General features: G+C 37.9%; 3 protein-coding genes across 4 annotated transcripts; 2 read left to right on the top strand and 1 right to left on the bottom strand.

Moving 5' to 3' along the window:
- Positions 1-45,736: 45,736 nt before the first annotated feature.
- On the bottom strand, positions 45,737-46,219 carry LOC309965109 (large ribosomal subunit protein eL21-like; the record flags this gene model as incomplete). Its single annotated transcript, XM_082844424.1, has 1 exon — positions 45,737-46,219. One exon carries the CDS (start codon positions 46,217-46,219, stop codon positions 45,737-45,739), a length of 483 nt encoding a protein of 160 aa, XP_082700550.1.
- Positions 46,220-51,609: 5,390 nt separating this feature from the next.
- Positions 51,610-54,183, top strand: PTH (parathyroid hormone; the record flags this gene model as incomplete). Its single annotated transcript, XM_082844355.1, has 3 exons — positions 51,610-51,667; positions 53,712-53,802; positions 53,922-54,183. The coding sequence occupies exons 2-3, from the start codon at positions 53,717-53,719 to the stop codon at positions 54,181-54,183; spliced, it is 348 nt and encodes a 115-aa protein (XP_082700481.1). The 5' UTR covers positions 51,610-51,667; positions 53,712-53,716.
- A 17,728-nt stretch (positions 54,184-71,911) lies between these two features.
- Positions 71,912-143,777, top strand: BTBD10 (BTB domain containing 10). 2 transcript variants are annotated; one of them, XM_082845261.1, is made up of 8 exons: positions 71,912-72,014; positions 119,675-119,871; positions 121,905-122,190; positions 124,971-125,073; positions 126,559-126,679; positions 136,577-136,774; positions 139,336-139,446; positions 142,764-143,777. In XM_082845261.1, exons 2-8 carry the CDS (start codon positions 119,718-119,720, stop codon positions 143,072-143,074), a joined length of 1,284 nt encoding a protein of 427 aa, XP_082701387.1. In that variant the 5' UTR covers positions 71,912-72,014; positions 119,675-119,717; the 3' UTR covers positions 143,075-143,777. The 2 variants fall into 2 exon arrangements, with proteins under 2 accessions (XP_082701387.1, XP_082701388.1); XM_082845262.1 differs by lacking the exon at positions 71,912-72,014 and adding an exon at positions 98,122-98,320.
- Positions 143,778-144,179: the final 402 nt, after the last annotated feature.

Below are 144,179 nucleotides of genomic sequence, written 5' to 3'. Positions count from 1 at the left end.
AAGGACAAGGAAAAGTTCAGCACATCCAGGATATGGATGACGCTAGGGGAGCCACTCCACTCAAGCGCCAGCAGAAAAAGTTAAGGTAAAACTACAGCTCTACCACAGGACCATACCTCATTAGACAGTCCTTCTTAACAGAGAGATAACTGGGATGTTGCTGAACCTTTTTGGAGTAAACTTCAGGAGCAACACTTTTTTGAGGGGTGATGTTGTCTTCCTTTTTGGCCATACTCTACTCCTAACAGGTAGAAGAAAGAGAATTAAACTTGTCATTAGGGTTTATTAATTTAGTATAGCAGAGGAGCCAGGGATGATTGGGAAAGGGCAGAGGATAAATGCGAGAAATGCCATATCAGGAGGTGGCAAGGTTGGTGCTAGTAGTTGTAAGTGTGACTGAGTCCGGAAAAGAACATCTGTGTTCCTCTGCCAGCACAGCACTGGTAGTGGGGGCAGTAGGCATGGAGAACTATACCCAGGTCTCCTGGCCTGATAGTGAAGATGTGAAGCTTCCAAGATGGGAATGAATCAGAGAAAATCAGATAAAGTCAAACTGAGGGTGCCGACAATTGATGTGACCCTGCAGTGATTGGTCATTATGGGGGAAGTAGACGCATAGTGTAGAGAAGCAGCATCCTTCCAAGTTTATCCTCTGAGACACAGCTGTGGGAGACACTTGATGAGAGAAGGAATTCTCAAAGGCACAGCTTTCAAGAAGACCCTTTTTATTTTCTCGTCCTCATCATGCTGAATGGTTTCATGGCCCACTGTTGATGTTGTAATGAACTATTTTATTTAATTTTTAAAATTTCATAAGTTATGTTTATTGTCAAAAAAGAAAATTTTAGATGAGAAAATGAATTTATAAACAGTTATAATAGCTCCTCGGATTTAGCCACTGTTGGTTATATATGGCATCTAAAGTTTTTTGTACACAGATAGACATTTTTGTTGAGGAAAAAAAGAAAAAAAGATGGGCTCAGACAGCGTGTACTGTTTTGTGACTTGCTATGCTGAACAACTGGTTAAAAAAACAAACAAATATTGGTTTACTGTGGTTATAGCAAAGACTCCATAGCTGTTTGAAATACATCAGAGACTTCCTTGGGCTGGGTTCCTCAGAAGACCCCAAAGAATTGGGTGGATCTGAAGTTTAGTAAGGTCAATTCTGAGACTGAAACAGGAGGAAGAAAGGCGTCTCCTCTCTCTTCCCCACGGTCTCCCCCACCTCTTAGATTTTAAGAGCTGAGTCATGAAGCTCAGCTCACAGCACTACTCCAGAATGACTATGCCTCCCTCAAAGTCTCAGGCCACGAGGTCAAGAAAATGACTAAGGACAGAGGAGCCATCAGAGAGGCCAGTTCTACTCTTTGGTGTCACTTATCAGAATCTTCCTGCCAGGGCTTCCCAGGTGGCGCAGTGGTTGAGAGTCTGCCTGCCGATGCAGGGGACACGGGTTCGTGCCCCGGTCTGGCAGGATCCCACATGCCGTGGAGCGGCTAGGCCCGTGAGCCATGGCTGCTGAGCCTGCGCATCTGGAGCCTGTGCTCCGTAACGGGAGAGGCCACAGCAGTGAGGGGCCCGAGTACCGCAAAAAAAAAAAAAAAAAAAAAAATCTTCCTGCCTTTTTGAACACTGCTTCCGTTAGCCTATTTTGTTGTTATGATGTACACAGTCTGATTCTCTTGTCTCTCTCTCTCTCCCCCAATTTAATTCTTTACAACATCTTGGCTTTTGGTCTCTTGATCTTTTTATTTTCAGTGACCTCCACCGCTGTCACCTCAGCCACACACTCCCAATATTACACCCTGGACCTTGTCTTCACCTAAAATTATTTTGCCTGTAAAATCACTAAATCAGACAACCCATTCTCAGCCTTCCAGCCATCTCTCTTCCCACCCCTACCCCTTTGTCACGTCTCAGCAGGTGAACCTGCCTCTTATTTCACTGTGAAAGTAGAAGCTGATAAACTGGTACTCCTGCAGCCCTACCACAATATCCTCATACCCACCTGGAATGTGGACCCAACCCCATCTGTCCCTTTTGTTGTAATGTAACAAAATGTATCCTTCCTCTCACTTAAGGCGAATATTTGCATTTTTGCTTTTGATATCACTCCCCATCTCTTCTTAGTAAGCTTGGTCTATTATCCACCTTTCTCTTATAAGATTAATAGCTCCTTCTCCCCTAATATATAAAGAGCTCCTAGAAATTGAGAAGAAAAAGACCAACAAGTCAAATGAAAAAATGGATAAAGACATAAACAATAAGACTCTTTGAGAGACAGAGTTCACTATAAAAAAATGCAAATTGCATTTAAACATACAAAAACACGTTCAACCTCTTTCATAGTAAGATAAATACCAAGTAAAAGTATAATAAAATACCAATGACCACTGTAAGGTCGGATCTTAACAAACGGCACCGCGAAACAGAGGAAAGCTTCAAGTGAGCTTTATTAGGGAGCGCTCCCGGGCGAGGTTCACTGGCCCGAGAGAAAGGGGCCAGAGAAGTCGCACCCGGGCGAGGATTGGGCAAGATTTTATAGGGGAAGAAGGGAAAGGGGTGTGGTGAATCTGGGAGGGCGCAGGGTATTCCTTATTTGGTGGTCTTTTCGGGTATCCTGGGGGACCGTTAGTCCCGCCCCTCGAAAGGCGGGAAGGCTGGGCTGGGTTCAAAGTCCCCAGGTCAGTTTCCGGAACTGGGTGGTCCGGAGAATTTCGGTCTGATGCAACCTGTGAATCTGATTGTGTTCCCCTGCCTCGGGCCAGTTGGCCTTACAACCACTCATGAGATTACAAAAAAGTCAAAGGTGTGATAGCATTTTCTGTAACAGACACTTTCACATAATGCCTGGGAGAACAAAATGATATGAACCCCATGGAAGGCAATATGACAATATCCATCAAAATTAAAAGTGCACCAATCTTTAATCCACTTCTGGAATTTTAACCTAAAAATATACCTATACATACAAACTTTCAACTGTATAAGGTTATCCAGTACAGCATCGTTTATAGTAGCTAACGGTTGGAAACAACCTGTGTCCCTCTGTAGATACTAAGAAAGATATACAGGATCTATTGTTAAGTGAAAAAAATCAAAGCTGAGCTGCTTTTGTGGAAGAGAGAGGGGGAGGATTATTAATTTACATTAGCATATGCTCATATCTGCCTAAAGAAATAATAGAAAGATTCCAAAAGAACTAATAGATAGTGGTTACATATAAAAGAGTAGGGGATGTGGATTGTGGGGAACTAGAGTAAGACTACTCAATGCGTAATTTAAACCAAGTGAATTTATTACTTATTCAAAAATAATTAAATTGAATTTTTAAACATTTTGCCATCTGACCCACATAGCTGCTCCAAATGCTGACCTAATTCACTCCTCCCCTTTGCATTCAAAATTTTTTCAGAGTTGTTTCACTTACTGCGTCTATTTCCTTACCTCCTACTCATGAACACACTACAATCTGGCTTCTGTCCCCATTATTAGTTAAATTGCTGTTACCTGTTCTCTCCAGTGACCTCCATATTGCTACATCTGATGTGTATTATCTAGTTTTTCTCTTATGTAATCACTTAGGAACATTTGACAAACTACCTCTTTTCTGATGTACGTTCTTCCCTTGATTTCCATGTCTCCACACAATCCTAGTTTTCTTCCCATCTCTCTGGATGCCCTGATTTTTCTTCTTCTCTTCTCCCTTACATTTTTTTTTTTTCTCTTCTGGTCAAGGGCAATGTCTACAGGCAGACTTAACAGTCGCAATTCTAGCAGCCCAAATTCCTGGCAGTTGTGGAAGGGAAATCTGGAGGGAGCATCAAAGCATCCACTGCAGATATATGTACTATTAATACTTTCTTCTAGGGCTTCCCTGGTGGCACAGTAGTTAAGAATCCTCCTGCCAGTGCAGGGGACATGGGTTCGAGCCCTAGTCCAGGAAGATCCCACATGCTCTGGAGCAACTAAGCCCATGCGCCACAACTACTGAAGCCCACGTGCCTAGAACCCGTGCTCCACAACAAGAGAAGCCACCGCAAGGAGAAGCCTGCACACCACAACAAAGAGTAGCCCTGCTCACTGCAACTACAGAAAGCCACGCACAGCAACGAAGAACCAAAGCAGCCACAAATTAATTAATTAAAAATAAATAAAAGAAATGCAGCAAAAATATTTTAAAAATAAATAAAGACTATAGGGTTCCTGGGACTTCCCTGGTGGCGCAGTGGTTCAGAATCCACCTGCCAGTGCAGGGTACACGGGTCCAAGCCCTGGTCCGGGAAGATCTCACATGTCGCGGAGCAACCAAGCCCCTGTGCCACAACTATTAAGCCTGTGCTCTAGAGCCCGCGAGCCACAACTACTGAGCCTGCATGCCTAGAGCTCGTGCTGCGCAACAAGAGAAGCCACGGCAATGAGAAGCCCGCGCACTGCAATGAAGAGTTGCCCCCGCTTGCCATAATTAGAGAAAGCCCGTGTGCAGCAATGAAGATCCAATGCAGCCAAAAATTAAAAAAAAAAAAAAAAAAGACAATAGGGTTCCTTTTAAAATATATATACTTTTTTTCTCCTAGTATGTGATTTGCCTTTTCATTTTCTTTTCAGTGTCTCAATGAATGGCTAGTTTCAATTTTTACAAGGTCCAATAAATCATTTTTTTCTTTTATGTTAAGTGCTTTCTTTCTGTGAAGATTTTTTAAAAATTTTATTGTGGTAAAAAACACATAACATAAAATTTACCATCTTAACCATTTTAAAGTATACAGTTCAATAGTGCTAAGTAGTTCACATTGTTATAAAACAGATCTCCAGAAGTTTTTCATCGTATAAATCTAAAACTGTATACCCATTAAACAACTCCCTCTTCTCTCTTCCTCCAGGCCCTGGTAACAACCGGTAGATTGAAAAAAATGCACCACCTAAAAGTGGAGAATTTTGTTTTATTTGGCGACAAAACTGAGGGCTTAAGCCCAGGATGCAGCCTCTCAGCTCAGAGAGACTGCTCCAAAGATGTAAGAGAGGAGCCAGGATGTATAGGAGTATTTACAACAAACACCAGGTAGTAGGAACTTCAAAAGATTACAGTTGATTAAAGAGAACCAGACATCTCAAGTTAATGAATTTAGTGCTTTTCTATATATGAGAAGATGCAAAGCTCTGGGCTCATTGAGATTATTCCTTTGATAAGCACCTCAGCCATCTGGGGCCAGTATCCTGTGCTTTCTCATTCTGAGTCTCCTGGGGTGCACCGTTGGGGGGTGCCTGCAGTGACTGATGGCAGCATCCTGTTTCTATCCTGAGTTCCCTCAGGGCTCACCATCAGAGCAGCTGCAGTGTGAAGGCTTGATGGCTACAACATCCTTTGTTTACTGATATGGCAGGCAACATTTTTTCATTGACAAACCATTCTGCTTTCTGTCCCTATGATTTTGACAACTCTATATACCTCATATAAGTGGAATCACACAGTATTTGTCTTTTTGTGACTGGCTTATCTCACTTAGCATTATATCCTCAAAGTCCATCCATTTTATATCATGTGACGGGATTTACTCTCTTTTTAAAGTTGAATAATATCCCATTGTATGTCTATACCACGTTTTATTTATCTATTCATCTATCAGTGGACATTTGGATTGCTTCTACCTCTTCTGTGAAGAGTGCTACAATGAACATGGGCATGCAAATATCTCTTTTAGACCCTGCTTTCAATCCTTATGGATATATGCCCAGAAGTGGGATTGTTGGATCATCTGGTAGTTCTATTTTTAATTTTTAGAGGAAACTCTATATTGTTTTCCATAGTGACTGAACCATTTACAGTGCCACCAAAAGTGTTCGAGGGTTCCAATTTCTCCATATTCCCTCCAACCCCCCTTTTTTTTTTTTTTTTCACAGTAGTCATCCTAATGGGTATGAGGTATCTGGTGCTTTTAGTGACTTCTTTTAGAAATATTAACCTATCCCAAGTTTTCAAATATATCCTTCCACATTTAAAGTTTTGGCTTTTAACATTCAAGACAATGATTCATCCCAAATTAATCTTTGTGTGTGAAATGAGTCAAGGTTCATTTTTTTTGGTTGAATATCCAGCTGTTCTGGCACTATTTGTTGAAAAAACTTTACAATACACACTGAACTTTCTTGGCACCTCGACAAGTGTCTTTTTCTTTTTAAATTTTTATTTATTTTTTGGCTGCATTGGGTCTTCGTTGCTGTGTGTGGGCTTTCTCTAGTTGTGGCGAGCTGGGGCTACTCTTCGTTGCGCTGTGCGGGCTTCTCATTGTGGTGGCTTCTCTTGTTGCAGAGCATGGGCTCTAGGCGCATGGTCTTCAGTAGTTGCAGCACACGGGCTCAGTAGTTGCGGCACGTGGGCTCAGTCATTGTGGCTCGTGGTCTCTAGAGTGCAGGCTCAGTAGTTGTGGTGCACGGGCTTAGTTTCTCCGCAGCATGTGGGATCTTCCCGGACCAGGGATTGAACCCGTGTCCCCTGCATTGGCAGGTGGATTCTTAACCACTGCACCACCAGGGAAGTCCCGACAAGTGTCTTTTAACATTAGTGGGGGTTTTTTTGTGTTTTTTTTGTTGTTGTTTTTTGTTTTTTTGCAGTATGCGGGCCTCTCACTGTTGTGGCCTCTCCCGTTGCGGAGCACAGGCTCCGATGCGCAGGCTCAGCGGCCATGGCTCACGGGCCCAGCGGCTCCGCAGCATGTGGGATCTTCCTGGACCGGGGCACGAACCTGTGTCCACTGCATCAGCAGGCGGACTCTCAACCACTGCGCCACCAGGGAAGCCCTAACGTTAGTTTTAAGAAGCATCCCTACTTCAGAAATGTTAAGCTGTGGGGCAAAAACTGCATCTTAGAATTGAGAAAATAGGAACTTCTTTTGGAGTCTCACAGCACCTAGCAACTGTATGTGGGTCACACACAGGGAGTGGCATAAGGAGTTTTGGAATCAGACAAACCTGGATTCTGACTTAACTCTTCATGGCCTTGAACAATTTATCTAATTTCTTTTAGCCTCAGTTTCCTTGTATATACAGTGAGGATCCAGTGTTGTGATGAGAAATTAAACTATGTAAAATGCCTGGTGAAGCTATTTGATAAATATTCCTTTCCCCTCATATTTTCATTTTTTCCAATAAATATTTATTATCTTCATTTGTCTCAGTGACTTGGGATGTAGGAGAAATTTCTCTACCTAATTTCTCTGTTTTTAAAAAAGACTTTCAAATTATTTCAACTCTCCTTACCTTTAGCAAGATATACCATCTAGTGTTAATCCTATTTTTCTCTGAAATACTCGACTTTTTCAACTTCTTGAGAGAGAGGTTTGCACATATTTATTTGGAAATTTCATCACATTAAGGAGAAATTTAATAACAATGCTATTTGATCACCAAAAGTCAGAAATCTTTCAGTTTCAGTTAGATTAAAGCAGAGTCTCTCAACTTTAAGGGCCACACGACTCACCTGAGGATCTTGTTAAACTCTGATTCTGATTCAGAAGGTCTGGAGTGGAGCCTGGTATTCTGCATTTCTAGTAGGCTCCAAGGAGATGCCAATGCCTCTGGTGTAAGGATCACATATGCAGAAGCCAGGGATAAGAGGCTCGAATTCTCTGGGGGGAAAAAAATTGTTTTAACTCTGAGGTTCATGAATAATGTTGCCCTTGGCTGAGAATGCTTTGGTCGAAGGGAGAGAGGGAGTTGTTCACTGCATTTTTACTATGCCTATACCGTGCAAGCATATGTATGGGGTGAAGGGTACGCTGACTGAGCACAAATATTTTCTCTTTTAGGAACTCTGGATTTGGAGTCAGACGATATAGTTTCCTATCCCAGCTTCCCCACTTAGAATCCATTGTGATCTCTGGCAAGTTGCTGAGCTCTCCAATCCTCTCACAGGGTAGTAGTAAAGATGACATGAGATCATATAACTGCATTTATCCTGACTTCTCAATAACATTTACTAGGTATTACCTAAATATGCATTTCTGTGGCAATTCTTGCCAAACTATTTCACTAAATAAAAATAAAGAGCACTGGGTAGAGTGTCCGGTCCTGGGTTTGAGTCCTTACTCTATGCCCTAAGTAGCTGCGTGATCATTGGACAATTGGGAGCCCAGCATCTCATACATAAAATAAGGAGATTGGGTGGGATATTGTCTTACAGTCCTAAGGGTCCTCGCTCTGTAATGAGCCATGTGATTCTTGAGCACCTCTTCTCTGTAAGGCAGAGGCAGGCAAACATTAGAAGAAGCTGTCTCTTGAGTCAGGATTATCTGAATAGACATAGCAAACCAAGAGTCAGGGGAAGAAAGAAAAAGAGAGAGAGAAAAAAAAAAAAGGATCTTGAATGGTGCTGACCCATCTCCTTGGTTCTGTCAGCTCATGCCAGCTTTCAAAAATGAAACAGCTCAGGGGAGGTGGCTTCCAGAGACACCTCATCTGTTTCAGTACTCATAAGGGTTTTCAGCCCCTTAGTCACCACTCACCTTTAGGCCTTAGGACTAGGGGGAGAGGGGTGGTACATAAAGTATGCTCAGTGGGTCATTGACCCTGAGGTTTGTTCTGAAAGCAGCCATCTCTCTTGCCAGGCATATATGAGACTTCCATCAAAAATGGACTCACAAGTCCCAAACACAAAATTAGAAACTTTAAGGTAAAGAAACCCAAAATGATACTTGATAAAACTAAAGGGTAAGAAAATAAAGCTCTCAACCACATTTCAAGTTCAGTGTATTTTGCAGAATTCACAGAAGTATGTACAGAAGACATTAGGTACTAAGTAAACAAAGATCAAAGCCATATCAACAAACCATTATACTACCGTGACCAAATAATTATAGCTAATTTTTTTTAACTGTGAACAATGTCAATGGGTTAAAATCTTAACATAGATCTCCTCATTTGAATGTTAAAACAACCTTCTGAAGTAGGTGCTGTAATCTACAATGTCTAGTTGGGGCACTAGGCCTTAGAGAAATTAAGCCATTTACCCAAGATCATGGTTAGGGGGCAGCTGTTATTTGAAATGAGGCAATCTAATTCCTGATCCCACTTTCCTGATCATGATACTACACTGCTGTGCAGCTTTGTGGACCTGGCTGAGATTTACTCAGTATCAAGGTCTTCAGTCCAGCTTATGTGGGGTTAAATTCCTCAGAAAATATGAAGTAGAGTCCAAGCTACCTGAGCAGCTCACTGTGAGACAAGATTAAAAAAAAAAAAAAAAAAAGATTAAAAACATGGAGAAGAAGTATTATCTTTAATCTAGTAACGATAGCCTCATGACAGTGTGCATGACAAAGCTGGCTTAAACTTCAAAATACAGGAGTGTAGAGATTATTTTAGATGAAGAGACTGAGGTCTAAGAGACTAAGTAATTTATCCACATGAAAGGCTAATAGAGTTTTGGGCTGCAAGTAATAGGAAACTTCACTCAAATGGTCTTCAGCAGTGAGGAGATATATTAATCGGGTTTATTAAGTCTAGAGACAGGGTAGCCTTCAGAGTTAGCACGTCTGGGTTCCAGCTGTGCCTTTCTGCACTTCTCTTGGTTCTTTCCTCCATCATGGATTGGCTTTCATCTCACAAAGAGGCAAAAGTGGTTCCAGGCACCCCATTTAAACATGACAATGTGCAAAGGAAGAGGGGACCATCTCTCTCTGAGTCTCTATTTTAGGAATGAGGAAATCTTTTTTAGAAGCCTATCCCAGTAAACTTCACATCTCATTGCCAGGATTGACCCACTCCTACACTGATCACTGGTAAAGGGAAAGGGATTGCCACTCTTGGACTTGAGGTGGATGGAGAGTAAGTAGCAAATGACCATCAGGATGACAGCAACATACCATGCTGCATCTCCAGACAATGTCTGTTTTGGCCCAGAAGACCTGCTATGGTCCCTGACCAGACTCTCTTGTTTAGTATTCTCTGCCAGGAACATGTCTCATCACATCTCAGGACTCCTTGGACTAAGAGATGGAGACACCAGACCCACAAGACATTTTATCTAATATAATGGGTGAGCTCAGCCTTAATTCAAGTATCAGGGAGACTTTTGAGGGGCCCATCGGTTAGGCCACAGCCACCAGGCGAGGGGACAGGGACAAAGTCCCTAGGAAGAGGGCACTGGCAAGAGTGAGGCAGTGTAGCAAGAGCTAAAGTACACATAGAAAAGAACACCAAGATTCAAGGGGCACAGGGTTCCTTTACTCTCTGAGAACATAAGAGCAACACAGGTACTCACTAATCCATACTAGAACTCCTAGACTGGGAAGACAAATGATACTAAACCTCATCAGATACATGGACTTCAGATTCTTTCGTAATGCTATAATCTTATAAAATTTGGGAACTAGGACAGGGCAGATCCTGGGTCAGACCTGATGCAAGAGCCCCAGTGGAAGAGCTGGGGGGACAAAGACAGAACCAACACTAGGGTCTCCCTCCTTAGATGTGGAAGTCAAATGACCTCCTTTTAGACTATGCAAGGCCCTGGAATTTTAGATAGTTCAAGGAGAATAGGAAGCTCTAAGAGGGAGATTTGGAATCTTCTATTGACCTAGCAGATCGGGGCACTAGTGATTTATTGAAAAAAAATGGACTGTGACAATAATTCTATCCTGATTTTTGGGGGTGGTTTATACTGGTTGTACATATAATGGAATAGTGTACAGCCGATTTAAAAACTTATGATACAGCTATACATTTATTTCACAGAAAGATGTCCACAACATATTGTGAGGGGAAAAAAGCAAGTTACAAAATAGCACATGTACTATGATCCCATTTATGTAAAATGATTCACAAAGATAAGTATCAAGTATGTCTTATTTGCTTGAGTATAAAATAAAGTCATATTCTTTTGCTGTTCAAATGATAATAACCTCAAGGCTATTCTTCTCAGCTTAGCAGAAAATACAATTTACCTTCTTGAGTCTCCTGCCCCAAGATTCCTCAGTGACATTCTTCAATGTCAATTTTGTTGATCTTTTCACAGAACCAACTTTTGGTTTTGCGATTTTTTTCCCTAATATTTTTCAATTTTTTATTTCATTGATCTCTGCTTTGGTCATTATTGTCTTCTTTCTAGCTTTGGGTTTAGCTTGTTTGAAGGTGCAACGTTAGGTTATTCCTGAGATGACGAGACTCTTACATGAATCTTCTGAATCAGTGCCCCTTGCCACTGCTAAGAAAGCTTGAGGATTCAAATGCGTTACTGCTTTCCAAAGTAGGCCTTGACTTCCCGACTTATAGCTCCTGATGGACAGGCTTTTCCATTGCTTCCATATACACCACTTGCTAGGATCACAAGCTTCCTCTCATATGAACTGAAACAGGGCAGAAGCTGATGTCTGCTGCCCCATTAACCCTAAATCTTCCTCACACTTAATTTCAGGGAAGAAGCCAGTCTACCACCTTCTGTCTTTTTGTTGGTCATGGGCATTTTTTGTCTCAGGGACCAGTTCTCTGCCACCCCAAATTGTTTAAGACCACTGCTTCAATTACTCTGAATATCAAAGAAGGATCTGGAACTTGCCCCTCTTAGAGGCACCAGTGATCCTCATACACATTTTTCCCTCTGTTGTAAATGTATATAAGGTAAATGTGTATGACTCTGCATATCACACACATACATGGAAATATAACTGGAAGGATTTTCACTAAAATGCTGACAATGGTCATGGACTAGTTTGGGTAGTGTCTGCTTTAAAAAAAAAAATTATATATTGCTGACTTTTTAGAATGGTAAGCATATATACTTTTTATAATCAGAAGAGTAATAAAGAGCTAGCACTTATTAATTACTTACTATGTGCAAAAGCTTTACATTTAATCCTTCACAAAACCTCTATGAGGTAGCTACAATTACTGTCCTCATTTTGCCAGTGAAAAAACTGAAGCAGAGAGAAGTTAAGCAACTTGCCTGAGTCACACAGCTGGAAGTAGCAGAGTCAGGATACAAACCTAGGCAGTTTGTTTTTACCTGCTATGTACTATACTGTATAAAGAATTTTTCTTGGAGTGGGAAGGAGTAAATTAGTGAGAACCCAAAGATGAATGTAAATTATGTGCTCAATATATTAATATTAAATTGTTTGTGAGTTACTAAAAGAAGAATGTTCTGGTTGGGCCAAGAGATATATTTCAGGATCTTGCCACATTTTCATCACTGATAAAAAGCTGAAAGTATTTAAATGCTCCTGCTGCATATTCATATGCATGACCAAATGTTCTTTGCTTTTCACATTTGGTTTGCTCAGCAATACTTATTGTTTCCAGAAATTATGCTTTTATATTATTGTGAATCTGGAAACTTTTTCTAACATTTTACTAAAGGCCTGGGGCAAAAATGATCGCTAATCAGATACTGCAAATGGTAGATCTCCAAGAACATTCTGCAACTTAAAGCAAGTTGCAGTTTTATTGAGATGCCCCAGCCAGACAGGCAGTTTTTAGACATTATTTTGCAAGTTAAGACAACATGTATGATTATATAGTCAATCATGTTTTAAAGGAAACGTAGGTGAGCAGGAAGGTGAGGTGAAAAAGGTTGGGTTATTGCACATGGGTGGAAAGAACAAGTAAAGGGACTAAGGTGACTTCTAGTTTCTTGACTTGAGTGATCAGGGATGTACCGATGCCATTGACCAGGATAGAAAACAGAAGAATGGCAGATTGTGGGGAAAATAACTGGATTTTAAGCATTAAGTTGTGAGACATGTGAAGGATGTCTAGGTGGGGGTGGCTGGTAGAGTGTTGGAGATGCAGGTCTGGGATTTGTGATGTTTCGGCTGGGAGTGCCAGTATGCGAGTAATTAGCATATATACTTCAAGTTGTCAGACTCTGAATAAGTTACTCAGCTTCTCTGGGTCTTAGGATCCTCACATACAAAGTAAGGATGATTTAGTTGTTCCTTCACAGAGACATTAAGAGGATTGAATCAACTACTGTATGTAGAGTGCCTGGTATAGGGGCCAGCACGGTGCAATGACTGAATGAGTGACACTGAGAGGTGGATCATTGACTGATAGTGACAGGTCTAGGTGGCCAGGGGACTTACAGTATCATCAGACAGAGTGAGCACCTCTGAACTGGAGCAAGTTGACTTCTGTACCATTATGTTAATAAAACTTGGACTAGATTGTATATATCCAATGTATTAATAAACTCCTCTGAAAGTAGACTAAGACCTAGCAGAGAATTAGCGACAGAGAGGAAGTGACATAAGTATAGTGGGCTTTAAAGGAATATATTCTTGAGAAATTATTGCACAACAGAAGAGGCTATGATAATATAATAATTTAGCTCTATTGTAGAAGTTATTTTTGTAAAAATTTTAAGTTACTTTCATTAATATTTTTCCACCACAATAGGCATTGCTAGCCTATAAAACCCAGTATGTTAGAGTACAATGAGCTTTAGGTTTGGAGTCAGAAGGCCTGGGATTGAGTTCTGGATTCATCATTTACGGGCCCCAAATCCTGTGCTCTACATGTATTTAATGGCAGTATTACCATCCACCTGGTAGTTCAAACTTGGAGTCATCTTCTGATTCTCCCTGTCCCTTAACCCTCCAAATCCAACTGATTGCCCAGTTCTGACATGTCTGACTCCTAGAATCTCTTTAGTCTGCCTGTTTGTTCTCATCCTCATTGAGTCAGCCTTGGTTGGCACTGTCATCATCCCATGCCTGACTACTCCAACAGCCTCCAACTAATCCACTTCCTCCAGTGAAGCAGCCACACTGGCCCCAGAGTTACCTTCTTAAGACATTACTATGCTGATTTTGTAAGCAGTGGAAATACACAGATATTTTAAAAATCCAAGCTCTTTAGAATGGCATAGAGGCCCTTTACAATCTGGTTGCTACTGAATTTCCCAGGCTCAACCCCATGACGTCTCATTACGTATGTAACTGATGCTCTCACTAGTCAATGGAATTTTCACCATTCTCTCACTGCCTTGGTCTTCTGTGCTCCCTTGCACGTGATTTTTTTCTGCCTGGAAACCTCTCCTCCCTCTACTTTACATAGCAAATTTACTCACACTCTGTGAGATTCAACTCATTACTCTTAAGAAATACTTCCCAACTCTCCCCATCACAGTGGAGGACTTCTTCCGCTGTGTTATAATTACTTTACATATTTACAGCCAACAGTGAGGTTCTTGAACTTATTTCCCATTATATTCCTGGAACCTGGTCAAGGGTGTGGTACATAATAGAAAGTATGCAATTTTAGAGTGCTTTCTAAAAAAGTACTCCTGGACAAATCTCTGCTTTTCTGAGCCTCAGTTTCCTCATCTGTAAAGTTAGAATAATAATACCTACCTTGTAAATCAAACCCAATAATTTGCATAAGAGCACTTTTTAAGCCATACATTTTTGTAACATTTAACTTTTGATGTCTCCAAGTATCCGTTCTCTATGCATCAATCTAACACTTAGGTAATAGACTCTTAATAATGTCTGTTGAATTACGTCCAATTCAAAGGCATTCTGTGTGAGCCAGGCTAGTCACAGTGACAACACAAAGGATCAGGAACATCTGAATGAACAAAAATGTCAAACTAGCCCTTTTATTTGTGTTACCCTGGGGTGTTTCTCCTCTCTTCCTGCTTGATGGCAGCATCGCCCAAGTGCAATATCAAGAAACTACACCAGAGGGCTCCCCTGGATTTTCCAAATGAAGTCTGTAAAAACATCCTTCACCACCCTGAATAGTTCTGAGTTCTCAAGTATTAAGTATTTGCTTTCTTTCAGAACAAGGCAATAGAGAAACACAAGACAAGTTGCAAGCCTGGAAACAATACCTTTTATTTATATCAAACCACTGTCTGAGACTTTCTTAGTTTTTCTTAGTCTTTTAAAGAGCTGACAGGGAGATTTATTAGTCCCCATTACTGAAGGGATTTAGGAACTGTAAGTCATTCAACTGAGGACTACAATGAATTATTTATTATCAACAGGCTTGATCCCAAGTTGAGCTAAATAGAAGACAAACCTGATAATAGAAATATTTAATTACTGTGTTCGCAAAACCAAATAAATGAAAATACATTTGTTGTTTTTCTTCTAAAAAAAGCTACAAGTTGTAATGCAAATAGACCTAAATAAGAAGTCAAGGACTGGTTCTAATGCTGGATGTACTTCCAACTTCCGCTACTTGTGTGATCACTCTCCTTTAGATTTCAACTTTTTCGTCCTTAAGTGAGGTTTTGGGGTGATGCTGTTTTTAAAAATCAGCTTTAATGACATATTATTTGCATATGCAATGCACCATTTTTAAGTGTAATTTGAAGAGTTCTGAAAATGTATATAGTCTTGTAACTACCACCATTATCATGATATAGAACATTTCATTTTCATCACCACAAAATCCTGACCCTTGGCAAACAATCTCCTTCCCTTATCCCTGGCCCATGGAAAACACAGATCTGATTTTTATCACTACAATTTTGCCTTTTCAAAAATTTCATGTCTGGTTTCTTTTATTTGGCACAATGTTTTTGAAATTCATCAGTGTTGTGCATATCAGTAACTTGTTTATTTATTGCTGAATTGTATGCCATTGTATATGAATGTATCAAAGTTTTCATCTATTTGTCAACTGATGAACATTTTGGGTTGTTCCCAGGTGTTTTGGGTTTTTTAAAATTTTTATTACTAAGTCTACTGTGAAGACTCATATACAAGTCTTTGAGTGAACATATTTTTTCATTTCTCTTGGGTAAACACCCAATGAGTGGTATTGCTGGGTTAGATAGTAAGTGTACATTTAGGTTTATAAGGAACTACAGACTGTTTTCTAAAGTGACTCTACCATTTCTCATTCCCACTGGCAATTGTAGACAATCTAGTCATTCCGCATACTTTTTAACACTTGGTATTGTCAGTCTTTTTCATTTTAGCCATTCTTTTGCAGGAGGGGGCCCCCTTCCAGGACCTGAGAGTGGGCTCTTGTCTAACACTCGGAAATGAATTGTCTAAGGAGACACACACGCTGACAAAGCAAAAGGCTTTATTGGGAAGGGGCACCCGGGGGGAGAGCAGTAGGGTAAGGGAACCCAGGACAACTGCTCTGCCACGTGGCTCACAGTCTCAGGTTTTATGGTGATTATGGGGTTAGTTTCTGGGTTGTCTATGGCCAATCATCTTGCTTGGCCCATGTTTGGTGACTCAGGGTCCTTCCTGTTGGTGCACGCATCTCTCAGCCAAGATGGATTCTAGTGTGAGGGCTTCTGGGAGGTTGGCAGGACATATCATCTCCTCCCTTCTCCTTTTGGCCCCTTCCAAATTCTCCCAATTAGTTTTAGGTAGCACTGCATTCTTTATCAGGACCTCCTGTTGTGAGACAACTTGGCCAAGCAGTTATCATTGTGCCTGGCCAAGGGGGGTGGTTTCAGTCAACAGTTCCCTAACAGTTCTAGTGGGTATGTAAACCTGTCTCTAATGGTTACTTTAATTAGCATTTCTCTAATCAATAATGATGTTGAGCATCTTTCTTGTATTTATTTGTCCTTCATATGTCTTTTTTGGTCAAAGAAGGTATCTTTAAATCTTTTACCCATTTTTTAAATTGAGTTGTTTATCTTTTTCTTACGGAGTGCCTTGTATATTCTGAATAAATGTCATTATCAGATTTTTTCAAATATTTTAACCCAGCCTGTGGCTTGCCTTTATAGTTTCATAATAGTTTCATTTGAAGAGAAAACCACTGGAACATATGTCTACACTCAAATTCTTTAGATCTCAATTTCATCACACTTAAAATGAGGTCTTTGGGTAAATATTCTTTTCTTTTTATAATGGTTTGATTGAGGAATATTTCATATACCATAAAATTTATCCTTTTAAAGTATGCAATTCAGTGGTTCTTAGTATAGCCACAGAGTTGTGCAACTATTGAAACTGAGCAGGACCCGGTGGGGCCCTCCTGGGCACAAAAGCCTTTCACAACCCAGTTTCTTATTTGCAAGATAAAGGCTTCAGCCTCCTAGAATCCCTGAGTTCCAAAGAGCAGATTCAAACAGTTGCTAATCAGGGAAGTAAAGTAATGCAGAAACAAATGAGGAACAATCAGGAAACTATAGTGCAGCTATTAAAGCAGGATCCTGGTTCCTCCTGAAGGAATATACATAACAATGTCTTTAACTCAAGAACTAAGGCCCCCATTCAGGGGGAGGATGATAACTTCAGGCTGAGCACAAGATTCCTGGAACACCGCCCTGTTACCTCAACCAATCAGAAGACAGTCACACACCCTGTAGCCTTCACCCCAAATTTTGCCTATAAAAACTTGTCCCCGAAAACCATCGGGGAGTTTGGGTTTCTTGAGCATGAGCCACCCATTCTCCCTGCTTGGTCCTGTAATAAACCTTTCTCTGCTTCAAACTCCAAAGTTTTGGTTTGTTTGGCCTCACTATGCGTCAGGCACAAGAACTTGCATTTGGGCTTCCCTGGTGGCACAGTGGTTGAGAGTCCGCCTGCCGATGCAGGGGACATGGGTTCGCGCCCTGGTCCGGGAAGATCCCACATGTCACGGAGCGGCTGGGCCCGTGGGCCATGGCCGCTGAGCCTGTGCGTCCGGAGCCTGTGCTCCGCAACGGGAGAGGCCACAACAGTGAGAGGCCCACGTACAACAAAAAAAAAAAAAAAAAAAAAAGAACTTGCATTTGGTAACACTATCATCACTATGTAATTTCAGAACATTTTCATAACCCCCAAAAGAAACTCTATGCTTATTAGCAGTCATTCCTCCCTTTCCCAGCACCTGGCAACCATTAATCTAAGTTCTGTCTCAATGAATTGACCAATTCTGGACATTTCATATAAAAGGAATCATACAATATTTGGTATGTTGTGTCTAGCTTCTTTCATTAGCATAATGTTTTCAAGGTTCATCCATGTTGTAGTATATACTAGTACTTCATTAATTTTTATTGCTGACTAATATTCTGTTCTATAAATACACCATATGTTGTTTATCCATCCATCAGTTGATGGATATTTGGATCATTTCAACTTTTTACTTTTTATGAATAAAAATTTTTATGAACATTTGTGTGCACATATTTTCAGTTCTCTTAGGTACATACTTAGGAGTGGAATTTCTGGGTCATATAACTCTATATTTAACATTTTGAGGAAATACCATATTGTGTTCCAAAGTGGCAGCACCATTTTACACTTCCACCAACAAGGTATGAGAGTCCAGTTTCTCCACGTTCTCACTAAAACTTTTTTTCACCACATATTTCTTTCCTTAAATAATTTTCTGCATTATTTATTGAAGTCTTTTTTTCCCCTGCTAATTCTTAGTAATGTTTGTATTTTTTTTTAATACCCATCCCATGGGTATGCAGTGGTATCTCAATTGTGGGGGTTTTTTTGTTTGTTTTTTTTTTGTTTTTTTTATTTGGCTGCACTGGGTCTTCACTTGTGGCATGTGGGATCTAGTTCCCTGACCGGGGATCAAACCCCAGCCTCCTGCATTAGGAGCATGGAATCTTAGCCACTGGACCACCAGGGAAGTCCCTCAGGTGTGGTTTTGATTTGCATTTCCCTAATGACTAATGATGTTGAGCATATTTTCATGTGCTTGTTGACCATTTGTATATCTTCCTTGAAGAAGTGTCTATTAAAATCCTTTGCCCATTTAAAAATTGGATTGTTTGTCTTTCTGTTGTTGAGTTGTAAGAGTTCTTTATATACTCTGAATATAACTCCTTTATTTAATATGTAATTTGTAAATATTTTCCCCTATTCTCTAGGTTGTCTTTTCACTTTCTTGACAGTGTCCTTTGGCACAAAAGTTTTTAGTTTTGATGAAGTTCAATTTATCTTTTTTCTTTTGGTTGCTTGTGCTTTTGGTGTCATACTTAAGAACTCATTGCCTAATAAAAAGTCACAAAGATTTACTCCCATGTTGTCTTCTAAGAACTTTGTGATTTTAGTTATATTTAGGTCTTTGATCCATTTGAGTTGGATTTTGTTTGTGGTGTGAGTAGGAATCCAGCTTCATTCTTTTGTATGTGGATACTCAGTTGTCCCAATATCATTTGTTAAAAATACTATTATTTCTCCATTGAATGATCTTGGCATCCTTGTCAAAAATCAAGTGACATAAACAATGTGGTACTGGCATATAGACAGACATATATATAGACCAAAGGAATAAAATAGAAAGCCCAGAAATAAATTCTTTTCTTATGTGGTCAAATGATTTTTGATAAGGATGTCAAGACAACTCAATGGTAAAAGGTCAGCCTTTTTAGCAAATGGTGCCGGCAAAACTGGATATCCACATGTAAAAGAATAAATGGACTTTTATCTAACATAACATACCAAAATTAACTCAAAATGGATCAAAAACTTAAATGTAAGGCCTAAAAGTATAAAACTCTTACAAGAAAACATAGGACAAAAGCTGCACAATATTGGATTTGGCAATGATTTCCTACATGTGACACCAAAGGCACAGGCAACAAAATAAAAAATAGACAAATTACACTTCATGAAAATTTTTAAATTTTGTGCATCAAAAGACACTATCAATAAAAGGGCAATCCAAAGGATAAAGGAAAATATTTGCAGATCATATATATGATAAGGGATTAATATTCAGAATATATAGAAAACTCTTAAAACTCAACAACAACAAAAACAAACAAACTGATTAAAAATTGGGCAAAGGACTTGAACAGACATTTCTCCAAAGAAGATATATAAATGGCCAATAAGGGGGAATTCCCTGGTGGTCCAGTGGTTAGGACTCCATGCTTCCACTGCAGGGGGCATGCGTTCGATCCTTGGTTGGGGAACTAAGATCCCACACAGCTGCATGACATGGCCAAAACAAAAAACAAAAATTAAAAAAGTTGTCAGGACTTCCCTGGTGGTCCAGTGGTTAAGAATCCACCTTCCAATGCAGGGGATGTGGGTTCAATCCCTGCTAAGGGAACTAAGATCCCACATGCTGCAGGGCAACTAAGCCCATGTGCTGCAACTACTGAGCCTGTGCGCCACAACTAGAGAGAAACCTGCGCTGCAACGAAGATCCCATGTGCCACAACAAAGACCCCACACACCCAAAAATTAAAATTTTTAAAAATTAAAAAGTTGTCTATAAATGGCCAATAACCACATGAAAAGATGCTCAACATCACTAATCATTAGGGAAATGCAAATCAAAACTATAATGAGATACCTCCCCACGTCCATTAGGATGGGTACTAGCAAAAAAAAAAGAAGAGACAAAAAAAACACACATGTTAGTGAGGATGTGGAGAAACTGGAACCCTTGTACATTGCTGGTGGGAAAGTAAAATGGTACAGCCACTATGGCAGTTCCTCAAAATATTAAAAATACAATTACCATATGATCTAGCATTCCACTTCTGGGTATATGCCCAAAAGAATTGGAATCAGGGACTCAAATAGACATTTGTACAGCCATGTTCATAGCAGTATTATTCACAATAGTTCAAACATGGAAGCAGCCTAAGTGCCCATCGATGGATGATTGAATGGTACAGTGTAGTATAAACATACAATGGAATATTATTTAGCCTTAAAAAGGAAGGAAATTCTGGCATATGCTACAACATGGATAAACCTTGAGGACATTATGGTGATTGAAATGAGCCAGTCACAAAAAGACAAATACTGCACGTTTCTGCTTATATGAAGTAGATATTTAGAGTAGTCAAAATCTAGAGAGAGAAAGTAGAATTGTGGTTGCCAGGGGCTGGGAGGAGGGGTTATTGTTTAATTGGTATAGGGTTTCAGTTTTATAAGATTAAAAGTTATGAAGATGGGGCTTCCCTGGTGGCTCAGTTGTTGAGAGTCCGCCTGCTGATGTGGGGGACATGGGTTCGTGCCCCGTTCCGGGAAGGTCCCACATGCCGCAGAGCAGCTGGGCCCGTGAGCCATGGCCGCTGAGCCTGCGCGTCCGGAGCCTGTGCTCCGCAATGGGAGAGGCCACAACACTGAGAGGCCTGCATACTGCAGAAAAACAAAAACAAAAACAAAAACAAAAACAAAAGTTATGAAGATGAATGGTGGTGATGGTTGCACAACATTATGAATGTACTTAATACCACAGAACTGTACACTTAAAAATGACTAAGATGGAAAATTTTAAGTTATGACATTCTACCTCAATAAAAAATTGTTTTTTAATTAACTGATAATAAACGTAATGGTTTATTTCTGGACTTTCAATTCTATTCCATTGATCTTTATGTCTAGTCTTATACCAGTACTGCACTGCCTTGATTACTGTAGCTTTTCAGTATGTTTTGAAATCATGAAATGTAAGTCCTCCAACTTTGTTCTTCTTCAGAGTTGCTTTGAATAAGAAAGCAACTTTGTTTCTTTCAACTCTGTGTTCTATGAGGTAAATATTTAAAGAACGTTTATAATATACCCAAAACTTACATAAGTATCTAATATAATCCTCATAAAAATCCTGTAAGGTAATATTATGATTTTATTAATTAAACAATCATATTTTTACCATCTATTATGTGTCAGGCATTGTGGATGCAAGATACTGGGGCTGCAAGATATGCAACATGATCCCCGTTCTCACACATGAGGGAACTGAGACTCAGAAAGTTTAGGTAACTCTCTTGAATTAGAATGGAGTTCTCGTGACTCCAAGTCCCATAATATTTTCACTGCAGAAAGGCTGATAGTTTGATTCCTTTTGCAGTTCTCAAACATCTTCTATACTTCCTCTCTGGTCTGAGCTAGGTAAGTGGCCACCTGAGTGGCATGAGGACCAGGATAAATACTGGATCTTACAGCCTTCTCATTTAGGTGGGAGATCATTCAATTGTTTGTTCATTTAAAGAATATTTATTCAGGGATGACTGTGTGCCAAGGATTAGTGATATAATCAAGAATAGACAATGTCACTGCCTTCGTGAAGTTTACTTTCTTGCACAGGAGACATATAACAAGAAATTTCACAAATAACAAAATAATTACAGCAAATAATTGCATATTGCTGTAACGAAAAGGAAAGTCTGCCATAATTGAGAATATCAGGGATAACTACTAAGCAAAGAGCACAGTGATACTAGAGAGGTAAGCAGGCAATGATTACAAGGTGTTGTAGGTTATTCAAAAACTGATTTATCCAAAATACAATTAGAAGCGATTAAAGGATTTTAAACCAAAGAATGTTGTGATCTGATTTATCTTTTTAAAAGCTTACTCCTGCAATATGTATAGAATGGATTGGGTATATAGAGTAAACAAGGTTAGAATCTTGAAGTCCAGCTAAGAGGCTATTGAAGCTGTCAAAATGAAAGAAAGATGTGTTAGACAAGGATAGTACTAGTAGAGATATATGGAGAAAAGTAAAAATATTCTAGATGTATTTTGGAAACAAAAGTAACAGGTTGACCCTCAAGTTTCTGGCTTTCCGAACTCACTGGATGGTGGCATCATATGCTGAAATGGGGAAGAATAGAAGAGAACTAGAGAATATATAGGTTTTAAAAAAATCATCCAGAATTCCATTTTAGACATGTTGTATTTGAAATGCCTATGAGACATTCAAAAGGCATGTAGGATAAGGGTCAGAGTCTTCCAGCAAGAAAAGCAGCTGAGGAAGAAAGCTTACTGTAAAGGGAAGTCTGACTTCCGGGGTGCTGGAGCAGGTGTCAGATGAAGGAGACCATTATCCTGGGAACAGAGGAAAAAGAACCAAGAACTAAGAGTGCTACTGCAGCTCATTTTAGCAAATATTTATCGAAGGCCCATAAGAATCACCCTGAGGCTACTCTCAGATAATAGGAAGAGGCATGAACTTGAAAAGAAAAGACATGGTTTAAAGTCTGGTGACTTTGGCAAAGTTTAAACTTCTTTGATTTTTGTCAGATGATTGTGAAGATTAAATAGAAAAATTCATGTGAAAGCATCTGGCTGTATAAATGGAGGTTTATATTGTACCTTGTGGGAGCAGGCATTGGTATGAGCAATCAATATGAAAAATACTCTATACCTATAACATTGTTTTCTGAAAAAAATCCAACAACTTTGATGATGACTTAGGATCAAAATAAATGTATTTCACCCTGTACAGGCCAGCTCTTGCATCACCCAGGTGAAACAGATCAGGACAAAATGACACCAAGGAGACTGACGTGTATGTTGGTTCCCATGTGGGTAAAGAACACACCTCAGAATCAATGGGTCTCAGCAGATCTTACCTTGATTGCATGTGACCATGACTAACAGCAACAGCTTGGTTACACTGGCTGCAGTCTCTTTGCCACTGCATCCCAGACATATCAGAGTGTTGTCTGTATATCTTGTACGCTCTTTTAGAGCCCACCTGTCAGCATTAGCCCACGACATCGGTAAACATGCCAGTGATGATCTGCCTTCCCTCCCATATAATCTCATAGACTTGCTGCTTCAACAGAATAGGCACTTTTTTCACTCCTTTGCTCTAACCATGCAGAACAACTAATTTTTCTCAAATACCATATACTTTCACATTACCAAACTTTTGTTCTTACAAAGGTTCCTTAGGCCTAGAATGTCTTCACTACTCACCTTCCTGCTGATTTACTATTTATACTTACAGGCTCAGATAAATGTAAATTACCATTTCTCCTCAAAATACTCAATGGAATTCATTGCATCCTCATCTATATTTCCAGTTCATGCTGTTTATAGTTCAATATACTTATTCAGCAAACATTTATAGAATGCCTCCTGAATATCAGGACCTTTTAAGATGCAAATGACAGAAACCCAATCCAAGTAGCTTAAACAAACTAGCTCACCATTTTTCCATCCTCACCTATATTTCCATTTTACTCTATTTATAATTCAACATACTTAGTCAACAAACATTTCTAGAATGCTGCTAAATGTCAGGACTTTTTTAGATGCAAATGATAGAAACTCAAATCCAAATAGCTTAAACAAACCAGCTCACCTAATGGAAAAGTACAATGAAAAACACGGTGAGATCCAGCCATGCAAATGATATTATTTGTATTCATCTTTCTTTTGTACCGCTTGATTAGGTTGGGTTCCCTAGAAATAGAGCCGGAGATAGGATTCTCATGAAAGTGATTTATTGAAGGGATGCTTTCAGGAAAAGATGTGGGAGGAAAGAAAGCAGGGGAAGAAAGCTAACTAAGAATGTGGGCTCCACTGGAGAAAAAGCTCCACTAGTTTCAGCTTTTTCCCATGGGGAGATTTGAAGCATAAATCACACCATAGAGTTTATCCCACCTGGAGTCAAGGGGGGTTTGCCTTTTGCACTCCCTTGCCAATCAGTCAAGAATTGTTAGATGCGAAGGTTTGTGCTAATCTCCCCTGTGAACAGGACATGGGTGAGGCAGCAACAGCAACCATGTGGGAGGCATGGTGGCTGCCAAGATTCATCTGCAGCTTGGCCACCCTCCAAGGAAAGATCTTCTCCTTAAGTCTCTGAAAAGTTCAGGGTGAACTCTGATGTGTGCAATTCTTTTGCAATACAGATGGGATCAGAGTCAAGTAAACCACATGCAGTAGATGCTTCACAGGAAAGAGGGTTCTTTTATTAAAGAAGACAGAAGAAGGCTGGGTAGGCAATGTCAAGCAAACACTCTACCAGGTTCCAGGCACTGGTGGGGGCAAAAGTGAGCAAAAAAGTACACACATCTCTGTTCTCACAGAGCATATGAGCCTTGTTTAGTGTATGACAGACTAACAAGAAACTGCAATGACGTAAAATATATGCTTTGGTGGGGGACGGATAGATTACTATGAATGCATTATGTGGGAGGGGTACCTTACTCTTCTCGAGGGCCCATATTTTATCCAACTTTATATATCCAGTGCCCAGATAGTACCCTCAGTATTGTAAGTGGTCAGTGAAAGAGTATATGCAGCTTGTTGTGTGAATTCAGGGGTTTGAGGAGGAAGTAGCGCCTCTCTAGGAGTTGTCTTTTTAGTCAGTTTATGGGCTGTGCAAGATAATCACTCACTACTTAATGGCCACATCATGGCTTTAAGTAGAATGATTCTTATACCTGACTTCTAATGACTTTTTACCTATTCCCAAATTCTGAAACAATTTTCAAATGGTAGATCTGCCAACTTTGAGGATATTTAATTTCTCTCAGTTTAGTTCAACATATAACTCATTGATCAACTTTGTGTTAACAGAATGCTAAGTGTTGCAAAAGGTACAGAGATGAATAAACCATAGTGCCAGCAAGCTAACAATTTAGGACAGCTGCCTAGCAGGATCCATGTAATGACATGTAATGGCAAGGAATGCAAATTTCACTTTGTGCATTCTCTGGTTAGCTGCTAGGGGAATTGCAGATTTTAAAATGTGCTCTTGATCATATTCAGTGTCATTGAATCTAAGGCCAAAAGGACATAAACTCAGAGAGAGAAGCATTTACATAAGTGCACTCAAGACAGGAGCAGCTGGGCTTCCCTGGGGGCGCAGTGGTTGAGAGTCCGCCTGCCGATGCAGGGGACACGGGTTCGTGCCCCGGTCCGGGAAGATCCCACATGCCGCGGAGCGACTGGGCCCGTGAGCCATGGCCGCTGACCCTGTGCGTCCGGAGCCTGTGCTCCGAACAGGAGAGGCCACAACAGTGAGAGGCCCGCGTACAGCAAAAAAAAAAAAAAAAAAAAAATTTATTTGGCTGTGTCGGGTCTTAGTTGCAGCATGTGGGATCTTCATTGCAGCACGCAGGATCTTCATTGCAGCACGTGGGATCTTTCATTACGGTGTGCTGGCTTCTCTAGTTGCGACGCATGGGCTTCTCTCTAGTTGTGGCACGTGGACTCCAGAGCATGCAGGCTCAGTAGTTGCAGTATGCAGGCCCTTTAGTTGTGGCATGTGGGCTTAGTTGCCCCATGGCATGTGGGATCTTAGTTCCCCGACCAGGGATCAAATCCATGTCCCCTGCATTGGAAGGCAGATTCTTAACCACTGGACCACCAGAGAAGTCCCTCCACTGTTTTTCAAGAAAATGAAAACAACACAAAATTAGATGTTTTAGATGAAGCAGCTCAGTTTTCTGTTTGATTACATAAATTTGATGTGTTTTAGCAGTACTACTCTGCAGAATTTGTGCTTACTTGGGAAAAATTATTCTTTCTTTGATTGAATTTAAACAGCTTTATTGTTTGTTCTTATGGAAATATGACAGTGTGTTTTTACTCCAAGAGATCTGGAAATCTGAAAAATGTACCAAAATATGAGATCCCAAACTTTTTCTGGAGCTGGAGAAAAGAATAGGAAGAAAGGAACTAGACTGAGCTAGACTGGACTGTTGGTTATTATCTACAGGTAATTTGAAGGAATAACCCAATTGTGCTTATGCTGAAATATTTTGATCTGAGATTTCATTTCTGTGAGCCATTGTGCACTGTAACCCTCCTGTGGATAGTAGAAGGGGTTTCTCATGGATGAAGTGGATATTTCCACTCCCACTCGTCCTGTCAGCCTAGAAAGACATTGGTTCTGGAACAGAAAATGAGGACTAGAGTGATAGACCTGAAACCTGCTTCATCATAGATGGAACTTCAACTTCACGTCAGGCGAGATGTTGAGGCGATTCTCTTTTGTGAGACAGAAGATGGTACCAACCAGAAGGTGATGGACCAGCAGCCAGACATCCTTCCATGACCTTGACAGGATGGGTCTGAAGACTCTGAGCAACCACATTGAGCAACAGGTGTACATTATTTTCTCTGTTCTACTTGCTATCCATTATCAATTAAAGGAAGGATTTATTTCCTTCTCTCACTGCCCATGCCAGAAGGGTAGTGGTAGCATATGCTTGACCATGGATGATAATCCCCAAATTGCAGCATGTGATTGGCAGGAAATGAGTGGCCATGCTTATAGATAGAAAAACCAATATTCTGAGGCCAGCAGCTTAATTAGGTAGCATACCCCACCAGGTTGGATTTGTGGGACATGTAAGCTTCTCTGCTGTTAAAACAACTTGGGAAAAGAGCCCAGGGAATGACTAAACTTTCTTCAGTCAAGTGAGATGGGAGCACAAAGCCCTCATAATTTGAATATTAAAGGAAATCACTTCATATTCTCAGTTTGGAGAGATTTAGAATCATTAAGTCTATGACAGGCACCACAAGGAACACGAAAAGATTTTGCAGCAAGTTATTTCCCCTCTCAGAGCCCCGGACTCTTTGTTAGTGTCTCAGTCTGTCCAGGTGGCTATAACAAACTGCCATAGACTGGATGGCTTTATAACAAAAATTTATTTCTGTTCTGGAAGCTGGGAAGCCCAAGATCAAGGTGCCAGCAGATTCAGTTCCCAGTGAACCAGCCTTCTGGACTCACAGACAGCTGTTCTCTCTGCGTCTTCACATGTAGGAAAAGGATGAGGGAGCTCTCTGGGGTCTCTTTTATAAGGGCAATAATCTCACTCATGAGGGCTCGCCTCATGACCTAATCACCTCCCAAAGACCCCACCTCCAAATACCACCACATTGAGGATTAGATTTCAACATATGAATTTTCCGAGGACACAAACCTTCAGTCTGCAGCAGGTAATAACCGTGAGGGTGTTTAAATCATCTCTAATGGCCCTTTTAAATCTGAAACTATGTTTCTTTCAGGTTCTCTTCTCTTTGATCTAGTTGTAGAGACAAGATATACCTGTAAAACTTTTAAGTAATAATGTAATTCCTTACTTTCAAGACCCAGCTAGAAGGCTACCTCCTCTGAGAAAATTTTCTTTACAACCTCCCCACCCCTACCCTGGGATCCGACAGCAGTTTGTGTTTCCATAGCTACCATTAAGACATTTATCCCATACAGTTATGTGGATGTTGGTGTGGAAAAAAATCAAAGACCAGCCAAATGAAAAAAGCCAAGTCTATTTATTCTAAGCTTGCTACAGCAAGGGAGTCAGCCACTGTCACTTGCATTTTGTCATAGACTCAAAGGCAGGCAGAGGAGGGATAAACGTTTATAGTGTAAAAAGGGGAAGCTTCAGATATGCTCTGATTAGAGGCCGTTGGCATGGTGAAGCTGTAGGTGGACTAATTAGAAGTAGAGCATCCTAGGTGGTTGGTTAAGGGTACATATTTGGCTTCCTCTGGTTGGTCCTCAGTTGGAAGCAGGGACAAAATTAGAGAAACCGTTATCAATCAAGTCTTTGCCATTAGGGGCCAATTGTTACAGAAATTATTGTTTAGCTTCCTGGGCTGTTACCAGAGATAGCAGCCTGGCTTTCTGCAAGTCTGATTTACAGCAGACTGGCTTCCTGTGTTGTTTATTTTGATGAGGGGCTGGTTTCCTGAGTATGTTGCTGCAGGTTGTGGGCCAAGGTCCTGCTTTTATATATGGCCTGTCCATTGTCCATTTGTATATCAGCCTTTCATCGGCTTCTGGTTCTCTTCCCTAAATTGTGAGTTCCCCAAGGTTAGATACTGTTTATTCTCACTTTGTTTTATGCCACACCTAATCCAAGCCTGAAATATAGTAGGCTCCCAATAAATATTTGTTAATGACTTTTTCAAGAAGCCAGTTAAAGCATGACATTGATATTTTCAGTTTGGACACATGGAGTTGGAGTGCAAGTCATAGGATCCAGTTAACAAGTGGAGATATACAATCAGAATTTGGGTGAACACTCGGGACTAATAAAAACATTTTAGAGTCATTGGAAGATTAAAACTTAAACTAGGGCTTCCCTGGTGGCGCAGTGGTTGAGAGTCCGTCTGCCGATGCAGGGAACACGGGTTCGTGCCCTGGTCTGGAAAGATCCCACATGCCGCGGAGCGGCTGGGCCCGTGAGCACAGGCCGCTGAGCCTGCGCGTTTGGAGCCTGTGCTCCGCAACGGGAGAGGCCACAGCAGTGAGAGGCCCACGTACCGCAAAAAAAAAACAAAAAAACTTAAACTAAAAAAAAAAAAGAAAATCAGTATTTCAAATTTAGAGAGATGACTTTAGCCCCAGACAATATCTTGACTGCAACCTCATGAAAGACCTATCACAAAACTGACCAGCCAAGCCACTGCTGAATTCCTGACCACAGAAAGAGTAGAAATCACAAATAATTATTATCGTTTTAAGCCACCAAGTTTGGGGACAATTTGTAATGCAGTATTGGATTACTAATACGTATAGTATAACATAGTGTTAGAAACGGCTCCCCTGGCCTCAGTTTGCACCATGGTGCTAAGTACAGAGATATCAGACATCAAAGTGCATATGAAACAGAGCTCCATAAACAGAATTTACAAAGGAAATGAGAGAAAACCCATTCCATGATTCTTGAACTTTCTCACCCACTTTTAGACTATGAAGCAGTATAGAAGAGATTTTGTGGAAAAGATATCTTTGAAGAAATTGCAATTTTACCTTAAAACCTAGTAAGGGAGGCTTCTGCAGTGCTGTGTAATATGTGAGCCCTACAGTTAACAGTGCAAAATTGACTGTGTATGTATATGTAAAACAGGAGGTTAAAGTGGAAGAGACTTGGAAGGCTTTCCATTGGTCCTAGAAATTAATGGCTTGGAGCTTAGTGGGGACTGAGGGCAACTGGAAGGTGAATGGAATTTGCCATGGAGGAGCCAAGAGAAATCTACATAGTATCTGGCTCAGAGACACATAAAATTGCTCACTGCTGTTTACACCCCATAGCTCCCAAGCACATGAGCACTTGATCTCTCTCTTTAATCTCAGATAATTTAAGACTGATTGAGGGGGGTTCATGGCAAACAAAAAAATTCAAATATGAAAAGAAATGATGATAGTACTCAAAACCACTATCACACAGCTTTTGTTTTCCTGAAAAGACAATCTCCAAGTCTTTATTAGCCCTCGTTTTGATATTCTTTGGTCAGTCTGCAAGTGTCGCAGCTTAGAAGTTAATGTGAGAGGGCTTCCCTGGTGGTGCAGTGGTTAAGACTCCGCCTGCCGATGCAGGGCACATGGGTTCGAGCCCTGGTCCAGGAAGATCCCACATGCCGCGGAGCAACTAAGCCCTTGCGCCACAACTACTGAAGCCCGCATGCCTAAAGCCCGTGCTCCGCAATAAGAGAAGCCACTGCAATGAGAGGCCTGCACACTGCAAGGAAGAGTAGCCCCCTCTCAGCGCAACTAGAGAAAGCGCCCACACAGCAACGAAGACCCAATGCAGCCAAAAATAAATAAAATAAAACAAATAAATAAATTTAAAAAAAAATCCTGCATTGGTGATGTAAACCAGGAAAATCTTTAAAAAAAGAAAGAAAAGAAGTTAATGTGAGAGACAGTGAGAGTAATAGAAATAGCTGGACTTGGGTTCCAGCCTTGGCTGCCATTTTCAGTGCTTTGGTAGAGATGAGTACAAAGTGCCTCAGGAATATCTCAGTGTTCATGCAGGCATCACAGATGAGGTTATAATTGGTCTGGATCTTAGAGATGGGCAGGTATTTGTCAACTGGCCAAGGAAAAACCAGAGCCTCAGAAGAGAGACCTGGCTCATGTAAAATTGCATCGGGGTGAGCAGCAGACTTCTCATTAGTGATTTGAAATTGTTCACATTATCTGTTGAGTAGTGGGATTCTGAGGAAATTCTACTGTAGGATATTTTTTTAGTAGAAAAGGAGGGGGAGAGTGAAAAGAGGCGAGGTAGACAGAGGTCACTTCATGTCCGGCCTCTTTGGCCATGGTTAGGAGTTTGGATTTAGGTAGGTGTATGATGTGATCTGTTTCTGTTTTTAAGTGACTGTTCTGGCTACTGTGTGGAGAATGGATTTTCTGGAGGTTACTTTAGTGCCATTATCCAGATGCAGGGTATTTACAATGACCTGGGTGGTAGAGTTGCTGTAGAGATACTTTGTTTTTTTTTAATTTTTTTTTATTATTTTATTTTATTTTTTTATTTTTTTTAACATCTTTATTGGGGTATAATTGCTTTACAATGGTGTGTTAGTTTCTGCTTTATAACAAAGTGAATCAGTTATACATATACATATGTTCCCATATCTCTTCCCTCTTGCATCTCCCTCCCTCCCACCCTCCCTATCCCACCACTCCAGGCGGTCACAAAGCACCGAGCTGATCTCCCTGTGCTATGTGGCTGCTTCCCACTAGCTATCTACCTTACGTTTGTTAGTGTATATATGTCCATGCCTCTCTCTCGCCCTGTCACAGCTCACCCTTCCCCCTCCCCATATCCTCAAGTCCATTCTCCAGTAGGTCTGTGTCTTTATTCCTGTCTTACCCCTAGGTTCTTCATGACATTTTTTTTTCTTAAATTCCATATATATGTGTTAGCATATGGTATTTGTCTTTTTCTTTCTGACTTACTTCACTCTGTATGACAGACTCTAGGTCTATCCACCTCATTACAAATAGCTCAATTTCGTTTCTTTTTATGGCTGAGTAATATTCCATTGTATATATGTGCCACATCTTCTTTATCCATTCATCCAATGATGGGCACTTAGGTTGTTTCCATCTCCGGGCTATTGTAAATAGAGCTGCAATGAACATTTTGGTACATGACTCTTTTTGAATTTTGGTTTTCTCAGGGTATATGCCCAGTAGTGGGATTGCTGGGTCATAGGGTAGTTCTATTTGTAGTTTTTTAAGGAACCTCCATACTGTTCTCCTTAGTGGCTGAACCAATTCACATTCCCACCAGCAGTACAAGAGTGTTCCCTTTTCTCCACACCCTCTCCAGCATGTATTGTTTCTAGATTTTTTGATGATGGCCATTCTGACTGGTGTGAGATGATATCTCATTGTAGTTTTGATTTGCATTTTATAGAGATACTTTGAAGCAACGACACAAATGTAAGAGGGGTAATATTATTTGAAAACATATTTATGTACCTCTTTTTTTGCATTTTTGAAAGTATGATGTTTTGTCTAACAGAATCTAAGCATCATCTGCTTGAGAGAGGTTGGAATTTGTTGCAGAAGGACTACAAAGAAAAAGAAATAAGTAATATCCAGCAAATTTAATGTTTAAAATAGGATATTACAGCAAGAAAGCCAGGTTTTGTGAAAGAATTTTCTAAATTCCTTTAACTTATATTTAAAGTATCAAAAGTTAGATCTGAATCAGATCACAGTGTTCCTTCCATAAAGTTCCTTCCTTCAAGATAATCCCTCCACTTACTATGATTAGCACAGGAGATGTGCTGCCCAGTGGTAGGAGAGTATGTCATAGGTAAATTAAAATAAAATCCCACCACTTGTGGTCAAAATGGGGGTGGAAGGGAGACTTGTTGGAAGAGCAAGGAAGACTAAGAAGAGGAGAGGACAAGAGAGGAGAGGAGAGGAGAGGTAAGAAGTTATAGTCATGGATTCTCTTCACCTCTTCAGGATTTGCTCTGAGACAGAGTGGCACTGGATAATTTAAAATAAATTCCAAGAGCAGAAGAGTTCTTGCACTGATCCCCGTTTGAGACTTTGTAAGGAAATCACTATCCTGTGTGACTCCATAAAAGAAGGGAAGGTACAGCATAGCTAAGTGAGTTGAGTGGCCTTCTCAGGTAGAGAGAGCTTTCAGTTTGCTCTCTCATGTTCCCTGGGTTCCCCTGTGGTGGGTACTCTGAGTTGAGGGCCAGTGGTTCTGGCATGGGCTCACAATAGCAAAGTAAGATGATATAGCAGCAAAGTCATGAACAGTGGACAGGATAGGCCAAGGCCTGGTTCGAGATTGTGACAGAATCTGGGAGTGGAAACTGTAATACCTAGAGACAAGAGAAACTAAACCAGCAAGGAGAAGCCACTGGAAACTAAGTGAGTAAGAAGACCAAAATTTCATGCCAAAGGTCAGGGATGAACCAACTGTATCTGAATAGATGGCAGGTTGTGCATGTGCGTGGACCAACTTAGGTACAGGACCTTTTACTCATCAGTCTCACAGGATCATGTAGGCCAGAACCCTCCAACTGTGCCCCTGGATACCATCTTGGAGAGGAAAAAGGAGAAGGGGTAAATTTAGAAAGTTTAAATTAAATTTAGAAATCCCTTTAACTGAGTGACTTGAACTAATTTTTTGGTTTTATTTTTTATTGTGGAAAAATATACATAACATAAAACTTACCATTTTAACCATTTTTATGTGTGCAGTTCAGTGGTGTTAAGTACATTCACATTGTTCTACAACCATGACCACTACTCTTCTCGAGAACTTCATCCTCCCAGGCTAAAATTCTGTATCTGCTAACAACTCCTCACCCACCCCACCCTCTGAGCCTCTGGCAACCACTATTCTACTTTCCATTTCTATGATTTTGACTATGCTAGGTACCTCATATAACTGGAATCATACAACATGTGTCCTTTCGTGTCTGACTTATTTCACTTAGCATAATGTCTTCAAGGTTTATCCATGTTGTATCATGTGTCAGAATTTCATTCTTTTTTAAGGTTGGATAATAGTCCATACTATGCCTATGCCACATTTTGCTGATCCATTCATCTATTGATGGACATTTGGGTTGTTTCCACCTTTTGGCTGTTATGAATAACACTGCCATGAATATGAGTGTACGCATATCTGTTCTGGTCTCTGCTTTCATTTCTTTTGGGTATATACCTAGAAGTAGAATTTCTGGATCATATGGTAAGTCTATGTTTAATTTTTTGAGGAACCACCATGCTTTTTCCACAGCAGCTGCACCATTTTACATTTCACTAACAGTGCACAAGGGTTCCAATTTCTCCACATCCTCACCAACACTTATTATTTTCTATTTTGCTTTTGGTTTTGATTTTGGTTTTAAATAGCTATAATGATTGGTGTGAAGTGGTGTGTCATTGTGGTTTTGGTTTGAATTTCCCTAATGACTATTGATGTAGATCATCTTCTCATGTGCTTATTGACTAAATGTATGTCTTCTTTGGAGAAGTAATAAATACTCCTTATTCAAGTCCTTAGCCCATTTTAAAATCAGGTTCTTTTGTAGTTGTTGTTGAGTTGTTGGAGTTCTTTTTCTAATCTAGATATCAATCTCTTATCACATATACAATTTGCAAATATTTCCTCCCATTCCACAGGTTGACTTTTCACTCTGTTGTCCTTTGATGCACAAAATTTTACAATTTTTGTGAAGTTCACTTTGTCTGTTTTTTATTTTGTTGCCTGTGCCTTTGGTGTCATATCCAAGAAATCACTGCCAAATCCAATGTTGTGCAGCTTTTGGCCTATGTTCTCTTCTAAGAGATTTATACTTTTAGGTCTTACATCTAAGTCTTCCATCCATTTTGAGTTAATTTTTCTTTTTCTTGGCCGTTCTGTGCAGCATGTGTGATTTAGTTCCCCCACCAGGAATGGAACCCACACCCCCTGCAGTGGAAGGGCAGGGTCTTAACCACTGGACCGCCAGGGTAGTCCCTTGAGTTAATTTTTTTATATGGTGTAAGGTTGAAAAGACTGTCCTTTTCCTATTGAATTATCTTGGCACCTTGTCGAAAATCATTCGACCATGTATGCAAGGGTTTGTTCCTGGGCTCTATTCTATTCTATTCTGTCGGTCTTCATATCTGTCATTATGCCAGCAACACACTATGTTGATTACCATAGATCTGTAGTAAGTTTTTAAATTATGAAATGTTGTTTTCAACTTTGTTCTTCTTTTTCAAGGCTGTTTTACCTACTCCAGGGTCCCTTGAGATTTCATATGAATTTTAGATGGATTTTTCTATCTCTACAAAAAAACACGACTGAGATTTTTATGGGGATTGTACTGAATCTGTAGATTGCTTTGGATAGTATTGACAGCTTAGGAATATGAAGTCTTCTTGGGAATTCCCTGGTGGTCCAGTGGTTAGGACTGTACTTCCACTGCCAAGGGCCCGGGTTTTATCCCTGATTGGGGACCTAAGATCCCGCAAGCCACACGGCATGGCCAAAAAAAAAAAAAAAAAAAAAAAAATTAAGTCTTCTAATCCATGAGCTTGAGCTGTCTTTCTATTTCTTGGTGTCTTTAATTTCTTTCAGCAATGTTTTGTAGTTATCACTATACAAGTATATAAGTTTCTCACCTCCATGGTTATGTTTATTCTTAAGTATTTTATTCTTTTTATGCTATTATAAATGGAATTGTCTTCTTAATGGGAGGGATGTTCTTTATTAGTGTAAATAAATGCAACTGGTGTTGTTGATTTTGTATCCTGAAACTTAGCTCTAACAGGTTGTGTGTGTGTGTGTGTGTGTGTGTGTGTGTGTGTTGGAATCTTTAGGATTTTCTATGTACATGTTGTCTGTGAACAGAGATAATTTTACTTCTTCCTTTCCAATTTGGATGCCTTTTATCTCTTTTTCTTGCCAAAGTGCTCTGGCTAGGACTTCCAGTACTATGTTGAATAAAAGTGGCAAAAGCCAGCATCTTTATTTTGTTCCTATTCTAAGAGAAAAGGCTTTCTGTCTTTCATCTTGGGTATGATGCAAGCTGTGAATTTTCGTATGTAACCTTTATTATGTTGAGGTAATTTCCTTATATTCCTAGTTTGTTGAATGTTTTTATCATGAAAGGGTGATGAATTTTGTCAAATGCTTTTTCTGCACCAATTGAGATGATCATGCAGTTCTCCCACCTTCATTCTGTTAATGTTATACAGCACATTAATTGATTTTTGCATGTTAAGCCATCTGTACATTCCAGGAAGAAATCTCACTTAGTGGAAATTCCCTGGTAGTGCAGTGGTTAAGAATCTGCCTGCCAATGCAGGGGACAAGGGTTCAAGCCCTGGTGCAGGAAGATCCCACATGCCTGGGAGCAACTAAACCCGTGCGCCACAACTACTGAGCCTGCGCTCTAGGGCCTGCGAGCCACAACTACTGAGTCCATGTGCCACAAATACTGAAGCCCACACACCTAAAGCTCGTGCTCTGCAACAAGAGAAGCCACCGCAATGAGAAGCCTGAGCACCGCAACAAAGAGTAGCCCCCGCTCGCTGCAACTAGAGAAAGCCCATGCTCAGCAACAAAGACTCAATGCAGCCAAAAATAAATGAATAAATTTTAAAAAAAAAAGTACACTGGAAATAACATTTCAAAAAAAAAGAGAGACAGACAAGTGTTGGTTGGAAAGGAAAGGTTGCTGTATTCAGATGGCCAGCAACCTGGGGAGAAGGAAGACTCGTGTTCAAGAACCAACTCCAGAGATTCTGCTTGACCATGAAAGTTTTTAAAGGGAAAAAGGGGAAGTTAATTGCAGGGGAGGGGATGACAGTCTCTGATATCTTCCACTGTATGCAGACTTTCTTCTTATTGGTTGGTATTGAGATAACAGAGTGCTGTTCCAGGAATCTTGTGCTCAGCTTGAAGTTACCCTCCTCCACCTGGGTGGGGGCCTTAGTTCCTGCAGAAGATGACAAAGATATTGTTATGTATATCTCTTGAGGGGGAACCAGGACCCTGCTTTATCACCGCACTATTATTTCTTGACTGCTCCTCCTTTGTTTCTGCATTCCCTCCCTTCCCGGATTAGCAACTGTTTGAATCTCCCTTTGGTCAGGGAAGGTCAGGGAGGCTGAATGAAGCCTGTTTCCTACAAACAAGAAATGGGAGACACAGAAAGTATTTGTACCCAGGAGGGTCCCACAGAGTCCTGCTGGGTTTCAAATATACCATAATTATTATAAGTCATACTCCTGTGTCCAAATCATATCTCTGCCACTATAGTTTGATAACCCCAGACAAGTTTTAAATCTATTTATGTTTCAGATTCCTCAGTTGTAAAAGTTGTCAAAATAGTCCCATTTTATGACTGTTGTAGAGATTAAACATATAACGTTTATAAAGTACTTAGAATAGTTCCCGGCATATAGTAAGGGCTCTATAAGTGTAACTATTATTATATTATTGCACTCTGACTAATGAAAGATATGAGTATTTCGCTGAATCCAAGCTTAAAATCAAACTGCCAGCTAAATTATTTAGTGGCAAGGAAAGCACTTACGGTTGAAAAACTATAGGCAGAAATCTTTATACTAGATAAAAGATTGTCAGCTTTATCACTTGTGAGTGTCATCTTATTTACACCTGAAAAGAAACCAAGATGCCTATCCTTCAGTGTTCCCTCAGGTAAAAAGAAGTAATCTTCAAATCTGCAGAGACTGCATTTAAGTGTAGGAGTCTGACCTTGAAACTTTTTACCACTAGCAGGAATGAGGTTGTGTGCACATTAAACACCTACATCTGCCTCTCCTTCCCACTCCAATGGTCCTGGTATTATTGTAAATCATATTTGTCTGTCTCCCCCCCAGCACAAACATTCGTCAAGGTCAAGGTTCATGCCTGACCTTCTCTATAATACCATCCCTTCCAACACCTTAGCAGATATGTTCTGGATTGAATTCCCTTCTTCCATTCTATTCACCTGTATTCTCTGTAATCTGACATTGCAGGAAAAGCCATGGATATAAGAGACATAGATTTATATTCAGACCTTGTTCCCTCACTAGCTGAGTAAACTTGAACCAGTAACTTCATAAGTCCAAGCTTCAACTTCTCACTTAAAAGATAGGAATAATGTTTACCTCAAATATACTGTGGGAACCAAATAAGACAATGTATAATATGAAGTGCTGTGGGAAGTGATAATAGATGATCAAAATAATCTTATTTGACTGAATTTTGCTGTATTGTCACCACTCTAATTCTCAATTTATTCCTAAACTTTTTTTTTTTTGCTTAAATTACCACTCATTTATTTATCTTGGCCTGCGATACCTCCATGAACATTTAAAAAATTAATGGAATTCAGGGACTTCGCTGGTGGTCCAGTGGTTAAGAATCCACCTTCTGAGAAACAAGAAGAACTACAATCCTGCAGCCTGTGGACAAAAAACCACGTTCACATAAAGATAGACAAGATGAAAAGGCAGAGGGCTATGTACCAGATGAAGGAACAAGATAAAGCCCCAGAAAAGCAATTAAATGAAGTGGAGATAGGCAACCTTCCAGGAAAAGAAATCAGAATAATGATAGTGAAGATGATCCAGGACCTCGGAAAAAGAATGGAGGCAAAGATCAAGAAGATGCAAGAAATGTTTAACAAAGACCTAGAAGAATTAAAGAACAAACAAACAGAGATGAACAATACAATAACTGAAATGAAAACTACATTAGAAGGAATCAATAGCAGAATAACTGAGGCAGAAGAATGGATAAGTGACCTGGAAGACAGAATGGTGGAGTTCACTGCTGCAGAACAGAATAAAGAAGAAAGAATGAAAAGTAATGAAGACAGCCTAAGAGACCTCTGGGACAATGTTAAATGCAACAACATTTGCATTATAGGGGTCCCAGAAGGAGAAGAGAGAGAGAAAGGACCAGAGAAAATATTTGAAGAGATTATAGTCAAAAACTTCCCTAACATGGGAAAGGAAATAGCCACCCAAGTCCAGGAAGGGCAGAGAGTCCCATACAGGATAAACCCAAAGAGAAACACGCTGAGACACATAGTAATCAAATTGGCAAAAATTAAAGACAAAGAAAAATTATTGAAAGCAGCAAGGGAAAAATGACAAATAACATACAAGGGAACTCGCATAAGGTTAACAGCTGATCTCTCAACAGAAACTCTACAAGCCAGAAGGGAGTGGCATGATATACTTAAAGTGATGAAAGGGAAGAAACTGCAACCAAGATTACCCTACCCAGCAAGGATCTCATTCAGATTTGATGGAGAAATCAAAAGCTTTACAGACAAGCAAAAGCTAAGAGAATTCAGCACCACCAAACCAGCTCTACAACAAATGTTAAAGGAACTTCTCTAAGCGGGAAACACAAGAGAAGAAAAGAACCTACAAAAACAAACCCAAAGCAATTAAGAAAATGGTCATAGGAACATACATATCGATAATTAGCTTAAACGTGAATGGATTAAATGCTCCAACCAAAAGACACAGGCTCGCTGAATGGATACAAAAACAAGACCCATATATATGCTGTCTACAAGAGACCCACTTCACACCTAGGGACACATACAGACTGAAAGTGAGGGGATGGAAAAAGCTATTCCATGCCAATGGAAATCAAAAGAAAGCTGGAGTAGCAATACTCATATCAGATAAAATAGGCTTTAAAATAAAGAATGTTACAAGAGACAAGGAAGGACACTACATAATGATCAAGGGATCAATCCAAGAAGAACATATAACAATTATAAATATATATGCACTCAACCTAGGAGCACCACAATACATAGGGCAACTTCTAACAGCTCTAAAAGAGGAAATCAACAGTAACACAGTAATAGTGGGGGGCTTTAACACCTCACTTACACCAATGGACAGATCATCGAAAATGAAAATAAATAAGGAAACTCAAGCTTTAAATGAAACAATGGACCAGATAGATTTAATTGATATTTATAGGACATTCTATCCAAAAACAGCAGATTACACTTTCTTCTCAAGTGCCCACAGAACATTCTCCAGGATAGATCACATCTTGGGTCACAAATCAAGCCTCAATAAATTAAAGAAAACTGAAATCATATCAAGCATCTTGTCTGACCACAACGCTATGAGATTAGAAATCAATTACAAGGAGAAAAACTTAAAAAACACAAACACATGGAGGCTAAACAATATGTTACTAAATAACCAAGAGATCACTGAAGAAATCAAAGAGGAAATCAAAAAATACCTAGAGACAAAAGACAATGAAAACACGATGGTCCAAAACCTATGGGATGCAACAAAAGCAGTTTTAAGAGGGAAGTTTATAGCAATAAAATCCTACCTCAAGAAACAAGAAAAATCTCAAATAAACAATCTAACCTTACACCTGAAGGAACTAGAGAAAGAAGAAAAAACAAAACCCAAAGTTAGTAGGAGGAAAGTCATCATAAAAATCAGAGCAGAAATAAATGAAATAGAAACAAAGAAAACAATAGCAAAGATCAATAAAACTAAAAGCTGGTTCTTTGAGAAGATAAACAAAATTGATAAACCATTAGCCAGACTCATCAAGAAAAAGAGGGAGAGGTCTCAAATCAATAAAATTGGAAATGAAAAAGGAGAAGTTACAACAAACACCACTGGAAAACATCCTAAGACTACTACAAGCAACTCTATGCCAATAAAATGGACAACCTGGAAGAAATGGACAAGTTCACAGAAAGGTATAACCTTTCAAGACTGAAACAGGAAGAAATAGAAAATATGAACAGACCAATCACAAGTAATGAAATTGAAACTGTGATTAAAAATCTTCCAACAAACAAAAGTCCAGGACCAGATGGCTTCACAGGTGAATTCTATCAAACATTTAGAGAAGAGCTACCACCCATCCTTCTCAAACTCTTCCAAAAAATTGCAGAGGAACACTCCCAAACTCATTCTATGAGGCCACCATCACCCTGATACCAAAACCAGACAAGGATACTACAAAAAAATAAAATTACAGACCAATATCACTGATGAATGCAGATGCAAAAATCCTCAACAAAATACTAGCAAACAGAATGCAACAACACATTAAAAGGATCATACACCATGATCAAGTGGGATTTATCCCAGGGATGCAAGGATTCTTCAGTATATGCAAATCAATCAATTGTGATACACCATATTAACAAATTGAAAAATAAAAACATATTATCATCTCAATAGATGCAGAAAACGCTTTTGACAAAATTCAACACCCATTTATGATAAAAACTCTCCAGAAAGTGGGCATCGAGGGAACCTACCTCAACATAATAAAGGCCACATATGACAAACCCACAGCAAACATCATTCTCAATGGTGAAAAACTGAAAGCATTTCCTCTAAGATCAGGAACAAGACAAGGATGTTCACTGTCATCACTATTATTCAACATAGTTTTGGAAGTCCTAGCCACGGCAATCAGAGAAGAAAAAGAAATAAAAGGAATACAAATTGGAAAAGAAGAAGTAAAACTGTCACTGTTTGCAGATGACATGATACTATACATAGAGAATCCTAAAGATGCCACAAGGAAACTACTAGAGCTAATGAGTGAATTTGGTAAAGTTGCAGATTGCAAAATTAATGCACAGAAATCTCTTGCATTCCTATACACTAATGATGAAAAATCTGAAAGAGAAATTAAGGAAACACTCCCATTTACCACTGCAACAAAAAGAATAAAATATCTAGGAATAAAACCTACCTAGAGAGACAAAAGACCTGTATGCAGAAAACTATAAGACACTGTTGAAAGAAATTAAAGATGATACCAACAGATGGAGAGATATACCATGTCCTTGGATTGGAAGAATCAATATTGTGAAAATGACTATACTACCTAAAGCGATCCACAGATTCAATGCAACCCCTTTCAAACTACCAATGGCATTTTTCACAGAAGTGGAACAAAAATTTCATAATTTTTACAGAAACACAAAAGACCCCGAATAGCCAAAGCAATCTTGAGAAAGAAAAATGGAGCTGGAGGAATCAGGCTCCCTGACTTCGGACTATGCTACGAAGCTACAGTAATCAAGACAATATAGTACTGGCACAAAAACAGAAATATTGATCAATGAAACAGGACAGAAAGCCCAGAGATAAACCCATGCACCTGTGATCAACTAATCGATGACAAAGGAGGCAAGGATATACAATGGAGAAAAGACAGTCTCTTCATTAAGTGGTGCTGGGAAAACTGGACAGCTACATGTAAAAGAATGAAATTAGAGCACTCCCTTACACCATACACAAAAATAAACTCGAAATGGATTAAAGACCTAAATGTAAGACAGGACACTATAAAACTCTTAGAGGAAAACATAGGAAGAACACTCTTTGACATAAATCACAGCAAGATCTTTTTTGATCCACTTCCTAAAGTAATGGAAATAAAAACAAAAATAGGCAAATGGGACCTAATGAAACTTAAAAGTTTTGCACAGCAAAGGAAACCATAAACAAGATGAAAAGACAACCCTCAGAATGGGAGAAAATATTTGCAAATGAATCAACAGACAAAGGATTAATCTCCAAAATATATAAACAGCTCATGCAGCTCAATATTAAAAAAACTAACAATCCAATCCAAAAATGGGCAGAAGACCTAAATAGACATTTCTCCAAAGAAGACATACAGATGGCCAAGAAGCACATGAAAAGCTGCTCAACATCACTAATTTTTAGAGAAATGCAGATCAAAACTACAATGAGGTACCACCTCACACCAGTTAGAATGGGTGTCATCAGAAAATCTACAAACAACAAATGCTGGAGAGGGTATGGAATAAAGGGAATCCTCTTGCACTGTTGGTGGGAATGTAAACTGATACAGCCACTATGGAGAAAGAGTATGGAGGTTCCTTAGAAAACTATAAATAAAGTTACCATATGATCCAGCAGTCCCACTACTGGGCATATACCCAGAGAAAACCATAATTCAAAAAGAGACATGCACCCCATTGTTCACTGCAGCACTATTTACAATAGTCAGGTCATGGAAGCAACCTAAATGCCCATCAACAGACAGATGGATAAAGAAGATGTGGTACGTATATACAATGGAGTATTACTCAGCCATATAAAGAATGAAATTCTGTCATCTGTTGAGACGTGGATGGATCTAGAGACTGTCATACAGAGTGAAGTAAGTCAGAAAGAGAAAAACAAATATCGTATATTAACGCATGTATGTGGAACCTACAAAAATGGTACAGATGAACTGGTTTGCAGGGCAGAAAATGAGACACAGGTGTAGAGAACAAACGTATGAACACCATGGGGGGAAAGCGACAGGGAGGTGCGGGTGGTGGTGTGATGAATTGGGTGATTGGGACTGACATGTATACATGTTAGTATATATTTTTATATTATAAAAATATAAATAAAATAAAATTCAAAAATTAAAAAAAAATTAAGAATCCACCTTCCCATGCAGGGATCACGGGTTTGATCCCTGGTCGGGAAATTAAGATCCCACATGCCACAGGGCAACTAGACGTGTGCGCTGCAACTAGAGAGAAGCCCACATGCCGCAAATACTGAGCCCGTGCGCTCTAGTGCCTGGGTGCCACAACTAGAGAAGCCCGCAATGAAGAGCCCACACGCCACAATGAAGACCCAGCGCAGCCAAACTAAAAAAATAATAAAAAACAAATAAATAAATAAGTAAATAATGGACTTCATTTTTTAAAAATTAATTAATTTGTTTAGTTATTTTTGGCTGCGTTGGGTCTTTGTTGCTGTGCATGGGCTTTCTCTAGTTGCAGCGAGCGGGGTGCTACTCTTCGTTGCGGTGCGCGGGCTTCTTATTGTGGTGGCTTCTCTTGCTGCGCAGCACGGGCTCTAGCGTGTGCAGGATCAGTAGTGGTGGCACACGGGCTTCGTTGCTCTGCGGCATGTGGGATCTTCCCGGACCAGGTCTCAAACCCGTGTCCCATGCATTGGCAGGCGGATTCTTAACCACTGCGCCATCAGGGAAGCCCAATGGTCTTCATTTTTTTGAAGAGTTTTATATTTACAGAAAATTTGACCAGGTAGCCCAGCACGTTCCCATAAACCCACCCCTACACACATTTTCCCCTATAGTTAGCATATTATATTAATATGGTACACTTTTCATAATTAATGAGCCAATACTGATACATTTTTATTAGTTAAAAACCGTAGTTCAAACTAACACGCCATTGTAAAGCAATTATATTCCAATAAACATGTTAAAAAAAAAGAAAGAAACATAGTTCAATATTTATCCTGTTCAAACTGGATGATTAAATGATTTTTGTAATTTTGTTGGCATTCAGTATTATCCAATTCTCTCACATTAAAAGCCCACTGACTTCTCTTTCACAAACACAAAGAATGCTCAGTTTACTTGATGCATTAAAATACTTTTTAAAGAAAACGTTCCCCAAATTCTTGTTGACTTTTTAAATACTCCATTAAATGGAGCCTTATTTCTTGTTCACAGTTTTCAATATTTCTTTGGCAATCAGATTATGCAAATTAAAAGAAGAGCAGCAGTGTTATTAAAGTGCTCCATTGTTTATAGGAACTTTTAAAATATGTTCAATAAGAAAGAATTGATGAAAAGTGTTTCCCTTTAAGTACCTGTTCTTAAAAGGGATAACATTACTTATGAATGGGAAAAAAAATTCCAACTTGAAGTGGACAGTAATTATGACACTTGCCATAGCTACCTTTTCCAATGGATTTCATCCCTTGAAGAATTTGATTCTTTTACATGGATAGTCCTAAATACTTATCCAGCATGGAAACAAGTGAAATCATCATGTACAGTGTTGAAGAAGAGGGGAATCAGAATTGGTGACAATATTCTTTTTTGTCAGTGGATAGCAATTTAAAGAGTCATTGATCAAGAGATGAAATGTAATTCTGAAGAAAGGGAAAAGCAGTTCATACCGTGAAAGATGATATTATGTGCTTCAACAAATCAAATTTGAAGAGCAGTTCTTAGAGTTGATTTTATTCCAGTACATGTTCAGGATACCCGCTCATATGATAATCTTGAGCATGTTTTCACATTAATGTATGTTCAGTCCAGAAAAGAATGAAATAATTTGGATGTGGCCACTGTAGAAGCTATGTAACAATGTAATTGGAACATAGACTGTAACTGCAAGAAACCTGATAAGCAAATTCTACAAAATAGGACCTATTAAAAAAACCCAAGTCATTAGGGAAATAAAGAAAGAGGTACAGAATTCAGATATTTACTTCAGATAAACTCAAATAATTTTTATTACACATATGTCCCTTCCCTTGCAATATCTTTTTTTTTTTTTTTTGCGGTACGCGGGCCTCCCACTGCTGTGGCCCCTCCCACTTCGGAGCACAGGCTCCGGACGCGCAGGCTCAGCGGCCACGGCTCACGGGCCCAGCCGCTCCACGGCATGTGGGATCCTCCCAGACCGGGGTACGAACCCGTGCCCCCCGCACCGGCAGGCGGACTCTCAACCACTGCGCCACTAGAGAATCCCACAATGTCTTTTTTAATCTCAGTGTGCATTTGCATAGGTAATTAGAACTAATTCAAATTTAACTTCTTGTCCTGTGGGATTTTTTTAATTCCTTCTTTTTTTTTTTTGGCCGAGCCACACAGGGATCTTGGTTCCCTGACCAGGGATTGAATCCATGCTCTTGGCAGTGAAAGCGCTGAGTCCTAACCATTGGACCACCAGGGAATTCCCTAATTCCTTTTTTTAAATTGTGGAAAAAACAAAAACATTTAACATGAGATTTACCCTCTTAATAAAACTTTAAATATAGAATATATTATTGTTGACTGGTGTTCTGTGTTTTTATTATTGAAACTGGTGACCCTAGTGATTTCAGGATCTGAACTCAGGTCTTCTGACTCCAAATCTAGTGTTCTTTCCACTATCACCTTCCCTCTAATTGATTTTGTAAAATAACCAGCCACATGAGTATGTTTGGAATTGTTTCACAGTGACTTTCCATACTTTACTGCTGCCCTAGACATCTGGAGAATGTCCCTGGCAGGGAAATATAGAATCTCATTTTCATGCCTCTCTTTGCACCCATTAGATCATTCTTTTGGACAGTTTGTTGAGTTAGGCCATGCTGAAGATTCTCTTCATTGTTGAAAGACGAAGTCAATAGCATTCTAGGTTAAGCCTTTAGAGTATCTCTGTGATGTTTGAAATGCCATGCAATCAGCTTAAAATGGGGACACAGAAAGCTACCAATTGGAATTATATGACCTTAACAGGATTCATGAAAATAATAATAATTATTATTTTACAGTCCAGGTCTTTTATTTTCTTTATACCCATCATGCCATGAATTCATAGGGAATGGGCTCCAACAGTTCAGGCTCCTTTCCATTGGTTCTCATGAAATGTGCTTCTCTGGGTGGTGCAGGCTGGCGCTTCAGTTGAACACAAGTACCTTTCTCTTTGGCTTCCTTCTTTTTCTGATCATTTTCCTTCACCCGTTTCAGGAAGCTATCTTGGCTCTTAGAGTGCTTAATATGCTCGATACGCACATTAATTCTCTTGGCAATAATCTTGCCCTTAACTTGTTTGTTTACAAGGATGCCAACAGCATGCTGAGTAACATTGTAGACTCTCCCAGTTTTGCCATGGTAACGTTTGTGGGGCATTCCTTTTTGAACAGTGCCCATTCCCTTGACATCTACAATATCACCTTTCTTGTAGATTTGCATGTGTGTGGCCAAAGGAACAGCTCCATGTTTTTTAAAAGACCTAGAGAACATGTAGCGGGTGCCCCTCCTCTTTCCCTTTGTGTTGGTCATTTTGGCGAATTACTGGAAGATGGCGGTTCTGGCCGAAAAGCCATGAAAATAATTATTATTGTTAGTTGTGATTTTAATCAATACCATGTATGCAGTTGACAAAGTGCATTCATATATATTATTCTATGTGATCCTCACAATAACTCTGTGGAGTAGTTCATATCTATTTTTCTGTAGAAATTAAGGTTTTGTGCTAAAATGACTTGGGTTGTGCAACTAATAAGTGCCAAACATTTACCCTCATCTTCCATATTCGGGTCCTGAGCGTTTCACTGCATAGTGCTGCTAGGTGGATGTGAGAAAAACATAGCTTCTAGGGCTGCCTGTCAGTTTAACTTGCATTGGAGCCCACTCTCCAGTCACACTAGGCACATTTTACTACGAACAATAGAAAGATATGCTTAGTTTTAGTTTAAATTTTACAATTCTTTGTGCAATTAGCAAATTCAAAATGGAATTTATGAACACCATAACTGCCTACTGCCTCAGAATTCTTTGCACTTCAGGGGACTGGGCTAAAGGAGGAAGAGAGCAGATTGAGCCCAGGAGCTCAACACTCTCCATGTTTAGTACTGGGGACTCCTGGAATGAGGTGGACGCATGTGAGAGAATGGGCAAGGGACAATTACCTTTCAGATTTAGATTCAACATGCATTTTTGTTGTTGTTGTTCTGTATGCGGGCCTCTCACTGTTGTGGCCTCTCCCATTGCAGAGCACAGGCTCCGGACGTGCAGGCTCAGCGGCCATGGCTCACAGGCCCAGCTGCTCCACGGCATGTGAGATCTTCCCGGACCGGGGCACAAACCCGTGTCCCCTGCATCGTCAGGCGGACTCTCAACCACTGCGCCACCAGGGAAGGCCCCACATGCATTTTTTGAATGCCATTTACAGTCAAAACACTTTCACATATGATAGCTCATCTCTGAAAGCTCATAACTAAAAGGAGGGAAGGCAGTATTCTACTTTGAGTTGTAGAATTTGAGATCTGAAAAGTTAAGATGCTCTAACTTAAAAAAAAATCACAGGAAAAAATAGTTAAGGGAGAAGATTGTGAGCAGGGAAATTGCTACTGTTTCTAGACTGGCTGATTTTAGGTGCTCAACAAATCTTTACTATGTTGTATTGAAATGGTAATTTGGACTGACACGCTGGCATTCCTAACTCAGACTCTGAGCACCCAGATCATTTGACTTAAAGCTTCACTAATGGGAAACCAATACCCCCTGTCCTGCTTTATTTTCCCCACACTATTTTAAAACATAAAGAAAGAATCAAGGTACACAGACTATTGGCTCCAGTTGACTATTGGGAAGGGATGTGAAAGACATTGTATTTCTTTTTCTGATGTCATATATTGCATATAATATTCTACCAAGGGTAAAGGGAAAATGGAGCAGAACTAGGAATCTATTCCAAGGGAAGATTCACATTTACTGAGGAAAACATATTGTCTATACTCCAAATGAGAACACTTGGTCTGAAAAGTATATTTACGAGACAATAAAGGAAGAATGTTTAGAATTAGCGGTGACATCAGTGGTCTGGTCAGCTCACTGAAAAGGGTCATTAAAAATGTGAGACTTTACTTCTTCATTAAATTGCTATGGCTGTCCAACTTCCTTATGGTTCCAAAAATAAAAATGAAAACTCTCAAAGCCTACTTTCCCCCCGCACCTCCATTTCTTTAAGAAACAGAGGATACAATTAAATCTCAGGGGGCCTTTGAATGAGGAACACTCAAGGACTTGTTCCAGTGCTTACTTGTATCATGAGAACATTACAGAGGCATCTGCACTACTAAAAATCTTTTCAATCAGTAAAGATCCCAAGGCTTCCCCAAGTGACACCCTGGTTTACACTGTGACATTCCTTGCTGTACTTAGAAGGACTCTCTCATCCCAGGCATCCAGAATCTTTTTACCCTCAGTCCCCACCTGCAGAGATGCCTTTTTCTAACTGTGAAAACAGTGCATGTCATTTTAACACTCCTCCATTCCACATAAACATGGAGAAGGAATACAGGCAGGGATGGACGCTCACTGATAGAATGGACAAAAAGCAACAAGTAGTATTTTATTTGTGAAAGTAGCTGCATATTTCATCTTTGAAGGGCTACTCAGGTATAATGTATCCCAGGGTTTATAACAGCTTATACATATAAAGAGATCAATGGCTTATTAAACGCTGCCTATCAGAGAACCACACTTGAAATATCCATCAATAAAGATTATGGAGAAAGAAAAATAAAGAAATGAATATTATAAAAAACAAGTGGAAAATTCAACAGTTATTATATGCTGTCCTTTAAAACATTTTTACTCATTGTCTCTAACAACAGAAACGTCTGGGGGCTGGTGAGTAGGAGGGAGGAAAATTGTGTCTGACATATTAAGAATTCAGTAGCTCAATAACCCACAGGAGAGCTTAAAGCAAAAGAGTAGGTCAACTGTTAAGACAGTCACCAATTAATCTGTTGACAAAACATGGAAGTAGGAGAACTACAGCTGGATTTCCCAGCGCTGGAACTTTCTTCTTGATGTTAAGTTCCCAAAGCCATACTAATTCCTATTGAGCAAACAGAAGGAAAAAGTATCAGTCTCAAATTAAACCTCCCATAATGCAAGGGGAAATAACACATGGCCCTTTATCCTTACCAAATGTGAGGAGGAATACAGTAGGTTGTCTGACCCTAGCTTCAGAGAACTTGAGAGCGCTGAGAAAGGCTGAGCTTTTCAAAGGAAAAAGCTATGCTCAGCTCTTTTCTGTCACTCTGACATCAGTCTCTTGTGCCCACATAGCCCTTAGCCCTCTTATTCCTAAATGGTTTCCTTCTATCTAATGTCTACAGTCCCAGAGGCTGATGGTTCAGATAAACTATGTGCCAAATCTTGGCAGCTGTGTCTCTTCTTTGTGGGAAGGTCAAAGTAGTACTTTACAAAATCCAAAGGACACAAAATATTACTAATGCACACATGTGTTTAGAGAGGACTACAAGATAAAACTCCTAGGCATACACACAGAAGACTTCCATAACTTGTACCATGCTTACTTTTTTAGGGTCATTACCCATCTCCCCCCTCCTCCCACTAGCGTGTATTCAGTCTTCATTGCCTCTATGCCTTTGCACATGCTGTTCCTTCTTGTCCTTCCTCACCTTCTCTGATGGAAAACTCATTCATCCTTGAGAATACTTAAGCTTCTCAGGAAAACAACTTGCAACAACTACAGGGAAATTAGTCACTTCTTCCTCTGTGCTTTTTGTAAGCCTCTGTTAATATGGCTATTATAACGCCTATTATATTATATTCCAATTTATATGTCAAATTTCAGGGCAAGGATCATGTCTCAATCATTTAGTGATTAACACAGCCTCCGGCAGATACCTAGTATATACTCAATGCATTTTTTGAATGAATAAGCTTTGTCTGTTTTCTTCATTTTTCTGTAAAACTAGTTTAATAATGTGGTTATCTTCAATATGGCAGTTTATTCTTAAATAATTGTAATAAGAGGAAGACAGTGAAAACAGTGTGCATTACTCCTGGAAGGCTGTTAGTTATACCGAACTTACCCAAAGAAGTGGGAAAAATCTCCAAATTAAAATGTTAAACATGGCTTTATAATAACAATCAAAAAATGTGTTTATAAAACCATTTATTTTTCCAGTTCTACTTCTTAACAGAGCGTAAGAAAAAATGGTACACAAATATCAGGTTTAGACTTTGCATCAGAAGAGGTCTTTTAAAGGATCAAAACAATAGATTTTTTTTTTAGTCGAAAGGGACCTCTTGGTTATCTAGTTCAACTCTCTGCTCTGTATGAATCTCTATGATATCTCTGATAGATGCTCACCCAGCTTCTACTTGAACACTTCCAGTGATCAGGAACTCACTACTTAGGAAGGTAATTGATTCTTTATTTTGACAATTACGATATCCAAGCTGAGCCCAAATCTGCCTCCTTGTAATCTTTACCCATTGGACTCAGTCCTTCCTTCTTAAACCACAGAAGATATTCCTTCTTCCTTATAGAAGCCCTATAAAGAATTAAAAACAGCTACATCATCATCCCAAGTCTTTTCTTCTCCAGACTTTTCCCGTTTGATTCAACTCCTTCTGATATGTCATGTTTATCAACATTTTCACCAACCTTGTTCATATCCTCCAGGCACGTTGCAGTTTGTCTCTAAGACTTCTGAAACAGAGCCTGGAACACTACTCCAAATGAGATTTGCTCAGTGTAGAGGATTCCTCAGAACAGCACTAACACATATCTTTCATTCTAGCCTCTGTACAGGTATTTGAAATTTGGACTGGCTCTTACTTGATGTAGAGTCAAAGCTTGGCAAGAGTTAGCAGGAAAGAGGATAACATGAAGCCTGGGTAGGAGCAGAGCTATGAGAACTGATCCAATTCTGGGGCTTTAGTTGGGAGGCAAGCTGCCTAAACGAACCCTAGATATACCAAGGGGATTCAAGGGGTTTTGATCGATAGATGGGGACAAGGCTGTAGCAATATTTGAAATTAGACAGGTGGTAGCATCTTGCCTCTATTAGGTTTTGGAGCAGGCACTCCATCACCAGGTGGGGAACATGAGAAAAAAGACCCAACTCCTGGCAAAGAGTCTGGAAAGCGTTAGGCAAATTAGAGTCAGGGGTTCAAAGAAGGGCTACATTTCTAAGGGGAAACTGAGGTAGTAAGAATTAAAATAGCTCTGGAATCATAAAGACCTTTGTTGAACTCCATCTTCTTCATTTTCCAAACCTCAGTTTCCTCATGTGAAGATAATAGTATTTACTTTAAAGGATGGCTGTGAAGACTTAGTGGGATGATATATGTAATGTCTGGCATACAGTTACTGCTTTTCAAATGTTTTTATTGCAAATTAAAATAAAAAGAGACAAAATGTAAGTTAAATGAATTTTAAAATAATTTCACCTTTGAAGCCTTTCAAATTAATTATGTACTAAGAGCATATTCTCAAAACATTTTTAACACTTTCTTTAAGAAAAGCACTATACCTATCTTTTTGAAAGATGATCAGGAATGACATGGATTGGTTGAATACGGCTTGTAAAGTAAGCATAATGTAATATGATTCATTATAATCCTCATAATAGTTGTGCCAATATTATGGTTATAAGAAATATACTTATTTTCAGATTTTACTTTCAAATAAGTGATGACTTTACCATAAATCTCTGAAGTCAGTCTTTTTTGTAATATAAATTCACTAATCCAGTCAGAATTACAATTCACTATTTGTTAGAAATCTTTGCATAAATCCTTTTCCCAGCCCCACACTGTTTTCCTTTTAATATCCAATTATCTAAAATTTAAGAGGAATGAGCACCGCCCCATGGGAGTGTGTGTGCTGCTCTGATCCTATAGTTAAAATTCAGAGAATTGGGAGTGACGTCATCCGTAACAATAAAAAAGCTTCTCTTGGTGTGTGGAAGACCCATATATAAAAGTCACATTTAAGGGTCTACAACTCAATTCATCAGCTTTCTCAGGTTTACTCAACTTTGAGAAAGCATCAGCTGCTAATACACCTGAAAGAAGATCGTGTCCTAAGACATTGAGTGGTGAGTAATCTTTATTTTCTTTTTTAAATTTCATATGAGTTCTTTTTTATGATCAAGCAATTATTTAATGTGTACCATTTTCTACAATGTCATGCTGCTTGTTCAAGGTAAAATGTTAAGGGAGGGTTTGAATATCCTTTAATCTAAAAATGTTGTAATAAAAAATAAATTTATGCTACTAAAATATTGTTAAATCATTTATTTTTGTGATTAAAGTCTTTTGAGAGGCCTTGCTTTTTATAAACTCATCTGAAATTACATGAAAAATAATTAAAATTTGGCATGATGTGCTTTAATGGTATCTTATTAAAATTTTGAAATAAAACAGCCTAATGAGAAATGAATAATTCTGATTTAAATAATCAATGTAAATTTATTTCTCTGAGTTAAAATTCCACTTTTCCTCCAGAATATCCTCATAGAGAGCTCAATCTGTGTACTATAGTTGGAGAAACTCAGTTTTACTGCTGAATATTTATTCCCTTTACATAAAGCCTTTTCTAATTTTCTATTCTGAAAACTGTACATGAATTTTAAGGATGTTTTACAACCATTTTTCAGCTTTTTAAATGACATTCTTGTAAGAATCTCATCTCTCTATTAAGAACAAGGAAGCAAGGCAGAGGCGTTTGGTGAATGTGACAAGGCTAGAATAGGACACCAAAGCTTCTGTCCTCTGGCTATAATGATTGTTTCTAACACAAACCAAAAATGAAGAATATTCATTTGTTCCTCCTTCAATAGCTTTATATTGCACAGTGAAAATAAATATAGTAGATTATAATGCTCCTTATGCTACTTCTAAATGATGCAGATTCCCTTTAAAATATGAGTACATAGCCACCCTATGTGTATGTTAAAACGGAGAACCTTAAGTATTAAGAAAAGGCACATCTATGATAAAAGGCTTTGCAATTGTTGAAATGCAGATTACGGTAAGACTTTTCTATTTTGAGATGAAAAGCTTAAAAGCAAAAGAGGAATGTACTAAAAATTATACTCAAACAAAATTGTCAATAAAATAAGCTGAAAAGATAAGATACAGACAGGCATTTTATATGGAGTCAAAGCTCTAAATTCATATAACAAGTAATTAATTAGATGATGTTTAAATGCTTTGACACATTCTTTTTAACGGTAGGAGAAGTGTGTATTAATTTAGTAAAAATCTCTAAATCAGAGCCTATTCATTTGACATTTATGTTTATCATTGCATTGAAAGGAAGTTTACTTATGAAAAAGAGATTTGCTAAGTCAACAAACACTGTTGACAATTTACCTAATTAAAAGAAGTAGGGACTTCCCTGGTGGTCCAGTTGGTAAGACTCCATGCTCCCAATGCAGGGGGCCCTGCATTGGATCCCTGGTCGGGAACTAGATCCTGCACGCATGCCGCAACTAAAGATCCCACATGCTGCAAGGAGGATCCTGCGTGCTGCAACTAAGACCCGGCACAGCCAGAATAATAAATAAATAAATAAATAAATAAATAAGAAGTAGCCATTTTCAAGCTTCTTGTGTATTTAGTCATAACACAAAATGTGGGAGGAAATTCTAAACAGTAAGGTTTTTCATTCTTCATGTAGCTTAAATTCATATATTAAAACTTGCACAAGAACTCTCAAAAAGATACCTAAGAAAGTAAAGCTAATCTGTCTAATTTCTAAGTCAAATTTTGTGTATACATAATATATACTAATTATCTGTATATATAATATATACTTATATATACTGTAAAATAAAGAGGCTGATTCCAAAAGTCTCTCATGAAAAACAATCCAATTAGTTACTGTCACACTCTGTACAAAGTTGTATGATTATACATATAAACTACTATAAATTTAATTGTATTGTTTGGAATATTAAAAATATTTTAAATGCCTCCATTTCGCTTTTTCTTTTAGTGAAGATGATGTCTGCAAAAGACATGGTTAAAGTAATGGTTGTCATGTTCGCGGTTTGTTTTCTTGCAAGATCAGAAGGGAAGTCTGTTAAGTAAGTACCATAGCCTGTTCTGCACGGTGAGGGCATGGGAATTGGATTTTTAAGGTTGGCTTTATGATTTGGAAGAGGGGAGCTAATGGAGTGATCCTCTCTGATTCTGTTCCCTCTAGGAAGAGATCTGTGAGTGAAATACAGCTTATGCATAACCTGGGCAAGCATCTGAGCTCCATGGAAAGAGTGGAATGGCTGCGTAAGAAGTTGCAGGATGTGCACAACTTTGTTGCTCTCGGAACTTCTATAGCTTACAGAGATGGTAGTTCCCAGAGACCCCGAAAAAAGGAAGACAATGTCCTGGTTGAGAGCCATCAAAAAAGTCTTGGAGAAGCAGACAAAGCTGATGTGGATGTATTAATTAAAGCTAAACCCCAGTGAAAACAGATATGATCAGAGCACTGCTCTAGACAGCATAGGGCAACAACATTACATGCTGCTAATGTTTTCAAGCTCTATTAAGATTAAGTGCCAATATTTCTAATATTACCAAACTTTATGTGTAATCTATTGCTAACTGTGGTAGCAGCAATTTTAATTGATTATTTTGATTTTACTTTTATTCATCTAAGAGCTCTTTTAATAATTCTATTTCTATTGATTCTAAATAAATGAAGTTAAGTATTTCTTCCCTGTTATAAAAATATCTTTTGGTTATGAGTAACACCAATATGTTTAAATTGAATGTGACTAAGAAGAACAACACAAAATTTTTTTTAACCCTATGTCTAACATTCTGATATTTTGAAATTATCCTTCAAATATTATCAAAGTACCAGGTCCCCGAATCATCACTAGCGAGTTACTATTGTCCTCTTCATTTCAGGAAAGGAAATGAAATGCCCCTGGTCATATTCCTAGTCTGGACCCCAAATTGCAAGGAATAGAATTTTTGTGTTTAATAGAATATAACTTTGTTCATTTGTCCTTCCTCACACGCATTTCTAACAAAACGGACTGACTTAACCAAAGACAATTTAGAATATCAATGGGCATTATGGGGAACTTTTGAAATCCCCAGACCCAACGTTCTTAAAACGAAATTGGACTACCATAGCTTTAAGATTTCCAAAACTGAATGAAATGCCTATTTTGATTGGTATTATGAGGCCTCCAAATATCACCAGGACCCTAAAATGGCCTCTCTGCAAAATAGGATTTTAAGGTTAACTGAGGCAAACAAGCAATTAAAGAAAGATGAAGCGGCTTCGGAAGCCTCGTGCTCCTCTTCCTTGGCGCCTTGTGCTCAGGCTTCATGTCCGGCGCCATCTTCCTCCTTCCCTTCTATACTTCTATACCCACACCTCCTCCACACCCTCAGCTCCCCCTTACTAATTCTCTCATTGAACTTTCATATTTCTTTGAAACCCTCCCCACTCCTTTTTCCTCTGAACTTATCAGAAGCTGTCCCCTTAAAATCAAGCCTTCTAAGGATCCAGAGACTAAACCCTGAATTTCTTATATTCCCTGGACTAAAGCTAAACTGCGAGCCACAGTCAAATATTTCCCCAAAGTAACCGAAGATCTTCACAGATTTGCTGAGGAATTTAATATAGTCTTTCAAACTTGTCAACCTTGTTTCTCTGATTTAAATCAGTTAGTTCATATGCTTGTTGGTAAAGGCCCGGCCCAGCACTGCATGAAAACTGGTAATTGGGAAAATCCTGAAAGTCTCTAGAATCACAACTGGGAGACCAGCTTGCTAACTTATTATACGATCAAGCTTGGACAGTTGCTAGGCAACTTCATGAAGCAACTCCTAGGCCTTTTCCAAAGCCTGTTGATTGCAGCAAAATTTAGGTTTGCACAAAAAAATCAGATGAATCTGTTCATGACTATTACAATTGACTTCAGATTACTTTTAAAGAAAATTCTGGTCTTCCTTCAGATGTTTATTCCACCTGGGTAGCTTTTAACTCTATGTTTATTAATGGGCTGAACCAGGACCTTTCCCTTCTAGTAAAAAGGATCAGGATGGAATGGGAAAATATGTCCACTCCAGACTTAGTTAATCTGACAAATTTACTCTCTTGCACTCTAGATGATTCACCTAAAAGAAAGACCACTAGGGAATTCCCTGGCTGTCCAGTGGTTAGGACTCCACGCTTCCACTGCCATGGCCCAGGCTCGATCCCTGGTCGGGGAACTAAGATCCCACAAGCTGTGTGGAGTGGCCAAAAAAGACCCCAAAAAACAAAACCAAAAAAAACCACACTAAAATTCTTCAACTCCAGCAAATAAACACCCCTAAACAAAAACAAAACCCTCCTAGTTTCTGCTATTATTGCAAAAAGCTAGGACACTGGAAAAGAGATTGTTATACCTTTAAGTGCTTTAGGCACCTTCAGCCCTCTAACAAGCCTTTCCAACGTCCTCCCAATTCTCAATGATGGGGCTCTGAGAAACTACAGGGGCTCTTCCCAATCATCCCTCTTAATCTGCTTGGAGAAACGTCTCTCCAGATTGGGTATGAATCTGTTCCAGTCCTAACTGACACCAGAGCCACACTCTCGGTGCTTGACTCCACTACTATGAAATAGCCCCTGCCTCAAAGTACTAAAACAGTTCAAATAGTGGGGATCTCTAATCAACTGCAAGAGATGCCTCTCCCTGAACTTATTTCCTTTTGTTTGGCCCTTTGAGAGATACATGCCTTTTTCTCCTTAGTTCCTCAACCCCATCCATCTATCAGGCTGAGACTTCTTAGAGAAGTATCATGCTGGAATTTCTTTCTTCCAAAGGGAGAAAAAAAAAAATCATAAAGGGAATTCCCAGGCAGTCCAGTGGTTAGGACTCCACGCTTTCACTGCCAAGGGCCTTGGTCAGGGAACAAAAATCCCACAAGCCACACAGTGCGGCAAAAAAAAAAAAAAAAAATTGCAAAGGTAGAAATAATTCTAGAACTTCAGAGTAGTCATTGAAATAACAAACCAGGTGAATTAAATGACCCCTTGACATCTTTTATTTGCTCCACCTCTAATGATTCTAGAGCTGATTCTGGAAACACTGATAGTTTGTCCCTATCAATCCAGCTACCATCTTTATTATGGGCAAAATCTCCAACTGATATTGGCAAAATTCACAGCACACCTCCCATCAATATTCAAATAGATCTCTCAAAACCTCTGCTCAGAATTAATCAATATTCTATAGGAAAGAATCTCTAAAAAGCATAAAGCCCATAACAGAAGATTACAAGGGCCAAGGCATCATTATCCCTTGCACTAGCCCCTGCAATACTCCCATTTTGCTAGTGAGAAAACCTAAGGGCCAAGGGTGGATGCTTGTCCAGGACCTTTGAACAATAAACAACATTGTTATCTCTCAACGCCCTGTTGTTCCTAATATCCATTACTAACATCCACTCCCACTGAAAGCAATTTCGTTACAGTAATTGATTTATGCAGTACATTCTTTAGTATTCCAGTTGATGAAACTAGCCAATACCTTTTTTTTTTTTTTTTAATTTTTGGCTGCGTTGGGTCTTTGTTGCTGTGCACAGGCTTTATCTAGTTGTGGCGAGAGGGGGCTACTCTTCATTGCAATGCGCAGGCTTCTCAGCGCGGTGGCATCTCTTGTCGTGGAGCACAGGCTCTAGGTGTGTGGGCTTCAGTAGTTGCAGCATACAGGCTCAGTAGTTGCGGCATGCAGGCACTAGAGCGCGCGGGCTTCAGTAGTTGTGGCTTGTAGGCTCTAGAGTGCAGGCTCAGTACTTGTGGTGCACGGGCTTAGTTGATCCGCGGCATATGGGTTCTTCCCAGACCAGGGATCAAACCCGTGTCCCCTGCATTGGCAGGCAGATTCTTAACCACTGCGCCACCAGGGAAGCCCCCTAGCCAATACCTTTTTTACTTCACTTGGTAAGAAAAACAGTTCACATGGGCAGTAATGCCTCAGCCGTTACTTATTTCTCACAAATCCTGAAGGCTTATCCAGGTGATAAAAAGTTCCCTAGAAGTTCTATTTTGTTGTAACTTGTGAAAGAAATCTGTGCTCTCCTTCTCAAGCCTCTTCACCGGAAGACAGCATCCATATGTCAAAGCTTTTAGCCTTAAAGAGACATAACATTGTCAAGGAAAAAAATCAGTTTGCCCAAACCCAGGTTTCATATTTAAGGCATCTGATATCAGAACAAGGGCCACACCCAGATCCAGATAGACTTCGTGGTGTCCTAAGTTTCCAAAAACCCAAAACTAAGTGCCAACTGCTAGTTGCTTGTTGCCAAAATTGGATTCCAAATTTCTCTTTTATGGCCAAAACTCTGTATGTTTTACTAAGCAATAACAACTCCAATCCAATTTGATGGGAAGAACCAGACAACATAGCTTTTAAGGCCTTAAAGGAGAGTTTGATGAACCTGCCTGTGTTTGGACATCCCAGTTATCAAATTCTCTTTTTCCTTTTGTATATGAAAAGGAAGGGAATGCCCTGGGGGTACTCACCCAAAAACACTGGGACCACCATTGACCCATATGGTATTATAGCCAATAACTGGACCCTGTGGCGTGGAGATACCCTTCTTGCCTTAGAATAATTACTGTCTCTGCTCTTTTGGTTAAGGCCACAAGAAAGTTATTGTGGGATCCCCATTACCCATTTTTATACCTCATGCAGTAGAAGGCCTCCCCAATTCTCAATACACTCAACCTTTCTCAGTGAGCCCCCTCAACTCCTATGAAACCCTTTTGTTAACTACTCCTCACGTAACTCTTTTACAGTGTAATAACTTTAATCCTGGTACTCTTCTTCCCACCATCACCAATGACATCTCTCATGACTGCCTAACGCTGATGGATCACCTCCTGACTCCTGGTGATAATCTACAGGCAATTCCTCTGGGTAACACTGGCTTTTCATGGTTCCCTGATGGTTCTTATTTAAAAGGTGACAATGGCAAATACTGTGCTGTTTAGTCTATTGCAACTCCTTTTGATACTGATGAGGCACCATCTATACGTATGACTACTTTGGCCCAACAGCCTGAATTATATACCATTACACAGGCTTGTACTTTAGTCAAGGGCAAAACTTCTAATATTTATACTGATAGCAGATATGCTTTCAGAGTAGTTCATGATTTTGGACTGTTTTACAAGCAATGTGGCTTCCTTTCTTCCAGCGGATATAAAATTTTAAATGGCCCCTTTGTTCAGGAATTGTTGGATGTAATCTTTTACCCTCCACTTTAGCTGTTATTAAGATTCCAGAGCATTCTATTTTTTTAAAATTTATTTTGGTTGCGGTAGGTCTTAGCTGTGGCACATGGGATCTTTTAGTTGCAGCATGCGGGCTTCTTAGTAGCGGCAGGCGGACTCTTAGTTGCAGCATGCATGTGGGATCTAGTTCCCCAACCAGGGATCAAACCCAGGCCCCCTGCATTGGGAGCTCAGAGTCTTACCCACTGGACTACAAGGGAAGTCCCAAGATTCCAGGGCATTCTAAACATGACTCCTGGAAGTAAATCTCCGTGCTGGAATTTCCACAAGGAATGCTGCCTTTAAAGGAACCAAGAGCAATCAGACCTCTGTCATGGTCCAAAGAGATATTTCCCCAAATGACAAGTTAGAAAAACTGGCTAGAGAAGCCCAACAGTTGGCCTCAGAAAAGAAAAAACAAGGTTGAAAATTCACAGTTGTTGGTTTGAAAAAAGAGAAAGCTCTGATTCAAACCAAATAACATTCTAGTCCTACCAGAAACTCTAAAAATCCCATTGCTAGCCACTGTACATGCATTAAACCATTGGTCTATTCATAAAATGATAGCATTCATGAGTCAATATTGGTGGAGAAACATTAACAAAGTCACAAAATAGTGCCTACCTCACTTGTCGCACTTGTTATAAATACAATCCAGGAAGCCTGTTTGTACTGCTCTCAGACATTTTAAACTGCCTCATGGACCGTTTGAGTTCTGCCCAATGGGTTTCATACAACTTCTTCCATCTCATGGATATACATATGTTTTAGTCATGGTATGTATGTTTTCACACCGGACTGACGGACTACTGCCTGTTCTGTGGCTAAGTCCTTTTGGATATGATTATCCTTACCTGGGGAACTCCTCTTAAACTTCATAATGATCAAGGAACCCATTTTTACTGTTCATGTACTTCGACCAGTCTGCTCTGTTTGGCTGGTTTTACAACAACTTCACTGTGTTTATCACCTTCAATCCTCTGGTTTAGTTGAAGGTACACAGCATTATTGAGTCAACTGACAAAATTTGTAGAGGCCTTCCAAATACCTTGGCCAAAAGCCTTGCTGGTGGTCCTTCTAAATCTCAGATCTACCTCTTTTGGAACTCATAAACTCTCACCCTTTGGGATAGTCAGAGGATGCCCAGTGTACTTGGCTCCTGTCTCTTTTGACCCACAAGAGATGAAAGATACTCCAATATTGCAAAGGTCTAATTGCTTCTACTACAAATAACTATGTTTGATAGAGCAATCTTTTCACAGTGCATTCTCGGGAGAGGAAGACCTTAAGCATCCTACCCTGCAAGCTGGAAAATGCACCTCCAGAAAGACTCTCTTCAACCTTGCAGGAAAGGCCCCTATCAGGTACTGCAAACTAATCCTGTGCTGCCAAACTCCAGGGAATAAACTCTGAGAACATGTGACAAACCTAAAGAAAACACCAAACACTGACTGGACCTGCACATTATCTAGTGACCTGAAAGTAAACATTTCCTGGAATTGAAGCAGACAATATCTGATGAGATAACTTTCCAAAGATATCTGGACCAGGCCTGTTGGAAGTTTGTCTGCCAAACCATTGATGATGACATAATGCTTCAGGTGATCTCCAATGCTTAATATCTTGATAATATATAAACTTTAAATTAAAAGTGCCTGGGAGTTCTCTCTCTTACCCTCCTTGTTACTCAAATATGACTTCAACAGGTTTCCACTCTGTGTTCTTTCCCTCTGATGTGAGACATTATACCCAGGAAAAGTCCTTCCTGGCATTGAGGGGCAGGGAGCTGCTGAAACGAGAAAACCTGACTCGATCAGTGATACTTTCAAAGAAAGATCTTGATTAAAAGAGGGAAATGCGAAAAATTAATAAACAGAAACCTCAAGTAGTCAGGAAACCAGAAGAGGGAGCTCTCATGCCCTGCTACCAAAGTAGGACGCAACTGGAAGAAGAAAGACCTCCTCTTCTTTCCTGGCAACAACTCAGCCAATGAAAAGCCCTGGACTGTTTGTTTATTATAGCCCTCCCAACATCCTTTTGCCTTCTGAGAAAGAGTTCTCCTTCCCTTGCTGTGTGAGGACTTACATGTTGCTCTCCATGGTGGCAGACCCTGAATTGTAATTCTTTGCTTAACACAAATAAACTTTTTTTTGCTGGGGAAATAACTAGGTTTATTTTAGGTCAACACCTTAAACTGTGAACCTCCTGGGTCTAGTTCAACATCATCCTGAGCAAAGCTCAGTATGTAAATTAAGTTAGGTTTTAAAATCAATTATTTGTTTTTGTAATTCTTAGATAGTTTTCCCAATCATATAAACTCCTGGTAATATCAGGAAAGCTTGGGGATATATGATGCATCAGTTTCACCCTATATGCTCTTCTTTGGGGATAAGACATAACATATCTCTTTGAAAGGACTGTGGCCAAACTGCAACATCTGTAGCATTCTTGGCACAGATCTTCATGGGTTGTACATTTTCACCTTCTCTTGAGATCCCCAGGAAAAAGGGTGGGCACAGGAGACTCCAAGGTAAGACATATTTTTCATTCTCACCAAGAAATTTTTGAGCAGTGTATTCACTAACTGAACGAACTTTTTGGCCAACTCAATATTTGTGAAGATATATAAATGAAAACCATCAGAGGCATGGAAAAATAAAATGGCTTTCAGGTCCCAGTCCAGAAAAATCCTCACCTCTGTAAGTCTGAGTTCACGTGGAGAATAATCCTGGTTTCTGTACTGGCAGTGACTTAATGTCTCCTCCTGAGGCTCACAACCCAGAACCCCAGACCTGAAGATACCAGGAAAGGGCAATCATGATATGCAGAATCCCTGCAAACAACCACAGCCAATTCCAGTGTTTCTCCAACTTCCACCTCCTAATAACGTCAGTCAGAGGTGAAGCAGATGACCCCAGCACACAAGAAGCAGAGATAAATGTTTTGGCATTCTCTGGTTGTCTTGTCTGAACCTACCCATATTCAATGCTCTGCAGGTCATTAAGAGAATAAGAGGAAGTCACTGGCTATAACCAGAGCTAGAGTCATTTTCACATAGAATCTCAGCACAGACATCATCACTTAGATCTCAGTCTCACCAGTTTCCCCAGGGCCATGCTGGTCTGGATCCTCTGGATCTAGGAGATGTCAAGACACTGGAGACAAGAGAAAAGACTGTCCTGATGCCTAAGGCAGGAGAAACTGAAGTTATGTTTGCAGAATGTCAAACAGGGATCTTGGAAATAGTTCAGGCAGGTGAAATGTGTTGATTCTTTTCTGAGTTTTTCTGCCATGGCCATCATTTCAATACGGCTGTTATTAGTTTTGTGCTTCTCTGGGGTGCTGCAACTTCTTAACTGGAACCTAGACTTCTCATGAAGGTATTTTGCTCTGTATATTATTGCTAAATCAGTGTTTCTGTGAGGAACCAAGGCCTAGGACTTCCTATTCCACCATCTTGCTGATGTTACTAACATAGGTTTATTTTTGAGCTCTATGTGTTTATTCTGTTATATTGATGTATTTGTTCTTGCAGTATAAAGTACACACACACACACACACACACACACACACACACACACACACACATACTTCTTTATAGACCTTTATTCTACCATTCAATATTTACACTGAGTTTGTTGGGTTCTCTTCTAAAAAATCCAGCTGCAATTTTGATTGGGATTGTATTAAAATTATGTTAATTTTAGGAAGAATTGTCATCTTTATTATATAGTCCTATTCATCAACATAGTAAGCCTTTTCACTTATTCTGACCTACTTTAATACCTTTTAAATAGAGTTTAAACATTTTCTCTAGAAAAATCTTATGTATCCTTTGTTAATCGCTAAATTCTATATGGTTTATTGTGAAAGGTATATAAATGTTTATTATATTTTTAATTGGTTATTTTTGGTATAGAGAAACATTGTTCATTTTCCTAATTTTCTCTTATAACCAATAAACTTGCTGAACTGTCTTATTAATTCTAATAACTTATGTCTTGTTTACATTTGCTTTTCTATGTAGATGATCATATAATCTCAAATAATGACACTTTTATCTCTTTTCTCCCTGTGATTACACTTTTTTTTTTCATTTCTTATAGTAGTATCTGGCACCTCAGTACCATGCTACTGAATCATGCTACTGGGTTTCTTTATCATATTCTGGACCTTAATGGTAACGTGTATGTAATTTCTCAACAAGAGAACGGTTTTTAACATATTGATGACATTCCCTTCTATAACTAGTTTTCTAAGGGTTCTTTTGAAATTATAAAAGAACTTTATAAAATGCTGTTTCTCCAAAAATATGTAACTTTTCACTTTTAGTCGATTAATGTAATAAATCAAATATTTTTGCATGCCTGGAATAAAATCTACTTGATATTGACGTGTTTTTACTTTTTAAAATAGTAAAATTTATTGTACATACAAAATTTCTTGTACAGGACTTCCCAGGTGGTGCAGTGGTTGGGAATCTGCCTGCCAATGCAGGGGACACGGGTTTGAGCCCTGGTCCGGGAGGATCCCACATGCCGTGGAGCAACTAAGCCTGTGTGCCACAGCTACTGAGCCTGCACGTCACAACTACTGAAGCCTGAGCTGTGCCTAGAGCCTGTGCTCCACAACAAGAGAAGCCACCACAATAAGAAGCCCATGCACCACAACGAAGAGTAGCCCCTGCTTGCCACAACTAGAGAAAGCCCACACACAGCAATTAAGACCCAACACAGCCAAAAATAAATAAGTAAATAAATAAATTTATTTAAAAAATTTGTACATATATGTAGATTTTTTAAGGAAAAAACACCCATGACTCATTATTCAGATTGTGAAATAGAATATTGCTAGTACCTCAGAAATTCCTGTAAGTTCTTCTCTGTTCATATCTCCTTCATCCTCACATCCTTATTTTTATGTTTATCATTATTCTTTTGCTTTTCTTTATAGAAAGTCAATATCCCTTGGTTAGATTGGATAGTCTAATATGTATATTTCAAATATATGCTGTTGCATAGCATAGGCTCTGTCTTTCCAGCCTGTGGCATCTATTTTCTCACCATCCACTATGGCTAAGCCCCTGCTCCATATTTTTAGATTTTTACCAGTCAGCACCCCATTTAAAGGTACTCATTTCGGAATTAGTTAGGGTGAGCAAATTGGTGTTAAAAATAGCTCCCAAATATATAACCACCTAAATTAAATAGAAGTTTCTTTCTTATTCACATAATATTACTGGAATGTTATATTACTGGTCAGGTGAACAATTCAATAGGGTAGCCAGAGACTCAACTTCTACCATGGTAGCCCTAAGGCTGTCTCCTCTCTAGATAACTGTATGTGGAAAAGGTAGGAATGCCATGTGGGAAGTTTTTACTGGTCAGGCCTGGAAAGGTGACATCATCTCTTCCTATTTCATTAATTATATTATAGTCATGCAACCATACCTAATATTTTAAAGTGGGGTGGGGTGGGGCAGCTGAAAAATGTAGTCTCTGGCTGCGTAGATACTTCCCAGTGACAACTCTGTACTAGGAAAGCACAGGTTTTGGTGACATCTCTATCACAGTTCATATATATATATATATATAACATTCTGTGTGTGTGTATATATATATCTTAAAAATTTTTTGTCTGGTTTTGGACAAAATGTCCAAATTTACCATATTATTTACCATATTTAGTATTTTGCATTCTGTTCTTTTCACTTGTGAGATTCATCTCTATTGATGCATGTAGCTGTAGTTATTTTAATTGTGTAGTGTTTCATTGTAAAGTATACTTCAGTTTATTTATGCATTTATTCTTAATGGATATCTGGGTTGTTTTCAGTTTTGAGCTATTACTGACAATGAGCATTCTTTTAGATGTCTTTTACACCTGTAAGAGTTTCCTTAGGATATGTACCTAGAAATGGAATTGCATGTTCAACTTTTCTAGGAGATGCTAACCTATTTTCCACAGTGGTTGTAACAGTTTATATCTCATGCCTCCAGCAACGTATGAAAGTTCCTCTTGCTCTACATTCTTGCCAATGCCAAGTATTGCAAGACTTTCAAAATTTTGCCAATATAATGGGCATCTCATTGTTCTTTTTTTTTTTTTTTTTTTTTTGCGGTACGCGGGCCTCTCACTGTTGTGGCCTCTCCCGTTGCGGAGCACAGGCTCCGGACGTGCAGGCTCAGCGGCCATGGCTCACAGGCCCAGCCACTCCGCGGCATGTGGGATCTTCCCGGACCGGGGCATGAACCCGTGTCCCCTGCATTGGCAGGCGGACTCTCAACCACTGCGCCACCAGGGAAGCCCCTCATTGTTCTTTTAATTTGATTTCCCAGGTTACTTGTGTTGTTTAGTGTCTTTTCATATATTTATTTGCCATTTGGGTTTCTTTGTCTGTGAAGTGCCTATTCAATTCTCCTTTCCATTTTCTTTTTTGGGTGTTTGTCTTTTGATATTGATTTATGAACATTATTTATTTTTAAAAATTTGTATTTATTTATCTATTTTTGGCTGCATTGGGTCTTTGTTGCTGCGCGCAGGCTTTCTCTAGTTGTGGTGAATGGGGGCTACTCTTTGTTGCAGCACGCAGGCTTCTCATTGCAGTGGCTTCTCTTGTTGCAGAACACAGGCGCTAGGCACACAGGCTTCAGTAGTTGTGGCATGCGGGCTTCAGTAGTTGTGGCTCGCAGGCTCTAGGACTCAGGCTCAGTAGTTGTGGCACGTGGGTTTAGGTGCTCTGCGGCATGTGGGATCTTCCCAGACCAGGGAATGAACCTGTGTCCCTTGCATTGGCAGGCAGATTCTTATCCACTGTGCCACTAGGGAAGGCCAAACATTAATTTTTGAATACCACATTTTTGTCAGTTTTCTGTATCGCAAATATATTGTACATTTTGTGGTTTGCCTTTTCAGTTTCTTAATAGTGTCTTTTGATGAATAAGAATTCTTAATTTCAGTGTAATCAAAGTACTCAATCTTTTATAGTTTACTGATTTGTGTCTTTCTTAAGAACTCATTAGTTAGCCACAGCAATCAGACAAGAAAAGGAAATGAAAGGAATATAAATTGGAAAGGAAGAAGTAAAACTGTCACTGTTTGCAGGTGACATGATACCGTACATGGAAAATCCTAAAGACATTGCCTAAACAACTACTAGAATGCATCAATGAGTAAGTTGCAGTTTACAAAATTAGTATACAGAAATCTGTTGCATTTCTATACACTAACAATGAACTATCAAAAAGAGAAATTAGGAAAACAATCCCATTCACAACCACATCAAAAAACAATAAAATAAACAATAAAATATCTGAGAATAAGTCTAAACAAGGAGGAGACCTGTACTCAGAAAACTGTAAGACAATGTTGAAAGAAATTGATGACACAATCAAATGGAAAGATATACTGTGCTCATAGATTTGAAGAATAATTATTGTTGAAATGAACTTACTACCCAAGGCAATCTATAGATTCAATACAATCCCTATCAAAATAGCAATGGCATTTTTCATAGAACTAGAAGTAACAATTCTAAAATTTGTATGGAAACACAAAAGATCCCAAATAGCCAAAACATTCTTGAGAAAGAACAAAGCTGGTGGTATCACTCTCTACAAAGCTACAGTAATCAAAACAGTATGATACTGGCACAAAAAACAGACACGTAGATCAATGAAGCAGAATAGAGAACCCAGGAATGTTCCCAAATTTGTATGTCTATTCAAGTCCTTTGCCCATTTTAAAATTCAGTTATTATTATTATTTGCTATTTGCTGTATAGTATGGTAGCTCTATATTTAACTTAAAAAAATCTAACAATCTGTTTTCCAAAGTGGCTGTAATATTTTATGTGCATGCCAGCACTGTATGAGGGCTCTAACTTCTCCCTATCTTCATCTACACTTGTTATTGTCTGATGTTTTATTATATCCATTCTAGTGGGTGTGAAGTGGTATTTCATTGTGGTTTTAATTTACATTTACTTAATCACTAATGACATTGAGCACCTTTTCCTGTGCTAATTAGCTATTTGTATGTCTTCCTATAAAAGTCTTTGCAAATCTTTTGCCATTTTTTGATTGAGTTGTTTGTCTTATTTATTATTGAATTGTAAGAGTTCTTTATGTATTATGGGTACAAGTCCTCTGTATGATTTGCACACATTTTTCTCCATCTATGGTTTGTCTTTTCATTCTCTTAATACTGTGTTTTGAAGCATAAACTCAAAAAGTTTCCATTTTAATGAAGCCCAATTTATCAATTTTTTCTTTTATGCCTTGTGCTTTTGGTGTCATATCTAGGAACTCTTTGCCTAACCCAAAGTCATGAAGATTTTCTCCTCTAATTTTTTTTAGCAAATTTATAGTTTTAGTTCCTATATTTAGGTCTATGTTCCATTTAAAGTTAATTTCTTTGTGAGGAGAGGATCTAAGTTTTCGTTTGTTTTGGCTTTTTTTTTTTCTTTCCATACAGACATCCAATTGTCCTGGCACCACACACCATGTTTTTAAAAAGACTATCTTTTCCTCACTGAAGTGAATTGTCTTGGCACATTTGCTGAAAATCAACCATAAATGTAAGGGTTAATTTCTGGACTCTCAATTCTATTCCATTGATCTATATGCTTAGCTCATTGCCAATACCACACCATCTTTTTAAAAAAAATTTTATTGGAGTATAGTTGATTTACAATGTTGAATACCACACCATATTGATTCCTATAGCATTGTAGTAAGTTTTGAAATCTTGAAGTGTTAAGTTCTTCAACTTTGTACTTCTTTTTCATAATTCTTTTTGGCTATTCTATAGAACTTTTACATTCATACATACATTTTTGGATCACCTTGTCAATTTCCACATAAAAAGCCTAAAAGCATTTGTCAAAAACTGTGAAAAGTCTGAGATTTCACTCTATTGCAAGCTAACAAGTTACAGAAAAAGTGTACAGACTCCTACTTTAATCTAATATTCCAAGGTCTTTTTGTCCCAATTTCAATCTTCCTATTCTTTTTTTTTTTTTTTTTTTTTTTTGCGGTATGCGGGCCTCTCACTGTTGTGGCCTCTCCCATTGCAGAGCACAGGCTCTGGACGCGCAGGCCCAGCGGCCATGGCTCACGGGCCCAGCCACTCCACGGCATGTGGGATCTTCCTGGACCGGGGCAAGAACCCGTGTCCCCTGCATCGGCAGGCGGACTCTCCACCACTGCGCCACCAGGGAAGCCCTTCCTATACATTTTTAAAAATATTTATTCATTTGGCTGTGCTGGGTCTTAGTTGTGGCATGCAGGATCTTTGTTGAGGCAGGTGGGATCTTTAGTTGCAGCATGTGGGATCTTTTAGTTGCGGCATGTGGGATCTAGTTCCCTGACCAGGGATGGAACCCGGGCCCCCTGCATTGAGAGCGTGGAGTCTTAACCACTGGACCACGAGGGAAGTCCCGTAGTCATTCTTTTTAATTGCTTATTGTTGCCCTTACAAAATACTGAGTTTAGCTATTTAAATACATACCTTTGTTGATCTTTCCATAGGGATGCCCATTCCTACTATAGCTTCAAGCCAGACTCCTATCTATTCTTTAAGACCTCCAGATCAAACATCCTTCCTTTCCTCTCCTGTTTCTGCACCTTCTTCATATCTTCAGTTGGTAGTAATCTTTCCTATCTCTGACCTCCCATAGCACATTATCTCTATCTCTGTATGACCCAACACTTGTTTTCCTTTTGTTGTTTAATTACACATCTTATTTTTTTCAGTAGAACATGTATATTAATAATGTCTGTATCTCCCCTAGTATTCTTACACAGGGACTTGATCAATACATATATTTGCTGAATAGGGATACAGTTTTTTTTGTGTGTATGATTTTCCTGTTCCTGACATTAGGTGAATGTGCTCAAACCATAGTACAAAGAAATCCCAGGCTTTAAAGTTAAATAGGATTCTGGGTATGTGGCTTATCAATTAATTCTTTGAACAAGTATTCAACCAGAGGTCTATCTTATCCTCTGCTTTGAAACAATCTTGTGTTAACATGCTATGAAGTACAATAATACAGACAACCAAAAGAACTTGTTCATTCATTGTTTCTCCATGAAACTTCTCTTTATTTCTGTTCTGACCTCTTTGATACGTGGATTGATATTGTGGAAGGAAGACTTGCATTAAGGATCTGTACCTTAGCTCATTCAGTGAGCTAGCATTTACAAATTATTGTGCAAAGCAGGCTGTGATCAGTGGCATTACCTACTAGATGTATAGGTGCTACCATGCTCCCAAATATTTGAAAGATTAATTTTTTAAGTGAATGACAGTGATAGCTTTATTAGATACTTTCTTTCTTTCTTTCTTTCTTTCTTTCTTTCTTTCTTTCTTTCTTTCTTTCTTTCTTTCTTCCCTTCCTTCTTCCTTTTTTTCTTTCAAGAATAACAGAATAGGGCTTCCCTGGTGGTGCAGTGGTTAAGAACCTGCTGCCAACACAGGGGACATGGGTTCAAGGCCTGGTCCAGGAAGATCCCACATGCCACAGAGCAACTAAGCCCACGCGCCACAACTACTGAGCCTGCGCTCTAGAGCCCATGAGCCACAACTAGTGAGCCCACGTGCCACAACTACTGAAGCCCACGTGCCTAGAGCCCATGCTCTGCAACAAGAGAAACCACCACAATGAGAAGCCCGCACACCGCAACCAAGAGCAGCCCCCGCTAGCCGCAACTAGAGAAAGCTTGTACAGCAATGAAGACCCAATGCAACCAAAAAAAAATTAAAAAAAAAAAAAGAATAACAGAATAAAATGAACTATAGGCCCCTCAAAGCAAGTTTAAATGATTTGACCAGATTCCAGCATGGAATAAAGTTTCCATACTTCATCTGAAATCTTGCACTAATTCTTCCAATGTTTCCTGGAAAATTCCTAGAACTTGGAATAGAATGTGTGAATTATGCTAAGCAGAGCACCTGACTAGCTCACAACAGAGTTTGAACTACTTTTTCTAAAATTTTTAATTTTTTAAAAAATTGAGGAATAATTGACATACATTATATTATTTTCAGGTGTACAACATAATGATTCAGTATTTGTTTATGACCTATTTTTTTTCTATTGGTACAGTGAGCCAAATGTTCCTATAGTATACATATACATAATAATATGAAAATAATATGTCTAAAGGGAGATTGACAGAAATCCTATAGTAGAATATCAGGGTCTCTCTTTAGGAAATGATAGGTTCTATTTTGATATAGGGAAATAATTCCTCTTTGACAGACCTCACTAAAACTTGGACTATACAACTACTTCTCTTGATCTTATCTTATAGAAGAAAGCTATGATAATAAATAAGGCCAATGAAGGTTTTGTTATTTTGTTGCCTGAGGGTTTTCCTGAAGTTTCTCCATAAGATACACCTGTATTACAAAACTATTAGATTCTTCTTCTGTCTTAGAAATCTTCAAAGATTTCCACTTTAGCAGAATGTGGCAATGATAATAACTTGGGGTACTACGACAAAAATCTGTTTTCCTTAGGTCTCTCATATGTAGTGTCCTTAGGTGAGGACGAGGATGTTCACTATCCTCTATTGTGCAGCTCAACTGCTCATCTCCTTAGCATAAACACTGGTTTGAAAAACATTTTGGTTAGCACATGTAGAAGCCAGGGAGTTTTCTCTTCCCAACTCAACAGTGAGTAAAAGCTTTTCAGGACTTCCCTGGTGGCGCAGTGGTTGAGAATCCGCCTGCCGGTGCAGGGGACGCGGGCCCGAGCCCTGGTCGGGGAGGATCCCGCATGCCGCTGAGCCCGTGCGCCACAACTACTGAGCCTGCGCTCTAGAGCCCATTTAAAAAGAAAGAAAGAAAAAAAGCGTTTCAGTAAAGTTCTTTCTGGCAAAATCTGTTTTCATAGCAAATTACTCAAACCAGGTCCTCTTCCTTTACGCTTCCTCTGCTTGCAGCGCTCCTACCACTCTTCTCAAAACTGGGGAACTCTTACTCATCCTTCAAGATTCAGCTCAAATGTCACTCCCTGGTGGAAGCTTCCTCAACATGGCAGACCGAGCCGGTTCCTCCCTCTCAGCTCACAGCTCGGCCTTTACCAGTGTAACAGGATTATCTGTTTTCGGGTGGGTCTCGCCCCCAGGGTGTGAGCTTCGAGGTTGGGGACTGTGTCTTTCATTTTTCTGTTTGTGTAGTCCAGCATGTGACACACAGTAGGCTCAGTAAAGTTGAGTGACCGAAACTCTATTACCGGCACCTTCTTCCACAAGAAGCAATAATATCCCATCCAGGTTACTGTCGACGTTCCACAGGAGCCCAACTGCAAGAGCTCCAGATGGCACACCGGTTCCCGCCAACCCAGCGTTTAAAAACAAACAGCTGCGGACGCTAGGCAATAGAAGGTGGCCCTCACTAGGACCGCCTTTCCTCAACCCAGGTGGGTTAATACCCGCCAGCTGAGCCGCCAAAGGCGAGTTTGGAGTTCGCTCAGTTGAGGGAAACGCTTTCCTTGAGTAAACTCAGCGTCCTTGAGGTATTCTCCAACTCTGGGCTGGAGACGCTGTCCGCTTTTTTCTAACGGTGACAGGAAATCAAGGAAAAACGTGGGATTCAAAGATTTGGGGGGGGTAACTCTGCTCGCAGCCACTCAGATTCGAAGCTCGCGGTTGATCCCGAGCTGACGTCTGTGAGGACCCGCGCCTTACACTCTGCGTCGCCTGCCCCCAGGCTCAACGCCCACCCCATGCAGCCACTCCCTCAACCGCCCGCCCTCTTCGCGCCCCGCCCAACTCCTGAGCGGAGAGCCACCATTCTCGCGAGAACTCAGCTAATCTCGCCTTTTTGAACAGCGGGACCTCGCGAGAAGCAGCTTAGGAGCCGGCCTGTAACCTGCTGGGGCGGCTCTTCTAGTCGCAGCTGCCGCAGCGCCCGCCGCCTCAGACACCTCCGGACGGATCCAGTTGTGGGGGAAGCGGAGTTGTCGCTGGCCCCGGCCTGTGCCTGGACACTCAAGGGGGACTACAGGTTCGAGGGTGACTGGACTCAGCTGGAGAACTCGGTGGGGGCGGCGCTGGAGGCTGGGCTTTGGTGGGGACGGAGGGCGAGTTTGGGCTTGAGAGCCGGACTCCTCTGGTGGTGGTCTGGACGTCCCGGACCCTGCTAGGGGACCGTGGGTGAGGTTCTGGGCTCTGGCCGCTGGCGCCCAGTTCGGAGAGGCAGGGAAGGGAGTTGGGTTTCGGGGGTGCTGTTTTTGGGTTGGGAGTCCTGAGGCCTTTCCCCGGAGATGAAGGCGGTACCCTTAACCCTCCTTAACAGGGCAGAGGAACAGTTGTGCGCCGCCCCTTTTCTGTCATCCTGGGTTAACGCCGCGAGGTCCTGAGGAGGGTGCATCACAGTAGGAGCTAAGGTGGCCCGAGTCTCGCTTTGGGTGAAGAGTGAGACCCCAATAAGGTGTTAAGTGGTTTTATGCTGTAATGGTATCACGTGCGGTAACGCTTTGTTTTCCCCAAACTTGCACAGAAAAGCTGCTTATTTTTTTCTTTTTCAGATTCAAGTCTCCTAACACCCTTTATCCTCGGGAATGGGGTGCAGGGAGGTGAGACATCACTTAGTAATTTGTTAGTGTGGGCGCAATGTGACCATCACTGGGCTTCACAGATTTCCTACTAATCTTTCTCCTCAGTATTTTGAGTTCATGATAAGTCACTAGTCCTGACATGCTAAAGATAGAGCATCACTCGCTTGTCGCTTTATGCACTTAGCATATAAAATTTACTTAAATGTTTTTTAATCTTTAAGAGTCTTCATGCTTTTTATTTAAATTAATATCAGAGAAAAATCACAGTATATTGATTTTCTTTGGACAACTGGGTACACCCCCGCCCTACAATTTGATCAAGACTTTAGAGAGGGAGTTACAGATAAATTTTGAATGAAATAGATTGTAGAAATTGGTATAAGAGATATAAGGAGTGCAACTATACCGGCCAAAAAAGTTTCTGTACTGGAGAGCCCGTCCAGGACTGAAGCCCAAGCCTTGAAAATGAGGACTCTAGTTGTCATTAGAATACAAAGCGGAAAGCAGTAGAAAATACTTGGGGGGGGATTTGATGGTGGATAAAGACTGTTAAAAAAGTGTGTGAGGAGAATTATTTTTGAAGGTGTAAATGTGTTTCATAAATTTCCTAACATTTCTCAGAGTTTATGACCTAAGTGCTATTGTTACACACAAAAAAGTGGGAAGGAAGGTTCTGAAGCATGGAGTATGGCAAGGAACCATGGAGTCAGGAAAGCTTTCAGTGTCTTGACAATGTTTTTGGGATTTCACCTTTTATTTTCTCCCAAAAAAACTTTCAGATGGACTTTTTACATTCTGTATGTCACCCTTCCACCAATCTGAATTTTTTTCTTTCTCAACCTTTCTTCTAAGCCTTGTGAAAATTTTTTATTATTAACCATGGAGTTACAAACCAGTATGTCCTGCTTTATGGCTTTTTACATTAGGTGGCTTAGTGAAGTGTTGAAGTGATCTGGAAAATATTATGCACCTTTCAGAGGAATAGGTTATAAATAGCAAACTCACATGCCTCCAGATACTACACATATGAAAACAAAAATGAGTGAAATACACTAAAGAGTTTATGCCTCATCTAAGAGGGATATCCAGTTCTCACGTTCACCTGATCAGTGCCATAATGAATATGGGCCCAGTGTTCAGCCTTCTCAAGAGAACACAGGAAATCTAAATTTTTGCTTGCGGGTCTCCTGACTTTTAAAAATATTGACAGCTACTTGAAACAGTTAAAAATAACTTCATGTGGCCCAAGCAAACCCAAACCTGTCAGTAGTTGTATCCTGCTCTCCAGGTTTGGACCTGTGTTATGAGTAAGAATTAATAAATTTTACAACTGGAAAAAAAAAGATTTAAAGTAAGTATGCCAATTAGTTTGGAATTTCAGACCTAGGAGTAATTGGGGGAAAATGTCAACTCTTAATTGAAAACAGGTGAGTTTAATAGGCAAGTTTAATAGCCTTTAAATATGGTAGGGCAGATTGAACTGATACTTAGTAATATTTTAACTGGAAATAACTGAAGAAAAACCCTCTCAGTATATATGGTTTAATAACTGAGGGTTCTGAGCAAAGCAAAGGTATCTTGTAAGGGAATTGATTTATTGAGAAGCCCTTTATTGTATTTGCGATTAATATGTAAAATAAATCTAGAAGACCCTCTACTGACTCATCTATGGTTTTGAATGTTTACTGTTTGCTGTACCATCACACTTTGTCTTCCCAGTAATTGACTTTTATTGGAAGCAATATTGATTCCTTGGATTTTATTCCGTGGCCGATGGTGTAGGGGGGAGGGGCATGGTGAGGGGAAGAAATGGGAAGGGGAAAGTGTGAGGTGAAGCAAGCACTCATGTGCTTCTCTTTTACATTGTGCATTACAAGATTGATTTGAGTTAGCTAGTTTTTCTTGTTAAGAAGAATGGGTACTTTGATTGATTAAACACAGTGCCTTATACATAGGAGAGCTTAATGATATTTGTGGAATTGAGCCCCAGGGATTAAACCACATTTATCCATTAGTGGGAAGTACTTTAATCACATAATCTGATTCATTCTTAGTTGGGCTGCGGGGAATGGGAGTTTAGAGGTCAGTCCTAGGAAAGAAGTGAATCTTAGGCTTATAGAGGGCAAGGTGAAGTCTTCCATGGGAGTAAGGGTGAGAAAGGAGGCTAGGTGAGGGGAGAGAGTTTGAAAAAGCAAGATAGAAATGGTCAAGTACCACTTAGTCTACCGTGCAGTTTTACAAAGAGCTCTGCTTTTTACAACTAAATTTATCATAACTTATGCAAAGACTTCATAGAATATTGTTTTTTTTAATAGATCTTCATTGGAGTATAATTGCTTCACAATACTGTGTTAGTTTCTGTTGTACAGCAAAGCGAATCAGCCACATGCATACACATGTCCCCATATCCCCTCCCTCTTGAGCCTTCCTCCCATCCTCCCTATCCCACCCCTAGGTCATGGCAAAGCACCGAGCCGATCTCCCTGTGCTATGCTGCTGCTTCCCACCAGCCAGCTATTTTACATTCGGTAGTGTATATATGTCGTTGCTACTCTTACTTCTCCTCAGCTTCCCCCTCCCACCCCATGTCCTCAAGTCCATCCTCTATGATCCTCTATGTCTACCTCTTTATTCCTACCCTGCAACTAGGTTCATCAGTACCTTTTTTTTTTCTAGATTCCATTTATATGCGTTAGCATACGGTATTTGTTTTTCTCTTTCTGACTTCACTCTGTATGGCAGACTCTAGGTGTGTCCACCTCACTACAAATAACTCAGTTTTGTTCCTTTTTATGGCTGAGTGACATTCCATTGTATATATGCGCCACATCTTTATCCATTCATCTGTTCACCCACCTCCTAGAGTAACGAAATAGAGTATTGGTTTTTAATCAGGACTACTTTGGGAGTTTGCAGACTTAGTTTTCTTTCTTTTAGCCCAGTCTTCTTAGGTCAAGTTAGTCTAATACCTCTTCACCCAATCCTTGCCTCTCTCTGGTGTGGGAAGTGAAATAGGAGAAGATGTGTATTCTGTGAGATGTTCCTCTTTGAGAGTTTAAAAAACATCCTGAAGAATCTGTTATGTATTTTTGGAGATTATGTTTGTTGAAGGAAGAACCATCATTTTCCCCTCCCCATGTTTCTACATGACTTGTAAAGTAAGGAAGTTCTCTTGGAAGTAGCTTTCCCCCTTCTTTCAACTCCTTGGGTGAGATGCCCTCTCAAGGAAGGATTAGGTGAGGACTGGAGAAGGAATTGAGTATGCTTTTGCTCAGTGACATCTGGTTCTGTTTTTAGAGCTCTCAATTCTTAGGACATAACATTCTCTACTCCCCTGTAGGGTGGATTTATCTGAGCAGCCTGGACCCTATGAGGGAGAAGAAAATAAACGTATACAGTTCTAAGTTTAATTTACAATTGAAGTTAATAGGTAGCTGTTTTGGCCACTGATTTCAGCTATAATTTTACCTTTGTCTGACTCCTTTGTTTCTTTGTTGGTTATAAACCCACAGTAAGGGAGAAGGATGCTCATTAATGGAAGAAGAACTATTTTGAAATCTTGTCTCCTCTTGGATAGAATGTTAATTAGGGTTTAAGCTAATGTTGCATTTCCCTACTATGGCTTGCTCTGGTTTGCTTTGGCATCTTGAAACTGAGAACTGCCTTGTTAAGCAGGTAGCAATCTAGAGCTCAGAGGTGGAAGGTAAGCAATCAGAATTCAAAGAGATCCTCTTTGGGAGAGGATTAAGAGGTTGGTAAATGTTCGATGTAAGCAGTGAGAATACAATGAGCTAAAATACTTGAAATAGTAGAAACTTGACATTAAAGAGGAAAGATTTTATGTGGAATATGTGACCTTATGTCACAGAAGATTTCTGAAGATTTGTAAGATGCTAAAAGGTATCTATGCCAATAAAAGCATCTTTTTAAATCCTAATTAATAGTTTAATTATATTTTTCTGTTTAAAAATGTAAGATATCTGATTACATGGTACTTATTTTTATCTTTGTAGTTGAAATGAATGGTCTGTTAGTACTTTTGGTCATGAACTGAAATTAACATTTGTTATTTGGTTGAGGGTGAGTCTGTCATAGTGAAGTACTAATTGAAGTACTTGATTAGAAACTATGAATAACACTTTTCTAAGGTCATTTAACATTGTAATCATACTTTTCTTTTCATTGTAATCATACTTGGAATACCTTATTTGGGATCACTTAGATCTGTGTTTAAAGCCGACTGTTAGCTTTATGACATAAGTTAGTTAACTACTCTGAGCTGTTGTTGGCTCACATGAAAAATGGAGGTAGAACACAATTGTCAGGAGTTTAAGAATGAAATTAAATAAAATATACACAAGGGCTATGTAAATAGTAAAGTGAATATAACTTGTTAGCACTTTGTACTGTGTTTATGCTCAGAAAATAGCATACTGTCTGGTGATCTTAAGACACATCAGGGGAATTTACATTTACATCTAGCTGTCTCATTTGTAGGGAACAAATTCAAATGGCTATTTGCAGCCTTGACAATATGACTCTTCCACTGGAAATTACAAAAGTTTTTTTTTCTTTTTCTTTATTCTAGTCCACAATGAACAGTAGGAACCTCTTTCTTTTCATGTTGGCATTGACTATCCATTGACACATCTGGTATTCTAAGTAATCTTTTAAAAATTGAAATATAGTTGATGTACAATATTATGTTAATTTCAGGTATACTACATAGTGATTTGACATTTGCATATATTGTGAAATGACAATAAGTCCATTAACTATCTGTCCTGATAAAACTTACTGTATAATAGTACTGACCATATCCTTATGCTGTATATTACGTCTCTGTGGCTTGTTTCGTAACTGGAGGATTGTACCTCTTAATCCCCTTCACCTATTTCAACCCCCCACCTGTCTCCCCTCTGGATACCACCTGTTTGTTCTCTGTATCTGTGAGTCTGTTTTCATTTTGTTTTGTTTTTTAGATTCCACATATAAGTGAGATCATATGGTATTTGACTTATTTCATTATAGTATAATACCCTCTAGATCCATCCATGTTGTTGCAAATGGCAAGGCTTCTTTTTTTTAATGGCTGAAAAGTATTCCGCTGTATTTATATACCACATCTTCTTTATCCATTCGTCTATTGATGGGAACTTAGGTTGCTTCCATACCTTGGCTCTTGTAAATAATGCTTCATTGAACATAGGGTGCACATATTTTTTCAAATTGGTGTTTTTGTCTTCTTCAGGTAAATACCCAGAAGTTAAATTGCTGGATCATATGGCAGTTCTATTTTTAATTTTTTTGAGAAACCTCTATACTGTTTTTCCTTCTGGCTGTACCAGTTTACATTTCCACCAACAAGGCACGAGGGTTCCCTTTTCTCCATCCTTGCCGATACTTGTTATTTATTGTTTTGTTGATGATAGCCATTCTGACAGGTGTGAGGTGGTATCTCATTGTGGTTTTAATATGATTAGTGATCTTTTCCTGTGTCTGTTGGCCAGCTGTATGTCTTCTTTGGGAAGATGTCTAGGTCCTCTGCCTATTTTTTAATTGGGTAGTTTGTTTTTTTGATGTTGAGTTGTATGAATTCTTTGTATATTTTGAATATTAACCCATTGTTGGATATGTTGTTTGCAAATATCTTCTCCCATTCAGTAGGCAGCCTTTTCAGTTTGTTGATAGTTTCCTTTGCTGTACAAAAGCTTTTTAGTTTGATGTAATCATATTTGTTTATTTTTCTTTAGTTTCTCTTGCCTGAGGAGACAGATCCAAGAAAATACTGCTAAGACTTACGTCAGAGAGCTTACTGCCTATGTTTTCTTATAGGAGTTTTATAGTTTCAGGTCTTACATTTAAGTCTTTATTCCATTTTGAGTTTGTTTCGGTATATGCTATGAAAAATTAGTACATTTTGATTGTATGTAGCTGTCCTGTTCTCCCAACACCATTTATTGAAGAGGCTGTCTTTTACTCATTGTATATTCTTGCCTCATTTGTTGTAGATTAATTGACCATATAAGTGTGAGTCCATTTCTGGGTGCTGTATTCTGTTTGTTGATCTGTGTGTCTGCTTTGATTTGTAGTGTAGTTTGAAATCAGGGTGCATGATATTCCAGCTTTGTTCTTCTTTCTCAAGATTGTTGGCTATTTGGGATCTTTTATTTCCATACAAATTTTAGAATTACTAGTTCTAGTTCTGTGAAAAATACCATTGGTATTTTGATTTAGACTGCCTTGGGTTATATGGTCATTTTAACAATATTAATTTTTCTATGAGCATGGTAAATCTTTCCATTCGTTTGCGTTGTCTTCAGTTTTCTTCAATGTCTTATAGTTTTCTGGGTCCAGGTCTCTTATCTCCTTAGATGTATTCTTAGTTATTTTATTCTATTTGATGCAGTTGTTAATGAGATTGTTTTCTTAATATCTTTTTCTGATAGTTTATTGTTAGTGTATAGAAATGCACAGATTTCTGTATACTGATTTTGTATCTTGCAACTTTACTGAATTTATTAGTTTAGCGGTTTTTAGTAATGTGTTTAGGATTTTCTATACTTAAAACATGTCACCTGTAAACTGGGACAGTTTTATTTCTTCCTTTCTAATTTGGATTCCTTTTAATTCTTTTTCTTGTCTGGTTGCTATGGCTAGGATTGCCAACACTATGTTGAATAAAAGTGCGAGAATGGGCATCCTTGTCTTGGTCCTGATTTTAGATGAAGTGCTTTCAGCTTTTCACTGTTGAGTATGGTGTTGGCTGTGGTTTTGTAATATATGGCCTTTAATATGTTGAGGTATGTTCCCTCTATACCCACTTTGTTGAGAGTTGTTATCATAAATGGATTTGAAATTTGTCACAGGCTTTTTCTGCATCTGTTGAGATGATAATATGATTTTTATTCTTCAGCTTGTTACTGTGGTGTATCACTTTGATTTGCGTTTATTGAAAAATCCTTGTATCCCTGGGATAAATCCCACTTGATCATGGTATATGATCCTTTTTATGTATTGTTGAATTCAGTTTGCTCATGTTTCGTTGAGAATTTTTGCATCTGTGTTCATCAGAGATACTGGCATGTAATTTACTTTGTGGTATCTTTGCATGGTTTTGGTATCAGGGTGATAATGGCCTTGTATAATGAGTTAAGAAGCATTCCTCCCTCTTCAATTTTTTTGTAATAGTTTAGGAAGGATGAGTGTTAACTCTTCTTTAAATGTTTTGTAGAATCCACCTGTAAAGCTGTCTGCCTGGACTTTTGTTTGTTGGGAGTTTTTGTTTTTTTTAATTGATGCAATTTCATTACTGGTAATTGGTCTGTTCATATTTTTTTATTTCTTCCTGATTCATTTTTGGGAGATTTTTATGTTTCTAGGAATTTATCCATTTCTTCTAGATTGTCCATTTTATTGGCATATATTTGTTCTTAGTAATCTCTTACGATCCTTAGTGTTTCTGTGGTGTCATTTCTGATTTTATTTCTTTCATTTCTGATTTTATTCATTTGGGCCCTCTCTTTCTTGATGAGTCTGGTTAAAAGTTTATCAGTTTTGTTTATCTTTTCAAAGAACTCGTAATTTCATTGGTGTTTACTTTCTTAAAATTTTTAATTTTTTTAGTCTCTATTTCATTTACTTCTGCTCTGATATTTATGATTTCTTTCCTTCTCCTAATTTCGGGTTTGTTTGTTCTGCTTTTTCTAGTTCCTTTAGGTGTAAGTTTAGGTTGTTTCTTTGAGAGCTTTCTTGTTTCCTGAGGTAGGCTTGTATCACTACAAGCTTCTTTCATAGAACTGCTTTCGATGTGTCCCAGAGACGTGGATTGTTGTATTTCCATTTTCATTTGTTTCCAGGTATTTTTTGATTTCCTCTCTGATTTCCTCAGTAAACCATTGGTTGTTTAGTAGCATGATTTTTTAGCCTTCCCATGTTTGTGTCTTTTGTAGTCTTTTTCTTGTAGTTTGTTTCTAGTCTCATACTGTTTCCAGAAAAGATACTTAATATAATTTCAGTATTCTTAAATTTATTGAGGCTTGTTCTGTGGCCTAGCTTCTGATATGTCCATTTGTGCCAAAAAGAATGTGTATTCTGCTGGTTTTGGATGAAATGTTCTATACATATCTATTAAATCCATCTGGTCTAATGTGTTATTTAAGGCCAATGTTTCCTTATTGATTTTCTGTCTGGATGATCTGTCCATTGATGTAAGTGAGGTGTGAAAGTTTGCTACTGTTATTGTATTAGTGTCAGTTTCTCTGTTTTTGTTTATTAATATTTCTTTTATGTATTTAGGTGCTCCTATGTTGGGTGCATATATATTTACAATTGTTATATCCTCTTGTTGGCTTGACCTGTTTATCATAATATAATGTCCTTCTTTTACTCTTGTTACAGTCTTTGTTTTAAAGTCTATTTTGTCTGATACAAGTATTGATACTCCAGCTTTCTTTTCCTTGCCACTTGCATGGAATACCTTTTTCCATCCCCTCAATATCAGTCTGCATATAACTTTAAATCTGAAGTGAGTCTCTTGTAGGAAGCATATATATGGTTTTTTCTTTTTTTTTAATCTGTTCAGCCACTGTCTTTTGAATGGAGCGTTTAGTCCATTTACGTTAATTACTGATAGGTATATACTTTTTCCATTTTAATTCTTTGCTGGTTGCTTTTGTAGTTCTTTGTAGTTCTTCTCTTCTTTTGCTTTCTTCCCTTGTGATTTTTTTTTTTTTTTTTTGCGTTACGCGGGCCTCTCACTGTTGTGGCCTCTCCTGTTGCGGAGCACAGGCTCTGGACACGCAGGCTCAGTGGCCATGGCTCACGGGCCCAGCCGCTCCGTGGCATGTGGGATCCTCCCAGACCAGGATTGCACCTGTGTCCCCTACATCGGCAGGCGGACTCTTAACCACTGCGCCACCAGGGAAGCCCTTTCCCTTGTGATTTGATGACTGTCTTTAGTGTTATGTTTGAATTTTATTTTTTTGTGTGTGTCTGTATCTATTATAGGTTTTTGGTTTGTGGTTATGATGAGGTTAACAAATAGCTATATGCACGTGTGTGTGTGCACACACACACGTATGTGATTGTTTTAAGTTGATAGATCTCTTAATTTTGAACAGATTCTAACCACCCTGAATTTTTACCCCCTGCACATTTAATATTTTTCACATCATATTTAAAATCTTTTTGTTGTTGTGTCTTATTATGGATATATATTACTACTTTTGTCTTTAGCCTTCCTATTAGCTTTATAATGGTTGATCTATTACCTTTACTGTATGTTTGCCTCTACAAGTGATATTTTTCCTTTCATAATTTTCATATTTCTAGTGGTGGCCTTTCTGTTTAGAGAAGTTCTTTCAACATTTCTTGTAAAGCTGGTTTAGTGATGCTGACCTCATTTAGGTTTTGCTGGTCTGTAAAAGTCTGTTTCTGCTTCAAATCTGAGTGATAACCTTGCTGGATAGAGTATTCTTGGTTCTAGGTTTTTTTCTTTCATCACTTTGAATATATCAGGCCAGTCACTCTGGCCTGCAGCTTCTTCTGAAAAGCTGATAGTCTTTTCGGAGTTCCTTGTATGTAACTAGTTGGCTTTTCTTTCACTGCCTTTAAGATTCTCTATCTTTAACTTTTGCCATTTTAATTATAATTTGTTTTGGTGTGGACATCTTTGGGTTCATCTTGTTTGGGACTTTCTGTGCTTCCTGAACCTGAGTGTCTTTTCCTTTCCTAGGTTAGGGATATTTTCAGCTGTTATGTATTCAAGTAAGTTCTCTGCCCTCTGTCTCTCCCTCTTCTCCTTCTGGGACCCCTATAATGTTAGTATGCTTTATGTTGTCCCAGAGGTCTCTTAAACTAAGCTTATTTTTAAAAATTCTCTTTTGTTTTTTTCTCTTCAGCATGGGTGATTTCCAGTACTGTCTTCCAGATTGCTGATCTGTTTTGCTGTATGATCTAATGTACTGTTGGTTTCTTGTAGTGTATTTTTTATTTCACTTTATTGTATCTGTTTGGTCCTTCTTTGTATTTTCCAGCTATCTGTTTGGTTCTTTGTATTTTCCAGCTGTTTCCAGCTTCTCACCATGTTCATTCATTCTTCTCCTGAGTTTGTTGAGTATCTTTATGATCACTACCTACCTTGAACTCTTTATCAGGTAGATTGTTTGTCTTCACTTCATTTAGTTCTTTTTCTGAGGCTATGCGTCTTGTTCACTCATTTGGAATATATTCCTCTATCTCCTCATTTGGCCAAATCGCTTTATTTCTTTTGGTGTATTAGGTAGGCTGCTTATGTTTCCTGATCTTGAAGTGGCCTCATGTAGGAGATGTCCTATGGGACCCAGCAGCACACTCCACTCTGGTCACCAGAGCTCTGTGCTCTAGAGGTGCCTCTTATGTAGGCTGCATGAACCTTTATGTTGTGCTGGGGCTGAGTACTGTGATTGTGCTGGTAGGCAGGGCTGTCTGCTGTCCAGTTAGCTGTGCCTTATGTGGTGGCTGCAAGCCTCCTGGAGGGCAGGGTTGGCTTCTTGTGTGGCTCCCTACAGGGCCTGGTGGGCACAGGGCTGGTGCTGGCTCATTGGAGGGTTGTGTTGGGTTCCTGGCACTAATCGGCTAGAGGGAGGATTCCAAAATGGAGCTTGTCTGTACTGGTGTTATCATGGTAGAACAAGCTCCAGAAAATGGCTGTTGCCATCATTTCCTCCCCCAAGGGGTGTCCCATTTGCCTCCTACCTCTCTGGGAGGCTCTCCAAGATCAGCAGGTGGGTCTCACCCAAGCGCCTTTCAAACTATTGCCTCTGGTCTGGGACTTGGAGCATGTTGAGATTATGTGTGCTCCCTTTAAGAGCAGAGTCTGTTTCCTAACACCCCTTCCCCACCTCCCATGCTCCCAAATATAAGCTCTCCTGTTTTCAAAGCTAGACATTCTGGGGGCTTGTTTCCTGGTGCACAACCCCTTGGACTGGGGAACCTGCTGTGGGGCTTGGACCCATTGCTCCTTGGGGAGGACCAGTTGTGATATTCCTCCCATTTGTGGGTTGCTGACTGAGTGATGTGGGTCCTGACAATACTGTGTCTCCGCCCCTCCTACCCCTCTCATGTCGTTCCTTTATGTCTTTAGTTTTGGAAAATCTTTTCTGCTAATCTTCAGGTTGTTCTTATAGATAGTCGCTCTGTAAATAGTTGTAATTTTGGTGTGTCCGTGGACAGAGATGAGTTCAGGGTCTTCCTACTATACCATCTTGGCCATCTCCTCTATTCTCTGTAATTTGAATGCCAGGTGGAACAGTAGAGAAAAGAGAATATATTGTAGAGAGAAATGGCATGACATTTTAAAAACCGTCTATTGGGATACTGTTAACATCTCTAAAAATTTTTTTATTTTTATTAATTTGGATTATTTTTCTTTAAGATCTTTGACTATCATTGCTGGTAGCAGATGAATAGAAAATTATCCTGAGTTTTCTATTTGTGGACTATGTTAAAAATAAATTTAAAAGCTCAGATACCTGAGGAAGTATCTCAGGGCATAATTGTGCAACAAAATGTTTTTATACTTTTCTCATTCTTAGATGGTCATGCAAATAGTGCTGAATTATTTTAAAGGTAATTATTTCATTCAGGGCAGTTTGCTTTATACAATGCAGGATTGAATTTTATTTTTCTCACATCTTGAGAGCAAGCAATGCAGTCTGCTCTGTCCTTTTGTCTCCTAATTTGTTAATTTAGAATTTTCCTAAAGAAGTTCCTGTAAGATGGGTAACTGTGGGACACTATTATTTTCTTCTTGTTGAATATTCCAAATTGCGTGAGTTTCTCTTTTCAAAGAGAGAATATTTAGTTATTAAGAGACTAGTGAAGTTATAAAACTGTAATACTGGAAGTATTTTAAAATCATTAATACTCTAGTGTTTGGAAGAGATAACTAAACTGCAGATTAGGCCTCATTACCTGAGTTTGATAAAACTTATTTATTGTACCATATGAAGAAGACAGCAAAACTTCCATTTTTACTTATTTTTTTAACTCAATCTCTTTTTCGTTTTCATTTTTTGTGTATGTGTAATATATACATAGTACTATTTATATACATGTATGTGCATTGTTTATATATGTATGTGCAGCTACTCAAGTTAGTTGAATTGAAAACATTAAGAAAGGGAAAAAGTGTCATATTTTAGAATAAGAGTGGTATGACATCTTTGATCATCTTTGCTTCCCTAGTGAATGATACTTTTTAACAGTAGCCTTGAATACTTGTTGGTTTTGAAATTGTTTTATGAGTATTTTGAAAAATTACTTATAAAAGTAGATTATTTGGAGTAATTTCTTTCTGAATATGAACATGCAATGTATTGCATGCAATTTGGGACAGTCACCAAAAAGCAAAGAAGAAAATGGCATCTTAATCCCATGACCCAATGATAATTGCTTCCAGTCATAAACACATGTATACACATACACGTAGATACACACACACAATTGGGATCATTCTGTATGTAATGACTTAAATTTTTTATTTTGAGAAATTAAAATAATATAACAAATACATAACTAGATTTAAAAATGAACATTCCCTTCCTCCTCCCCTTCCCCCTTTCCCGCTCCTTCCCCTTCCACTATAAATTCTTTGATAAACATATTTCTCAGGATAAAAATTTAAAAGTGGGATTCTTGTGTTAAAATGTGTGACACCCTTCAGGTTTTACAGTTTATATTCCCACAAGCCTGAGTAGCCTTTTCCCCTCTTCTTTAGCCATCACTGGTTATCATGAAAACAAACCAAGAAATCTTTGACAATTTGATCAGTTAAACATCTCACATTTAACTTGGGTTTCTTATATTACTAGTGAGGTTGAATATTTCCTCTTTTCCCCTTTTTGGCAGCCAGTATTCTTTTTGTAAATTGCTAACTTAATGAACTCTGTGTGTTTTTCCATCACAGTGTTCAGATTTTTTTAATATGGATTTATAAATATTCCTTATATTTAAGATTAAAATCTTATCTATTTGTTATATACATTTTTATAGCTTTTCATTTATCTTTTATAGTTTGAATTTTTATGTAGTCTAACCTAATGCTTTTTGAAAGTGGTCTGCAGTCCCAATTCTGATCCCTGATGAAGTTTTCACTAGTCTTTGTTGCAAATGTGAGCGTAAAGTGTCTGACTGCACGTTCCTGTTTCTCATACTTTTTTTCCTCTGATTTGAGGCTTAGAAATTCCTTCTTTATTCTGAGAGTCAGATAAATGTTCATTTATATTTTTTTCTTAATTCTTTATGGTTTTGTGTTCTGCTTTTATTTTTTTTTTAATAATGTGGAATTTGGGATAGATAATATGTGAGGAAGGAAAGGATCTTCTGCCGAAATAGTTGATCAATATTTTAGAACCTCTCTATCTAACCTTGAATCTGTCATCTAGCTATCTGTCTCTTAGTGATTTGAAATGTGACCAGTAGCACTTTTTATTTTCTGGGCATAGCGTTTTGATGGGTTGTGTATTAAACTTGAGAGACAGTATAGTATGGTGGAAGAAGCACTGAATTTGACTGTACAGATATGTATTTGAGTCCTAGTTTATTTATTAGCTATGTGACATAGGCAAATAACATAATCCTTTTAAGCCAGTTTCTCAGTTTTTAAAAAGAAATCACCTTTATATAATAGAGGATACCTCTTGTGTCTTGTAGGCTTGATATATGGATTAGCGTAGAAAATGTATATGAAAATCCACCTTATTATCCAAGGCTTCCTGAATTAGATACTAGCATCTAGCTCCTGTACCTCTATCCTGCTTGAAAAATCTCACTGCATATTTTGGTATAGTTCATTTAGTGCCGAGGCATATCTCATACCTACCACCAGTCTGGTAACCTTTCCAAAGGAGGATGGTTTGAGCTTATTGTTCGGAACCCATTCTGATATGTATTGGTCATTGCTTATTACTCTATCATATATGGAAGTAACAGCCACATATGGCTATTCAAATTTAAGTGAATTAAAATAGAAAATTGAAAATTCATTTCATCAATTGTACATTTCAGGTGTTTTATAGCTACATGTAGCTAGTGGCTACTTTTTGGACAGTGCAGACGTAGAACATTTCCATTATCAGACAAAGTTCTGTTGGGTAATACTTCAGTCTAGAACTTGAATCATACTTAGGGCCTTTTCTAGCCTATTGAATTGAGGGCAGGTAAACAAGCAAAAATCTGAAAGGAATGGAAGGTAATGGGTTAATGAATGGGTCAAAATGCAACAGCATATTAAAAGTTATATGAAAAATATAACTTATTAAAAAAGCCTCTCAGAGGGAAAAAGAAAACATTGTTTGAGTCTGACTTTGTTTAAAGGGTCATGGAGGAAAAAATAAAACATTGTTTGAGTCTGACTTTGTTTAAAGGGTGCTGGTTCTTAGGAGTTGAATGTAATCTCCTTTGATTTAGGCACTTCATCAGCTTATTGGAGATTTGCCTATATTAAATTTTACGTCAAGGTGATTTGCTTCAACTAAGATGTTTCCGGTTTTGAAGGCAATACTAGTTAGTCATAGAAGAAAAGGAAAAATAGGGACATATGCATAGAAAATAAAACATTAAGTTTTTTTAGAAAATTAAAAAAATCATATATGCTTTTTAGTGAGTTTTAAGAATTTAGCACTATAAACAGCATCTAGTTCATTATAATGCTAATTATGTAATGTAGGTATTTAGAAAATGCCTAAGATAGGGAAAGATTTTCAAACATTGATTGAGCTGTTTAAGGTGGGTGGGGGAATAAATGAAATGGTTCTTGAAGTGTTAATGTCTTAAACAAGAAATCAGCAAAATTTCAGTAGAAATTCTATAACAGTAATAAAATCAATGAACTCAGAGATTTTATCTCCAGGTCACCTCTGGAAGATCAAGGGCTGAATATGAGCTGACTTTGGAAGTCTTACATTTTGGTGGATTTGATAAGGAATTCCTTTAAATAGACAAAGTATCCTGCTTTTAGTGGAAAATTCATGCAGTTTTATTAAATCTGTTTGTTAGTGTATCCCTAGCAGTTAGCAAAATGCCTGAAAAGGTACTAAGTACTCAATGAATAGATTTTGAATGAAAGCATAAGTCAGTTGAATTTGATATCCTGGAACTAGTTACATAAAATTTAGTCAGATATAATCTAACTGATATAATCAGGATACAAAAATATCCTGAATAAAGTTCTCAGCTTTATTTACTTGCCTTATTTTAACTGCAGCAAATAAGAAAAATATAAGTCTTGACATTTGAAAGTGCTTCTATGAGATTTAGGCAGCTTTGAGGAATCTTTTGGGGAATATTAGGAGTCATTTGATAATATCTTTAAAAATGTTTCCAGGGGTATTTGTTATGTTCCCTCTTTTAACACCGTTTTCTTAGTGTATAGTTCCTAAGAGCAAGTATTAGCATTAGATACTTCTTGCTCGTTTGAGGATGAGATTCACGTGATTGGTGGGTATGATTATACAATATTATTCTTTTTAAAGACAAGCAGCTAAGTTAAAGACTCCCTATAAATCTTCATAATTTGCATTTCCTCTTCTCTAGTGTATTCTGTTAAATGAAATGCCTTTGGTTTCTTTCATCTTAATTTTATTAATGAGAACATTTTGTAAAAGTTTACATATAGCGTGTATACTAAGCTGTGGGAACACACATATGAGTTATCCTTTGTTCTTGCCCTCAAGGAGTCTTACAGTTTAAGGGAAGACATGTGGCAGAAACATATTCTACCAGTGCATAATGGTGGAGTTCAGAACATGCTACCCCAAAGTATGGCACCTTCACATATTGAATATTTTAAGCAGAAGGAATTAGAGCAACAGCATGTGCTGGAGGAACTTCTGACCTGCCTCTAAAGCAGGTCATAAAACCCTCATGAGAGGTGTCCCTATACCTAGAGGAAAGGAGCATCTTTAGCTCCAAAGGTGAAGGAACATAGAAATCTGAACGAGAGATAATGCTAGTAAGTTTTTGTCAATTTACTATACTCTTTCCATGATATTCCAGTCTTCATCAAACTTGGCATAAGAACACTCAGGTTTGTTTCTTCGGGCCTTCATTTGCTTATGAAGGCTCCAGTGTTGAGTAAAGTTTACATTAAATAAACTTGTATGCTTTTCTCTTGTTAATATGTCTTGTTAGAAGGATCCCAGTTGAAAATTTAGAAGGGTAGGGGAAAAAGATATTTTTCCTCCCCTACTATATGTATTGACCGTATTTAAGCAATCAGAAACAAAAAACAAAACTATAGCTAAGCAGTAAAATTAAACAAGGAAGAAAATTTTGATATCAAAGCCATTTCCAAATACTTAACGGTAGCCCCCCCTTCCCAATTATGAAAACAATGTATGGTATATTCAAATAGTATAAGAGATACAATGAAAAGTAAGTCTTTCTCTCATTTCAGCCTTTCCTCAGAGGCAACTAGTTAGAAGTTTTATGTGTTATTTCTAGACATTTTAAAAAACATATAAAAACATTGATGAGTGTTTGCATACATATTTTTAAAATATATTGGAGTACATAATACATATCTGTACTGTGCTTTTTAGCATAACGTTATATCTTGGAATGTTTTTCTTATCACTATGTATCTCATTTTTACTGGTTGCATGATACTGTGGAAATTTTTAACCAATTCATTTCTGGCGAACATTTAGATTGGTTCTAGGTTTTTGCTGTGACAAGTAGTGCTGTGAAGTCAAGGAGATAAAAGAGATGTACGTGTTGTGTGTGTGTGTGTGTGTGTGTGTTAGTATAGTGGTATGTATAATTAAAACAAGGGCTGAGCAGAATCTTAAACTTTCAGTGATGTACCTAGGCAGAATGTGTTGGACAATAAGATAGACCCTAAAGTAGTTCCCATGATCCCTGCCTCCTGGTGTTCGTGCCTTTGTATAATCCCCTCGCCTTGAGTGTGAGCAGAATTTGTGACCTCCTTCTAACCAAAAGAATATGCTAAAGGTAATGGAATGTTACTTTCCTAGTTATCTTACATAAGACTCCATTTGGCTAGCAGACTGACTATCTACATCATTGGCTTTGAATCCTACTGCCATAAGGAAATGAATTGTTACAATCTCAGTAACCTTGGAAGTGGATCCTTCCCCAATTGAGCCTCCAAATGAGGATGTAATTATGGTTGACACCTTGATGTAGCCTTGTAGAGGACCCAGCTAAACTATGCCGGATTCCTAACCCACAGAAACTAAGATAGTATATGGTATTGTAAGCCACTGGGTTTGTGGTAATTTGTTATGTAGAAAGGAGGTTGTTATGTCCAAATGAGAGAAAAAATTTAATTTTAAGCTTCTTGGATACAGCAAGAATATTCTGGTAAAAATAACTGAAGGAGTTTTCAGAGAGGTTAGAAACTAGGATGATTTGTCTGTTCTTCCAGAGATTAAAATTTACTTTTAAGCTGAGTGAAATATTTGTTTTACATCATAGTTACTATAGGAATGACATAAGGTTTTTTTTTAATTAATTAATTTATGTATATATGTACGTATGGCTGTGTTGGGTCCTTGCTACTGCGTGTGGTCTTTCTCTGGTTGCGGTGAGTGGGGGCTACTCTTCGTTGTGGTGTGGGGGCTTCTCATTGCGGTGGCTTCTCTTGTTGCGGAGCACAGGCTTTAGGCGTGCGGGCTCAGTAGTTGTGGCTTGTGGGCTTAGTTGCTCCGCGGCATGTGGGATCTTCCCAGACTAAGGCTCGAACGTGTGTCCCCTGCGTTGGCAGGCGGATTCTTAACCACTGCGCCACCAGCGAAGTCCGATGACATAAGGTTTTGATTTAGCTACTGAAACTGTTGCCAGCTATTGTGTTCAAAGTACATGGCTCTTTGATGACCCTGTAAAAGTCTAAGGAAATTTTAATGTTCAGTAGAACAGGGGAAGGTCAGGTGTACCTTGGAGAAATTGGGAAAACTCAAAATGAGTAGAAATCGTATCCTCACTCATTCTTCCCCTGTTCCCTGTGTTGTGATTATTTTATAATTATTATTTAAACCAGGACATGGATGATATCATATTCACTTTTTTATTCCAGCCATCTAGCACATTATAGATGCTCAGTAAATGTTGAGCGACTGTCTAGGAATTCTCATCGTCTCTGGTGATCTCAAAAGGCAAATGGAAAGTTATAAATGAACTAATGAAATATTATGCAAAATTTGTATTTGGTAGTCTACTAGAGAAAGTCAGCAATGTGCCCAGCACTGTGTTATTATATAAGGTGTCCTGTCTTATTTATTCTTTATAATAATTTGATTGGCAGTTATATTAGTAATAGATAAAATAATGGTAAAGAGAATTGTATTATTTTCTTCATTTCACATTTAAGGAAATTGAGGTCTTAGAGGTTAAGAAGCTTGTACAAAGTCATACAACTTAGTTTTATCTGATTCCGAAACCTTTTCTCTAAGTCACTTACTATTGTGGCAGAAGTAGAAAAATTCTCACCAGTTTTCATGATCAAAAATGTGTGTGTGTCATTTACGGCAGTGGGAGGGTGGCTGTGGATTAAGTATGCTTGGGATGGTAAGGGGGGCAGTGTGATGTGGGGGTTTTGATCCAAAAGTGCTTTAATTATGTCATGCTAATATGTTTGACATTTGTAAATATTTATTAAACATCTCTGCTGCTGTTTTTTTCTTTTTAAATTTCAGTGCAATAAAATTCTCTTTCTGGTGTACCGTTCTTAGGAGTTTGGACAGAGGCATACAATTGTGTAACTACCACCACCACCACAATCCAGATACAGATAATTCCATCACCCCCCAGAATTACCTTGTGCTATTACGCTCTAACCTCTTGCTGCTCTATCTATAATCCCTACAGTTTTGTCCTTCTGACAATGTTATATAAATGAAATCATATGGTATGGAACCTTTAAGTCTTGCTTCTTTCATTTATCATAATGCTTTTGAGATTCCATTTTGTTGAGTGTATTAGTAGTGACTCCAGTTACTTACATGTTGTATCATTAGATGCTGTCCCATCTGTGTCTGCAGAGCTGTTGTTTTTCTTTAATCTTTCTCTTTATTCTATGGGTTGGGTAATTTATTCTATGGGTTGGGTAGTTTTCAAGTTCCTTGATTGTTTTTTTGTTTTTTGGTCATTCCATCTGCTATTGTGCCCATCTAATGGATTTTTCATTTTAGTTCTTTTCAGCTAGAGCTGAGTTTTCATTTTTTGTTTTCACTTATCTATTGAGATTCCCTTTCTGCCACTCATTAAGACCATTTTCTTGTTTTATGCTTTGAATATACTTTCCTGTAATTGTTTAAGTATATTTATAATATGTGCTTTGAAGTCCTTATTTGCTAAATCCTACATCTGGACCTACTTGGAGTCAGTTTCCATTGACTGCCTTTTTACCGTCTTGTTTCTTTGGATCTCGTAATTTTTGGTTGAAATTTTTGGTGTTCTTTTGAGGATTGTCAGGGTTTTTTTTTTTTAATGTATATTTTAAAAATTTATTTATTTATTTTTGACTGCATTGGGTCTTCTTACTGTGCACAGGCTTTCCCTAGTTGCAGCCAGCGGGGGGGTCTCTTCGTTGCGGCACGTGGGCTTCTCATTGTGGTGGCCTCTCTTGTTGCGGAGCGCAGGCTCTAGGTGCGCGGGCTTCAGTAGTTGCGGCACACGGGCTCAGTAGTTGTGGCTTACGGGCTCTAGAGCGCAGGCTCAGTAGTTGTGGCACATGGGCTTAGTTGCTCTGCGGCATGTGGGATCTTCCCGGACCAGGTCTTCAACCTGTGTCCCCTGCATTGGCAGGAGGTTTCTTAACCACTGTGCCACCAGGGAAGCCCAGGGGGTTTCTGTTCTAGTGGACCATTAACTTGCCTGGACTCAATCTGCATACTTTGTTTCCTACACAGTATGAGACAGCTGATATCTGTGCTCAGTTCTTTTCTTCCAGCTACTTGTTTTTTTAGCTTGGTCTCCTGGGGAGTGGGGTAAGGGTTAGTGTTCTCTTGCACCTGTGTAGTTTGGTGGTCAGCCAAAAATTTGGGCAGAGATTATACTCAGATTTTGGAGCTGATCTGCCTTGTGGTTCCTCTACTTCTGGGGATTCCCTCCTAGTATCTATTTTGTCTTTCTGTAGTGGTCTCTGCTCTCTGACATCCCAAGCCAGTAAGGGCTTCAGCTTTCTGCTGCTTTGGCTGTATGGTTGGGGAATACATTCAGTTTAAAAAGCATCAAATTCATAGATCTTACGCCCTGTAGCTTTCAATTCTTCTATAATCCACCATAGGGGCTACCTGGGGTCTCCCCCCATGCGTGTGTAATTTAACTGAGCAGAGTTTATGCTCAGATTTTTACGCTTCTGTGGTTCTTTCATTCCCAGTATGTCTGCCTTAAATTTCCAGCTGCACTTCCAGCCCTGAATTATTTTCTCTACCACTTTGAGCTGTGTGGCTGCCTTCACCATATTTGTAGGGGGTGGGGAGGGCTCTCAGCATAAAAACTTAAAGCTGATCTCATGGTTCTGTACCCTTCCAGTTGGAGTTTTTCAAGAGTAACCTCTTTTGGGCTTCCCTGGTGGCGCAGTGGTTGAGAGTCTGCCTGCCGATGCAGGGGACGTGGGTTCGTGCCCCGGTCCGGGAAGATCCCACATGCTGCGGACTGGCTGGGCCTGTGAGCCATGGCCACTGAGCCTGCGCGTCCGGAGCCTGTGCTCCGCAACGGGAGAGGCCACAACAGTGAGAGGCCCGCGTACTGCCAAAAAAAAAAGAGTAAGCTCTTTTTTTTACTACTGTATGCTTTGAGACACTTTCCAAAAAAATGCTATAAAACAATTAAAAATTTTTTTAATCCAAATTTAAATAATTGTTATCTGTATGAGGCTCACATGATCAATTCTCTCAGCTGCATTTGCAGGAGGTTCCTTTTCATCCCTCTGGTTCCTTTTAAAAGCTGCTTCCTCTTGTTCTTTTTCTTTCACAGTTATATCTATATCATGTATTTTGTGTCTTCAAGCTGGTACAGTCTCTCTTTTATGCCTATAAGGAGAGAAGCTCATCAAATGATCCCTCAAGTTTCTGGCCCTTCAGAAATTCTTCCTACATCTAGACCCCTAGCATTCAGGTGTTTGCTCTTTTAGTCTGCCAATCTCAAGCGATTCATTTGCCCTGGGGGGCTATCGCTGCTTTTGGTCTTTTCCATATAGGACAGGTTACCTTAGGACATTTTGCTAGCTCAGGTGCCTTCTTGACTACCTCTTGGTCAGTCTTCCCCACTCCCACCTCTGGGTATTTGGCTTTCTATGCAGCTGAAGGCAGTCCTTGGTGTCTGGCCCTGGTATCACTATGTGATTCTGTTCTATTCACTTTTTTCCCTCTCTATCAGGTCTTTCTCTCCAGTAACCACCACACACTTTGTTTGCCAAGTTTGAGAGATAAAAATAATTTCACTTAACAGAAAAGCTCTTGTGTAATGACACTATTTAGAGTGAGATCTCAGTAGTTTGCACAAAGCCACAAGATGGCTGTGTTTAAAAGTGACATCTGGGGCTTCCCTGGTGGCGCAGTGGTTGAGAGTCCGCCTGCCGATGCAGGGGACACGGGTTCGTGCCCCTGTCCGGGAAGATCCCACATGCTGTGGAGCGGCTGGGCCCGTGAGCCATGGCCGCTGAGCCTGCACGTCCGGAGCCTGTGCTCCGCAAAAAAAAAAAAAAAAGTGACATCTGTTGGCAATAAGGAGCAAATATATGAATTTCTGTGTACTTCACTTGCTACAGTATGGAAAGAACATGGGCTTTCAGTTAGACTGGGATTCTCATCTTAGCCCTAAGATTTCCTCATCTATGAAACAGGATAGTAATATTGGGTTGTTTTGAGCTTTAAATAGGAGAAAGTATGTAATCTTCCTAGCACATTGATAACAGGAAGGACAGCATAAATTGTCTCTGGACACTGTCCTGTTTTTTTTTTTTTTAAGGTCTTCTGTGGGTCATTGCCATTAATTAATAGTGCCTGGAAATAGTGTCCCTGGGAGTACTTACTTATGATACTGTAGTCTTGAAGATTCTGTCTCTTCCTACCCCCACCCCCCTCCTGTTTTAAAGGTAGTAATATCCAAGAGAAGGAGAAGCAATCGACGCACTCTTTCCCAATTGACTTTTGGCAGTTTCCTGAATGTATGTCTCTAGCCAATAGGCCCAATTGTTCCAGCCTCTGTATGGATTATTTCTAGATTATTTAGAATTTACATTACTTCTGTCATGCCTAAAAATATTAGTAATGAATTGTTACATATTGTCTAAGAACTTTGTTTCCAGTAGTCCAGAAATTATTTTTTGGTGATTACAAGATCCAAACCAGATCTTTAATTTGCCTAATATAAAGTAGACATTGGGGATCCAAGTGTCAGATTTTGAAGAACTTTTTATGGTATGGAGTTCAGATCAGGAAATGAAGAGCCATTAAAAGTTTTTAGAAAGATAATTCTGATTATAGCAGAGCTAATATGGAATCGAATGGGGTAAAGAGGTCAAGTAAGAGGCTTATTCTTAGCTATTAAGGGTTTAAATGAAGACAGCAGCCTTATGATTGATAAGGAAGAGAAGGAGTCAAAAGAAAAATTTGAAGTTAGACTTGATGTTGGGAAAGGAGAGGTCAAGGATGACTTCAAGATTTTTGATTCATTGTATGTTATGTGTAAAACCTGGTGTTCTCAAGGGTTTGATCCTATTTCTTTGCTGTCTCCCTGGACCCAGCAGATGAAGATGGAATCCCAAAGAACACCCAGGATATGGGGTTGGAGGGTGGGGTAACAATGCAAGACTACCCAGGTAGGAGAGATACACAAGTAAGTGGTATAGAGCTGTTAGTGGAGTCTTTTCTCCCCATGCTAGGGTGAGGTTTTTTGAGCAGAAGAACGACATCCAGCTTGCTTTTAGCATGTGTAAATTTCTTGGCATGTTATATTAGCTGTTCAATAAGTACATGAATGAATGAATAAATGAGTGAGTGAGTGAAATAAGATTAATATAATGTCACTGAGTATGGCGTAGAGATTGGTTAAAATATAGATCATTAGATGTTTCAAAATAGTATATAATGTGTGTCGTATGCTTTTTATTTGTTTGTAGTTAAATCTGTAGCATTTAAAAATGTGCTAGCATGTGTAGGCAAACACAGGCATATTTTTTCCAGCTACCTTAACTTGAATTTCACTTCTTTTTTGTTTGTACCCTTGCTATTGGGAGTGAGGAGTGGGGTGAAATCCTTCACATGGTGATACTCAAATTTTATTGACAAGTGAAATGTAAACACGATTTTCTAGTTGACTTTTTCGATAGCCTTCATCTGAACATTCTTTACTTTCTTGTGGCTGGCTATAATGTACATGTTGTTAATTTCAGTAGGATTGATTAGGAATTCATACTGATATTTCCCAGCTACTAGATATGTGCCACCCACTGTAAAATAGTGGAAAATATGAATTGGAATTTACCTTATTCATTCCTTGTGGTTGTATTTTTTTAGTCACTGTCTCCCATGGTTTAGGATTATTCTTTACTCAGTGGTCTTCTGTGGGTTTCCCGAAGGGTGTGTCTTACAGTTAAGGGTTAGGAGCTAATGTGCCCTTTAAGGAAATGCTAATGCCTGAAATAGCTTATTGGAAGACCTATCCAGTAAGGAGAAAATGCTCTAAATCTCATTCTACATAACCTGCTAAGCCTCTACATCTTTCATTTCCCTCCTTATCAGTTTTCCCTACTATTCTTTTTTACCTTTTTGGTCTCTCTTGGTCTGTGACCATTTTTTCCTAACTGACTTCCTGCTTTGTCTCTCTGATTTATTCTTTTTCACCCTTCTCTTCTGCCTCATCTTTTCAAGACAGATAACTAGCTATAATACCAAATTGAAGTTTTAAAGTGTTTCTTATTTAGTAAACACATTTTTATTTTTCTAATTAAATGAAATTGAGATTTTATTTGTTTTCATAACAATTTGTGGTTTTTATGTTCATTTAACATCTGACTGATTTTTAATCAGTCATTCAGCGATCCTTCAGGAAAGGTTTCCTTTTCCAGGAGTATTCAGCAAATAAACTGCATCATTTGCTAAGGAATTTGAATTAGCCATTGTACAGTTCTCCTCCTTCCCCCTTTATTATTTTTATTTCACTCTTTGAGCTACTTATTTACATATTTATTATATTAAAATGTTAATTTATTATTAGATTTTTCAGTTGTTTTTGGAAAGAAAGTACTAAGTTAACTATTAAGAAAAAAATTCTAAAGTAGCAAAATAGTTTCTCTAAAATAAAAGTGTTTCTTTTAATGAGCTCTGAGATAGACTCACAATTTTCATGAGTTTATCTTTGGCATTTTTTGGTGAAATTGTACTGGCATAATCTATACAATTCAGTGAGGTACAGTATTTTCTCAATTCTGGATTCCCTTTGACTTTTTTTTTGGATGGAGAATGTAGGCATCCATCCCATTACCTCTCATCCCTTTGACTTTAATGCATAAATCCCTCCTCCCTTCCCTCTATCAAATCTGGCTTGGAAAAGTATATACAAAGCATACAGAAGTGAGTGTCAGGAAACCTGGGTTCTAATTCAGTTTACATAACTGTTCAAATTGTTTAACCTCATTTGTTTTTTCTTTTGGTGTTTGCAATCTCTAAAAGTCAAATCTGACCTACTATTTCTAAACAGAATACTCTAGTCTGAGCATTTTTCAAGATCAAGACTTCATGCTATATAGTAATAAATTCTCATTGTTCTTTATAATCCTGCTGTTGACCAACATTGTGACCTTTGGCAAAGTTACTAACCTTCTCAGACTGTTTTCTGTTCTGTATATGGGGAGTATAATACCTACCTTGTAAGTTGATTGTGAAGATTAAATTGGGTAGTGAATATACTTTAAAGTGCTTAGTTCAGGTATTTCGTAAAGCTGTTGTTAAGTGAGTTCTATAATTTTACAGGACTGTAGTAGAACTAACAGTCATAAGCCTCACATATGAAAAGGCATAAAATACATGAATCATATTGATAAAATGTTTTTTGATAATTGCACTGTAAGGAAACATCAGGATGTTTGCATACTTTTAGTTTTGAACAAATATTAAATTTCTATTCATGGTCTTTAACTTGGTTAAAGAAATAACAACATTGTTATCTGGTCTTACTAGATGCTTTGTTAAGTATCTTAAAATTTTAGTGATTAAGAAATGTGTTCCAAATGAAATTTTGTCTGAAAGAATCATTCTGTGGAGTTGTTTTTGTCTCTTTTGGTTCTGTATTGATGTTTGGAAACATGAGGTACCCAAATGTCAATAAGTATGTTTACTAAATACAAATAGCACATTATTAAAATGTTGTATAGGAGTAACAAATTTAATCGAATAATCAAATGAAAAGTACCTAAAAAGGCTTTTGGTGTTTATTTTAATCCGATTTGTGGCATTTTGTGTGTCTGATGTTTTATAATCCTGTTCATCACTTTAAAAAATGTCACAGTAATGTCAGAAAGGATACAAAATTCTGTGACTTACTCTGCATGGAATAGATTTAAAGGTCAACACTACTCTTTTATGTAGGTTATGGGTGCTTCATGTGTGCTTTCAGAGCAGTAGTGTGAGGAAGCTTGAAGTGGGATGGCAGGACGGCCTCATCCTTATGACAGTAACTCCAGTGATCCAGAGAATTGGGATCGGAAATTGCATAGTAGACCTCGTAAACTTTATAAACATTCAAGGTAGGTAGAAAGTATGTATTTCACATGTCAAAGCTCTGCTAAAACTGATTTTTATGAAGAATCAAACTGCATTTGGTGTGGCCAAGTACTGTCAGGATGGGAGCCAGTTTACAAAATATATGAATGTTTGCATTTCTCCTTAAATAACTTTGAGGGAAACAGTTTTTCATTTTGATTTTCTTATATTTGTATTTATATGAATTTTAATTTCTGTTTCTAAATAATGCTAAAATATCCTTAGTTGACCCCATGAATAAATGCTATAGTTCATTAAACTGGGAAGTCTGGCAAATCAGGTTAACTCTTTGTATTTAAAACTCTCTAATACGAATTTATTTTGTGCTCTAAATACATTGTGTATGATAATTTATAGGCTTTTGTCAGTCTGTGCCTCTGTACATTTTTAACTATGTGAAATTATGTTGTGTTATCATTGTGATCCTAATAGTAAAATCAGTCCATCAGTGACTTGCCTGGTTCATTTAAAGTTTGCTGCATTAAGTGAAATTCAGTTGAAAAGTTTCAGCCCATTTATACATTATTTTTAAAGCTTTCATTTTGTGCTATGTGACTTACGGGGAACACCTCGTTTAGAACACTTTATGATCTGATATTTTAAGGTGTTGACACCTCATAAACCTCACATAATGTGGATATGTAAGCATGTTTTCATAGAGAGTTGTGCTTTATGAACATTTACTTAGGGGATATTATTGAACGTTTAACTTACTTGAATGTAAAATTCTCCTGATCACTGATAACTAATACCAGCTTTATTGAAAAAGAATAAAAACATGCCGTGATACTGAAATCCTTTTTGTAATTTTAAAGAAATGATTCAGCTACTTTTATTAAGTTATATACATGGCTAGAAAATATGAGTGACTAGTACTATTTAAGTCTCCTGACAAGATGTGTACCTTTATTGTGGACTTTTAATGTGGTGAGGTCTAAAATGAAGACGTTGAGTTGACTTTATTTATTTATAAGTACACACCAGTGGTGTGTTTTTTGGTTTATTTGTTTTTTTGGTGTGTTTGTGTGTGTGTGTGTGTGTCCTTCAATTGGTGCTCTAGTTCTTTTTCTCCGTCCTGTTTTACATGGATATTTATTTTGTCTTTGAGATTAAAGAGATATTGGTTTTATCTCATTAAATATGGGGCTTTATTTATATCTGATGTTATATACATTTTTTCAGGTGAATTATATCTTATCCTTGCTAGTTCTTAATATTTTTCTACTGATGTACAAGACTTTGTTGTATATGAAGTCGTGACAAGGTGAAAATAAACTATTGTTTGCTTTATAAAAGCTGTGGGCATACAATGGGAAATGTTTATTAAAAAACAGTACTTTTAAAATTACTGTTATTTTACTTCAGTAAAAACAGTTATCATAGCTCTTCTTGATTTCTATAGCATCAGTATCTTTTTGGTGCTCTTTTTAAAAAAGATTGCAGTAGTATTGGTTGTTTAAGTGAAAAATATTAGAGAAGTAAATGAATACCAATGTATTGATTTTTTTTTTTAATGGAAAGACCGTGAAATCCTTTGACCTTATCTTAACCTCATTCATGGAAAAACTTCCCAAGGGAAAACAGTTTACTTTTTGGGACCTCTTGTTCCTATGAACTTACAAACATGTAACTTCAGATGCTTTAAAAATATATTCAATTTGACTTTTTTAAAATGGTAGCTTTTGAATTAATAGTAAATTAATTGAGCAGAATTAAAAACTAACAGCAGCAAGTATTCTTGAGAACCTGTGCTCATTTCAGGAGAGATTAAGTAGTTCGTCAGGGTACCATCATGGAATGCTTTAATATCCACGTATGGAACAATTAGAGGACAATAGAGCACTAAACTGTGGTAGTGAGTTGCAGTAAAATAAGAGTTCAGAGAAGGAATCAGTGTCAGTCTGAACAGGTGAAAATGAGACTTGAACTAATCCTTGGATGGTTAGGTAGATGGAGGGCATTCCTGCCAGGGACCTTCTGGAGATTACCTTGACTGGATCTAAAGGTAGAGCTCTGTGAATAGTATTACTGTCCCCATTTAACAGATGAAAAAAATGAGGTTAATAAACTTGCCCAAGGCCATCCAACTTATAAATGACAAAGCTAGAATTTATAAACAAGCTTCTTCTTTTTATTTTTAAAAATTTTGAATAACTTATTGTGATACATTTAAAATACATATACAGTAGAGAGAACAGGTATAATGAACCCCTATGTATCCGTTCCCCAGCTTCAAGTTATCAACTCATGGCTGATTTTGTTTCATCTATACTTCTACCTACCCGCATCCTTTTTCTGAATCTTGTGTATTTTATTTAGGGATGTTTGAGTAGAAGGAAGCCAGATTAAACACTGGCTTAACTTAGGGGTTTATTTTTCTTGTACACAAAAAGGCTTCAGTATATTAGGGTCAAAGGTCTTTGATTTTTCTTGGTGTTTCCTCACAATCACAAGATGGCTTACCATAGTTCCAACTGTCATGTCCACCTTCCAGACAAGGAGGAGGAGGAGGAAGGGAGACGGGGACGATGGGAAAGAGGTTTCATTTATATCAGGAAATTAAATTTCTCAGAAATTTCCAGCGGGATTCTGCTTATATCAATAAATCATTGTCTAGAACTGTGTTATATGGTCATCTCTGGATTATGGAGACTGAGAAATATAAGTGCTCCCGTTGCCACCTCAAACAGAATTGGGGATTTAAATTTACAAAAACTAAATGTGTCAGTCTGTTAAGGCTGCTATAACAGAATACCATGGACTGAGTGGCTGTATTATAAACAACAGAAATTTATTTCACATGGTTCTGGAGGCTGGGAAGTCCAAAATCAAGGCACTGGCACATTTGGTATCTGGTAAGGGCTTGCTTCCTGCTTCAGACCACCCCTCTTTTTGCTGTGTCCTCATATGGTAGAAGGGACTAGGGATCTTTCTGGGATCTCTTTTATAAAGGTATTAGTCCCATTCATGAAGGCTCTGCCCTCATGAGCTAATCACCTCCCCTCCATATACCATCACGTTGGGGGAATACATATCAACAGATGAATTTTGAAAATAAAAACATTCAGCCTTTAGCAATAAAGAAATAAGCATACTTTATTGGTTCAGTTTTTGAGGATTTTCAAAAAAGTTATTTAAATTTGCTTTTTGTTCTGTTCACATATTGGAATAGCCTGCTTTCTAAAATGTTTTTCCTTTGATTTTTTCCCCCTTTACCTTTCCTTATTAGCAAGGATAAAAATAAATTTCTTAAATTATAAAGGTAACAATAATAACTACTATATACATGTACTTACCTTGGAGGTTTGAGGGTTTGGTGGGCATTGGGTTATGGTTTCTCTTTTACCTAATACAACTTTAAGGTACTTTCTTTTCTGATGTTTCTTTGAATGTAGACTTAATAGGTATAACTCTGATATAAAAGACAAGGCAGGGAAACTGATCTCAGGGTGCCTGCGATTCCTCTGCAAGTGCATACAAATGAATTAGATAGCTGAAAAATTACTGAACTTTATTTCTTTCTGACTAGTAGTTGTATAGTTAATACTTATATTGAGGGGTTTGGTAGCTTGCTGAGAGGTTAAAGATCATTTCAGTTGAAGTTTATTTGGCTTGAGTTATGACAACTTTCTTTAAATTAGGAGAGTTTTTGCTATTTAAAAAGGAAAAAGAAAGAGCACCTTTTCTGTGTAACTGATGTTAAAATGCCCTAGAGTGACAATATGCTAAAAGCTCTTGCATATTTGAATTGGGTCGAATACAACTATTTAAAACTCAGATCTGCAATCTGCTCAGGTTACTAAAGACAAATGCATCATACGTTCAATATCAGACTTTGCCGCAAGGGGTTCATTCTCACATAGAAGTACGCATGCTCCTTTCTTCTGAGACTGCACGAAGATTGAGCTTTCCATTTTCCTTTTTAAGTCACTCTTTAGTCCTAGCAGCAGTTTAGAAATGGAAAAGTTTGGTTGCTTTAAAGAGTAGTTCCTTAGTGGGTTCTTAAAGTACAGATAATATTTTCTCTTCAGTTCTAAAGAGAAGTTTTACTGCCCAGAATAGGTACACAATAAAATATTGAAAGGAAAAAAGAAAGTTAGCTGCATCCTAGTTTTCTAAAACCTGGCAAGCTGGCAGAGCTAGAATTAGCTTTACAGATGGCATTTGGCAACATATCTACATATCACTAAGCCCTCATCTCCTGAGTTTTCTTCATCCTGTCTATCAGTTACAATATCCAATCACTGCACAAAGATGGAGAAGTGGGACGATCACAGCTCACACGATGCTGTTTGGTTAGAAACGTCAGTGCTGCACAACCCACGGCTGAGTCAGTGTCTGTGAGAAAATAAACTGAATTAATATATAGCGGGGGTTGTATTTCTGAACATTTAAAGCCTAAATAACCTCAATAGCATTATTGCACAGTAGAGGGAGGAAAGCTAAAGGAAGTCTGTAGACAGGTGAGGTAGGGTGACTGGGAAATTTTCTCATTGTTCAGAGGAATTCTGAAGATGATGGAAATATCAGATGTGCTAAAGTTTCCTAGTAATGCCCAAGGATGCTGACCTGGCTTTCAGTGCTGCATTGTTTGAAAAAGCAGAGTCCCTTTATACTCTGATTTCAAAATTTTTTTCTTGTTTTTGTGTGTCTGCCTTGGCATATACTAAAGTAAGGTGTGTATTCATTTATTACATGATAATGCTGGCTTATAATTCTATACATATATGAGAGAGGTTGAGAGAGATATGTTTAGCCTTTGTTTCATTATGATCATTTATGTTTCTGAATGTTAAAGATCATATGTCTTGATTGTCAGTTTAATGGCAAGTTATTTAAAATAAATGTGTTTTTATTGTTTCTATGGGTTTGAGGCTTTGTTTTTTATTTCATTTAAAGTCTTAGTAGAATCTTTATGTAATTGAGAATGCATTATGTTTGATATTGTTTCTTATGAATATCATAAAATTTATTTAAGGAAAAACTAATTTTGAAATATTTTTGATATATTTGAAAATAAAATTCAAGATAGAGAAATGAAATAATTTCCTAAAGAAGAAGGTGAATGTATTTTTACTTTTGGATGAATTAAGGATTAGTTGAATCACTTTATATATATTTTACAGAACTGAATGTATTTGAATGATAAAGTTTTAACTGGTTAAGATGACTTTTTTCCTAGTTTTTTGGAACACAGGCTCTGAATAGATGATCTAGATACTGCCACTGAAATAGAGAGTAAATCAGATAAGTTTTTGGATTGCTGCAACTTGATTTTCAACCAGAAAATGTTTCTAAATGAAGATAATTGTTCTTGCTATGAGATTTTAAGTCTTGACTGGTAACAGTGCTTACTTTATTAGGAAATTTTGGCACAATTTTAAATAATTTGACTAATGGCTTTTTTCTTTTGTCTTCATTATCCCTATCCTACTGAGCCTTCATTTGGTAGGGATTTGGGAGGATATACAACATTTTAAAATTATTTTAAATGTTATTAAGTAGTTTATAACATTCTTTTCCTTGAAATGTCAGGAAGTTCTTGTGATTTCCCCCATTTTATTTCTAAAAGTTTGAATGTTCATCTTGATGGTTATCATAACTTATTTGTATAGATAGGCTAACTGGTGGTATCTTATTTTGGCTTTTTTTTTTCCCCCTGGTTTTGTGTCCAGAAATGTTTTTCTAAGCTTGCTTTAGTAATAGAGTTATAAAAGCAGAAATCTCATGCTAGACTTATACTTTATAGAATATTATTTTCTCTGGTTCGGCTTATTTTAAAAAAAATAATGCCTGTGTTATTATAAGAGTAATACATATTCATTACATAAATTTGATAGATACAGAAGAGCACATAGAATAAAATTAAAATGTTCTACCATCAAAAGAAAAACTTTAAATATTTTCACGTATAACCTTTTTTCCCTGTGTATATATAAAAATGTAAATTCACACATAAACACTTAAAAATGATTTTGGGGTATTACTGTATACACTGTTATATAACCCATCTCTTGTTGTTTTCTTTTTCTTTTTTAATAAAAAGCAAACTTAATCATGAACGTTCCCTTTGTCATGAAAGTCTTCTATAGCATAATTCTTGAGAACTGCATAGTGTTTTATGTATATCTATTTTGTAATTTATTTCACCAATCTGAGTTTTTCTGATTCGTGATCAGAGAAAAGATCAGCTTGATTCCACAGCATAGATTTCTCTAAAAAGGAAGAATGTCTTAAGGAGTTAAGTAAAAAATACAATTTTGATACTTTTCAGAAGGAAAAAGATTCTCAGTGTGATTATACAATGAATTCTTTAAAGATATGCACACTACTTTTAAAACAAAGGAGATAAGATTGCCATAACAAAGTATAGAAAACCTTCTTAAAAATCAGGGAAACAGAACTCAGACAAGCTGAGACTTTTAAGAAATGCAAAGGCCAACCAAAAGGGTTTCTTATATTACATTTTGAGAAGGAAATCAGTGAAAGTGTAATAATAATATATGGCAATGAGGTAAGAAAAAAATTCCTCAAGTCTTATTTAGGAGCTTCTTTGTCAGAGAGGAAAAGCAAACCACCACCACCATCAATAATAATAGCAAAGCAAACATTTCTAGTAAGGACAGAAAACCAACATGAATATAGAGATAAGTAATGCCTCTAGCTAAATGAATTGTCTTCTGGAACATCTTACAATTAAGAAACTGACTGTAAAATCTTAAAATTATTTATATTATTTGTAGTCTTTAAAGGTTTTAGGAGAATACAAGAAGTACTAAAAGATGAGGGGTTCTAGGCCTGGTTTTGAAAAAGAAGATTTTAGAGCAAAAAATGAAGGATAGTTTATGACTGACTTGAAGGAAAAAAACAGGTTAAAGATGATCCAGAATGGGTTTGCTAAAAATAGATTGTCAGAACAACTTTGATTTTTCTCTGATGCAGTTGGTAGCCTAGTAGCAATAGGTATTTGGACTTAAACTTAGGTTTTGGTAAAAAAAATTTTTTATATCCTTGGGTGAAGGAAAAATGAGTTAGCCACTAGTTGATTGTTTTAATTAATCAACACAGTTTTCATTTTGAAGGATCCTCTCCAAAGGTTTTTGATCTTGGAAGGTGGCTTTGTTCTTTGCTTTTGTCTTATTGCTCAAATGAAGAAGGCAAATTATCAAATTTATAGGTGACAGTGAAGAAAGAAAGATCGTAAATAAAGCACTAAATGATCCATAGTGATCTCCAAGTCTGGATTGTTGGACTAAATTTAAATGAACTTTTGAGGCATATACATAAGGCCTGAAAAACACTAATATACACTAAGTTAGCATGGCCTTATATATAGCATCACATTTGGAAAAGACTTGAGGGTAGTTCTTGGCAGTAAACTTGATATGAAACAAAAGTACAGTATGGCTGCCATCATCCCATCTTCTCCCCTACCAGCCGCCCCCCCCCCCACCGCCTTAGAAACCATCTTAACGAATGGAAAGGAAGGTTAGAGCCACTTCAGTACTCCAAAGTGTTGTCTTTACTTCTTTGTATATTCAGAAGGAAGGATGTGAAGAAATTGGAAGTCTTGTCAGCTTAGGTAACTAAAAATTTAGAGGTCTTGAGGACATCTCTGGTAGATGTTAAGGAATCTCACAATAAGAGCTGTCTTCAAATATGTGAAGAATTATCATTTGGATAAGAAACGACTGAAGTTTGAGTCAGACTTGTTTAAGGTTAAAAGCATGAGCTGCAAAATTGTATTCCTTTGGTCACATCTCAGACCTGCCACTTTCTTAGCTACATGATTTTAGGCAGGTTTTTAGCCTCTAAGCTTTCATTTTCTCAACTGTAAAATGGGTATGGTTTTGAGTATTTAATGAAAATATGTGTAAAGTGTTCAGTATTGTGCCTGGCATATACTAAATGCTGAAATGTTAGCATTGTTATTGTTGTTGTAGCAGATAGAATTAAGACAGTGGTTCTCAACCAGAGAGGTGATTTTACCCCTCATTGAGCATTTAGCAATGGCTGAGGACATTTTTGGCTGTTACAACTAGAAGGAATACTAATAGCATCTAGTGGGTGGAGGCTACTGGGTGGGGGCCAGGAATGTCAAAATGATGACTCTGTCCTCTTTACCTTGTTTTATTTTTCTGCATAGCACTTATCAGCATATGATATTTAATATATTTATTTATATATGTTCTATGTTTTTCTACACTAGGATGTATTAATTTTAAGGGCAGAGGCTTTCTCGGTTATATCCACCAGGGCTAGAATAATAAGTAGCATATAATAGGTGTTCAGTGACTATTTGGTAGAGTGACTGCATGATAAAGCTAAAAACATTGCTAGAGAAGAGGATAAGAATACTTTTAGTTATTATAGGGTATAGTTGTCATTGTGTGTTGCAAGCACCTAATACTTATTGATGAATTAAAACCACAGTAGTTTTTAGAAGTAAAAAAGTTAGCAATATAACATTTAGATATTATAACTCCTATTCAGAGACTCCTCAGTTTGGAGAGGTTCTTTCCTAGCAACATCTTCCTTTATTAAAGTTCAAAATTGAGAAACAAGGTAATGGACATTTAAAAAACGCAGAAGAAACCTCCAGCTCCTTTGCTGTCTGCATGAAAGTAATTATTGTCAGTTAGGAAAACCTTTACCTTGATAGTAAAATGTTAAAAGTTTGGCCATTAAGGGTTCCTTTTCTGTCAGAATTTTTAGTATCTAGGTCTTCATTTGACTTCAAAGAAAAGATGCTCTAAGTAGTCATACAACAGTATATCAAACTCCCTTGCTGTTGCTACTGCTTCTGCCTTACTAGAGTTGCTGATATATCTGACAATGGGGTTTTAGGAAGAAGAGGAAGACTAATATTAAAACTATTCTTGAGCTATATTTCTTGTCTTTTTGTGGGGAAATCTGGGACTTAAGTATCATTTAAACTATTTCTATGGAAAATATGCATCAACATACTTAAAGATGACCTTTGAGTAGCCCATTCCTCAGTTGAGAACTGCCCTTTCAGTGATTAGCCTTTGTTTCTTGGGAAACTGATCATAAATTAAGAACAAAAGCTTATAGAAAAGGCAAATTGACAAAAAAGGGGAAAGAAGGGAGAGAAATTTGCATTAAATATGTTGAAAATAGATTTAAAAGTTTAATTGCATTTCTTATATCATCACAGTTACTGACACTTAACATGAGGATCAGCAAACGTTTTCTATAAAAGGCTGGATAGTAAATATTTTTGGCCGTATGGACTACATAGTCTGTCACAACTCCTCAGTTTTGCCCTTATGGAGTGAAAGCAGCCATAAGCAATATGTAAATGAATGGGTGTGGTGTTCTAATAAAACTTTATTTACAAAATGAGGCAATGGGTTGAATTTGGCTTTGTTTGCCAACTCTTGACCTAACACATTAAAAATACTTGTAGGGCTTCCCTGGTGGCGCAGTGGTTGAGAGTCCGCCTGCCGATGCAGGGGACATGGGTTCGTGCCCCTGTCCGGGAAGATCCCACATGCCGTAGAGCGGCTGGGCCTGTGAGCCGTGGCCGCTGAGCCTGTGCGTCCGGAGCTTGTGCTGCGCAACGCTAGAGGCTGCAACAGTGAGAGGCCCGCCGTACCGCAAAAAAAAAAAAAAAAAAAAAAAATTGTAAAAATCCCAATTAATGTAAATTAATTGCTTAAAATATATTAATATAAAATCATTTAAAAGATTTAGTTAAAAAATCTAAAACATAATATAGACTATAGTAATAGAAATGGCTTATTTTTCCCCAAAGTAATATTGCTTCTTTAATAAGGACAGACTAATTTAAAAAATGGATGCATCTAATCTGAAATTTACAAAGATGCTTACCTTGTCCTTAAGGAAAGATGCATTTGGGGGACTTCCCTGGTGGTCTGGTGGGTAAGACTCCGAGCTTGCAAGGCAGGGGGCCTGGGTTCGATCCCTGGTCCAGGAACTAGATCCCGCATGCATGCAGCAACTAAGAAGCCTATGTGTCACAACTAAGACCTGGCGCAGACAAAATAAATAAATAATTTTAAAAAAAGAAAAGAAAAAAAACACACTAAATAGCCCCCATCACCAGGCCGCTAGCCTTAAAAAAGAAAAAATGTGTTTTTAAAAGCTTGATTAAGTGTTTAAAACACCTTGTAAACTGTAATGCTTCATATCTATATCTCTGTAGCCACAAAGACACACACGGAAGTATTTGACAAGGAATAAACAATTGTCACAGGAAATGCTTAGATGTTATGTATATCCTAAAACTTAAGCTAAATTCAACAAACATTAATAAGACGTACCAGGTTATGATGTTAGTTGCTGGAAGTGTTTAAAGATAAATCCTTAAAGCAGGAAAGTAATATAAGGTTGTACCCTGTGTATACTACACAAGGGTGCCATATATAAGTGAGTACTACTCACTTTGTAGATATTTTAGTTTTATGTATTTGTTACAACAATTTTCTGTTAGCAGCAGTGCTTGTAAGTATCATTTATTTCTGGAAATTTTTCACGTATTATTTCTTTGATAACTTACTCCCCTCTGTTTTCTCTGTTCTCTCTGGAACATACCAGTATACATTTGAATGGTGACCTCCTTCCTCTAATTTTCTCGTCCTTTCAGTCTCATTTTTCATTTCTTTTTCTTTTATTCCCAGTTTTTTCTTTCAACCCTTCTGGTAACCTTTTAAAATTTCTGCTCTTGTGTTTGAATTTCTAAGAATTCTTTTTCATTCTCTAATTAAAAAAAAAAAATTCCCGTCCTTGTTTTATGGATACATTTTTAAATAGCACTGAGTTTATTGATTACAGTTTTGCTTTTTCTTCCTGTCTCTACATTGTTTATTGCCTTTTTTGTTACGTTTATTAAACTTATTGTGAAATAGTTTTTGATTTATAAGAAATTAAAAGAAAATTGTACAGTGAGTTCCTGGGTACTCTTCACCCAGCTTCCCTCAATAATAACATCTCACATAAGTGTATCAAACTAGGAAAATGACATTGATACAGTACTATAAGTGACTATAGACATCAGTTTTTATACGCGCTTTTTCTGGTATATATTCTGTGATAGTTTATCACATATAGATTTGCGTAACTACCACCACAATCAGGATATAAAACTTTTGCATCACCACAGAGAAACTCCTGCATGCTACCCCTTTAGAGTCATACCCATTCCCCATCCCTAACCTCTGACAACCCCTGATTTGTTCTCCATCACTGTAATTTTGCCATTTTGAGAATGATATATAGATGAAGTCAGATAGGATGTAAACTTTGGGGTTTGGGTTTTTCATTCAGCATAATGCCTTTGAGATCTATCGCATTGTTGAACATGTCAGTAGTTTGTTCTTATTTAATTTCTGAGTACTATTCCATTGTATGTATGTACAACAGTTTATCCATTCAGAGAGAGGCATGGTTTTTGTTATAAACTTTGCAATAATTGTTGGATTTAAAAAATTCTATATATATTACTTTAGTTTTATTACTCTCAACCCCCATAGGAGTCCATAGTTTCACTGAACAAAATGATAGACACCCTAAAATTTCTCTTTAATTCTTAGGAACCTGTCTACTTTTGGAAGCTGTTCATGTATTTAGAATATTTAAACAAATTAGGTGGCAAAGTCACATGTGGAAATTCATGCAGAATTAATATTCTAAAGTTTGATATAAATAGATACTTGCTTCTGAGAGTCACTATTTTAGTAAGATTTTTAAACTTTTGGAGAGACTTTTTGCCTATTGATTTATCAATACTTTATGCTTCAAAGCATGATTCTTCTTTTTGTAGAATTATTTTTTTTTATACAGCAGGCTCTTATTAGTTATCCATTTTATACATATTAGTGTATATATGTCAATGCCAATCTCCCAATTCATCACACCACCACCACCACCACCACCACCACCCCGTGCCACTTTCCCCCCTTGGTGTCCGCACGTTTGTTCTCTACATCTGTGTCTCTATTTCTGCCCTGCAAACTGGTTTGTCTGTACCATTTTTCTAGATTCCACATATATGCGTTAATATATGATATTTGTTTTTCTCTTTCTGACTTGCTTCACTCTGTATAACAGTCTCTAGATCCATCCACGTCTCTACAAATGACCCAATTTCATTCCTGTTTATGGCTGAGTAATACTCCATTGAATATATGTACCACATCTTCTTTATCCACTCATCTGTCGATGGGCATTTAGGTTGCTTCCATGACCTGGCTATTGTAAATAGTGGTGCAGTGAACGTTGGGGTGCATGTGGCTTTTTGAATTACGGTTTTGTCTGGGTATATGCCCAGTGGTGGGATTGCTGGGTCATATGGTAATTCTATTTTTAGTTTTTTAAGGAACCTCCATACTGTTTTCCATAGTGGCTGTATCAGTTTACATTCCCACCAACAGTGCAGGAGGGTTCCCTTTTCTGCACATCCTCTCCAGCATTTGTTATTTGTAGATTTTCTGATGATGCCCATTCTAACTGGTGTGAGGTGATACCTCATTGTAGTTTTGATTTGCATTTCTCTAATAATTGTGATGTTGAGCAGCTTTTCATGTGCTTCTTGGCCATCTGTATGTCTTCTTTGGAGAAATGTCTATTTAGGTCTTCTGCCCATTTTTTGATTGGGTTGTTTTTTTAATATTGAGCTGCATGAGCTGTTTATATATTTTGGAGATTAATCCTTTGTCTGTTGATTCGTTTGCGAATATTTCTCCCATTCTGAGGGTTGTCTTTTCATCTTGTTTGTAGTTTCCTTTGCTGTGCAGAAGCTTTGAAGTTTCATTAGGTCCCATTTGTTTATTTTTGTTTTTATTTCCATTACTGTAGGAAGTGGATCAAAAAAGATCTTGCTGTGATTTATGTCAAAGAGTGTTCTTCCTATGTTTTCCTCTAAGAGTTTTATAGTGTCCGGTCTTACGTTTAGGTCTCTAATCCATTTTGAGTTTATTTTTGTGTATGGTGTTAGGGAGTGTTCTAATTTCATTCTTTTACATGTAGCTGTCTAGTTTTCCCAGCACCACTTATTGAAGAGACTGTCTTTTCTCCATTGTGTATCCTTGCCTCCTTTGTCATAGATTAGTTGACCGTAGGTGCGTGGGTTTATCTCTGGGCTTTCTGTACTGTTCCACTGATGTATTTTTGTTTTTGTGCCAGTACCATACTGTCTTGATTACTGTAGCTTTGTGGTATAGTCTGAAGTCAGGGAGCCTGATTCTTCAAGCTCCATTTTTTCCCCTAAAGACTGCTTTGGCTATTCGGGGTCTTTTGTGTCTCCATACTAATTTTAAGATTTTTTGTTCCAGTTCTGTAAAAAATGCCATTGGTAATTTGATAGGGATTGCATTGAATCTGTAGATTGCTTTGGGTAGTATAGTCATTTTCACAGTATTGATTCTTCCAATGCAAGAACATGGTATATCTCTCCATCTGTTGGTATCATCTTTAATTTTTTCATCAGGGTCTTTTAGTTTTCTGCATACAGGTCTTCTGTCTCCCTAGGTAGGTTTATTCCTAGGTATTTTATTCTTTTTGTTGCAGTGGTAAATGGGAGTGTTTCCTTAAATTCTCTTTCAGATTTTTCATCATTAGTGTATAGGAATGCAAGAGATTTCTGTGCATTAACTTTATATCCTGCAACTTTACCAAATTCATAGATTAGCTCCATTAGTTTTCTGGTGGAATCTTTAGGATTCTCTATGTATGTCATCTGCAAACAGTGACAGTTTTACTTCTTCTTTTCCAATTTGTATTCCTTTTATTTCTTTTTCTTCTCTGATTGCCGTGGCTAGGACTTCCAAAGCTGTATTGAATAATAGTGGTGAGAATGGTCATCCTTGTCTTGTTCCTGATCTTAGAGGAAATGCTTTCAGTTTTTCACCCTTTAGAATGATGTTTGCTGTGGGTTTGTCATATATGGCCTTTATTATGTTGAGGTAGGTTCCCTCGATGCCCACTTTCTAGAGTTTTTATCATAAATGGGTGTTGAATTTTGTCAGAAGCTTTTTCTGCATCTATTGAGATGATCATATTGTTTTTATTTTTCAATTTGTTAATATGGTGTATCACATTGATTGATTTGCGTATATTGAAGAATCCTTGCATCCCTGGGATAAATCCCACTTGATCATGGTGTATGATCCTTTTAATGTGTTGTTGGATTCTGTTTGCTAGTATTTTGTTGAGGATTTTTGCATCTATAGTCATCAGTGATACTGGTCTGTAATTTTCTTTTTTTGTAGTATCTTTGTCTGGTTTTGGTGTCAGGGTGATGGTGGCTTCATAGAATGAGTTTGGGAGTATTCCTTCCTCTGCAAATTTTTGGAAGAGTTTGAGAAGGATGGGTGTTAGCTCTTCTCTAAATGTTTGATAGAATTCACCTGTGAAGCCATCTGGTCCTGGACTTTTGTTTGTTGGAAGATTTTTAATCACAGTTTCATTACTTGTGATTGGTCTGTTCATATTTTCCGTTTCTTCCTGGTTTTGTCTTGGAAGGTTATACCTTTCTAAGAATTTGTCTATTTCTTCCAGGTTGTCCATTTTATTGGCATAGAGTTGCTTGTAGTAGTCTCTTAGGATGCTTTGTATTTCTGTGGTATCTGTTGTAACTTCTCCTTTTTCATTTCCAATTTTAGTGATTTGAGTCCTCCCTCTTTTTCTTGATGAGTCTGGCTAATGGTTTATCAATTTTGTTTATCTTCTCAAAGAGCCAACTTTTAATTTTATTGATCTTTGCTATTGTTTTCTTTGTTTTTATTTCTTCTCTGATCTTCATGAGTTCTTTCCTTCTGCTATCTTTGGGTTTTATTCGTTTCTTTCTCTAGTTCCTTTAGGTGTAAGGTTAGATTGTTTATTTTAGATTTTTCTTGTTTCTTGAGGTAGCCTTGTATTGCTATAAACTTCTCTCTTAGAACTGGTTTTGCTGCATCCCATAGGTTTTGGGTCATCGTGTTTTCATTGTCATTTGTCTCTAGGTCGTTTTTGATTTCCTCTTTGATTTCAGTGATTTCTTGGTTATTTAGTAATGTACTGTTCAGCCTCCATGTGTTTGTGTTTTTCACGTTTCTTTTTCCCTGTAATTGATTTCTAATCTCATAGTGTTGTGTATTGATTTTGGAATATTCAACCAGTCTTGCATTTTTGGTACAAAATCCTTTAGACCTTGGTGTATTGACATTTTTATATATTGCTGTATGGAAACTACTAAAATTTTGTTTAAAATATTTGCATCTATGTTCTGAGGGATGTAGGTTCTGGTAATGTCTTTCTCTGGTTTTGGTATCTGGGTAATGCTGGCCTCATAGAATGTTAGGAAATATTATCTTTTCTTCAATTTTCTAGAAGAGTTTGTGTAGGATTGGTGTTATTTCTGTCTTAAATTCTTGGTAGAATTATCAGTGAAGCCATCTTGGCCTGGAGTTAGAGGGTAAGTTCTTAACTATAAATTCAAATTCTTTCATAGACATTCAGCTGTTCACTGTATTTGTTTCTTCTAGAGTGAGCTTTGGTAGTTTGGAATTTGTCCAGTTCTTCTGAATTGATGAATTTATTTGCATAAAGTTGTTTATAATATTTTATCTCTCTTTTAATACATGCAGACTTTGTAGTGAGGTCTACTCTCATGTCTGATATTGGTAATTTGTATCTCCTCAATTTTTTCCCCAGTTTGCCTGGAGATTTTATCAATTTTAATGATGTTTTCAAAGAACTAGCTTTTGTTTTCATTGATTTTTCCCTATTCTTTTTCTGTTTTCTATTATTTTGACTTCCACTCTGATCTTTATTAATTTTTTATAGTTTCTTTAGGTTTAATTTGCTCTTTGTCTAGTTTCTTAAGGCAGAAACTGAGGTGATTTTTTTCTTTGACCTTTTTTATCATAGGCATTTAAAGCTATAATTCTTAACTACTGCTGTAATATCATGCCATTCCACAAATTTTGATACACTGGACTTGTTTCACTTCAGAATTTTCTCTTTTCCTTTCTGATTTCTTTTTTGCTTTCTGGGTTATTTTAAAAGATTTTATCTAATTTCCAATATTTGGGAATTTTCCAGGTATCTTTCTGTTATTGAATTTTAATTTAATTTCATTATAACCAGAGAACAAACTTTGTATGATTGAATTCTTTTAAATGTATTGAGACTTGTTTTATTGCACAGAATATGGTCTGTCTTGATAAATGTTCTGTGTGCATACCAAAAGAATGGATTTTCTGCTTTTGTTGGGTGAAATGTTCCATAAATGTCAGTTAGGTTAAGCTAGTTGATAGTGTTGTTCAAATGTTATTCATCTTTACTGATTTTCTGTCTGCTTGTTCTGTATTTATATTTGTTTGTATCTGCGGCATGTGGGATCTTTCTGGACCAGGGCATGAACCCATGTCCCCTGCATCGGCAGGTGGACTCTCAACCACTGCACCACCAGGGAAGCCCTGTACCTTTATATTTAAAGTTTGATTCTTGTAGGCAGCATATAGTTGGGTCTGGTTTTTATATCCAGTGGGATAATCTCTACCTTTTATGCCTTAGACCATGTATATTTAATGTGATTATAGATATGGTTAAGGTTAGGTCTATCATCTTGCTATTTATTTTCTGTTTGTCCCATTTGTTCTTGTTTCCCTATCCTCTTCCCCTTTCTTTTGGCCCTCTTTTAAATTAATTGTATCTTTTTTATGATTTCATTTTATCCTCTATGTTGGCTTATTAACTATAATTCTTTGTTTCTGTACTTTAGTGGTTGCTTTAGAGCTTATAATATACATCTTTAGTTTATCACAGTTTACCTTCAAGTGATATTAAATCATTTCATGTGTCATATAAGAGCCTTATAATAATGTACTTCCATTTCTCTCTTTCCAAACTTTGTGCTATTTCCAGTATTCTTAATTCCTTTGTGTAGATTTGTATTTTCAACTGGTGTTACTGTTTTCTTCCCCCTAAAGGGTGTCTTTTAAATTTTTTTACAGTGCAAGTTTGCTCATGATGAATTCATTCATCTTTTTTGTGTGTGTCTGAGAATGCATTTCCCTTTTATTTATTTACTTTTAATAAATTTATTTTATTTATTTATTTTTGGCCGCGTTGGGTCTTGGTTGCTGTGCGCAGGCTTTCTCTCGTTGCGGCGAGCGGGGGCTACTCTTCGTTGCGGTGCACGGGCTTCTCATTGTGGTGGCTTCTCTTGTTGTGGAGCATGGGTTCTAGGCGGGCGGGCTTCAGTAGTTGTGGTGCGTGGGCTTTAGTAGTTGTGGCTCGCGGGCTGTAGAGCGCAGGCTCAGTAGTTGTGGCGAACGGGCTTAGTTGCTTCGCGGCATGTGGGATCTTCCCGGACCAGGGCTTGAACCTGTGTCTGCTGCATTGGCAGGCAGATTCTTAACCACTACGCCCCCAGGGAAGTCCCTCCCTTTTATTTTTGAAAGATGTTTTCACTGGATGTAACAAGTGTAGGTTGGCAGGGGTTATCATTTTGGTTTGGGATTTTATTTTTTATTAAAATGTGTTTGGGATTTGTTGTGCGTGTTGCACCTATGGGTTTGTAGTTTTAATTACATTTCAAGACATTTCTTCAGATATTTTTCTCTTCCTCACCTTTCTTCCTTTATGGACTCCATTTATACCTATATTAGGGCACTTAAAGTTGACCCATAGCTCACTCATGCTCAATTTATTTTTCTATAAAGAATATTATATTCATTTTGGATATTTCCTACTGCTGTGTCTTCAAATTCATGAATCTTTTCTTCTGTAATGTGTAATCTTCCATTAATTCCATTGAGTATATTTTTCATCTCAGATATCATTTTTGTCTCTCGAAGTCTGATTTGCATCTTTTTAGTATTCTATATCTGTATATAACTTTTTGGAGGAATATGGTTATAATGGCTGTTTTAATGTCTTTATTTCTAATTCTAAGATATGTGTCAGTTCTGGGTTGGTTTTAGTTGAGTTTTTTCCTCATGGGTTATGTTTTGCTCCCTCTTTGCATACCTCGTAATTTTTAACTGGATGCCATACATTGTGAATTTACCTTATTTGGTTGCTGGATATTTTTGTATTCCTATAAATTTTCTTGAGCTTTGTTTTAGGATTCAGTTTACTTACTTGGAAACAATTTGATTCTTTCAAGTGTTGCTGTTAACATTTGTTAGATATGACTAGAACAGTGCTCAGTTTAGGTCTAATTATTTCCCATTTCAGAGCCAAGACCCTTTAGATTCTCCCTTCAGTGCCCTTTTATGAGGTTTTCCATCCTGACTGGGGGAAACAGGCCCTATTCCTGGCTCTATATGAGTCCTGGGCACTGTTTCCTCTAATTCTTTGAGTCGGTTGTTTCCCCAGCCTCGTCAAGTTTCCTCACGTGTACGTTGATTGGTACTAGGCTCTGCAGATCTCTGAGGTTTGTCTCTCTGTGCTGCTCTCCCCTCTCTGGTACTCTTTCCTTAGAACTCTAGCCACCTATTGTCCCCGGCCTCTCAGCTCCATATCCTTAACTCAGAGTCCATCAGCTTCTGCCTGGGTTTTGCCTCCCTGTGTTTTATTCTGGAAACTCTTCTTAAGGTAGTAATTTTGGGCAGTTGCTGGCCTTATCTTATTTATTTTCTATCTTTCAGGGATCACTCTCTTTCTTTTCCAAATGTATTGTGTCTTGTCATTGTTTCATATATTTCGTTTTTGGGTTGTTTCAGACAGGAAGGTAAATTCAGTCCTTGTTTCCCTGTCTTGGCTAGAAGCAAGATGTTGGGGCTGGTGCATTCTTCATCTCCTTACCTGTTCTCAATTCACGTATCCCAAACTCTCTTAGATGCAACATGAAGCAGAGTTATCCCCTGTGAACTTGCTTGCCCTCATTTTTGTTTGCACATATTATTTTTGCCCTTAGAGTGCTTTCCTGCTCTAAAATTATTTAACTAAATAGAGTAGGACATAATTAGTCTTCCATGACATCTGATTTTGAAGGTCTGATTCAGAGTACATTCCATTTGAGAATGAAAAGAAAGGACAGGAGTGTATTATGACACCTTTTGCATTGATTTAACATCTAAACAGTTTAGAAATGAAGCCAATATTTCAGCAGAATGCTTAGCAGCATTTAATCTTTCAGCTAGAGAGATGTCTAGTTGAAATCCTTATTTAATTAATCAGTCTGCTTGGCCCTTACCGAACATTTATCCTGCATTTGCCTTAGTTGTAGTTGTGTTTGTACCTTGTCTGTTAAATTATCAATTAGATTCATATTTAGAAAATGTGTTTATTATTAGCACATTTAAAACTTAGCATCTAGAATAATTTAAGGAGTTATTTTTTCCAATATATAATCCTTATTCTATTATTGTGGATTCCTTTCTTTTTCCTACTTTAGGACACGAGCCAGAAATTCCATTGTTCCTACTCTGAAGGTTTTTAACCTGAAAGTAGGATCTTTTGATTTGTTCTATTTGAAGAAAAAAATTATGTTCCAAGGATGTGATCCTACTCTGATCTTTTTCACTAGAAGGAAGGTGGGAGTAGAGGGTTTTGTTTGTTTGTTTCTGTCTGTAGGTTTGTGAGAGACAAATGACTGATACAAGCTGGTAGGTTGCCTTTATTTCCATAGAAGTCACTCGTCGGGTAGTGACAAAGTCAGCCTTTTGTCTTTTTAGTCTGTTATAGTGAGATGACAGCGATTTTCATAATGAAAGAAACCACTAAAATAACAAAATGAAGTGTTATAGCTAATAATCAGCAGAGGAGATGATCCTGGAACATTATCGGATTTAAAACTGAATCATCAAGATTAAATTTTTAACTGGTGTGGTTTTGGTGAAGGAGAGCAGGGTAACATTGTGGAGGGGGTACTGGAATGAATTGAAAGGATTAGGTTACAGGTTAATAGGGTATCCACTAAATTCTTTGTGACTCTGAGCAAGTCTTGTGATTTTGAACTTTATTATCTTCACCTGTTATAACTAAATAAACTAACATTTAATGGGTGATTCTATTGTACCAGGCACATTGCTCGTCAGCTTACTTATTATACTTCATTTAATCCTCATATTGAACTTAGAAAGTAAAAAGAATCTACAGCTTACAGATGAGGAAATGAAGGTTCCAAAATGTTAAGTAACATTCAACATGTTGAGCAATTAAGTCTTAATGGACAATTGATTCTAAGTCTTTATTACTCTAAAGCCATGAAGTTCTTTCTATTCCTGTTTCTTCTGTTTCTAAAAAGCACTTTAATATTTTTAAACTATGAAGCATGTGTTTTGTTTGCTAAGGTGGTAAATTTCCACCTGCCTTAGGTCAGGCTCTCTCATTTTTGTTCCTATCAGTTTTCCTACTTGCAGTGTATTCTGATTATTAAAATCTTATTTGTTAGTGCCTGATTCACCAGTGATTTACAGTGATGTCTTCTTCATGTGAGAACTTAAAGCATTTATTATCTGTCACTCATTTATTAGTTATATATTTGAGATACATTTAGTCATTTTATATTTGAAATTTGGGATAGCTCTTGAATTGTTTACATTTCTGCATGTCCATGTATATAACTGCTACACTTAAATCATAAGTTCCCTGAGGGAGCTGCTTCTTTCTTGGCAGGTAGCACAGCATTGTGCACATAGCATATATAACTTAATAAATAATTGTGTGAATGAATGCTGCCAACTAGAATATTTTAATCATCATTCCCAGTTATTCAGTTCTCATGGGCAAATTTATGTAGGATGTTTTCAAAATATTAAATTCTGTAACTTTACATAGTCAGTGCCGTTAGCTTTTTAGAAAAATGCTTTTTAAAATTTTTGAAGAGGGTTCAATCAAAATCAAAATAGCATGTAGACTTATTTTGTCAGGGATACCAGTTACTTTGCCCATACCTCAGAGTTCCAGAAGCTGGTGCTCTTTCCCTCCCTTTCCCCCTGACAATCAAGGAAATCGAAAGAACACTTGAGTAATATTTAAGAGATCTGGGTGGTCTCTGCCGCCACTGCTGCTGCTGCTGCTGCTGCTGCTGCTGCTGCTGCTGCTGCTGCTGCTGCTGCTGCTATTACTACTACCACTACCTCCTCTATTACTAACTAAAAAGTCAGTTAACCATTCTGGGCTTTGGCTTTCTCATCCTTAAAAGAAGACTGAGTTGGAGTATGTGATCTTTAAAGACATAGTGTTCCAGAATTTTTAAAACCTGCAAGTTTTAAAGTAAATTAGGTTTCAGAATTGTAAAGTAACATTTGATTCTTGCATTTCAAAATATTAGTAGCTTTATGTTAATTGGGGTTTTTTGGGAAAGCATTTGTGATTTCATGTTCTACTTTTATGGTTAATTTTCTTTTCTAATTTATCAGTGCTCCCTCACGTGTTGCTAAAGGAGTTGTTGAGCACACCAAAATGAGTCTACATGGTGCTAGTGGGGGACATGAGAGATCAAGAGATAGACGAAGGTCAAGTGACCGATCTCGAGATTCATCTCACGAAAGAACAGAATCTCAGCTCACTCCTTGTATTAGAAATGTTACTTCTCCAACACGACAGCACCATGTTGGTATGTAAAATCAACTAAGCTTCCCAGTGGTTTTTAAAAGCATGCATTTACCTTTTTTTTTTTTTTTTGGCCACGCCTCGAGGCTTGCGGCATCTTAGTTTCCCGATTGATCCTGGCATTGAAAGTGTCAAGTCCTAATCACTGCACTACCAGGGAATTCCCAATGCATTTACCTTTTTAATGCAGCAATAACAATGATTTGTGCCTAATACTTCAGATTAAAGTTAACTTCTTTCTTCTGTTCATTGCTTCTGTTTTAGCTTAGCTTGGTTCTTGCTGTGAAAAAACAGCTTATTAAATGAAACTTAAAAGTGAATTTCTTTTAATAGTCTGGGACAGTCTTATAAAAGAAATAATTTGAACAGCCTTTAAAACTGTAATATGTAGATTTAAAATTTTTTTTACGTGATTTTTATCTTGTGAGATATTGAGCAGTGGTTTATTTTAAAATAGTTTGTAGTGAATTATTGATAAGAATCCTTGTTAATCATATTAAAAAAGGAAGTGAAAGAGTAAGCATCGTAAGGTAATTTATCTTGATTTTTGACAATATTTTAGATTTAATAAAAAAAATAGAAGAGGAAAAGGAAGGTGTGAAGTGGTTTTTTTTTTTCTCTTGACAACTAGCTCAGGTCTTTTTCTTCCTTCCTACTTATTACTGTAAATGAATGCGATTACCCCAGGTAAATACATTGTGTGACTGTAAAACAGTAGTCTGAAGTGGAGGTACATAAACAATGTGAGCTTGCTGATTTTTATTTTCCACTCAGAAGTGGCAAATTAAATAATTTGACTTACTATTTGAGGTAGTTTCTGAAAACCTTGTATAAACCAAAATCATTTATATTAGGGTCTGATTATGTGGAGATGTTTTCAGTATCTAAGTAGGTCTTAAAAGTCAGACTAATACTGATAAGCTAAAAACCAACAAAAGTATAAATAAGAGTTGACAGTTTCTTATATGCAAAGTTTAGTATCTGGAAGGAGAATAGGAGATAAATTATTTTATTACTTTAGCAAATTTTACTTTTGGGATGCTACCAGCCTTGTGGAAATAGGCAATAAAAGGGAGGTGTCAGGGTATCTCTGGAGATACAGCAAACCTAATTATATAACCAGTAAAGCTGTACAGAGTGTTCTGAGTAGCTTGAGTCATGGAGGAATTTGGCAAAAGCTGATGAAACTGATGAGATGGAGGTATATTTTTAGGTCACCTTTAAAGTTTAGTAATCTAGCCTCTAAAGGAAACTTATCACAAAATCTTAGTTTTAATGTCCCCTTTGTAGACTATTGGAACCGCTAAAGAAAATTTTCTGACTTTCAACAATGTTTCCTATTAAAATTATACCTAATAATATGATCCTATAAAATTTTAGTAGTGCTTTATTCAAAAATGAGAATGAGAACAAAGCAGTATATCATAAGCTATTAAAACCACTTAATTTGCTAAGACATTAAGAGTCATTTAAAAACATAAATATACTTAATGTCTGCAGTGAAATTTTTTTCTTCCTTTGGGACCTTCCTTTTGTGAGACAAATAGCTGGTTTGGGGATTTCCTTATTAACATAGTAAGAGTCCAAAGTTTCTACTTTGTGTTTTCAGAATAGTGTTAATACTTTCAGTGTTTAGGAGAGTTGAAATTGTTATTAATCTTTTACTAACTTTTAATGCTTATTTATGTGACTTCTGAGAATATTCCTCTCCTTGGGTTTCTATATATTTTTAAGTAGAGCAATAATATAAAATTTACCTTACTTTTGATCTTAGTCTGGGTCAACATTAGTCAGCTATACATCTTTTTAAAAAAGTCTACAAAATTAATTTTTTTAGAAAACAATTTGATGTTTTAGCTTTCATTCCTAGAAAATAAATGAACATATATGATCTGTGAAAATTTATTTGAAATCAAAAAAGCAGAAATGCAGTGATATAAAACAGCTTTTCTAAATCACAGTTTTTAAAAGATATATATAAATCTCAAATTTTTAAAAAGAAAATTTGCATAACTTTGTTTAACATCTATATTTCAGAACGTGAGAAAGATCACAGCTCCTCTCGTCCAAGCAGTCCTCGTCCTCAAAAAGCATCTCCAAGTGGTTCCAGTAGCAGTGCTGGGAACAGCAGCAGAAACAGTAGTCAGTCAAGTTCAGATGGTAGCTGTAAGACATCTGGGGAAATGGTGTTTGTGTATGAAAATGCAAAAGAAGGAGCTCGGAATGTAAGAACGTCAGAACGAGTGACACTAATAGTGGATAACACTAGATTTGTTGTAGACCCATCCATTTTTACTGCACAGCCAAATACAATGTTGGGCAGGTTTGTATTGCTGTTCTTTGTATTATTAATTATAAAGCACTTTAACATTGCTTTGGGTTTTTTTCATTTAAAGTTTTACAGTAATTCTCTGGTGGAATACAGTGTTCCTGCTGAGCTTTCGAGGTTAAATAATTTGCTGAAGTTAATCCGGCTAGAAAGTGGTAGAGCCAGATCTTGAACTTGTTTTTATTTCAAATAATCTTTGCTATACCAGTAGAAATAGCAAATATATTAGTTAAATGAAGACAGGACACTAAAAGATCTCTATAGGTTGAAAGCATAGATTGTATTTAACAAGGTGAATTTAACAGTGATAATGCTTCCTTCACTTAGGGCTCCCAAATTCAACCTCCAAATACAGCAGGTATCAGCATTTCATTAGCTGAAAAGTTAGCATGAGTTATCAATTTGATGTAGATACTTAAAAAAGAAATAATATTAACAAGTAGTTAGTAGAATGAAGGAGAGATAATTGTCTCTTAATCTGTACTAGTCTGGAGTAATAGATTAATATAAAGTTTTTAGTTATGGGAACCACAATCTAGAACTGATATAGACAATATGGACTCGTTATGGGAACTTCTGTCTAAGAATATAGACTTGATTTTTCAAAGTGTTCAAAACTAGGATCAGGGCTTCCTGGTGGCGCAGTGGTTGAGGGTCCGCCTGCCGATGCAGGGGACATGGGTTTGTGCCCTGGTCCGGGAAGATCCCACATGCTGCGGAGCGGCTGGGCCCGTGAGCCATGGCCGCTGAGCCTGCGCATCTGGAGCCTGTGCTCTGCAACGGGAGAGGCCACAACAGTGAGAGGCCTGCGTACCACAAAAAAAAAAAAAAAAACTAGGATCAAACACCTTTTAATTGTAAAATTAGTGCCTTTTTTCCATTCATTCTAATATAAAACGAAGGAGACACATAAATGAAATGGAAGTTTACATGAGGTAAGAAAAAAAAAACCTTGTGTTTTTTGCTATGTTGCATATGTAACTATTTGGCATACGTACGTGTGTGTGTGTGTGTGTGTGTGTGTGTGTGTGTGATTTGTAAGTATCTCTGAATACCGAATAAATGCCAGCATGTGACACTGTTTACATTTTGAGTAGACAAATATTTCCTTTTAACATTGGCACTAGACTTTACATCTGTACGAAAAAAAAATACTTGAGCTCTATAGGCTTTTATGTATTATTAGAAGCATAGGGAAGATTGTTGATCGGAGCTCCTAAGAGTATGACTCAACACTGATAATACTTTATATTTTTAGCTAAACTGTAAAGGAACACAGTTAAAAGGTAGAAGTAGATATTTGAAATTTTTCTTCAACTGATAGGCTACATTTTTCTTAAAACAAATGCAAAAGATTTTTTGTGTGTTTGTGATCCATATTGATCTGAAAAGTATAGCTTTCCCCTTTTGTAAAAATTTCAAGTATTTGAGAAAATTGCATGACATTTGATTCCTGAAAGACTCTCTTCTTCTTTTTTTCCCAAATCAGTGAAGGCTTCTTTTCATGTCAGTTGATGAAAGCATATCTTTGGGGATGAAAATTAATATTCATGGGAACTGTAAAAAACAGTTGGCATTCTTTTGGAAACTTTGAAATAAAAAAGCTTTGTTGTTTATAGGTTTCTGTGTTATAACAAAAGAGGGAACTATTTAAATTGGGAAATTGTTGAATAGAAAACTTAGATCAGCCATATTTACTTTAGGAATGGTGGCATCATTGAATTCAGAGGTTCAAATTCCTTTAATCACAATTTTAAAATTTTCTTGGGAGTTATGCATTCAGCTTTACATTTTGAAGGACCTGTTTTGCAAATTGCCTCTTTTCTAAATAGTTACTGTTAAAGGGCCAACAACATGACTTGAAAAAATATAAATTCATTTGTATTTTCTTTTTGTAAAAATTAAGAGCTTGTTACTTATTTATTTAGAATTTTCATTCTCTTCTTAACTTGGTCATTTCTCCCTACCCCAGCATTTGATTGCTTGTTTTTCAGTTCTGGAATGCAAGTATAAGAATCTTGTGCAAAATTTGTTACATTTATAGTTAAGATTTGTGAAAAGTAACCTAATCTGCATACCCTTATTTTACTTTTTTCTAGTTTAGATTACTATATGTGCTTCTTTATAGAATAACTTTGCCTTGAAGACAGTAGTTTTAAGGAAAAGGCACGGATAGCATAGTTTTCCCTCCCTCCCCTCCCCTCCCCTCCCCTCCCCTCCCCTCCCCTCCCCTCCCCTCCCCTCCCCTCCCCTCTCCCCTCCCCTCCCCTCCTCCCCTCCCCTCCCCTCCCCTCCCCCTCCCCTCCCCTCCCCCTCCCCTCTCCTCCCCTCCTCCCCTCCTCCCCTCCTCCCCTCCTCCCCTCCTCCCCTCCTCCCCTCCTCCCCTCCTCCCCCTCTCTCCCTCCATCCCTCCCTTCCTTCCTTTCTTTCTTTTTCTGGTTAAAATTAGTATAAGAATTTCTCCTAGATTGATGGTTTTTTTTCATCCCCTGAGGTGAAGGGACTGGAAAGTTTTTTAGCTTCTGAATTTTATTAATTTATTTTGTTTTCTTATAGGGAATCTTTACTACTGTTTCCTCACACAAAAACATATTTTAATATTCCTTCATTTATTACATTTGCCTGAATAAACTTCTGATAAACATTCTTGAACTAATTTAATGACATAATTTAATGCTTAAATTATAATTCCTTTTTACTTTTGTACATGAAAACAATTTTCCCTTTTGAAGGAATATCTTAGTGATATATTTCTCAATTATTTGCTACCATAGGATGTTTGGATCTGGCAGAGAACATAACTTTACACGTCCCAATGAGAAGGGAGAGTATGAGGTGGCAGAGGGGATTGGCTCTACTGTGTTTCGAGCTATTCTGGTGAGTGCTCTTTCTTATGTGTATTGATTGAATCAATTGACCCCTTCTTGTTAGGTACTTGGATTGGAAGCAGAGTTCTATTTGGATATCTCTATGGAAGTATCCAGGGCATTTTTAAAAAAAATACAATTTATCTTTTTTTGCTGTGTAAATATAATATGATATAAATAAATTAATTTTATAACCTTCATAAAGATAAGATAGGGGATAATTCATCTCTTAAGTCTGCACAGGCAATTTTTTCAAGAGTTTAGTGGTAACATTTCTATAGTCACATTACTCCACCCTCCTTAATTCTATTAAATACAGTAAGTTGATAATTTTTTACTACCAGAGAATAAACGTGGCTACTGGAATTCTAATATTTTATTGCATATAACTAACAATGGACACTTACGAACATTTAAAAGTCATCTCTAAAATGTATTTCTTACCATCTTTGTTTTAAAACTTAAAAAAAAATTTAACTTTTTATTTTGAGAAATATTTGAATTAGTACTACAAGTCCCTATTGTAATTTTAAATCAGTGATAAAGGTTTGATTTACAGTGTGTGACAGTTTATGCCACAGTCTGAAAATATGGTTTCCTTAAATAGTTTTGTGGGAAGAGGAGAGGGAGGATCCTGAGGTACAAGACAGGAAAAGTAGTTGATAATGATCAGTACTTTGAAAAGTACCAGAAGATGTCTTGCTTCCATTCATGTAGCAACTTCAGAAATAATGTTGCTGTGGCTCTGAACCTCAAGAAGCTTGAGGCAGATCTTAATTTTGGGGGAAGTGCCTTTTCAGCTTCCCATACTTCCATTTGACCCCCAATGGAGTTGATGAGTTTACTCCATGACTCAGCTATGCAGTAACTTATCTGTAGTTCTCGGCCAGCCCCTAACAGCATTTTAAGTAGATTTTGGAAATAATTACTATTATTGTTCGTAATAATGTGGGCAACACCAAAGAACAGTATTTGGAAGAAGAATATCTAATTATGTGTTCTGTTTGCATATATTTGAATACTTGGATATGATTTTGAAGTTCTTTACTAAAAACCTTAAATTTTGCTCAATTCTCTAGGTAATATTTAAGGTAACTTAAAATATATCATTTAACTTCCTTAAAAAAATTTTTAAAAATGCATGGTAGTTATGTAGATAAATAATTTGTAAGGGGGAGAATACATATACATTAGCATGATATAGTAGAGAGAAGAGATGCGTAATTAATGAGGAGACCTGGGTGCTAATCTTACCTCTGCTGTTAAATAATTTTATAATAACTGGGTGAGTCAGTGAACCCATTTGGACATAAATTTTTCTTGTTGGTAAAATGAAAAAGTGGTTAGGTGAACGGAGGTCCCACCTAACGTTAAAATTCCACAATTCCTCAGAGTACCACGATTTTTGAAAATTCTACCAGCCCAAGCTTAATAATAAGTTTTGCCTACCTCGTGTACTAGATGTTTTATGCATTCTTTACTTTTTTTTTTTTAGGATTACTATAAAACAGGAATAATCCGTTGTCCTGATGGCATATCTATTCCTGAACTGAGAGAAGCTTGCGACTATCTTTGTATCTCTTTTGAATATAGTACTATTAAATGTAGAGATCTCAGTAAGTATGATGTTTTGTGTGTGAGTGTTTGTAGAGTTAAAATATATTGGAATGAAATGCCTGAAATAATGCTGTTTACCTAGACTTCAAGTATTTGTTTAATTGAATTCTAGAACACTAATACCATGAAGATTATTTGTGAAAGTCCACAGAAATCTTTGTAAGCTCTTGGTGTAATTTTCCAAAACTTTCTTTCAACTTTAATAAGTTTTTTGTTTATAGACTCTCCCAGATTTCCTCTTCAACTGTCTCCTCTATCATTTGTTGCCAGTCTTCATCTCCCAGCTTGGGAGCCCTGGCTTTGGCCAAGTGTGGTATTTGCCTTCACTCCTCAGATCACATCAACCAAAAATTTGTAATTTTTTTGTACTTGCCATGTAATATAACATCCTAAGCCACTTTGAAAGATATAAATAATTCTCAAAAAGAGTATTTGTCATTAAAGATTTTAGATTGAATACCAAGTACCTAGCCCTCATTTATACAAAGGGTTAAATGACTTTATCCAAGAACTTCAAACATAGTCTCAGAGCAGGGTCTAGACCTTTGGAAATCTTAACTCTGTGATTGATATTTTCCTGTCACTCCCTTCCTTAGCCCCCCTCCCTTTTACTGTTACATCATGCCTAAGAAAAAAGGTGATTATACACAGAAAAGTGAAAATGTATATGAGAATTATCAAATGTTGACTTGTATATTAAGTGGTTGGAAAAGTTCAGAAGAAGCAGATGTCACTGTGGGCTAGTGGGATTGGGGAAGAGTTCAGAGGAGACAGGTAGTAAAGAGCGAATAGGAGTGATTTAGCAAGAATGGAGTAGGAAGGTTACTCATTTGGGGATTACAGATGTAAGTGATAGACTTTGGAAATAACCTAGTTGGTGCAGAGACTATATTGGGACTGGAAGGGGATGGGAATAAATAGGGGGGCCAGATTATGGAAGGTCTTTAAACTAATATTCTTACATTTTATCCTATATAATGTGGGAAGCCATTTTAAAAGTTTGCTACCTGTGATTATAGATATATGTTAGTCCCAGATATATGGTTATCTTTACTTCATTACCTAAACTCAACACTAGTTTAGCAGAGTGGGGTCATACCTTCTCAACATTGATGTGTTAGAAATTGTGAATGGAAAATTTTATTTAAATTTGTAAGGCAACTACTATATATTTAAATGTAGCGAACCTTCATGCTTAATTATGATTTAACTTCTTGAAAATGAGTGGCCTTATTAGGTCTGTTCCTAAGTACCATTTTCTTTTTGCCAGACATTTAAAGTCTCCATAGGGACAAAGGATTGGATGGTCCACCTTTGAGTCCATTTCTATATAAATGATATTTAAAAGTTTAAAGTCAAGTAGCTGGACAGCTGAAGCGTACAGCTGTAAACTTGAACAAAGTTTTCACATCTTAAAAAATGTTTTTTTGAAATCATGAGCATTAATTATTCTAATTTATAATTCTTTGAGTTCAAGTTTTGTGTTTTTTTTTATTCATGGGACCATTTTAATTTAACTTTATATGATTAAATGTTGAATTTTGGTGACAGATTAAAAAAACACAAGATTCCTTATAGATGAATGGATTTTAATTCTGTAATCCTTTGGACATAGTTTACCTTGTCATCACTGTTAAGTATCATTTATTTGTTATGGAATTAAAGGTAAGAATATTTATGTGTAATAGAAAGAAAATATGTGTAATATGGTTTTTCTAAACTTTTGGCCTTTAAATAATACTTGTGTTTCTAGATTACTTGTAATATGTATTACTGGAAATTTAGAGATTTTCATAGACTTTATTGCAACAAAGCTATATAGAATTTGAAGAGATAGAAATGGTCTTGTAAAATATAAAAGGATACTGTAGGTGTAGACTTGAGTCCAAAAATGAATTTTTTCCTGCAAATATGTGCCTTTACTGAATATTGTAATGGCACTTTACACCAAAATGTCTTATTGTCTCTTACTTAAAATTACAAAAGTACTAAATGTATATTGAATAGAGCATCCTGGATTTCTTGGGCAAGTTACTTAAAGCCTTGTTTCTTAGTTGCCTCATCTTTAAAATGGGAGACAGTAATATTACTTACTTCACAAGGTTGTTGTGTAGATTATTAAATGGATAGTGCTTGACACATAGTGTTAAATAAGGGTTTGCTTTTAAAAAAAAAAGTAGCAAAATTAGGAAATAAAGGTAAAATAAAATAAAAAATATTAAAGGATCATATTGTACATTGCTATTTTATATTTCCACATGAAAATATATTGTGAATAACTGTATTAGAAAATATGCTTTAATAACAGCTTGTTTAATGGTTTACATAGTTATCACTCATTTTCTGCATTTTTATTGAATACTCGCTTTATACTAAATATTAGGTATGTAAAAAGCAACAAGAAAAGACAAGACCCCTGTCCTTATCATGCTTGCAGTATAGTGGGAAAAACAGATAAGTAAATTATATTGTGTTAGAGGAAGAATACTAAATGAGCATGTAGGAGCTGTACCTAACTTCGGTGTGCGGGCTTGAGGAAGCTTTCTGGAGGAGAGGGAAGAGGAAGCGTGTTTAGGCAGAAGGAGTGCTATGTTTAGTGGCAAGAAGATTAGTACAGTGAGGAAATGACTTGTTAATCTTCTGTCATAGAGCTTACCATATAGTGAAGGAACTTTGGTTGGTAGCTCCCCAACTAGACTATAATTTCTTCACTGTTTATATTCTCTTACCAGATAAGCACTGTAATCCAGAAGAGGTTTTGAGAACCAGGGCTGGACTCACAAATGAAGGCCTGGGGCTAAGAGAAATGAAAATATAGTGTCCAGGGTGAAAGTGGTATGGAAAATGAAATTTAAAGTTTGCAAAAGGACCAGTTCAGAAGGCCCAGGAAGAAAGGCACCATCCACGTGGGAGATAGTGGGATTGTAAACAAATATCAAAAAACTGAAGTTACATTCAGTTTGAGAAGGGAGATAAGAGGCAGAGACTACGTTTGGAGTCACAGAAATACAGAGACACTGAAACGACAGAGACACTTCTATGTTTTCTCTCTGTCTCCTCTCTCTTTCCTCCCCCCCCTTCTCTCTCTCTCTCTCTCCCTCCCCCCTGCCCCCCTCTCTCTTTTTCTCCCCCACCCCAGTCTTGCTCTATTTTTCAGTTTATAGCATTAAATCAGTTTGAATTTGAGGACAGGGACTATACCTTTTCAACTTTGTGTCCGTAGTGCCAGGCACATAGTAAGGATTCAATAAACATTTGTTGAAAGAATAAACTCTTTTTATCCCTTCATGCATTGTTTAGGACACTGTTCCACTTACTGTCATCTTCTCTAGTATCATTAGTCTTTCCCTCTTTGTATAGAGTAATCCTCAGGCTCAAACATACTCAAATCTGACCTGTGTCTGTTGTAGACATTCAGAAAACTATATCATTTGAAAACTTTTGAGCTTTTCATTGATTCTTTGAAGTTAACTTTTTGCAAGAATTAACATGTTTATTATACTGACTCCTGCTCCAACTGCTATGTCTTTCCATTTATTCACTTTTCTTTTTTGTCTTCTTCTGCAATGGTCTTATTAAGTTTATTCTTTGGTATTTTGTATTTTTGTTACTGTTGTGTGTAGAATATGTTCAGATTTGCTAACTGCTAACATATGAGAAAATTATTGAATTTTGCATATTTATGTTTAGCCACCTAACCAAACTCTGTTTTATTTCTAATAGTTTTTCAGTTGTTTCTTTTATATTCTTGGTAGATAATTGACCCTGTTGTAAGTTAAACTTTTTATATCTTTTTGTCTTACTGAATTGACTATAATATTTTGAACAACATTAAATTTAGTGGTAATTCTGGTACCCTTGTCTTTAAAGGCATTTCCTTTAGGTTTCACTGTTAAGTCACTCTTTCTTCAAGACTGCCTCTTCGACATCCATTTTTTAGGTCTTCTGCTTTTTTTCCTCTCACTTGCTCCCTGATCCTTCATACGTTGAACGTGGTCCTTCCCAACTGTTCTGTCTTCAACTACCTTCTCTCTCACAGAATCTATACAATTAATCTAAGTGATGCCATTCATCACTGTGGCTTTAGATATTACATATACACCATAGATTTCCAGCTGTTTTTTTTTTTAATGTATTATTTATTTTTGGCTGCATTGGGTCTTTGTTGCTGCGCACGGGCTTTCTCTAGTTGTGGCAAGCAGGGGCTACTCTTCGTTGCGGTGCGTGGGCTTCTCGTTGCGGCTGGCTTCTCTTGTTGCGGAGCACGGGCTCTAGGCGCCTGGGCTTCAGTAGTTGTGGCTCGTGGGCTCTAGAGCGCAGGCTCAGTAGCTGTGGCGCACGGGCTTAGTTGCTCTGCAGTGTGTGGGATCTTCCCAGACCAGGGCTCGAACCTGTGTCCCCTGCATTAGTAGGCAGATTATTATTATTATTATTATTTTTGCGGTACGCGGGCCTCTCACTGCTGCGGCCTCTCCCGTTGCAGAGCACAGGTTCTGGACGCGCAGGCTCAGCGTCCATCTCATGGGCCCAGCCGCTCCGCGGCACGCAGGATCTTCCCGGACCGGGGCACGAACCCGTGTCCCCTGCATCGGCAGGCGGACTCTCAACCACTGCGCCACCAGGGAAGCCCGGTAGGCAGATTCTTAACCACTGTGCCACCAGGGAAGTCCCTCCAGCTATTTATCTCTAATTCCTACCTACCAGTTACGTATTTCTAGTTTACTATTTAACTTGTATAATTTTTTTTCTTCTTAATCAGGCTTTTAATGAGTTCCATGCATATAGTACATATAGTGATGAACAAGACAGACATTGTCCCTGCATTTATGGAGTTTACAGTCTAGTGGGGAAGACAGGCATTCAACAAGTAATGAAAAGCTGTGAAAATTCAGTGACGAAATGAGATGCTGTGACAGGTGTATGGTAAAGGGGCTATGGAGGATGATTATCTGAGTCAGTGACATTAAAGCTGAGACCTAGGGCTTCCCTGGTGGCGCAGTGGTTGAGAGTCGGCCTGCCAATGCAGGGGACACGGGTTCGTGTCCCAGTCTGGGAAGATCCCACATGCCGCAGAGCGGCTGGGCCTGTGAGCCATGGCCGCTGAGCCTGCGCGTCCAGAGCCTGTGCTCCGCAACGGGAGAGGCCACAACAGTGAGAGACCGCAAAAAAAAAAAAAAAAAAGCTGAGACCTAAGGGAATGGAAAAGAGAGTGAGAAGCTCTCCAGGCAGCAGAAATGGTATTTGCAGAGGCTCTCAAGTTGGAAGGAATATGACATGCTTAAGGCACTGAAAGAAGGGAAACATGGCTACAGTGGAGGAGGTAGAGCATGAGTGGTGAGATATAAGGCCAGAGAAGTAGGGAGAAAACAAAATTTATTAACTAAATAAATGTTTATTAACTGTACATTCTCTACCAAGCCCTGTGCTAAGTTCTGGGGATGCAGCAGGAACAAACCAGGCAAAACTTCCTGTTCTAATGGAACTTACACTCTTTTGGGGGAGACAGACAATAGACAAGGTAAACAAGTAACATATGAACACATAACATGGTATGTTAGATAGTGGTATGTGCTGAGGAGGGAGAAAAAAGTAAGGAAGGGACAAAGAGTAATATGAGAGGCTTTCATTGCAGAGGAAAATTGAAGTAAATTCCAAACAGAGGTTAACAGTGAGAGCAAATGTTGAAGCAGTTTGCCTGGCATGTTTGAGAGCAGCAGAGGCTAGTATAGTTGGAGTGGAGTGAGTGAGGGTGTCAGTAGTAGGAGATGAGGTCCAGAGGAGCGAGGTCGTGTAGGGCCTTTATCTTTTGGCTTTTACTCTGAGTGAGATAAGCCATTGGAGGGTTTTGAACAGAGAAGTGATATGATCTGTAAGGCTGCCATGTTTTACCATTTCATGGACTCGCTGTTCGCACAGAATTCAATGTAGACTCATGCAGTGCTGTATTCCTGATCTGACGTATGTTTTAAAAGAATCACTGTTGGCTATTGGGTTGGAAATGGACTGGAAGGGGAATTAAGATACACACAAAGAGGTAATTAGGAAGCTATTATCATAATTCAAATAAGAGATGATGGTGGCTTAAATCAGGGTGGAAACAGTGAGAAGTGATCAGATTCTGGATATATTGGATGGTAGAGTTGTAAGCATTTGCTTGCTGATTGAATATGAAGTGGGAAAGAGAGAAAAGGACTTTACCTGGAAGTGTGGAGTTGCCATTAATTGAGATGGGGAGAGACTTCATGGGGAGCAGAAATTTAAAAGCTTGATTTTGGACATGTTAAATTTGAAATACCTATTAGACCTTCAAGTAGAAATGCTGAGTAGGGCATTGGGTATACATGTCTAAAGAGAGAAGTGTGGGCTGTTTATATGTGGGAGTCATCACTATATGGATAGTATTTAAAGGACTGTGCACACTGATCTAGAACCTCCTTTTACACATAACAGGCTTAAGGACCAAGTTGAGGATTTGGGACTTTTATTCTAAGGATAGTACAAGCCATAAAAGGTTTAAACTAGAGACACCTATTTAGATTTGTTTGTCTGCGGTTGGGGAGATGAATTACACAGGGGCAGAGGCAACTGATGGGTTCTACAGTAGTTTGGGTTAGAGTTACTGATGACTTGGACTGCGGGGGGCAGGGGTGCAGTGGGGCTGGACTGTGATTTGGTTCTAACTGTTGTTCTGTCACAGACCATTCCAAACTTGGTAGCATAAAGTGTGATTATTCTTATTTTGTGGGCCAAGAATTCAGACAGGGTACAACAGAGATAGCTTATGTCTGCGGCCTCATCTTGTGAAGAATTGAAAGGATGAAGTGACTGAAAAGGCTGAAGGCTTCTTCACTCACATGTCTGCACCTGAAGTGGGACAACTCAAAGGCTGGGTTCAGTGAAGACTGTCAGACAGAGTAGCTCCACGTGACCTCTTCATGCGGCTTGGGCTTCTCCAGGCCTGGAGACTGGGTTCAGAGAGGAAGCATCTGTAGAGCAAGCATTCCCAAGACCAAGGCAGAACCACAAGTCATTTTCCCCTCACCTCTGCTGTGCTCCCCTGGTTACAAGCAAGTCAGTACAACCAGCCTAAATTGAAGGAGAGAGGAATTGGACTTCTCTCGCTGGGAGGAGATATCAAAGTCACATTGCAGAAAAGCATGTGGCATAAGAGATTTTGCAGCTGTCTTTGGAAAATAGCATCTTCCAGAGAGGAAATGACACAATTCAAGATGTATTTAAGAGGTGGACTTGTTAGGTCTTGGGGAATGATTGAATTAAGAGATGAAAAAGGAATCAAATATTCATTCATTTATTCTACAAATATTTAAGAGCCTGTTATATGATTAGCACTCTTCTGTGATGATTCTGAGAACTTGAGTGGATGGTGGTGCCATTTACTGATTTCGAAAACACTGCAGAGAGATAGAGACAGAAATGATTAAGTTCAATTTGGAGTATATAGAGTTTGAGGTGCCGGTGAGGGGGCATCCGAGTGGAGATTTCCAGGAGGCAGTTGAATATAATGTATCTAGAATATAGAAGGCAGAATTAGTAGAATAAATTTGAGAATTGTCAGCATAAGGTGAGAGAAAAAAAAACTTAGAACTTCCCTGAGAAATAACAATACTTAATGACAGGCTGGAGGAGAAAAAGTTGACAAAGGTGACTGAAGAAGAACAGCCAGAGAGGAGAAAGAAAACCAGGGACGGTAGTATCAGACCTTAGGGATGAGAGTATTTTAAGGAGGGAGTGGTCCCTGTAAGGCATTCCATCAAGAGGTCAGATAAGATCATGATTAAAAGTTGTTGATTGTCAGGCAGAAGACCTAGATAGACATTTCTTCAAAGAAGACATACAGATGGCCAGTGGGCACATGAACCGATGCTTGTCATTGCTAATTATTAGAGAAATGCAGATCAAAACTAGAGGTACCACCTCACACCTGTCAGAATGGCCATCATTAAAAAGTCTACAGATAACAAATCCTGGAGAGGGTGTGGAGAAAAGGGAACCCTCTTACACTGTTTGTGAGAATGTAAATTGGTGCACTCACTATGGAAAACAGTATGGAGGTTCCTCAAAAAAAAAACAGAGTTGCCATATGATCCAGCAATCCCACTCCTGGGCATATGCCCAGACAAAACTAATTTGAAAAGTTACATGCACCCCTATTTCATAGCAGCACTATTTACAATAGCCAAGACATGGAAACTACCTAAATGTTGTCTATCAACAGATGAACGGACAAAGAAGATGTGGTGTGCGTGTGTGTGTATGTATGTGTGCACGCACACACATACACACACACACATACACACACTGGAATGTTACTCAGCCATAAAAAAGAATGAAATAATGCCATTTGCAGTGATATGGATGGACCTAGAGATTATCATAGTAAGTGAAGTAAGTCAGAAAGAGAAAGACTAATACTGTATGATATCACTTATTTGTGGAATCTAAAATATGACACAAATGAACATATCTACAAAACAGAAACAGACTCACAGACATAGAGAACAGACTTGTGGTTGCCAAGGGAGAGGGGCATGGGGGAGGGAAGGATTGGGAGTTTGGGACTAGCAGATACAAACTATTATATATAGAATGGATAAACAAAAATGTCCTACTGTATAACACAGGGAACTATATTCAATATCCTGTGATAAACTATAATGGAAAAGAATATGAAAAAGAATATATGTATAACTGAATCACTTTGCAGAAATTAACAACATTGTAAATCAACTATACTTCAGTAAAAGTTTTTTAAAAAGATATTCATTGTCTTGAACAATCTAGAGGTCATTTGGAGACTGTATGTCAAGGGCTCTTTTGAGTAGTGAGTGTGGAAGTCAGATTGGAATTGGTTCAGAAGTTAGGGGAAAGAGAATGTGTTTATATATATATATAGGAGTTTGACTATAAAGGGAATTTTAAAAATCACAATGGAAGTAGCCAGCCTAGAGAGAGACATGGCTAAATCATAATATTATAATTATTTAATCATGTATTATATTAATAGTTATTATATAATTAGACAACATGTTGTAGGGGAAAAAAAGCTCTAATTTGGGAGACTACAGATTTGAGTTTTAGTGTCTTCTCTTACCCTCCCAGTAGTTCCTGCGATGGTAGAGCCTTAGATAAAAGATAGGACATTACCATTGAAATAGGAATAAAATAAAAATGATTAGGTCAGTGCAGGTGAGTTTGTGACTGTGTATTTGGAAACTTAAAGTTGTTCGTTATGGCTGTACTTAAGAAGGATCAAGTGAAGTGCATCTTTCATTCCTCTCAATTCTAGGGTCACATAAGCAATGTAATTCCTGTACCGTGCTATATTTTGCTTGACCTTTTACCATCCTTATCCCAAAGCCAGTTGACCCTTTTCATCTCACTCCTCTTCCTACACAGTAATATCAGTGTTGTTTGTAAATAATTTTCTGAGAAAGAAAATGTGGGAGATGGAATATGGGGGCTATTTTATTTCGTATGGATAATCTGAAAAAATATCCTTAGGATATACTTTAAGATATAACTGCATACATTGATGGAAGACAAAATGATGTAGTAAAAAATACCCTGGAGGGTAGACTTAATTCTGATTGTGCAAATTAGTTTTGTAACCTTAGGCAGATTGCTTCATGATGTGTAAAATGAAGGGGCTTGTGTTGGATGGCTTTAATTGGCCCTTCTTGCTGTAAGATTCTACAGTTCCATAAGAACTCTTCCTGGGCAAAGTTTTGTTGACTAAAGAATAACCACTATATTGTCTACAGGATCCCGAAGTAGATGCTGAACTACTCTGCTGTTTTGTTTGTTTGTTGTTTCTGCTCTTCTTTTACTTATCAGTCACCCCCAAAATGAAGATATTTTTGTGGCTTTTATTTCAGGTGCCCTAATGCATGAGTTATCAAATGATGGTGCTCGTAGACAGTTCGAATTTTACCTGGAAGAAATGATTCTGCCTCTCATGGTAGCTAGTGCCCAGAGTGGGGAACGTGAATGCCACATAGTGGTGCTTACAGACGATGATGTGGTTGATTGGGATGAAGAGTATCCACCACAGATGGGAGAAGAATATTCACAGAGTAAGTCCTGTGGCATATTTTCTCTCTCAAATCATCACAGATTTTCTCTTTATCTTTTACAATATTGATCAAAGGACAGTTTTTATAAAGAAAGTATGTTGAACTCTTACTTATACCAGGAGTTGGCAAACTACAGCCTGTGGGCCAAATCCAGCCTTTTGCCTGTTTTTATAAACAAAGTTATATGTATTGTCTGTGGCTGCTTATGCACTACAATGGCAGAGTGGAGTAGTTGGAATGAAGACCGCATGGCTAGCAAAGCCCAAAGTGTTTACTATCTGGCCCTTTACAGAAAAAGTGTACCCGCCCATGTCATGCACAGAAATGGTTTGCTTTTTGTTGAGTATCTGGATCTTAATGATTTTTTTCTTTGCATTTAGAAGCATCCAAGAGAAGTAGATCCTGGAATAGTAGATAATAAAAAAATAAGTGTTTTTTTTTTAGATGAATTTCTATGTGTATATAAAATGAGAAGCTTCAACTCAGTGATTGCAAAGATGACTTTAAGTTCTAAGACATTCCTTTTTTAATGTCATAAGTGTTCCTGGAGGATAACAGTGACCCTTCCGAAAAGCTTTGCGGAACTTTAGGTATTTCTGACCAAAACGGCACATCTTGAGCAGCAGTGACTAACTTTTTTCTTATTGCGCTTCCAAACTTTTTCTGATTAGAACCTTTTGATTTTTTTTTTTTTTCTGTTAGAAAATTTATCTCATATTGGTTTGGTTTTGTTTTCATGGTGAACCCAATCTAGTATTTTTGAACAGCTTCATAGATTGAGAAAAAGAGTTAAAAGAATGATTCGAGGAGAGCTAGGTAAAATAGCCCAACATCTTGTTCTGTCCTCCAGTCTGTGTTGACTCGGTAAGGATTAGGGTTTAAGTAAAAAGTACACGATTATAGAAAGTATGGAGCCCTTTAAGCTCTGATTTTTCCATTTTACTTACCCTTTTCTAAAAATAAAGCAAAAAAAAATAAATAAATAAAAATAAAGCAGACTAAGTGGTATTCTTTTTTATTTTAATTCTAAAGATTTTCATTAGATTACGTTATTGTAGCGCTTTTCAGAATTTACATTGAGACATTTCCTTTGCATGATACACTTGAACAACTATTCTGACTCTTCTGTGGACAGTTAGAATAATAAAATGTTACTATTTCCTCATTCCTAGGCTCTTTGCTGACAATGGTTTTCTATAATAATATGTGGAATAAAAAGTTGAACAAAGCACAGGAAAAATAAAAGGTTACCAAAAATCAGAAGAAATACACTAAATCATTTTCTGTGTAGAAAAAGGAATGAACAAACTTTTACTTTTCAAAAAGTTTGACTCCGAGAGAGTAGAGCCAGCTGTAGAGCACAGAAATGATATTATGGTGATACAGGAATAATAATAGACCTGGGCTTTTCCTTTTTAGTTATTGAGCTTTTCATTTCAATGTTTTTTGGTTTGTTTTTTGTTTCTTACCGTAAACATTGAAGCTTAAAGGACTGGAAACATTTTTACTCAATTTGTCTATAAATATGTTTCATTTTGTGCCAAGATGTTCCAACGTAAAGAAGATATATTTGAGTAGACAGAGATGAGATAGTCTCTTCAGCCTGATTTTCCTAAATGTGACATTATACCACCACCCATTCTGAGATGTCAAAAAATCTTTATCTTAAAATAATATCAGTAGTCTTAAGGATGTAGTAATAATCACAAATTTACTCCATGAGTAGCTTCTGTATACGTTTTTTCCTTTTATTGGCTCTTAAACCAGCATGTTTGGTTTGTGAGTGTGTTTTTCTTTTTTTGAAAAAACCTTTGCAGTTCACCTTTTAAGGGAGATAACTCCACCTGAAAGAGAGAAGGCGAGGAAGGTCCATCAGTCTAACTCCCTGAAGTGCCCAGCACATTTGGAAGACTCAACATGTTGTCAGTGGAATGTCTGTCCTTTGCAAAGCCAGTTTGCTCTAAACAGACTAACCTAGGCAGAACATGCTCGAATCTGCCATTTTTAACATCAATATTAAATGGGACTGTTCGCCTGAATGGAAAACAGTTTGTGGGGTGGGCCTTTGTTTTGGGGGAGTTATTAATAGTTGCTCAATCCATGAAATGCAAGATGTATCCATTTTGTACTTTCTGACAAGGCAGTTTTTTCCCCTCCAGATGAGGCCTTGTAGGCATCAGAGCAAAGTCCTTTACTTTGCCTGCTTGATAATCATGTGATATTGATACCTTTTTTTTGGTTCTCTTTATTTGAAGAAATTGGGGCAGATCCCATTCCAATAAGTTTGTATATGATATATCTTTCAGAAGGAGATTCTTCCTATGGATTGGGTTATCTGATTGGTTATTAAAGCTTTTCTTGTTTCAACTTATGTAGACATTTGCTTATGTATTAACTGTACTGAATTGTCCTGTCATGTTGGCTAGTCATCCTTTGGCATCACTGCATCCATTATTTGGGCTTTTAGGGTTGTCAGGCCCCTTTGATGATCAAGATAAACTTGAGTCATCTCCAAGTACTTTGATTTTAATAAGAAAATATTTTTGTCTCTTTGTTTCCAGTTATTTATAGCACAAAATTATATAGATTTTTCAAGTACATTGAAAACAGAGATGTGGCCAAATCAGTTTTGAAGGAGAGGGGTCTTAAGAAGATTAGATTGGGAATAGAAGGTAAGACATTTTCACTATTTTCTATTAATTTTCTTTTGAAAAAAGCAAGGTTAAACAACTGGATCCCATTGAGAATATAGTTTGAATATTTTGAGAAAAATTCAGACAAATGATTACTGAATGCTCATGCAGTAGACATATAAATAACAAAAATCAGCTTCCTTTATCTGAGATGATAAATAGAAGGCCATTAGAAATTATTATTCATTCCATAAGATCCCTAGCAATATTGAGATATGAATTTGTCTTTTCTGCCGTCGCCCGACTTAATGCATTTTTGACTAAGCCCATGGAGTGCGTTTGGCACGCATGTGTGTATATTCCCATAAGACTGACAGGACTCTGCCTAGTAGTGATCGTGATCAAAGCTCAACAAAATTAAAATCTAGTACTTTCTGAAAATTCATGTAAAAACAGTGCTAGTAGCTTACTAGTGTCTTAAAGTATAATAGCTTATTTTCAAATTAAATTGAATTGCAAATATACTTCATCTTACTTAAATGCATACTTTTTAGATTGCTTTTTACTTTATGATTTAAATGAATTTTTGTCAGATGCTTCTTTTATTTTAAAGTGTCCTTACTAAAAACAAAATATCTTCTTTGGCATACCGTAGTAAAGGGTAAAGACTGCTTGTGTTCAGAGCCTATGATTTAATAGCTGTATGACCTTGGCCAAGGCACTTTACTTCTCTTTGCCTTCGTTTCCTCATCTAAAATGGGAGCATTAATAAGTACTTTATAGGGTTATTGTGAGGACAGAATGAGTTAAAATAGGGCCTAGCACATAGTAATTTCTGTGTTTGTGATGGTGATAACGTAGATTGTGGTGTTCAGATCAATGACCAGATAAGCTTCTGGAGATCGCTGTAATGGGCTACTGAGACATATGGAAGAATGACCAGAAACAGGGTCTTTGTGGGAAGGGGAGGAAACTTTGGGCTTAAAAAAGAGGACACATTAGCTTCACCAGTATGTCCCCTCTTCTGTGATTTTGCAAACGATGGGATTTAGCTGTTTCCTTTCAGAACTAAAGAGAAGGTAACTGGAGGGAGCTACTTTAGATGAGTCGGCAGGGGAGCAGTTATTTGATCTGAAGCCTGATGACAAGTGGGTTGGAACTAGATTGTAAAAAATAAAGCCTTATATACTGTGCTGAGGAGGATGGACCTTCCTCTTTAAGCATGAGGGCGTCATTGGTAGTTTTCAAGCAAGGATGTAATATGATTACACTTGTGTTAGAGTGGTGATTCTGTGTGGAGGGCAGAGTGGAATACACTGAGATGGGAATTTTAAAGACTTTTAATAGTCCAAAAGCAATCAAGGACAAGGGAATAATAGAGGGTAGAAACCTTTCTGATCTCTACTGCTGCCCTTCAGCTGGTAATTGAGTGGAAGTATGAAATGAAGAAGACATTCTACAGAAGGTCCTTAGAAGGTATTTAGTCCTTGCCCCTGTTCCCCCTCACCTCAACCACATACACACGCCACACGTGGCTAAATATACTAGCTACCTACGATGCCTACATAACATCCTCCTATGCAAGAATCCTTAATTGAGTCCCTACTATGTGATGCCTTTGTATTTTTTTCTGATTCTAACTATGGTCTAACTATGGCCTATGGGCCAAATCCAGCCCATTACCTGTTTTTTATAAATCAAGTTTTATTGGAACATAGACATGCTCATTAATTTATGTATTGTCTGTGGCTGATTTCACTTTACAACGGCATAGTTGAGTGGGTGTGATAGAGACCATATGGCCTACAAGCCTGAAATATTTACCGTCTGGCCCTTTACAGAAAATGTTCGCCAGTACTTGGTCTAAACTAGCAATTCATGCTAGTGGGAAGGAGAGAAGGAACTTTTGATAGCATCTAAGGAAAGTATGTCTTCAGAGAAATTGCCTTACTAGTAAATGACTGAAATTTTTCCGAAACCAGGATGGTTGTTACCAGTTGTTACTCTTCAGTGGTTATCATCTAAGATGAGGAAGATATAATTAATTAGGGAAAGCTGTGTTGACTGAAAAAAATGCACAACCTGCATGTTCAGAATTATGTTTTATTTGGTGGCCTTACTGAGGACTATAGCCTGTGATACAGCCTCTCAGACAGCTCTGAGAAACTGTTCCAAAGAGGTAAGGGAGGAGCCAGGATATATAGGAGTTTTTGCTGGAAAAAAAAAAAAATCAGAAGATTACTGCTCATCACAAAAAAGAGACATCTCAAGTTAATGATTTTAGCGCCTCTCTATGTTTGGGGAGATGCAGGAGTCTAGGCTTGTTGCAATTATTCCTTTGATACGCATCTTAACTGTCTAGGGCCAGTATCCTGTTTTTCTCCATCCTGAATTCCCCTCAGGAGCATCCTTGGGTGGGGGTGGCTGCAGTGGCTGATGGCTTCATGGCCGCAACATCCTTGTTTACTGACATGGCAAGCAACGTTTTTTTTTTTGTCCACAGCTGCTTTGGCCATTGGCAGTTTGTCCATTGCCAATCTAAATGAACTGCCTGGTTGTTGAGAGTAGTAACATTTAAATGATATAGGGGTTAAAATATTGGCTTTGCTGACCTAGGTGCAGAAGTACCTGGAATTAGCGAAGCTGGAGAGTTCTACGGCTCCTTGTTACTTAACAGTAAAAAGTAAAGAAAACCCCAGAAAAATACGAAGATGAGATTTACGTTTAAAGAAAGTAGAAGGCTACGGGGACTTCCCTGGTGGCGCAGTGGTTGAGAGTCCGCCTGCCGATGCAGGGGACACGGGTTCGTGCCCCGGTCCGGGAAGATCCCACATGCCGCGGAGCGGCTGGGCCCGTGAGCCATGGCCGCCGAGCCTGCGCGTCCGGAGCCTGTGCTCCGCAACGGGATTGGCCACAACAGTGAGAAGCCCATGTACCACAAAAAAAAAAAAAAAAAGTAGAAGGCTAATACTGCAGTAAGTTGCAGGCCTTGAGGCCAGATAATCCTGCGAAAGGAAGGGTTCAGGGATATTAAGGATATACAACTAGAGCCCATGATGCACTAGATTACATACCATTGTATTAGGGACCCAGCCCCTCCATGCTTTCCGAATGTTATTCTGGTAGTTGGTGGATGGTGGGAGGTTTTGTGAATTACATCAGTAGGATTTCAGTTTCTTGCTGTTGAACTAATGACCAAGGGGATAGAATATTGAATTCCCTTCTTTGTTTTGTTTGTTCAAGAACTACAGTAACCCTCTTTAGGTTAAATTGGGTGAAGAATGTGGGGACCCATGTGGGTGTGCATACATGTGTGTGTGCGTATCCTCAGTTTTTAAAACCTCCCTCTCCTTCAGGTTATCCAACCTACAAAGAAAAAGTAAAGAAAAGGCCTGGGGGCCGCCCAGAAGTGATATACAACTATGTCCAAAGGCCCTTTATTCGAATGTCTTGGGAGAAGGAAGAAGGAAAGAGTCGGCATGTAGACTTTCAATGTGTAAAGAGTAAATCTATCACCAACCTTGCAGCAGCTGCCGCAGACATTCCCCAGGACCAGCTGGTGGTCATGCACCCAACTCCTCAAGTGGATGAGCTGGATATTCTCCCTATCCATCCCCCTTCTAGCAACAATGACCTCGATCCTGACGCACAGAATCCGATGCTGTGATGGTGATGTTGCTTGAAACCATAGCATGCTACTCTTCGCAGTGACGCTGCACTCTCCTCATCCTGCACTGCAAGGCCACTCTCTGCACTGTGAGATGCACAGATGTTTAGGATATTGCAGTGTAGACTTTTTTAAAGACCAAAGGTAGCTGAATGGTTTTTTAAGTGAGTACAACTCTAGCATCTTGAGGTTCCAGTTATATAAATGTATTTGTTTACCGGTAGGTTTGTGGAATTGGTTCTTTGTATGGGGGACAGTCCTTTTTCACACATCTAGATCTTTTCAGAAGTGGCGGAAATTGGCAGCTGGGGTACTTTCAGTCTAGGTTGATATTCATCACACCCCAGATAAAATGTAGAATATTATATAGTTGCACTTTATATATGGTGGTTAAGTGGAACTGTTCAAGCCATTTTTATAGTTGTGATGCACAATATAATTTAAATAAGTGCTTCTATCAGAGTATTCTTTCAGTGAAATGTGTATAGTTTGCTGCCCATGATGAGCAAAAAATGAGTATCATTGGGCTTATTTGAATGATTAGGATGAGATTCAATGCCCATATCAGTTATCTCCAGTGCCGTTTTCATCCTTTTCAAGTGAGTCACATGCAGGGAGTGTGAACATCAGGTGGTTTATTATCCAGTCTGCCTTACCCTTAATCTGTTCACAGATATTTATTTACTAATGATTTTTTTTGAGTTATGGGATAGGAAGATGAAGTGTTTGCTCTTCATTTACTAAATGATTGTAAACTCGTTTTTCATCAAAATAAAATTCCATTGTTTTAATGTTTCTGATCTTTATAACCACCTTGACCAGATTTTCCATCTCATAATTAGCAGATATCCTGTCTTGTTGGTGTCAGTATAACTAGAAACCAGGTAGCTCAAGGAACTCCAGTTTGGTATATGTGTGATGAGGCACTTATATTCCCCACTAATTATAAAATATAAATCCAAAACATTGTTAGAGCTGAAAAGGGAATATTTTCATTTTCTAGCCCAACCGATATGAAGGATGAAATACCTTTACTAGGTCCTACAGTAACCTTAAGTAAGTTTCAGAGCCAAATTCTGACGCCGGTTCAGTGTTTTCTCCATTA

This window comes from Leucopleurus acutus (genome assembly GCF_964270905.1).
Source record: "Leucopleurus acutus genome assembly, chromosome: 8".
Classification (NCBI taxonomy): Eukaryota; Metazoa; Chordata; class Mammalia; order Artiodactyla; family Delphinidae; genus Leucopleurus; species Leucopleurus acutus.
The sequence above is the reverse complement of the archived record's forward strand: the minus strand, read 5'-3'. Positions and strand labels throughout refer to the sequence as shown.

Bases quoted from the DNA above. Each gene is read 5' to 3' on its own strand.
- BTBD10 (XM_082845262.1), top strand. From the start codon at position 98,220: ATGGCAGGACGGCCTCATCCTTATGACAGTAACTCCAGTGATCCAGAG. The intron at 119,872-121,904 runs GTATGTAAAATC...TCTATATTTCAG, and splicing joins AACACGACAGCACCATGTTG to AACGTGAGAAAGATCACAGC. The intron at 125,074-126,558 runs GTGAGTGCTCTT...TTTTTTTTTTAG, and splicing joins CTGTGTTTCGAGCTATTCTG to GATTACTATAAAACAGGAAT.